Source organism: Mercenaria mercenaria, chromosome 16 (genome assembly GCF_021730395.1).
Source record: "Mercenaria mercenaria strain notata chromosome 16, MADL_Memer_1, whole genome shotgun sequence".
Lineage (NCBI taxonomy): Eukaryota > Metazoa > Mollusca > Bivalvia > Venerida > Veneridae > Mercenaria > Mercenaria mercenaria.
In genome coordinates, this window is record NC_069376.1 from 43824220 (window position 1) to 43968398 (window position 144179).

At 34.8% G+C, this 144179-nt stretch overlaps 5 protein-coding genes and 2 long non-coding RNA genes across 7 annotated transcripts; 4 read left to right on the plus strand and 3 right to left on the minus strand.

Moving 5' to 3' along the window:
• The first annotated feature begins 6276 nt into the window (after window positions 1-6276).
• On the plus strand, window positions 6277-16107 carry LOC123540275 (uncharacterized). Its single transcript, XM_045325160.2, has 7 exons — window positions 6277-6406; window positions 10088-10227; window positions 10821-10973; window positions 12543-12694; window positions 13551-13787; window positions 14682-14912; window positions 15523-16107. The coding sequence occupies exons 1-5, from the start codon at window positions 6318-6320 to the stop codon at window positions 13764-13766; spliced, it is 750 nt and encodes a 249-aa protein (XP_045181095.2). The 5' UTR covers window positions 6277-6317; the 3' UTR covers window positions 13767-13787; window positions 14682-14912; window positions 15523-16107.
• An 8170-nt stretch (window positions 16108-24277) lies between these two features.
• Window positions 24278-60127, minus strand: LOC123539690 (uncharacterized). Its single transcript, XM_053526873.1, has 9 exons — window positions 60042-60127; window positions 52755-53416; window positions 51043-51250; window positions 50185-50247; window positions 41003-41088; window positions 38853-39015; window positions 37490-37642; window positions 35361-35506; window positions 24278-29312 (listed from the first exon to the last, which is right to left on the minus strand). The coding sequence occupies exons 2-9, from the start codon at window positions 53388-53390 to the stop codon at window positions 29142-29144; spliced, it is 1626 nt and encodes a 541-aa protein (XP_053382848.1). The 5' UTR covers window positions 53391-53416; window positions 60042-60127; the 3' UTR covers window positions 24278-29141.
• On the plus strand, window positions 56021-58012 carry LOC123526843 (uncharacterized). Its single transcript, XM_045306093.2, has one exon. It carries the CDS (start codon window positions 56021-56023, stop codon window positions 58010-58012), a length of 1992 nt encoding a protein of 663 aa, XP_045162028.2.
• A 270-nt stretch (window positions 60128-60397) lies between the features above and the next one.
• On the plus strand, window positions 60398-85699 carry LOC123539691 (schlafen-like protein 1). Its single transcript, XM_053525914.1, has 3 exons — window positions 60398-60476; window positions 81674-81819; window positions 83694-85699. Exons 1-3 carry the CDS (start codon window positions 60398-60400, stop codon window positions 83862-83864), a joined length of 396 nt encoding a protein of 131 aa, XP_053381889.1. The 3' UTR covers window positions 83865-85699.
• Window positions 85700-86202: 503 nt separating this feature from the next.
• On the plus strand, window positions 86203-89053 carry LOC128549669 (uncharacterized). Its single transcript, XR_008367847.1, has 3 exons — window positions 86203-86338; window positions 88287-88378; window positions 88923-89053. It is a non-coding gene; the product is annotated as an uncharacterized LOC128549669 (long non-coding RNA).
• LOC123557391 (DNA ligase 1-like) lies at window positions 86333-95102 on the minus strand. Its single transcript, XM_053526874.1, has 2 exons — window positions 94520-95102; window positions 86333-88346 (listed from the first exon to the last, which is right to left on the minus strand). Exons 1-2 carry the CDS (start codon window positions 94538-94540, stop codon window positions 86745-86747), a joined length of 1623 nt encoding a protein of 540 aa, XP_053382849.1. The 5' UTR covers window positions 94541-95102; the 3' UTR covers window positions 86333-86744.
• Window positions 95103-115901: 20799 nt separating this feature from the next.
• Window positions 115902-124178, minus strand: LOC123546898 (uncharacterized). Its single transcript, XR_008367848.1, has 4 exons — window positions 123269-124178; window positions 121375-121476; window positions 118774-118905; window positions 115902-116666 (listed from the first exon to the last, which is right to left on the minus strand). It is a non-coding gene; the product is annotated as an uncharacterized LOC123546898 (long non-coding RNA).
• Window positions 124179-144179: the final 20001 nt, after the last annotated feature.

The window sequence follows — 144179 nt, forward strand, 5'->3', positions numbered from 1 at the left end:
TGGCTTGTTAAAGGTCTACACAGGTACCATACCATGCCTAAAAAAATGTTGGAGGGGCACTTAGGGTCTTCCTCCACCATGTAAAGCTGGAAAGTCGTCATATGACCTGAACTGTGTCATTGTGACGTTAAAGCCACCAAAACAAGTACAAAATCGAAATGACTACCTACTGAAGGTCATTGTTTTCTTAATTTCAAAACGTTATTAATAAAGTGTATCTTTTCAAATTGATTGATTTTAAGAACTCTTCCATTATTATATGAAGGATCGAAAAAATAGACTGTAACAGTACTGCTTGCAATTCTTTAATTGCCTAGAATTTTTTGGTCGGATATAGAATAGCAAAAGATATGTATGGTCTAAATCTTTAATATTTTTCTCTATGTGTTTTACACTAATTTTGAGGTGAAAGGTGATCTTTTTTTGTCCGCCACTTTGTCTGTGTCCGATCCATAACTCTGCCACACTTCAACGGATTTTAATATTACCTTGGACAGATGTTTTCCATAACAAACTAGCATGCCACACGCAAGGTCCAGATCCGTAGGTCAGAGGTGAAGGTCACGAGAGGTCAGAGGTTAACAAAGTCTGTTTGTGTCCGATCTACACCTCTGCCATCCGTCAAGGGATTTGATTTTACTTGGTACAAATTATCAGACGACGTGTCATACACAAGACCCAGGTACATTGCTTTTATGATCAAATTTACACTTATATGTCAAGTTAACGTGTTTGTGTTCAGTCCCTATATCTGACGTCCATTAAGAGGTTAATTTTACTTTGTACAAATTTTACACCCTATAAGACGACCTGTCATATGGAAGACTCAGATTTGTGGGTTAAGGTCAGTCTTGGAGGTCAGAGGTTAACAGGATCTGTTTCATATTCAGTCGTTTAGTTCATTATGTCAAGGTCATACTCTGGTGTAAAAGGTTTACAGGTCTGTCCAGGGATTTAAATTTTACTTGGAATAGGTGTTACAATTATTAAGAGTACATTTCGCGCGCAAGACCCATGCGTGTGTCTGGTTCATAAAGTTTGTCAACCATCATTTTTAGCTCATATGAGCACGAAGTGCTCAAACGTGAGCTTTTGTGATCGTCCTGTGTCCGTTGTCGTCCGTCCATCGTCCGTCGTGAACAATTTGACTGTTAACACTCTAGAGATCACATTTTTGACCCAATCTTAATGAAACTTGGTCAGAATGTTACCCTCAATAACATCTTGGACGAGTCTGATATTGGGTCATCTTTGGTCAAAAACTAAGTCACCATCTGGGGTCAAAAACTAGGTCACCAGTTCAAATCAAGTGAAAGGCTGGTTAACACTCTAGAGGTCACATTTTTGCCCCAATCTTAATGAAACTTGGTCGGAATGTTACCCTTAATAAAATCTTGGACGAGTTTGATATTGGGTCATCTGGATTCAAAAACTAGGTCACCAGGTCAAATCGAAGGAGAAGCTTGTTAACACTCTAGAGATCACAATTTTGGTCCAATCTTAATGAACCTTGGTAAAGAGTGTTATCCTCAATAAAGTCTTGGACGAGTTTGATATTGAGTCATCTGGGTTCAAAATCTGGGTCAGCAAGTCAAATCAAAGTAAAGCTTGTTGACACTATAGAGGCCACATTTATTACAGTATCCTTCATGAAATTTGGTCAGAGTGTAAATCTTTATGATCTAAAGGTCCAGTTTAAATCTGGGTCAGGTAGGATCAAAAACTAGGTCACCCGGTCAAATCAAAGGAAAAGCTTGTTAACACTCTAGAGGCCACGTTTATGACTGTGTCTTCATGAAACTTAGTCAGAATGTTAAACTTGATAATCTTTAGGTCAAGTTTTAATCTGGGTCATGTTGGGTCAAAAACTAGGTCACGGGGTCAAATCAAAGGAAAGGCTAGTTAACACTTCAGAGGCGACATTTATGTCCATATCTTAATGAAACTTGGTCAGAATGTTAATCTTATTGATCTTTAGGTCAATAGGTCAGGTGAGCGATACAGGGCCTTCATGACCCTCTTGTTTATATCATATTGTTTTATAGTTTAATATAGAAGTACATATAAAACATTTCTGTAAAAAAAACCATTATGTTAGCTTATGATTTTGCGAAATTCGTGTTGTCATGTAACTGAAAATGAAAACGTTTAAATAAATTTCTTTTCTTTTCTGTTAAACTTTAATGCCACCAAGAAATGACTGCTGAACATTGAAATCCGAGGATTATTTTTATAAACGAGCTTTCCCACAAAACAAAACAGCGTTTTGTAACCTTAACTCAGGGCTCCATATTTTAATGTGTATTGTATAAGAAAAACGCGAGCTCAAGCTAAAATAAAACATAATCAAAAAGTAGAAAGGTCATTTTGCAAGTAGAGAAAATTTGGTTTGAAAACGTGTAAACACGTATGACCTAGTAATCGAACTGTAAATCAAACGTGCCATTCAGATATGTGTTTGTGCTCATATACAATTCAATCATGGACTCAAATTTATCCGTGTAACTAAAGCCTTTAGCTGTAAAGGTGACTATTTTGCAGCCATTCCACGAAAAAAAACGTGACAAAATGTAAGTCGTACAAAAGAAGAGATAATCCTACCTACTGAGCGTGCAAACTCATGGAAAGCATTCTATTTATATACAGTAACTGTTTTTTCTTTTTGTTGTCTTTTTTTCTGCGTGCCATATTAAACACGATTTTATGACCTCGTATGACCTTATGCCGCCTGAATAATGTACCAATCGGATTGCTTGGTAAGGTATTCTCGGTATTTTCAGTCATAATGAGAGATTTTGTAAGAGTGGCGCTGATTGGAGGAAAGGTTGAAAATGCTTCACTCTGAGTCATGTGTGACACTGAGTGAAATGACAACGCGTTCGTCATCTTTAACCTCTATAAGTACAGCACCATCGGGTTGTATGCGTACCACTTGAACAGGTGTGCGTAACCAAAATATTCATCTGCTCATCCGGACATATTTCTGTTTTGTTAAATTTCCTTTCCTTAAGTTTTGTTTTTACAAAAAGGTTATTTGTTTTATACAGTCATTTACTCTTACCCTGCATTACAGCAACAATTTCTAACCAGTTCAAATCATTACTAACCTGCAACAACATGTCCGATACTGTTAAATTTTAGACCCTAAATTTTAAACTAATCTTTCCGGTGAAAACAGTACTGTACATATTCTGAATGATAGACAAATTTGATAATAAGCTGAAGTAGGGTAATGGTTCATGTTGCTTCCAACAATTCCTGAAATAAAGTATAGAACGTATTTCAATATTGTTTGCTTACTGCAAAGAGCTATAAAAATAAATTATTTTATACTTCTTTGCTTACTGTTACAATCTTTTAAGCACCAAAGGCTCAAAGTGAGCTTTTGTGATTGTTTGGTGTCCGTCATGTGTCCCTTCACAATTTCTAAACACAGTCTTGTTCAGAACAACTGTCCTCATTCATACAAAACTTCACAGAGGCCCCTTTCAACATTGCCAAAATATTTAAAATACAGGTTTCTGCCCATATATAACTTGTGCTTCAGTTACATCACGCCGACCATCTTTTTTAAAGATATTTCTTGTCAAGCTTGCATTTCATTTCTAAAATAGACATGATATTGCGCATAAAAATAGACATGATGTTGCGCATATGCTAATTTCCCCTTTCTTCGTACAGCGTAGATATCATGCTCTATCTTTTACTTAAATAAATGTTCACATTATCTTCCCCTGTCACCAGCTTTCACTGATCGCCTAGAGCAAATTTTACTATTTCCTGAGAAAATTAGTCCTTGACGTTTTTTCTCCTGTCGTCGAATGTTTATATTCCAAAGATGTTTAGCTTTCAGTCGGAAGTAATGTAATTCATATTGATTCGTATCGTTCCCATAAACAGTTTTGTGAAAAATCAAAGCTCTGTTCTATTCTGTTCTGTTCTGTTCATTTTTAGTTCGATTATTCGAAGAATAGAGGATCTATCCTATTCGCCCCGGCGTTAGCGTTAGCGTCACACAAATGTTAAAGTTTGCGTACCACCCCAAATATTTTCAAAGTCCATTTAGATATTGCTTTGATATTTTGCATACTTGTTTACCATCATGACCCCATTCTGTAAACAGGAGCAGGCAACTCTATCAAGCATTTTGACTGAATTTAGCCCCTTTCTGACTTAGAATATGCTTATTGTAATGTTAAAGTTTGCGTACTACCCCAGATACTTTCAAAGTCCATTGAGATATTTCTTCAATATTTTCCATACTTGTAAACAGGAGCAGACAATCTATCAAGCATCATTTTGACTGAATTATGGCCCCTTTTCGACTTAGAATATGCTTATTGTAATCTTAAAGTTTTAGTCATAGCTTATATTATACTACCAAGCACTGGGAATAGTCGAGCGCGCTGTCAACTGACAGCTCTTGTTAGATCACCTGAGCATCGCTCTCTGTCTGTCTGTCAACATTTAGCTTCTGTATGCGATACAGGCTGTATTTTTCAATTGATCTTCATGAAATTTTGTCACAATGATAACCTTAATAAAATCTAGGCCAAGTCTAAAAATGGGTTATCTGGGGTGAAAAACTAGGTCACTAGGTCAAATCAAAGCAAAACCTTGTGTATGCGATGGAGGCTGTATTTTTCAACTGATCTTCATCAATTTTAGTCAGAATGATTGCCCTGATGAAATCTAGAACAAGTTTAAATATGGGTCATCTTGGATCAAAAACTAGGTCACTAAGTCAAATCAAAGAAAAACCTTGTGTATGCAATTATGGCTGCATTTTACACCAGATCTTCATGAAATTGATCAAAAGGTTTGTCTGGACAAAATCTATCAGGAGTTTGACAATGGGTCATGTAGGGTCAAAAACTAGCTCACCCAATCAAGTTTAAGAAAAATGTTGTGTACGAAATAGGGACGGCTTTTTACACTAGATATTTACAAAATTTAGTCGAATGATTGCCTTGGTGAAGTCTATGTCACATTAGAATACTGGTCATCTTGGGTCAAAAACTAGGTCACAAGGTCAAATCAAAGAAAAAAACTTGTGTATGCAATAGAGAATGTATTTTTCAATCGATCTTAAGGAAATTTGATCAGAGTGATTGTCTTGATGAAATTAAAAGTCAAGTTCAAATATGGGTTATATGGGGTCAAAAACTAGGTTGATATGACAAATAAAAAAAAACGATTTGTATGCGTTAGAGGCTGTATTGTTTTATTGAGGATGACAAATTTGGTGAGATTGATTGCCTTGATCAAGTCTAGGTCAAGTTCGAATGTAGGTCATCTTGGCTAAAAAAAAGGTCACTAGGTCAAATTGAAGAAAATACTAGTTTACACTAATTAAAAGACCACATTATTAGTCCAGTTTTAATGAAAGTTGGTCAAAACATTTGTTTCCATTAAATCACTAGGTCAAACGTGTTTACACTGTTATGGTGTGTTTCTCAGATGAGCGACCTAGGGCCATCTTGGCCCTCTTGTTTCTATTTTTGTCTAATTTAACAATAATTATGAACGTTATTATTTCAAAAATCTATATTGAATTGTACGTCATTTGTTAGTGTATGCAGTTCCGTAAATTAACACCGTTTAAGTTTCATCAGTACTTTAAGAAATCCAACAGTTTTTTTTTATTTCTTGATACACTTTGACGTTAAAGTAGAAGCAAGAAGCCTTTACCCTATTACAATAATAATTATATTATTGTATTGTTTATAAAGTCAAGAACACCTATATATGTGTTAATAATTTGTCATGTTTTGGAAAAAATAGTTTATTTGCCTCTAGAGCAGTAGAAATTGAAAAAATATTAGTGATTTTACACTATATGTTATATATAAGCAAAAGTGATACTTTTAAAACAAAACTGGAAGCAAGAAGATGTTCAGTTAGAATAAACATTTTCACAATAAATTAAAGAGAAGAAATTGATGTATACTGTTATATCTGCTAAAATATTCACAAACCAAAAGACATATTAGAAATTTAATTTCCTATATATAATCAGTTGCTCGGGGAAACCAATATTGATTGTCGGATAACTTTCGAGGGGGGAGTGGGGGCCGAGGGCAACCTACTATGATATGCCGGTGAAATATAATAAAGCAGTGCATTTAAAGACTAGGCAGTTTTCGGAAAATAGCAGTTAATGAAATAAAGATCATATATTTAACGCAAATCGATATTCGACTTATTTTAAATATATGGGCATACGTAGAGATATGATCTATGATAGATTTATTTGTACCATTTCTGCACTATTTACTATTGTTTGTGCTATTTGAAATAATTCATTAACAACCTAAATGGGTCCTAAGAGGAATAGGAATAATCTTCGAAATGGTGCATTTTATTGTCGACGCCAAAATAATGTTGCCATGTTTTTTAATATCAAGTAAGTCTTTTTCGTTTAAAATCACGCACTAGAATTAAAAGCTTTGTCGAACTGTCTCAGTTGCCACGATTTTCCCACATTGATACACAAAAATATATAGATTTATTACAAGCTTGTCGGTGAATTATTTAAATATTAGAGTGAAATATATCTGGTATTTTTACACCGAAAAAAAATCAAATATCTATTATATTTTTGTCTGATAAGAAACCAAAGAATGGGTTAATTTAGTCAAACCATGACATAAAAAGAAAATTTGTTTTACATATAAGATCAAAGTATCTTTCGCCCATAAACATCGTACCTTACATTTTCACTCGTGGCTATGCCACTCATGAAAGCGTTGCATATGGTGTTCATTCGTGAGAGATATTTCAATCTGAAACAAATATCATTTATATCATACTGGAAACTTTGTAGAATAAAATAGTACAAGTAGTCAAGGCTAGAAGAATAGACCTGGGGCCGTATTCATAAAGCATCTTAAGTATAAGAAATTGATTATTTACTTAAGAATTGCTTAAGTGAGAAATTTATTTTACTTTAGTATATCTTTTATTCATGAAACAACTTAATAAGTAATTCTTGGCTTTTATTGTGGACGAAAACATTAAAAAACCCATTAATTTCAGACAGATACAACATGCACAGTTATGTTTAAAGTGCTTTTATCTGAAAAACAACACTTTAATCGTACTCACGACGCCATTTTGTTTTCTGACGAGTCATTTCTTAATGTATCTTAAGTTTAAGCTGTTTTATGAATAGGACTAAAGTTTTTACTTATACTTAAGCTGAAATCACCACAAATTTAAGTAATATTTTAAACTTAAGTCAAAACTTATACTTAAGATGCTTTATGAATACGGCCCCAGGTCACTGGGTACATTTTACTATATAGTATTTATAAATCCACCATCTTTGAAATAAGGGAAAAATTGAAATCATTCGGGCGTCGAGTGTATCCCGTGTGCTTCAAACTAAGAAAAATGTCCCCAGTGGCCTGGTATATTCTCCTAGCCTTGACTACTAGTGTACAATTACTAAAGAAAGGGGTTGTCTCCCAGTACCACAACCTAACTCATTCGGCTTGTCAGGATGGCTTATTGTATAGTTTGATATTTCATAATGGTGCAATCCACCTAGACTAGCTCCTAGTATATGATATATACTAGTATTTTTTTTATTTTTAAAATTATGAATGTAGCCAATCTATATCCTATGTCCAATATCGACCAGTTTTCTGCGAAAATCTCTAAAGTATACTTGCATTTATCACTATCACATAAAATAGAAGGAAAAATACAAAATTGCAAATTGGTGACAAATTCTTTATTATCAGTCTAGTGACTAGTCTACCATCCGGCTAACGGGACTGCTACATTCACAACCTAAACGTCTTATTATTTTGACTAACCGTACCACTTCATTTAAATACAAACATTGTTCAAAAAATTAAAAAGAAATGGAGTGGAGTACTGACGTTGATCTCGCTGTATGACCTTGACATACCGTTTCGTAATGTTGCGTTTTATGCATTTTTGTGCAAAGAACTTTCAAAATCCTTCAAGAGGTTAAAATGTATGGTGCAGGCATGAAGTGCTACCTATCTGACCTTTGATCCCACTATCTGACCTTTGATCCCACTATCTGACCTTTGATCCCACTATATGACATTGACCTTGAACTGAGATGGTGGAAAGTGGTGTCTTGTACGTCGTATCATGATGGTTGACGTATGTGCCATCTTTTCCGCGGTTAATAGCCTATGGAGTAGACATTCTTGCACACCGGACTGGCGTTTCCGGTGATTTACCCATGCCGACAAAACCCATCTGGCACCCCCGTGCCAGATGACTCTCGTGCTGTTAATGACAACTAGTGGTTCATGCACTGATAATATGTTATTTATGTAAAAATACGAAAAAAGCAGGTACATTGATAGTTTCTCTCCGTTCCTTATAGTATGTTTCTCGATTCAAAATACGTTAGTTTATCATAAGAACATAACGTTACGCTACAAACGAGTAAACTTAAAGAGAATTCCGATAATTTTTTTCCTTTCATAGAATTTTTTTAAATTCATATATATGATAGGAAAATGTGTGCTGAAAACAATGAACAAATAAAAATAATAGGTCACCAGGCTTGTTTTTGTGAAAAATTGCTTTGAACACACCCACTGTTGCTGAAACTGGCAGCGGTTTTTGAACATTTTCATAATTTTCTGCTTTTTTATAAATACCAACCAAAATATACATCCAGGCAGCACAATAAGGTTTTTTTCTTATTACAGATTTTATCATATACTTACTTGATATCACAGTCATATTTGTAATACTCTATCCTTACAATGATGGGTACAAATAAAAAAAAAATATTGTTTCATATTTACTTTTGTGAACTTTTTTCAATGAAAAATACCCATAGTGAAGAATATATTTTTTAATTTTGGAAAAACTCTTTCATAGAATTTTTTCCTTTTTTTCTTGTGTATAGATAATTGTATTGTGAGCATAAAAACGGCTAAAAATATATGGGTCACCAGGCTAAATTTTATGTTAAGACCGCTAGAATACAAACACCTGTTCGGACGGAAATGGCGCGAACCTGCCCAAATTGATTACATGTATGTCTGCTAAAAGTTTAAAAAAAGTTTTAAAAAGTCTTAATTCTTTCTATAATTGCATACTAAATAATCTGAAAGGTGATATTGTCTTATCAGTACTAAGTCAATTATCTTACATTATATGAACAACACTGTCATTATACTAAAATGCGATGTGAAAACACAACCACAAAAATAGCAAGATACCTGTCAGGCATGATACTTGTCAATACAACATAAACCAGTATCAACATTTGATTACTGATATAACTTATCAAAAATGTTATTTCATTCAAGATTCCTCATATTTAAGATTGTCTGTAACATGTTTCAACAAATGTTGACTTCAGTACAGTTTTCCATAGAAAGTGTCGGCTGCGCAGAAAGATGCGCATTAAAAACTATAGGAATTCCCTTTAAGTGGAACTTTGTTACGTTTGCGTAACGCAAAACATCATGACGTCACTTCTGCTTACGGACGTTAATTTCCCGCGCTCTACTATAAGAAACAGTGCTATAAAGAAAATATTTGTCGGCAAGCCTCATTACCGCCCAATGCGCAGGTGCCCTCGGGACGGATATTTCTATCCGATTCGTAAACACATGACAGATATTATTTCGACGTACTTCTAATTTAACCTTTGATCTCACCATTTGACCTTGGCATTTAACTGAAACGGCCGAAAATTACAATCTGCTTGTCTCATTTTCAATTATCCATTATCATCACGATGTTCTGTAACAACGCGGCAACTATGAGGGCATGAATGAACATAGTTATTAACATTCAGTCTGCTAAATTTCTAAAAATGGACTTGTCCATCATTCAATTTGGACAGTACCATCTATTATCTGAGACTGAAGGTTAAATATACAATGACTTCTCGTTGTTTATCGTCTGTTTTACAACGGCTCAGAGGCATTGATAACTCATCGATCTTTTGGACAGTACTGAATAGGCAAATCCAATAATGATAATGATGATGATGATGAAAAATATCTGTTGTTTGAACATGCAATGTGATTCCATAATCAACTGTCACTCAATCTACTTATAAAACATATATTTTTAGTGATTCACAGCCTCCAGATCCCAACATCAGAGAGGCTGTCTTTCAAATGGACGATTTCTGTCAAGAAGTCACCAACTATACATGTGCACTTGCAAATGGTGAACAAAGTGGAAGAATTGTTATTGGACAGTACGCTGACGGTAAGTGCATGTTTGGTCTTTGAAATGTGAGAAGTAAGATGCATGTCCCAATACCGTTTTGTTCTCGTTGAGTTTAACATCATGACGACACAGCTGAGTCCATATGGCGACTTTCCCAGCTTTTGATGGTGAAAGAGAAGACCCCGCGGGTCAACCCCTAGGCACTGGCGTGCACTTGGATAGATCCACCAGCCTAAGAAAGATTGAATCCTCACTTAAAGACTTCTAGCTACATCCCATGCGAGGTTTCTAACCCACATCGATGAGGGGCAAGTGATTCAAGGTGAACAATCTTAACCGCTTGGCCATGGAGTCATGGTTACTTGTTTTACATAATAAAGTATGTAGTAATCTTCAGCAGGATTCATCTGGGATTGCGTGGCTATTTTTCTTTGTTGATTAACCTTTTCTTTCTTTGATTTTAAATTCTTGTTAGATATTAAATGGACTTCATACCAAAGAAATGAAACTGATTGTCGACAAAAACTTCAATCAAAGTCTCTAACTCCTCGGAAATTTAACTCTGAAATCGATCCCATTAAGTTTTCAACTGAGGTATATCAAGTAGTATTCTCTCATTTAAATTATTTTAGATAACTTGTCTGGATATAGCTACGGATCAGCTGAAAAGGATCGACTGCGTTCAGAAACCATCGCAGCTATCAAGGAAGTTCACCCAAAAATACCAGGCAAAGATTACAGAATGCAGTTTGTGCCTTTCTTCGATTCTGACGGCAAACCTCAAGGTAGAATATGAATATTTTCTAGTCTGTTTGAAAATGAGAAGGAAGTACATTTTTTTTTCATTAAGTATAGATTTCTACACATAGAAAAAGTAGATCTATGTCATTGATAACATAGATCTACTAAAATTTTGTTGGGCTAAGATCAAAACTTGAAGAAATGATTATGATAAAAGATCTTTACGATTCTCATATTTCAATTGTTTTGACTAAGGACCGGCAAGCAATTCGTAAGTTTATCTAGATCTAGGACCTCAGGCAATAGTGTTGACTGCTAACCGGTACCGTCAAGCTATTCAATAATTCAATAGATCTAAGCGTAGATTCTATAGATCTATATTCAATTTGGTTTATGACCTCACTCCTTTTTTTTCAAAAAGCCAAAAACACAAAAAACACTGTGTGGCAGTAATAGGATATATATATATAAATAAGCGAATTTCGTTATTAGATCTAGGAAAAGAAATTCTATATTAGATCTATATTTGTCCCGCCATTATTTTTCAAGAATTTCTTCTTTGGTATTTTACCATAGCCTTTTTCTATAAAAAAAACCAAAGTCTCCTTATGAATTAAGAGAGAAATAAGTTAGATCTAGATCTAATCGCATTTTTTTGTGAATAAAGTTTTATGATAACCTTTTAAACAAAGAAGATCAAGCGGTTGACGCGCTGACCGGTAAGAAGGTATTATGACGTCATTTATGACGTCAAATTGTCTAAATTAGGCCTATTGCAATTCGATGTAACTCATTGCAGACTTGGAGCTGTCTTCTGCGGCGCATGCCCGAAAGTGATTATCAATTGTAGCGCACGGCAAAAATATGCATATTTTTGCATGTCCACATGCATTTAGTGTACAATGTGCATAAAATACTGACTAAAGGTTAGGGTTAGTATCACCATGGTTGCAAAGTATATGCATTTAAGATATTTTCGGTCAAATTTAGTTAATCCGGTATGTACCAGAGTCTGTAATTTATACCGGCGCTCCAAGTCTGCATTGAGTCACAGTCATTCTAATTTTTATCGAAATCTTTCTATGAACATGTAAGAATGAAAACAATCACGGATATTTAGTCACATGGCTAACGCCCGCGTGGTTCAGTTCCTGCGCATCTGAACACTTAAACGTGATAAACTAGGCGACAAATAACACATTGTTTCGAAAGTATATCCGATTTCCAAGATGTTATGTCAGCAGTATATTTGTTTTCAAAGAACACTTGCCGAAAACGACATTCGCCTCAGTCCGACATTTTTAGAAAACTATAATTATCTCTAAATACATGTTTTATGCATGTTATATGAAAAGTATAAATATAGACTTCGGTATTACCAGTTAGAGATCATTTTAAGGATAACGCGGTTTATTATTAACCTTCTTCATCCAACAAATTCCAATCTTCAGTTAAGACAGGGTTAATTGTATTGTCAAAATGTGAGATTTTATCTCAGCTTTGACTTTATTAATGGCTTAGTTTTTAGAATGTTATTTTCAACTTACTGAAATATAAAAGTAGCCTAATACTGATCTTAAGATGTTTTACTAAGACAAGAACACTTGTACTAGGAAACACAGAATTTCTTGAGATAAGTGTTAAAGGCACCAGGAAGTCGTGGCAAAGGAACATGTACAGAAATGCAAATCGAGAAATATACACTTTCCGTGATGGTAACGTACGTGAGGCCAAAGGATACGAAATAGAGGAAATATTACGAAGGGTAAGAAAGCATAACTGATTTATATACAGTCAGACTTGTATTAAGCAAACGGCCAAGGGAGAGACACAATGTGACGGCTTAAGGCAGGTAGCTTCTTTAGCCATGTTGATATACGAACAATAATTATGTAAAAGTTGAAAAGTTGGTGTCTGATTGCTAAAGGCATGTGGCTGCTTCATACAACTGACTGCTAGGACAAGTTTAACTGCACTTCCCAAAAGTTGGTTATAACAGCGAACACAACAGACTAAGTATTCGTTTCACACACAATTGGTGTTTTGTTAGAATTGTAGATCAAACACTCAAAGCTGTATAAAGGTTATAGCCTACGGGTACTATTGTAATCTTGTATGGCTTAATAACATTTACTTTTTCAAAATTTGTTTTCTGTCTTGTGCTAGTTTTAACAGCATGTTTGGTTCCCGGTGTTAACTAATAGTTGACTGTGCAGCAGTCTTTGGGCAGCTAATCCAAACTAGAGTTTTAACTGAATGTGTTTAACTGTTTTGTTTTCTTTAACACTTGAAAAAGGATATCACGCTCGTTCATTTTAAAATTATTTTCGCAGAAGGTTTTTACCTGACATTCTTCCTGTTCTATGTTTTACAGTTTGCGTGCATTTTGTGTAACGCTGAGTCTGAATATTTTACAAGAATCGGCAATCAACTGAAGCATTTACAACAGAAAAAAACATATCCCCTTCGAAATATAGGAGTATATTTTCTTATAAATAAAAAACGTCTACAATGTAAAATTATGAACTTCGTGTTCCTATCTTTTGAGTGATTAGCAACATCAATTACTACGCAACAGCAATTAGTACGTAATAGGTGATTCAAAACTCAATTTATTCCAGAGATATCACAGTGAACAAGACAAACTTAGAAATGGATTTAAAAGCGAAATGGAAAAGTTACAGGCTGAGAAGAAAAGGATAGAAGACAGCTTACAAAAATATACTGAACAATTCCTAAACATAAAGATGAAAGAATTTGAAAACACAATAGACCATAGAATGGGTCCTAGCGGAGGCTTAAAGATAGATGACACTGCCAGGGAACAAACGAATTAACTAGGGCATAGTACAGCTGGTGTATGTATTATAGCCTTTCACTAGGACCAACAAAACAAAAATAATACTCCAGCAAGACAGCATAGTTGGATAATTATTTCCCACTGATAATATTATTTTTAACAGCAATTTAAGGTTGTTGTCCACACCCTTCATTATTCGTATACTACGGGTATCATTAGCCTATTTAAAGTAACATAATGCTTTAGCTTCTTTAAAACGTATTAGAACCTATTAAAGCAGCAGCGCTAAAAATAACAGGTTTAAGGTTTACGAACACCATAATTTATATTGTGACTTATTTTGCAAATATAGATCTTTCACCTTCTTTGATATTTTATAAAAGTATTTTGGTTGACAACCGTTTTCCCCTACTCTTCAAAAGGAGGTACACTATTGTGGATCTAATACCTTAATAGATAAACAACACACTTATCAAATTTAACATTTATTTTAACACACCAGCAAATAATTAACCTACATACATGTAGAGCAAAATCTATCTCGGGTTATTCTGCAATAAACCACTCGCGTGCAATGACGTCATCCGATCAAGGTGCGTAGCGCGGTTGTAAAAAGTAGTTACCATTTTTTTCTAACAGTGTTAATATAGAATAACCCGTGTTTATCGTTCTTATGCGAAACAATATATCACTCAGGCCTACGACCTTCGTGATATATTCTTACGCATAAGAACTCAAAACTCGGGTTATTCTACGATAAACCACGTTTGGGAACTTATTATTTCTTAAACATATGGACATTCGGTACCCCTATCTTGGTAATAGAAAAACACGTACTTTCTATAATCGTGTTTACGTCATTTGGAAGAGTTGCTGAGCTAAATTGTTTTCTTTATATTTCTGCCTAGGCCTAATATAGATAGAGTTTGATTTTGATTTTATAAAATTGTAGGAAAGCCAACGAGATGACATGAAAAAATATTTTGAAAGAGAACTTAAGTTATTTGAGGAGATTGTAAAACAACAGAAGAAAGAGTTAGAAGATAAACAAGATGCATTAAACACAGTAATGTTAAAACTTCTCCATAAAAAGGCTTTAGACGATAACGAAGAAGATGACGATGATAATGATAAAGAAGGCGACGCAAATGAACAGGAAAAGGCCAGTGAAACCAGCGTCCAGGTGAAATTGAAAATAAGCTATGTCTTTACATGAACTAAGGTTAAACGATCCTAAAGTTTCACATAAATATGTTTCTAAGGAATTATAAACTCTGTGTTTCCTAATGTATGCTCTCTTACGTTGTCTAAGAGAGATGGGGCCCCGTAACATGCGGTCAAACTTATCACTTTGTCACAAGCTATTTTCTACATAGTGAAAGCTTCAGATTTATACACATTAAAGTAATACCAGTTAATGAATCATATGCTTTTCTTGAATGGAAAAAAAATCACCTTTGTGTGACAATCTGGCTTTTATACTGTGTGGTGGTCATAAGAATTCACGCCTTACTTGAACTCGGGGTAGCTCTTTTTTCCGATCCTTTATTATCATGGAGAAGACCAGACACTTAACGCGTCCTCTTTATCCGATGCAAGGATGCGGACATGCGGACGTAAGGCATCTCTCATGGACAGACTCAGTTACATCGACTCTGGCATTTTATTTTGTTCGGTTGTGTTCTGTGCTTCCGAATGATCTTCTTATAGGTTTTATATACCACGACCCTTCAATATACAGTTATCATAAATGTATATTATGCTGTCAGTGACATGTTTCGTTTTTTTTTCAGAGCTCCTGTCGCAGGAAAAAGGACGAAGCGAAGCCATCTAAAATATGTGTTGTTTCTTAATTACAGTGTATAATTAAAATGTTGCCAGAGATTTTGACAACATGACAAGAAGTCATAAATGGTTCCCAGCAGAAGTGCTTCAGTCTGTGATATTATCGTTGTAGCTTTGGTTACCTTCGGGAAATTTAATGAAAAAAGTAAAATTCAAAGGTACTATTTGAAATAGCTAAGTTTGAATTGATTCTGGAGTGCGGAGTGTGTCGAGTTCTATAAACTTAAAACATTTTCAAAATCTACCGAACATTAACGACATACGAAAATTTAACATCAACAAATTATGCTTTGCGTCATGTCTTGACCAGCTGAAGGTCGGTCGACAAAAAAAAGAGACTTCAATGTGTGCTCTTACGAATTAACAATCAATTGAATTTGATCTGTTTCATATGATTTTAACGTTTTAATAGACGTTCATTGTTTTACAAAATATTACGCATCGTAGTAACCTAATGTTCATGTATATTTTTTCTAATGTTCATGTATATTTTTTACCTGGTGTTATCTGTAATAAAAAATTCTGTTATCTGTGGTAAGAAATTCTTTTACACCACATATAAAAATGTCTCGAAGCCAAATGTTTGAAGACATTGATTTTTTTAAAGGTATTTCAAATACTGACTGGGGAGCGTTTGTCAAGGGTTGTGCTGTTTATAGTTCAGCAAGAAAATATATCTAATTTACAAATGTTATATTAGTTCTTTTTGAGATCAGCAATGTTTTGTATTTATGATAATGGAACGGTCCGTTAGTTAGATAACGTTATTCAGTACAATAGCAGTTTTTACTGCAATGAGGCAAAGTAGATCGTGCTGATTTCCCCTAATCGGCAGTGAACTCTCAAACGTTAAAATCAAACTGTACTGTCCGTAATCAAGATCTTCGTATTGCTCTTGGTTCATGTTGAAAGCTTGTATGTCGGAGCAAACGAACCCTTTCTTTACACAAGCCGAGAAATACTGTCATTGCAATAAGCATTGAGGGTGGTTACAAACAAATTCAGTACGGCTTATAAAATTATTTTTAAACATGATTACTTTGATTCATGAGGAAGAAAAAACAAAGTAAACCGTTTGGACTTCGCATAAAATCCTTTAGGAATGAAACTGACTTTAAATTCGATGATATAAAAGAAAATTTAACTCCAGATACACCACCATGGACCCTAGCTTCCTTCCCCTATAGTTCTTTTTATATGAAAACTGCCTTCAAAAAGTCTGAAAGAAATCCTGAAATATTCAAATCCAAATAAAATGGAATAAAGTCAACTTATATGGATCGTTTTCTACTTTACACAGACGGTTCGAAACATGATTTTAAGGTTGTCTGTGCTGTCATCAGCCACCACCATTTGCCAAATAAAGCATCAATATTTTCAGTTGAAGCAATTAAAGCTATTAATTCAGTCCCAAGTTTTATATGAAAAGTTTATCTTTTCCAACTCACTTCTGTTTTACAGTCAAGTCATAGCCCTTTCATTCGAAATATCCTTCTCGAGGTTAATGCATTGTCTTTCAAAAAGTCCATCTTTTTTGCTACATTCCAAGCCACACTGGTAATTATGCAAACAAGGATGCTGATACTACACCAAAGAAATCTCTTTCATTACCCGTGACAGTCTGAATTGAAACGAACATATACTGATTTTAAACCAGATACAAATAAATAGATTTTATCTTAATGACACTGGTCATGGGATAATACTTCGTTCAATAAACTTCATGATATGAATCCTACTTTAAGTTAATGGCACAAAGGAAACAGATCTGTTCGTAGGGAGAAAGTTGGTCTCTTGCTCGTAGTCGAGTAAGTCAGACCCGTTTGACTCATTCTTATCCTCTGAACAAAGATCACCTGAAGGTGTACCATATCAAACACCGCTTACTATTAAGACTGCGTGGACTTCGCTCCACAGCACAATACATATTATGACGTTCAATCTTAGGAAGATTTCAGTCGACAATAACTTATCCTTTTAAAGTAGTTAGGCATTTATCACAAACTCTGAACATCATATATATTTTAATTAACATCTTTTGCAATATTATTTTGTTGGCAACTAATATTTCTAACACGTTTCATATACATGTACGTTTTTGCATAAATGTTTTAGATATGCTTTACATTTTACGTTTTAATAAAGAGCTATGAAGTAAATGTATTTTATACTTTTTTTCGATACAACTTCTCGGCGATATATGGCATTTTTGTGTCGATTCGGCGTAAAATCCAACTCACTCACTCACTCGAAGAACTGTTGCCCGTCTTCGTTTTGATGCATCTCAATTTATTTCCGAGTCTATGTACAATTTGTTGTCGAAGAAATTGTTATTCGGTTACCAAGCTTCTAGGTGCAAAGTCTAGCCCTGGACTCGGTCAAGGGACACCTTGACAAAACTGTGCAAGTTGATAACTTACTTGATGTACCTTATTCGGTTAGAGTAAATTGTTTCGTAACTATTAGTACAATATAAGGTTTTATTTTTTAAAAACTTCAAACATTTTTTTTGAGACTTGCAGCCTTAAAGTGATACATGGAGGCTGATAAGCCTCTCCGTACTTTGACATAGTGTTGTTATATTTTTCTGGTCCTTTAAAATCATTGAGTGTCGATGTCTGTAAACATAAATGTTATTTTTCCAAATAGCGATGATTTTAAATATGCTCATGGTTAATTGGATGAAGTCAGTAGAAATTTGATTCACTGGACCACTATATAACACTTTTGGGTTTCAGGCCGTAGAACCCGAGTTTGAGGGCCGCTCTTAAAAATTCAGTCACCCGACTCTTTGTTTCTGAGATCAATTTGGAAACTGACCAATGGTAGGGTTGCATTGTGAGGCTGCATGGTATCCGAATTCAGTTGGCCAGATTATCTAGGATGTTTTTCGTTTTGATTGTGTTTCATGTCACACCGACGGAATGTAGCTTTTATAAGGTATCCGATCCACAAATAGGTAAATTTCGATGCCTGGTGACCCCATGTTGTTTTTTTTTTTTTTTTGTATCAGTTGCGTATGCTGTACCAGAATTAGTAAATAAAATGAAAATAATATGCAAGAATCATTACAGTCCTGTTTTTTTACTGAAAAATGATAAATTTTACACTGTAATAACTGGAGTTTTGTTGAAGTATCATTGAAGATTGTCAAAAAAATAAAAATTCTATGACGTATTTTTGTAATGTAATTTATATTTTCTTTTTTAGAAGACAATACACTTTCAGACGATACTAAAATTATATGAACTTATCAGGCATCAATATTTGATATATTTTGATAGCACTGTTATATAGAATTTGTTTATTTGTGGATCGGATACCTTAAATGCTTAAATTGACTAGAGTTAAACAGCAGCATTCGTAAGAAAATATTTAAAAAAAGTCAAAACCATTTTACACAGGTTTCGCTTCAGATTGACATGAAAGCGGAATAGATTCAACACACTTCTTTCTCATTCTCTCTATGACAAACATAGTCATTTGAAAACACTCCATTCAAATTTTGTTAAAAAACAAAACAAATACTTCTGTAAACAAACATAAAAAGACAAAGTAATTGTAACCTTGTTAACAATCACAGAAAATGATTAACAAGAGAAAGAGAGATGCTAATAATTTATGTCCTCAGGACTCTCGTTTTCTCGAAAGACTTGAATGTAAATCACAGATTGACAGCAGGAATGGAATACCGTACTTTTGCACTTGTATAGCAAAACGATCTTTTTACATAGTTTGTGCAGTATTTTTGTGTTACAATATCATATCGCAAAGCAGACTGAATGCAGAATATTTCTTTGCTGGATATAATGTTTTAAAATATTAATGATATTATATTGATACAAGATTTTTTTAAAGATTTATACACCATTTGACCAGTATGATGATTACAATTGTAGGATAATTTTAGCCAGCAAAGTTCTTTGATCATGCCACCAGTATTTGTTTCGAGCGGTTTATTAAGCATAATTCTTGCTACCCTAATTTAAATTTGATCAAGTACTTCCCTGGCAGAGTGGTTAAGGCTGTTGACTTTGAATCACTTGTCGTTCACCTGCGTAGGCTCGGAACGTCGCTGGCAGAGTGGTTAAGGCTGTTGACTTTGAATCACTTGTCGTTCACCTGCGTAGGCTCGGAACGTCGCTGGCAGAGTGGTTAAGGCTGTTGACTTTGAATCACTTGTCGTTCACCTGCGTAGGCTCGGAACGTCGCTGGCAGAGTGGTTAAGGCTGTTGACTTTGAATCACTTGTCGTTCTGCGTAGGCTCGGAACGTCGCTGGCAGAGTGGTTAAGGCTGTTGATTTTGCATCACTTGTCGTTCACCTGCGTAGGCTCGGAACGTCGCTGGCAGAGTGGTTAAGGCTGTTGACTTCGAATCACTTGTCGTTCACCTGCGTAGGCTCGGAACATCGCTGGCAGAGTGGTTAAGGCTGTTGACTTTGAATCACTTGTCGTTCACCTGCGTTGGCTCGGAACATCGCTGGCAGAGTGGTTAAGGCTGTTGACTTTGAATCACTTGTCGTTCACCTGCGTTGGCTCGGAACTTCCTTGGCAGAGTGGTTAAGGCTGTTGACTTTGAATCACTTGTCGTTCACCTGCGTAGGCTCGGAACATCGCTGGCAGAGTGGTTAAGGCTGTTGACTTTGGATCACTTGTCGTTCACCTGCGTTGGCTCGGAACATCGCTGGCAGAGTGGTTAAGGCTGTTGACTTTGGATCACTTGTCGTTCACCTGCGTTGGCTCGGAACATCGCTGGCAGAGTGGTTAAGGCTGTTGACTTTGAATCACTTGTCGTTCACCTGGGTAGGCTCGGAACATCGCTGGCAGAGTGGTTAAGGCTGTTGACTTTGGATCACTTGTCGTTCACCTGCGTAGGCTCGGAACATCGCTGGCAGAGTGGTTAAGGCTGTTGACTTTGGATCACTTGTCGTTCACCTGCGTAGGCTCGGAACATCGCTGGCAGAGTGGTTAAGGCTGTTGACTTTGCATCACTTGTCGTTCACCTGCGTTGGCTCGGAACATCGCTGGCAGAGTGGTTAAGGCTGTTGACTTTGCATCACTTGTCGTTCACCTGCGTAGGCTCGGAACATCGCTGGCAGAGTGGTTAAGGCTGTTGACTTTGCATCACTTGTCGTTCACCTGCGTAGGCTCGGAACATCGCTGGCAGAGTGGTTAAGGCTGTTGACTTTGCATCACTTGTCGTTCACCTGCGTAGGCTCGGAACATCGCTGGCAGAGTGGTTAAGGCTGTTGACTTTGCATCACTTGTCGTTCACCTGCGTAGGCTCGGAACATCGCTGGCAGAGTGGTTAAGGCTGTTGACTTTGCATCACTTGTCGTTCACCTGCGTAGGCTCGGAACATCGCTGGCAGAGTGGTTAAGGCTGTTGACTTTGCATCACTTGTCGTTCACCTGCGTTGGCTCGGAACATCGCTGGCAGAGTGGTTAAGGCTGTTGACTTTGGATCACTTGTCGTTCACCTGCGTAGGCTCGGAACATCGCTGGCAGAGTGGTTAAGGCTGTTGACTTTGGATCACTTGTCGTTCACCTGCGTAGGCTCGAACATCGTTGGCAGAGTGGTTAAGGCTGTTGACTTTGAATCACTTGTCGTTCACCTGCGTAGGCTCGGAACATCGCTGGCAGAGTGGTTAAGGCTGTTGACTTTGAATCACTTGTCGTTCACCTGCGTAGGCTCGGAACATCGCTGGCAGAGTGGTTAAGGCTGTTGACTTTGAATCACTTGTCGTTCACCTGCGTAGGCGCGGAACATCGCTGGCAGAGTGGTTAAGGCTGTTGACTTTGAATCACTTGTCGTTCACCTGCGTTGGCGCGGAACATCGCTGGCAGAGTGGTTAAGGCTGTTGACTTTGAATCACTTGTCGTTCACCTGTGTAGGCTCGGAACATCGCTGGCAGAGTGGTTAAGGCTGTTGACTTTGAATCACTTGTCGTTCACCTGTGTAGGCTCGGAACATCGCTGGCAGAGTGGTTAAGGCTGTTGACTTTGAATCACTTGTCGTTCACCTGTGTAGGCTCGGAACATCGTTGGCATAGTGGTTAAGGCTGTTGACTTTGAATCACTTGTCGTTCACCTGTGTATGCTCGGAACATCGTTGGCATAGTGGTTAAGGCTGTTGACTTTGAATCTCTTGTCGTTCACCTGTGTAGGCTCGGAACATCGCTTGGGGTGTAGAATTCTTTCATATGAGGAAGCCGTTCAGCTGGCTCATGGAAGATTGGTGGTTCTAACTAAGTGCCAGTCCGTGCTCGAGTTAATGTCCATTAGAGTAATTGGTGCCTTCTTTCACCTTGCAAAGCCAGAAACCGTATGCTTTAATAATGCTTTTATGAATTCACTTAAAATTTAAGCATCATATTTACCTGAAGTTGTGGTGTCGATATATACTCCTATTCATTTCAGTTTGGACACATTATTTTTTCTGTTACTATTACACTATTTCTATATCTAGGCAGGTACAGTACCACAGTGTATGTTATAATATTTACATTTGTCCTATTTTTTTCCATTGAAAATAATCACGTTTATTTTGTACGGACAACAAAAAGAAAAAGCACCAAAGTTATGTCAAAGCTGCTTAGTGATAACACGCCGCTGTTTTGACGACGTCCAGTTGTTCTGTGTCGGGAAACTGATTTTAATGTTAAATGCAACAAAATGTGTGTAATTTATAATCTTGTTTATAAATGGAAGGGAAATATAATGCAAACATAAGAAATGAAAGTTTTTTTCGATGTTCATGCGAAATGAACGTCAGAATACATGAACGCCAAAAACAAAAAGATTTCATTTCTAAAATGTGCAGTAGTTATATGAGAAGTACATGGAACAAGAGGGTCATGATGGCCCTATATCACTCACCAGAGTTGATCTGGCCTACTGACCTAGTTTTTTACCCATGACCCAGTTTCAAACTTGACCTAGAGATCATAAAGACAAACATTCCGACCAATTATCATGAGTTTCAAACTTAAAATGTGGTTTCTAGAGTGTTAACAAGATTTTCCTTGTATCTAACCTAGTGACCTAGTTTTTGACCCCACATGAACCAGTTTAAAACTTGACCTAGAAATCATCAGGACAAACATTCTGACCAAGTCTCACGAAGATAGGATCATAAATGTGGCCTCTAGTGTGTTAACAAGCTTTTCATTTGATATGACCAGGTGACCTATTTTTTGACTCCACTTGACCCAGATTCGAAAATGACCTAGAGGTCATCAAGACAAACATTCTGATTAATTATCATGAGTTTTAAACTTAAACTGTGGAGTCTAGAGTATTAACAAGATTTTCCTTTGATCTGGCCTAGTGACCTAGTTTTTGACCCCACAAACATTCTGACCAATTATCATGAGTTTCAAACTTAAAATGTGGTTTCTAGAGTGTTAACAAGATTTTCCTTATATCTAACCTAGTGACCTAGTTTTTGACCCCACATGACCCAGTTTCGAACTTGACCTAGAAATCATCAAGACAAACATTCTGACCAAGCTTCATGAATATAGGGTCATAAATGTGGCCTCTTAGAGTGTTAAAAAGCTTTTCCTTTGATTTGACTGGGTGACCTAGTTTTTGACCCTACATAACCCAGTTTCAAATCTGACAAAGATCATCAAGACAAACATTCTGAGCAGGATTTATGAAGATATGGTCATAAATGTCGCCTCTAGAATATTAACAAGCTTCCCCTTTGATTTGACCGAGTGACCTAGTTTTTGAACCAACATGACCCAGGTACTAACTTGACCTAGAGGTCATCAAGACAAACTTTCTGACCAATTCTCATGAGTTAGAGTGTTAACAAGATTTTCCTTTGATCTGGCCTAGTGACCTAGTTTTTGAAACCACATGACCCAGTTTCAAACTTGACCTAGAAATCATCAAGACAAACATTCTGACCAAGTCTCATGAAGATAGGATCATAAAAGTGACCTCTAGAGTGTTAATAAGCTTTTCCTTTGACTTGACTGGGTGACCTAGTTATTGACCCCACATGACCCAGATTTGAACTTGACCTAGAGGTCATCAAGACAAACATTCAGACCAATTCTCATGAGTTTCAAACTTTAACTGTGGACTCAAGTGTTAACAAGATTTTCCTTTGAACTCGCCTAGTGACCTAGCTTTTTAGCCCACATGACCCAGTTTCCAATTTGACCTAGAGATCATTAAGACAAACATTCTGACCAAGTTTCACGAAGATAGGATCATAAATGTAGCCTTTTAAGTGTTAACAAGCATTTCCTTTTTTTTGACAGAGTGACCTAGATTTTGACCCCACATGACCTAGATTCAAACTTGACCTAGAAATCATCAAGACAAACATTCTGACCAATTCTCATGAGTTTCAAACTTTTAACTGTGGACTCAAGAGTGTTAACAAGATTTTCCTTTGATTTGGCCTAGTGACCTAGTTTTTGACCCCACATGACCCAGTTTCGAAACTGACCTAAAGATCATCAAGACAAACATTCTGACCAAGTTTCATAAAGATTGGGTCACATATGTGGCCTCTAGAGTGTTAACAATGCAAACGCTGACGGACTACGGACGATGCACACAGCACGACGACGGACAATGACGGTCACAATAGCTCACCTTGAGCACTTCGTGCTCTGGTGAGCTAAAAATGCCAATAAATAAGGTCATGATGAAGGATGCATATTTTAATTATGACGCAATAAACAGATTATGGCACTTTGATTTTATTTCAAACATTTTCAACTAAAATGTCAAACAATATATTGGTACAGATCTAAATGAAGTAATATCACATGCATGTATGTCAAAGGTCAAGATCAATACCATAATGCAGCAGGCCAAACATACAATATAAACACATTAAAATCCTTACAAACAATATTTCTTAATATGATAACAGGTTGGGCTGTCTTGTAGAACAAAAGCTACGCATATGAGTGCAACATGTAAGAGCAGCTTATGATGCCTGGTCTACTTTCACACATAATGATCCAAAACAAGTGTACAAAGTTAGAGCTCATATAGTTTTCAAGAAAAATGGACCTAAACAAAAACCTTAACCTATGACATATTCCTAAGAACATGAGAACTCTATACATAAATACTAAGTCTTTATTTTCTCAGAAAGGCACAAAAGTTGTGAAAACTATAAAGTGACAGGTGTTATAATGTAGTAATGTAACTCCCACCAAAATGATATCAGTATTATAAAGATTCTATTCTTAAGACAACACAAGCACTGTATGCAAATCAGGTAATATGTATCAAAGAAATGTTTTCATCCCATTTTGAAATACACATATAAGTTACATCCATTTTTCTAAGTAACATTTGAAGAATCAGTGCTACAATTTAAATTCTAACCATATGGATTCTTTAATGCGACTAACCCGTACATGAACCACTAAAAATGAACTTTTCATATATTTACCTTTATGTCTAAACATGTATGTGGTATCATCAATATGTAGTTAGGTCAAATTTTGTTGAAACTTTGTTGTTTTTATTGGTAAATGAATTGCCTATAATTTCTGAAAAAGATTTTGGATTAAACAAAAATAACTGGATTTCCAGTTAGGCTGCACATTGCAAACATCAAGTTGCAGAAATTCTTTAAACAAGAGGATAGCAATGCTCAACTATTCAACAGCCTTGTCAATTAAATTAATAAGTCAAACAAGAGGGTCATGATGACCCTGGATCGCTCACCTGAGTAATTAGGCCTACAGCCTCTAAAGTGTTAACAGGCTTTTCCTTTGATTTGACTGTGTGACCTAGTTTTTGACCCCATTTGACCAAGATTCGAACATGGCGTAGAGATCATCAAGATAAACACTCTGACTACGTTTCACGAAGATAGGATCATAAATGTGGCCTCTACAGTGTTAACAAGCTTTTCCTATGATTTGAGCATGTGACCTAGTTTTTGACCCAACATCACCCAGATTCGAACTTGACCTAGGGATCATCAAGATAAATATTCTGATCAACTTTCATGACGATAGGGTCATAAATGTGGCTTCTAGAATTTTAACAAGCAATCCTATGATTTGAGTGGGTGGCCTAGTTTTTGACTCAACATGATCCAGATTCAGTCTTGGCCTTGGAATCATCAAGATAAACAATCTGACCAAGTTTGATGAAGATAGGGTCAGAAATGTGGCCTCTACAGTGTAAACAAACTTTTCCTTTGATTTGAGCAGGTGACATAGTTTTTGACCCCACAAGACCCAGTTTCGACCTTTGCCTAGAGATCATCTTGATAAACCTTCGGACCAAGTTTCATGAAGATAGGATCATAAATGTGACCTCTAGAGTGTTTACAAGCTTTTCCTTTGATTTTAGCGGGTGACCTAGTTTTTTTGATCTGGCCTAAAGACTTAGTTTTTGATTACACATGACTCAGTTTCAAACTTGACCTAGAGATCATCAAGAAAAACATTCTGACCAAGTTTCATAAAGACTGTGTCACAACTGTGACCTCTAGTGTTAAAAAGGCAAATATGGATTGACGGATACGCACTCTGGACAATGACCGGTCACAATAACTCACCTTGAGCATTTCGTGCTCAGGTGAGCTAAAAAGGGGCATAGTTTTGTAAAAATGCAAAGTTAAGTTATGAAACCTGTTCATTGAGTGACAGATCATTCAATCCAATCCCATAAGACTTAGTGGTTACTGAGATATAAGCTCACATACAAAAACTTAACCATATCAGGACGCTGACGGGGATGCAGACGCCGACACATGGGCATGTCCAATAAGCCTACCTATTCTTCCAATGTACGAGCTAAAAAATTGATAAACTATCGTGTTTGGGTTACTTGCTTTAAATATCCTCAACAAGTATCTACTACCCGTAAAGCCTTAGCAATCCTTTGAATGCATTTAAATCCCTGCTTCAACTGACTGATTCCTGTAAAATCCTTTAATTGTATTTGATGTGTCACATTTCTATATCAACTGAACATGGTACATCAACTTTTTTTAAAGCATGTATTTGAATTTAAAAACAACCCTCATGTCAAAAGACATTAAAATGAGTTTTAAAAACTGAGCATATAATTGGTTCAAATCAAATGATTGTGACAACAACAGAAAAATAGGTCAAACAGACGGACACATTGTCTGACACATACCCCTAAAAATCTTAACAGAAAAATAAATAAAGTCCATAACAGGGCCATTACTCCAAAAAATAACAATCAGACAGATTTGTGTACACAACATTCTGATTTAGGTGTAACATTCTGAAGTCCAAAAACAATGGCCAATACTAAAAAAATTAAAAAATAAACTCCCACAAATGTGGTAATGTCCATTAATGTTGATGATGTATACAAAGTTCCCTTTCAGTTGGGGTTTAGTACACAATGTTCTGGCCCCGTGTTCAAGAAACATTTTTCGGTCTCAGCTGAGTGAGTTTGAAATTTTAATCTCAATTTTTCTAAAACTTCAAGGTTAAATTCCATCTGAGACTGACTATCAATACTGAATAGCCATACAAAAATAGTTATTAACTTACAATTTAGTTTTAAACATGCTATTTAGACAAAAATGACTAATAAAGTTTCATTATCAGACTCAGCTGAGACTGAAAATGTTTTGTGAACACGGGGCCTGATGTTGTTGTAATATTCCAAAGTCCAAAAAATTGCATATATTTATCTTCATATTTCAAAAACGTGGAATATATTCAACATAAGGCATAACAAGAGCACCGCATTGCGGGTGCAGATGCTCATCTGTTTTTTTTTAGTCCCTGTATAATAGAAATATTGTCATACCCATGATTTTCTAAGTCAAAAAGGGGCCAAAATTCTTGCAAAAAGCAATTGTAGAGTTACGGTACTTGCTGTGCAGAGTCAGCTTTTAAAGGCAAAAAACTACTCCAAGTTCTAAAGCAATAGCTTTGACAGTTATGAAGAAAAGTTGACCTAAAATGCAAAACTTAACGAAGAAATCTGATATTATGTAAGTCCAAAAGGAACCATGATTCTTGCAAAAAGCAGGATGGAGTTATGTTTCTGGCTGTACAGAGTCAGCTTTTGATGGTGAACAAGTGTTACAAGTTTTTAAAACAATAGCTTGGATAGTTTAGGAGAAGAGCTGACCTAAACACAAAGCTTAACCAAGAAATCTGATTATCTAAGTCCAAAAGGGGCCATAATTCTTGCAAAAAGCAATGCCGACGCCAACGACCATCAAGTAATGATAAGAACTCATCATTTTATTGAAAATAAGAGGGCCATGAAGGCCCTGTATAGCTCACCTGACCTATTGACCTAAAGATCATCAAGATTAACATTCTGACCAAGTTCATTAAGATGTGGTCATAAATGTGGCCTCCAAAGTGTTAACTAGCTTTTCCTTTGATTTGACCCAGTGACCTAGTTTTTGACCAGACATAACTCAGATTCAAACTTGACCTAAAGATCATCAAGATTAACATTCTGACTAAGTTTCGTGAAGATACAGTCAGAAATGTGGCCTCTAGAGTGGTAACAAGCTTTTCCTTTGATTTGACCTAATGACCCAGTTTTTGACCCCACCTGACCCACATTTGAACTTGACCTATAGATCATCAAGATTAACATTCTGACCAAGTTTCATTAAGATATAATCAAAAATGTGGCCTCTACAGTGTAAACTAGCTTTTCCTTTGATTTGTCCTGGTGACCTAGCTTTTGATCCTACATTACCCAGATTCAAACTGGACCTTGAGATCATCAAGATTAACATTCTGACCAAGTTTCATGAAGATACGGTTATAAATGTGGCCTCTACAGTGTTAACAAGCTTTCCATTTGATTTGACCTGCTGACCTAGTTTTTGTCCCCAGATAACGCAGTAACAAACTCATCCAAGACTTTATTGAGGGTAACATTCTGACCAATTTTCATTAAGTTTGGGCTAAAATTGTGTCCTCTAGAATGTTAACAAGCTTTTCCTTTGATATGACCTGGTGATCTAGTTTTTGACCCCAGATAAACCAATATTAATCTTATCCAAGATTTCATTGACGGTAACATTCTGACCAAGTTTCATTAAGATTGGGCCAAAATTGTGACCTCTAGAGTGTTTACTGTTGAATTGTTGACGACAGAAGACGGACGGACGACTGACGGACGGACAACAACAGGGCCATCACAAAAGCTCACCTTTGAGCACTTTGTGCTCAGGTGAGCTAAAAAAAAAAGGTGTTTGTTTTCAGTATCCCGACCTACCCTAAATTTTTGGTCCAACCCTAAATGTTAAAGGCCTAGGAGAATATTTTTTTAAACTATTTAACAAAAAGTTGCAAAACTGCACTTTTTATGCTTTAAACATGGTCAGTGATGTAAGAAATCAACTTACTGATACTCTAAAGGCATAACGCCCTTATTTTTATTCATTTTTTGACACAAAAATAATTTTTGAAAAGTCTCACATAATAAAAAAGAATTCCAAACAAAAACATTTCCGACCTACCTAGCCTAATTTTTTTGAGCATGTTACCAGAAACAAAGAATTTTTTTAAGCCTAAATAGCATCCTTAACTTAATTTCTTTATGCTCTTCTTGTACTACAATATATTACAGCCTTTAGATTCTATAACATTTCTCTGACGTTCTATTTCACTTTTCTGAGCCCGGATAGTGTCCCCTTGTTGTCTTATTGTCTCATCTTTCTTATTAAGTTCATCTTTCAGGAACTGTTCAGCAGAATGCATTTCATCCAAATCAGCAAAATGTTTCTGAAAATGGAAAATCCAAACAATTCTAGCATTCAATTTACAACACCATCGAAATACAACCCTTTTATTGGTTTGTTTGTTTCATTTTGAGTTAAATATAATATTGTTTTTTTTTTAAAGTAGTTCAGTTATATGGAGGTGGTGGTAACCAAACCAATGTCCCCGGACAAAATGACTTTTCTCCACAAGTTACTGACAACTTCTCAACATGAATAATTGCTAAAAGAAGGATGACGTCAGACAACAAGAATCTGTCACTGGCTGAAGATGTGGTTTAAAACACCTGCCTCAAGCGTACCAAAACTGTCTATGAGGTAACAAGGCTCTGTCCAGTAGCCATGACTTACTCAAGAGCCAGATATTTCAAGATGCACCTACAACCAATGAAAGATTCTTTCTCTTACATACCATTAATATATTCTACAAAGTTAGAACGAATAAAAGAAGAGGGCCATGATGGCCCTATATCGCTCACCTGTTATCATTGCACTTGAGGACAAGAAGGTCCTCAGAAAACATATCTAAGTCCAAAGGACAGGAACAACAAAGGGAAGAAATTTAACCAAAAAGAAAAAAAAAATCTTACAAGGTACAGATATGTCAAAATACACCTAAAAATTAGAGGTACCATCCATGTCGTACCACAGAAAAGTGGTCTCGGTTTTTCCCTATGGCCAATAATAACAGTTACTAAAAATAAGCTAATAACATAAAAGGGAAGTAATTAAAAACAAAATTATTGCAAGTGAACAAAAGAAGGATCTGCCAAATAAATCTGTTGACATAAATGAAATTTCAGATCAGTATCTTCATTAGTTTAATTTGAAATAAAGGGAGGTAATTTGACATAAAATCAGTCCATAGTTATCTACCCTGATTGGCTCAGTCCAACTAATGACAATAATGAAATTTCAAATAAGTCCTATAAGTACTTACTGATATAAATCCATTTTGATTACAATCAGGGGAGGTAATCAGATATAAAATAACTCTGGAGGGACACACGACGGACACCAAACAATCACAAAAGCTCACTTTGAGCCTTTGGTGCTTAAAAGATGGTAACAGTAAGCAAAGAAGTATAAAATAATTTATTTTTGTAGCTCTTTGCAGTAAGCAAACAATATTGAAATACGTTCTATACTTTATTTCTGGAATTGTTGGAAGCAACATGAACCATTACCCTACTTCAGCTTATTATCAAATTTGTCTATCATTCAGAATATGTACAGTACTGTTTTCACCGGAAAGATTAGTTTAAAATTTAGGGTCTAAAATTTAACAGTATCGGACATGTTGTTGCAGGTTAGTAATGATTTGAACTGGTTAGAAATTGTTGCTGTAATGCAGGGTAAGAGTAAATGACTGTATAAAACAAATAACCTTTTTGTAAAAACAAAACTTAAGGAAAGGAAACTTAACAAAACAGAAATATGTCCGGATGAGCAGATGAATATTTTGGTTACGCACACCTGTTCAAGTGGTACGCATACAACCCGATGGTGCTGTACTTATAGAGGTTAAAGATGGATCTGATAGAGGTTAAAGATTGGATCTGATTTGTCATGGAATCCAAGATTTATTGTTGTTGAAGATATTTTCGAAGTTTGTATCAAATAAAACCATAAATGAAGTCTCTATATGGCTGCAAAAGCCAAAATAGCCAATATTGGACCTTTAAGGGGCCATAACTCTGGAATCCATGATGGAATCTGGCCAGTTCAAGAAAGGAACCAAGATCTTGTGGTAATACAAGTTGTGTGCAAGTTTGGTTAAAATCAAATAATAAATGAAGCTGCTATTGTGCAGAAAGGGTCAAAATAGCTGATTCTGGCCCTTTCAGGGGCCATAACTCTGGAACCCATAATGGAATCTCGCCAGTTGAAAAACAAGAGGACCATGATGGTCCTGAATCGCTCACCTCTTCCCACATGACCCAGTTTTGAGTATGACATCGTTTTTTCTATTATTTGACATAGTGACCTAGTTTTTGAGCTCATGTGACCCAGTTTTGAACTTGACCTAGATATTTTCAAGATAAAAATTCTGACCAATTTTCATGAAGATCCATTGAAAAATATGGTCTCTAGAGAGGTCACAAGGTTTTTCCATTATTTGACCTATTGACCTAGTTTTCGAAGGTACGTGACCCTGTTTTGAACTTTACCTAGATATCACCAAGGTGAACATTCTCACTAATTTTCATGAAGATCTCATGAAAAAAATGGCCTCTAGAGAGGTCACAAGGTTTTTCTATTTTTATACCTACTGGCCTAGTTTTTGACCGCACGTGACCCAGTTTCGAAAATGACCTAGATATCATCAAGATAAACATTCAGACCAACTTTCATACAGATCCCATGAAAAATATGGCCTTTAGAGAGGTCACAAGGTTTTCCTATAATTTGACCTACTGACCAAGTTTTTGATAGCACGTGACCCACGTTACCTACTGACCTAGTTTTTGACCGCACCTGACCCAGTTTCAAAAATGACCTAGATATCATCAAGATGAACATTCAGACCAATTTTCATACAGATCCCATGAAAAAGTATGGCCTCTAGAGAGGTCACAAGGTTTTTTTATTATTTGACCTACCGACCTAGTTTTTTAAGGCATGTGACCCGGTTTCAAATTTGACCTAGATATCATCAAGGTGAACATTCTGACCAATTTTCATGAAGATCCATTCAAGGGTATGGCCTCTAGAGAGGTCACAAGGGTTTTCTATTTCAAGACCTACTGACCTAGTTTTTGATCGCAGTTGACCCAGTTTCAAACTTGACCTATATATCATCAAGATAAACATTCAGACCAACTTTCATACAGATTCCATGAAAAATATGGCCTCCAGAGAGGTCACAACGTTTTTTCATTATTTGACCTACTGACCTAGCTTTTGATGGCACGTGCCCCACTTTCGAACTTGACCTAGATATCATCAAGATGAACATTCTGGCCAATTTTTATGAAGATCCATTCACAAGTATGGCCTCTAGAGAGGTCACAAGGTTTTTCTATTTTTAGACCTACTGACCTAGTTTTTGACCGCACATGACCCTGTTTCGAACTTGACCTAGATATCATCAAGATGAACATTCAGACCAATTTTCATACAGATCCCATGAAAAATATGGCCTTTAGAGAGGTCACAAGGTTTTCATATTATTTGACCTACGACCTAGTTTTTGATGGCACGTGACCCACTTTCCAACTTGACCTAGATATCATCAAGATGAACATTCAGAATAACTTTCATAAAGATCCCATGGAAAATATGGCCTCTAGAGAGGTCACAAGGTTTTTCTATTTTTGACCTACTGACCTAGTTTTTTAGACATGTGACCCACTTTCGAACTTGACCTAGATATCATCAAGGTGAACACTCTGACCAATTTTCATGAAGATCTCATGAAATATATGGCCTCTAGAGAGGTCACAAGGTTTTTCAACTTTTAGACCTACTGACCTAGTTTTTGACCGCACATGACCCAGTTTCGTACCTGACCTAGATATAATCAAGATGAACATTCAGACCAACTTTCATACAGATCCCATGAAAAATATGGCCTTTAGAGAGGTCACAAAGTTTTTCTATTATTTGACCTACTGACCTAGTTTTTGATGGCACGTAACCCAGTTTCGAACTTGACCTAGATATCATCAAGGTGAACGTTCTGACCAATTTTCATGAAGATCTTGTGAAATATATGGCCTCTAGAGAGGTCACAAGATTTTTCTATTTTTAGACCTACTGACCTAGTTTTTGATGGCACTTGACCCAGTTTCGAACTTGACCTAGATATCATCAAGGTGAACATTCTGACCAATTTTCATGAAGACATCATGAAATATATGGCCTCTAGAGAGGTCACAAGGTTTTTCTATTTTTAGACCTACTGACCTAGTTTTTGATGGCACATGACCCAGTTTCGAACTTGACCTAGATATCATCAAGGTGAACATTCTTACCAACTTTCATAAACATCCCACGAAAAATGTGACCTCTAGAGTGGTCACAAGCAAAAGTTTACGGACGGACGGACTAACGCACGGACGGACGGACGACGGACGACGGACGCTGCGTGATCACAAAAGCTCACCTTGTCACTATGTGACAGGTGAGCTAAAAAAAACCAAGATCTTATGGTGATACAAGTTGTGTGCAAGTCTGGTTGAAATAAAATCATAAATGAAGCTGCTATTGCGCAGACAAGGTCAAAATAGCTAATTCTGGCCCTTTCAGGGACCATAACTCTGGAACCCATAATGGAATCTGGTGAGTTCAAGAAAGGAACCAAGATCTTAAATTATAAATAAAGCTGCTATTGTGCAGACAAGGCCAAAATAGCTAATTTTGGCCCTTTCAGGGGCCATAACTCTGGAACCCATAATGGGATTTGGCCAGTTCAAGAAAGGAACCGAGATCTTATGGTGATACAAGTTGTGTGCAAGTTTGGTTAAAATAAAATCATAAATGAAACCACTATCGTGCAGACACGAAATTGTTGACGCACGGACGCACGCACGCACGGACGGACGGACTGACGACATACGACGGACGAAGGGTGATCACAAAAGCTCACCTTGTCACTATGTGACAGGTGAGCTAATAAAAACAAATGCTTTTCTTTTAAGTATTTTTATATCATAATAGCATAAATTTATGCATTCATCCATAAATTGCAGCATGCAAGTCATCTTACACAAAGGTTATTCCAGCTAAGACAAAAATGTAGGGAAATTCTGTCCAGCATGCAAGAAACATTGTCTTTTACCAAAGCATCAGGGATTTATAACCCTTTGAACTTAACCAAGAATTTACAACCCTTTGAACTTATAACAGGGATTTATGACCCTTTGAACTTAAAACAGGGATTTATAACCCTTTGTACTTATACCAAGGATTTACAACCCTTTAAACTTATAACAGGGATTTATAACCCTCTGAACTTATAATAGGGATTCATAACCCTTTGAACTTATACCAGGGCTTTTACAGGGATGGAATTTGCAACCTCTTTATGCATAATGTGCTAAAAACATTTTAAATATTAAATATCAAAGAAAATGTTTGATATGGCAGCATATATTTCAATTATAAAAAAAGGGCCATTTATAAAACACACATGACTCCCATGTTGTCCTGTAGGAACTGGATAATATAATTTGTATGCAGTCACCTTGACTTTTGGCCTACTGATGAATGATTAATGACTACAACCATGAATGAAGAAAACTGAGCATGCTCAAGTTATTGATCTGAAACCATTTTCAATCTCAAGGTAATTATGACTTTAATTTTTGACATACTGAACTCTTAATACATCAATCATAGTACGTATTAGGACAGTCTTAGGCCACAGCAGTCTGAAGTTATAGATGCTAAACCATTTTCTGTCTGAAGGTCACTTTGACCTTGACAACTGATTTGACCCATCAACTAATACATACAGGTTATACACTGCAACTGACTAAAAACAATCATTGTTTGCTCAATTTACTGACAAAACAATGAGCAAACAGTATATCATTTTTTTCTTTAACCTGTGTGCGGGGTTGCATGGAGGTGGGGTTCATAAATAACACATCTCTGAAATTGCAAAGCATAATTGACCCATACAAATTCCTTTAAAACACTTAAAAATAACCAAAATAATACTGTTCAAACATACTTGTGACAGAAAATCGAACTGAAGAAAAACAGTTAGGAAAGAAAATGAAAATAAAATTTTGAGTTTCAATTAAAATTGAAATATTTGTATTCAGACAAGAACAATCTAGTCCTTTTACCCATGATCCCCCAGTTTCAAAACTGACATGGATTTCATAAAACAAACAAGGTTGACATTTTTATGATCTAATTTCTAATCAAAGTTGACCCTGACACAGATTCCAAAAAGATTGTATCCAGGTTTCTGTGTGTTATAACTAGGTTGTTGCTCTAAAGGTTTAATGAACTAAGCAACTTGTCAGATCTGACACAAGTATTTCCTTCGTGGTCACGTGACTGTTGTGTGCAGGTGTTGAAGGTTATGTTGAATTACCTGTTTAATCCATTCCTGTATATGACTTGGCCGTATTGGTCCCGTTAAAACACCATTGCGGCGAACAAATACTCCTTCCTTACTTTCATACAGAACATCTGGATTATTGGGTGGAAAAACTCTCACTTCAATCACTTTCAAACTTGCTGTAATATAATAATAATTCAACATATTCAAACGAGGTTAGTTACTCACCTGCATAATACAAATTCTGAACCAAGGACATTTGAGCCACACCATGAGAAAACCAACATAGTGCATTTGTGACCAGCATGGATTCAGACCAGCTTGCGCATCCAAGCAGTCTGGTCAGGATGCATGCTGTTTGCTTTCAAAGCCTATTGCAATTAGAGAATTCATTTGCGAACAGCATGGATCCTGACCAGACTGCAAGGCTGGTCTGGATCCATGCTTGTTGCAAATGCACAAAATTGGTTTCTATTTACTTTCAGCATCAAACTTCTTTTATATGAATGAGCAACTATTTATTTGGAACATAACTTAAAACATGATCTTTCACAAGAGAATTAGTGTGTGTTCTTTGCAATACATCTTTTCAAAACATTACTGTAAGTGTACTTATATTAGCGCAAAGACCTTAAATTGAATAGTTTCGACTTATTAGCGCGTACTTGTATTAGTGCAGTATCACCAGCGCTAAAATAGCCAATTGGTGGCTGAATGGTATTCGTAATGAAATCAACCAGGCACGCAAATAAACATGCATAGGTCAACAGTATGACATAAAATATACATTCGTTTAGATCAGTGTTAATCTGTATACTGTAAATTTGTACATGTATACAGTGCAGAATGGTGATAATTGTTTGTTTTCAAATTTACACTTGGTTTTTCAAAGCAGTAAAATGTTATGGTGACACTCGTAATTAGCGTGACTGGACAAACTGGCAATCTACTGCGAAGATGTTATATACCATGTTTACGGACAATGGCGAAGATAAAAAAATGCAACTTAATTTACAACTAGAAATGTGTCCATGGGACACAGATGCCCCCACTACATGACATTAGTCAGGGGCCAGAACTCCTACAATACTGAATGAATCCGGATGCAAAACCCCAGGTGCACAACTAAACATGCTGACCAACATTCCTGTAAACTTTGGTGATTCTAGGTCAAATACTTTTGGGGCTATGCGCGACACAACATTAAAATGACCAATTTTTTACTAAGTCAGGGGCCATGACTCCTACATGACTGGATGAATCCGGACGCGAAACCCCAGGTGCACAACTACACATGTTGACCAACATGCCTGTAAAGTTTTGTGACTCTAGGTCATATACTTTTGGAGCTAGGCACGACACAACATTAAAATGACCAATTTTTACAAAGTCAGGGGCCATATTAACTGCTACATGACTGAATGAATCCGGACGCGAAACCCCAGGTGCACAACTACACATGCTGACCAACATGCCTGTAAAGTTTTGTGACTCTAGGTCATATACTTTTGGAGCTAGGCACGACACAACATTAAAATGACCAATTTTTACAAAGTCAGGGGCCATAACTTCTACATGACTGAATGAATCCGGACGCGAAACCCCAGGTGCACAACTACACATGCTGACCAACATTCCTGTAAAGTTTTGTGACTCTACGTCAAATACTTTCAGAGCTATGCGCGACACAACATTTTCGGAAGGACGGACGGACAGAGGACGGACGGACGGACAGACAGACAAGGGCCAATCTATATGCCCCCCCCACCCCCAAAGTGGGGGCATAAAAATAGATGACTTTTGTACTAATATTCAAACAGGTTAAATTATTCTTTTCAAAACTTTCTGCAGAGTAATAGTTAGGAATGCAGTTATTGTCATATTTACACAATGAATATGTACTTCTCTGTGTTCTGTTGCATTGTAATTACGGTATTTTCAATACTATAAATATCACTTTTTCAAGTAAAGCCTTTCATTTCAGTCTAATATTAGTGCTAGACATGAATTAGCGCATGCCCGATCCTGCTAATAGCGTGAAAATTAGTACTCCGCTAATATTAATACACTTACAGTATCTTAGATGTAACATTAATGGCTAAAATATTACAGATCATTAAAACAAGGAGTGGCGTGTAAGTGAAAGCTAATACAGTGCTTACGATGCTGTCTCCCATTGTCTTCAAGCAAGGGTGAAAAATGTATAGAATACTCTTCACCAAATACCGGTGGGTAGATATCTTTGATAGCATCAAGGAAATGCTTCCTGTATCTGTCTTCTTGTTGTCCATTACACTCTATACCCATAACTTTACCTGTTAACATATAATGTGTATTTAACTCAAAAGCAAAAGCTGACAGATTTTAAAAAGAAACTATTGCCAGTTTACGATAAAAACTACTTGAACACAGTTTGATTGAAACATTCCAATCTTGCTAACTTTTATGTTAGCATGAATTAGATAGAAAATGCTAACCTACATAAAGAAGTTACAGTGAACTGAAAACCTGGATCCACAGTTATAAAACATAATGAATTTAAAGACCAGTCCCAAAACTCCATCACCTGATTAGTTGATGCTGAGCACAGATTTATCATCGACCCAAGACTGGTCTCTAAACTGGGTTTTGTAACCTTGAATTGAGTACTAATTTTTTGTAAAGACCAATACATAATGTTGATTTTGTTCATCATTTAAACAGTATATCAAAAATTAATGTTAATTGTATTTTTTCTCCTTTTGTAGCACTATTCTTTACTTGACAGAGACAGTTTTGCAAAAAATTTATGTCAGTATGTTTATATCAAAGAGTTCTTAGCAAATTACAAATTACCAATTTCCTAAAAACATAATGATTTCCGTGAAAAACAGTACTTTTGGAGAAAACTGAAAAGAAAAACACTGTTCCCAACTTCCCACCCATATTGCAACATCCTAGCTAAATATTACACGATGTCAAATGTTTGTCAAAGTGCAGTTATTTATGACTCACTGCTACTTACGACAAGGAAAGGTTATATCCACTACTGAACATGTACAGTCAAACCTACAATACAGACTACCTGTTTACTGAGACAACCTGACTTAAAATTGCCAAAGATATGCAACTCTCAGCATAGATGGATATGACTATCTGCATTCTTCCAGTTAACTCAGTAGGCAGAGTACCTAGCTCAGTAGGGAAGTACAAGAGTTAAAATCAGAAGGCTGTAAGTTTGAACCACAGGGGTGGTGTACTTTCTTCTTATAGGATGACATTGCTGAAGATGTTATACTTATCACGGGTCCAGGTCTGTTATTTCAGGAAATATAGCTTGGCATTTGGTCAAAGGTGAATACAAGAGCTGAATGTAAAATAATTTTTGGGTGAAAAATGCATATTAATTCAATACACATTTTATTTTTAAAAGTTTATCTAAACAAATTTCTTAACAAATACCAATGCCACTGAAAAAATATCTACAGTTTATCTCAAAAATCTTCCTGAAAACTGTTTATACATTGAAGTGTTTTGTTCAAATACCTCTAGAGTCAACCCCTATCAGTAGCATGCCTTTCTGTCCAGTGTTAAGAAACCCACAAACACATCTTGACACATGATCACGTATCTGCTTCAGCGTGTATTTCCCGTCCAGGTAGGATTTGAACTCTTTAGTAAAATCGTTGTTGTACACAACCTCACCTGGCTGGAAAAGAAGCAGAATAATTTGAAACCACTGATACGTGGGAATTTATTTTTGTGGACTTTGGTTGTTATTATTATTATTATACCAGATTTATATAGCGCCCTTTTCATGATCAATTTCACGTTCAAAGGCGCTTTATATAGTTCAATTGCAGCCACACAGGGCGCATAAATTCATCCTCTACTAGTACAGACACAGAGTGATCTGACCAGAGGGACAGAGTGAGACAAAGCCCCCACGACAGAGAGATCAGAAATCAGATACAGACTTGTCCGGCTAACTTAGCTTAGCTCGTTGTGAATAGACAGCCTGGTTCTTTAACGTGCCCAGTGTATAGCACTGATACACGCAAGGATTGCCTGGGTTCCTGACCAGTACACCTCTAGTTGGGTGGGAAACACTGAAAAGCGTTTCTGAAAATTCCCGAGTAGCTGCCGGGGATCGAACCCCCGACCTCAGGATTGGAAGGCCAGTGTGCAAACCACTGAGCTATCCGTCCACCCATTGGTTATGCCAATCCACGAGCTGAACTTTGAACGAACAAACAAAATTTCTTATATTTTATTTTAAAACTTTGAAAACCACAAGTTTAAGCCCCCACAAAAATGACATTTTGGGCCAAAAGAACATCCTTTCATGCAAACAGAATTAAACGATTTCACAGAAGAATAACATTAAAACTTCAATAAGGTATATCAGTGGGTTTGTTAAACAAGAGGGCCATGAAGGCCCCATGAAAGCCCTGTATCGCTCACCTGACCTATTGACCTAAAGATCATCAAGATTAACATTCCGACCAAGTTTCATTAAGATATGGTCATAAATGTGGTCTCTAAAGTGTTAACTAGCTTTTCCTTTGATTTGACCTAGTGACCTTAGGTTTTTGACCCCACCTGCCCCAGATTTGAACTTGACCTATAGATCTTCAAGATTAACATTCTGACCAAGTTTCAGTAAGATATGGTCATAAATGTGGCCTCTACAGTGTTAAGAAGCTTTTCCTTTGATTTGACTTGGTGACGTAGTTTTTGATCCTACATAACCCAGATTCAAACTGGACTTTGATACCATCAAGATTAACATTCTGACCAAGATTCATGAAGTTATAGTCATAAATGTTGCCTCTACAGTGTTAACAAGCTTTTCCTTTGATTTGACCTGGTTACCTAGTTTTTGACCCCAGATGACCCAATATTGATCTTGTCCAAGATTTTATTAAGAGTAACATTCTGACTAACTTTAATAAAGATTGGTCCAAAATTGTGACCTAGAGTGTTAACAAGCTTTTCCTTTGATTTGACCTGGTGACCTAGTTTTTGACCCCAGATGACCCAATATCAAACTCCTCCAAGATTTTATTGAGGGTAACATTCTGACTAAGTTTCATTAAGATTGGGCCAAAATTGTAACCTCTAGAGTGTTAACAGCCAAATTGTTGACGACGGATGGACGATGAAAGATGAAGGACACTGGGCGATCATGAAAGCTCACCTTGGGTCATACGGCGACTTTCCAGCTTTGATGGCAGACGACGACTCAGGTGCCCCTCAGTGCATTAGATTTAATCAAGAGTTGGCACCTGGGCAGAACAACTGACCTTCCGTAAAAACAGCTGGATGGCTTTCTAACATGAAGAATTCAATGCCATGAGTGAGGCTCGAGCCCACATTGGTGAGGGGCAGCCACCTTAACCACTCAGCCACATAGGCCCCTGGGTCAATAGTTTAGGTGAAGGAGTAGTTTGAATATTTTTGATATTTAGTTCTAGTTGCCATGTTTCTTTGGGTTTTTTTATGAATCAGAATAATTTAACAACCTTAAGAACATACTGATCAAATGCAAGTTCATAACATAAATTTCATGAAGAAAATGTACAAGGACAATCAGACAATGGACATATGTACAACAAATGGTGAGTGATTACAATAGCTTGCCTGGGTCAGTTTGCACCCCAGGGAGTCTATAATAGTATAGAAACATCACTTACCCTATAGTACGGTGTTCCCTCGTCTTCATCTGGTCCTGCCTCTGCTTTAGGGGTTATATCCTGCTCAGTGTCAGGTGACTCCCCACCTGAAATCATTTCAGCATGTTATACATTTTAACACCTCTTTCTCATACATTCTTCAAAGTTTGCAAAAACTTTGAAACAGCAGGCTGACATACAAAATCTAACAACCAGCTAACTATAATAAGTAATATGTAATTACAGAGCAGACTTAATAGCCAAGTGGTAAAATATTGTAATACGTAAATCATGGGTTGTGGGATAATTTCCTTCCTCAACCAATAAAAACAAAAAGGGTTTCGTTAATTATTTAAGTAGCGATGGAAATTGCACAGCAGAGTGACAGTGTCTGGGTCAAGACATTTATACATTTAGAAGTTATTGGTTACTAGGAAGTAGCCAGGGTTTCAGACCACTGCAACAGGGGGAAACTGCCATAACCTTGCCCTTGGTGAAACCCTTGAAACAAGCAACTTATAGAGAGAGAAGTCTTCTTCATCTTACACTTTTAAATCTCAAAATATGTGAAATGACTTAACTTCTGTTACAAGATATTCTTACATGATCTAATTTGTTGTTAACTTAAACAAAGTAGAAAAACAGCAGAGACAAAGTCTGCAAACAAATTTGATGATGTGCAGAATGGTGAGAGGACAATATGACTTAAATAATGGCATCAAAATTATGCATATCAGGTTCATTACAGCTTGAATGAAGCTCAGAATATTTTTTATCATATTATTAAATAGTTCAATGAACATGTTAAAATGAAATAAACAAGGCCTTCTTGTGGTTTATAGTTTGATTTACCACAGTTCATCCTCCAGATACCTTGATGTTTACCCACTCAGGCTTAGATACCCCCATAAACCCCCACATGAACTCTGAACCATGGTAAATCAGATGGTATATCACAGGGGAACTTATGGTTTCTCTACTTGCAATAGGCTTTGAAAGCGAACAGCATGGATCCTGAAAATACTGCGCAGATGCGCAGGCTGGTCTGGATTCATGCTGCGCAAAGCCACTAAATTGTTTTCTCATGGCACAGCTCATATATATCAGTTTCCTTTAAAAGTTAGACTTCAAAATCATTTTTAGGTTAAATCATAAATGAAGATCAAGATAACTGAAATGATACAGGCGAATTATGAAAAAGACTGTTGCCTTTGAATCTAAGTTTATTTACACATCATACAAACATGTATGTAACAAGAGCTCGTCGAACACGAAATGCCCCCCTTGATGCATTTAGTAATTGCACAAGGAACAGAAATTATATGCACACTGTAAATAAGTATATGTAAACCATGTGACCCACAGGGCAGAGCCATATTTGACCCTTGGGGAATAATTTGAATAATCTTAGTAGAGGATCACTAGATGATGTCATATACAAAATATCAAAGCCCTAGGCCATGTGGTTTTGGACAAGAGGTTTTAAAAAGTTTTTTCCTATATAAGGCTATATAAACCATGTGACCCTAGGGGTGGGGCCATATTTGACCCCAGGGAAATAATCTGTACAATCTTGGTAGAGGACCACTAGATTTTGCTACATACCAAATATCAAAGCCCTAGGCCCTATGGTTTTGGACAAGAAGATCAGAAACCATTTAACTGTTCCTGGCCAATGTGACCTTGACCTTTGACCTAATGACCTCAAAATCAATAGGGGTCACCAGCTGGTCATGACCAACCTCCCTATCAACTTTTGTGATCCTAGGCCTAAGCGTTCTTGAGTTATCATCCGGAAACTGTTTTACTGTTCAGGGTCACTGTGACCTTGACCTTTAACATACTGACCTCAAAATCAATAGGGGTCATCTGCTGGTCATGGCCAACCTAACTATCAATTTTCCTGATACTAGGCCCAAGCTTTCTTGAGTTATTGCCTGGAAACCATTTTACTGTTCCTGGTCACTGTGACCTTGACCTTTGACATACTGACCTCAAAATCAATAGGGGTCACCTGCTGGTCATGACCAACCTCCCTATCAACTTTCGTGATCCTAGGCCTAAGCGTTCTTGAGTTATCATCCGGAAACTGTTTTACTGTTCAGGGTCACTGTGACCTTGACCTTTAATATACTGACCTCAAAATCAATAGGGGTCATCTGCTGGTCATGACCAACCTCCCTATCAACTTTCATGATCCTAGGCCCAAGTGTTCTTGAGTTATCATCCGGAAACCGTTTTACTATTCAGGGTCACTGTGACCTTGACCTTTGACATACAGACCTCAAAATCAATAGGGGTCATCTACTGGTGATGACCAACCTCCCTATCAACTTTCATGATCCTAGGCCCAAGCGTTCTTGAGTTATCATCCGGAAACGGATAGGTCTACATTCCGACCGACCGACAGACCGACCGACATCTGCAAAACAATATACCCCTCCTTTTTCAAAGGGGGGCATAAATATACATAATATATTAAACTAACCATACCATTTAGTAACTGTCTAAAAATAGCACATGTGCTAAATCATGTGCATTATATTAGAACACTATTATCAGCAGCTAACACACTGTTGTGATCAAGATCAGATACAGATTTTCCGATTTTCGGTATAGACAACCATTTTAGATGGCAATCATTAAATTAAAGCTTAATATATAGTTTTGTTTTTGACTGCATAATATTATTTGCTAAATTTTTCGCTAAAAACAGCTGCTGTAAGAAGCAAGAAAACAGTCAAGAAATCACCAGCTCCTAATATAAACTTAGTCTGACATTATCATATGTTATATATTATGTTTGTTTTCTAGGTTTGTTTACTTCAAAAATTCAAAATGAAAAATCGAGCGAATACCTGCAATCAAAAAGATCAAATATGTAAGCTTACCTTTTATCAACATTATCATCTATACCAAAATTCAGAAAATCTATACCAGATCTTGATCCCAACAGGGAAAGAAATATAGCACTAAAATTCAAGTGTAAAAAAAGGAGGAGTACCATATTCACCCAACTATACGACTATCCTTCTATAAAACAGGTTCCTTTAACTACTTCAAAATAAGCAGTAATTTTTGGTCACTAATTTAAAAATATCTTAAGTCAATGACAACTGACACATTTATTTGACATTAGGCATTTCACTGAAACTGATATTAAAGAGCTAAAAACTCTTTAAGTAATATTATATAGTATATGAGTGCTGGACAGGCTCATCATCAGTATTCCACACATTAACTACCAAGCGCTCCTGGAATATGTACTTAGTATATTTAACATCTTTTCTGCAAAGTATAAACTGTTAACTATATCTTACATAAAACGCAGATTAAGAACAAATTAACTTAAGACATAATAATGAGCCGTGCCATGAGAAAACCAACATAGTGGGTGTGCAACCAGATTGCGCGGATGCGCAAGCTGGTCTGGATCCATGCTGTTCGCTAACAGTTTCTCCAATTCCAATTGGCTTTAAAAGCGAACAGCATGGATCCTGACCAGACTGCGCAGATGCGCAGGCTGGTCTGGATCCATGCTGGTCGCAAACCCACTATGTTGGTTTTCTCATGGCGCGGCTCATATATTGCCTTCAGAGATCATTTTGCTCACCACGGGATTCAAATTTACAAATGCCTAATCGGAAGTCTTGGGCAGTACTTTTTAAGGTAACTGGCCTTGATGCTCTTCACAAATAAATAATGTCTACTTACCATCTAAAGGAATGAAGAATTTTAACATATTGTACATACCATAATTATTTCTGTGCTACCATTTTCTGCAGTGAAAACTTGTTTTACCATCCATGGAGTACAATAACTTTCACAACCTCTCTGAAAAGTGCATGTGTTTAACATTTCCACGTAACATTTCCATGTAAATTTAAGAGGCTATACGTTTCACACAAAACTACTGTGAAATCAATCTTATTTGTATAATTCTCTTATGGCTGCATTCATAAAATAAAATCTTAAAAAACATTAACAGCAGTCCATAATTAAAGTCAGTATGCTTGACTATTCAACCACGTTTGTGCAGAACTGAGACCAAAACTTGAAAAAAATATAGCAACTTACATGCAAACATCTAGGGTAACTAAATTTTCTTTGTCAAATACAGCCATAATTTGAATTAATTTCAACCAGGAGTTCTCAGACCTGGTACATTTAGTAAGTTTGTTTCATGAGAAAAATGTCATTTGTTAAGTTCCCACCAAATATCATAACATATATCTTACTTAGATACAACTTGACAATAAGTTGGATGCAAAACCTTTGAAAAATGACCTTCATTTACACTGTATTCAACCAGGACTGGTCATTTCAGTAGGTCTGATGGCAGATTTTGTGCAAAGTTTCAATCCAACATAACCATGTAGCTATTACTGAGATACAGTTTGACAATGAGTTGCAAATAAAACTTAAAAAGAACAGGTAAACAGACACTAAAGGACTTCGGACACTATCATATGCTTCTAGCCTACATTTTGAAGGCAAAATTCTCATCAAGTATTTAAATAATACCCAAATCGTTTCGAGTCAATGATAAACCAATGTGTTAGTTAACTTATTACAGCAGAAACTGGTGTGTATCTGTTCCTATTAAGATGTTTTTCTTATTTTATCTAGGCTAGGGTATATTTTATTGATAAAAAAAAAATGTTTAATTTCCGTAAAAATATAATGTCATCACTTTACGGAAGTTTTAAATATATGAATTCCAGTTGAATAAAGTGACAAAATCTGTTTATTTAAGGATGTACGAGCGTTTTTTCAGGATATCCGCCATTTTGAAAAATGTTTCTTCGAATATTGCTTTCTAACAAAAGTTTTGCACAAAATTAATGCTAAATAATTAAAATATGCCTAATAATGTACCATTTAACCAAATATATTATGCTTTTTGCGAAAAAAAAATTTTCACCCTTATTTTTGGCTGGCATTTGCCGAAAAATGACGTAAGATTTACAATGGGGTAGGGGTGGGTAATTTCAAATATCTATTAAAGTAGATCAGGTTTGGTTTTGATATTTTTCTGCCTGAAACATATAATGTTAAGCTATAAAGAAAATTAAAGTTTTCAAGATAGCACTTTATATTATCTAGAAAATATAAATTAAAACAAAATGAACAAAAAATATCAAAATTCACCACTTTTTAACAGTTTTTTCTTAATAAATCTCTTAGATGCACGGTGACCCCAACTTTTTTTCTTTCCATTTTGAAGCATTTTTGTCTGTCATTAATGCTGCAAAATATTTTGAAAATCTTAACGTCAGAATTTTTTTGTAGATCTAAATACGTTTTTTCCATTGAAAATAAAGTGGGTGGGGTAATTATGTCAACATGTAAATATTAAAGAGATTTGTTAGTGACATTTATGCTTATATAATACTGACATCACCATATATTCATATTAACCTGTAAGACCTGAAATCCCTATAAGATTAAATAGGATATTATATGTTTTATAAAGTACCAACATTTTTTCAATTTTACAAAATTTCAGAAATGCGTAAACAGTGGGTGAAGAAAATACCCTATAAAATTAAAACGAGTTCGGTGACCTATGTTTTTTCTGCTCTTGTTTGTCTTAGAAACTAATGTTCTTCAAGCTCACAGGGTATGAAAAATTTCTTAACGTTAGAAAAAATTCGCTCGTACATCCTTAAGGAAAAAATAACGTTTTAAGATTAAAATCCTATAAATAAATAAAAAAAATTGCAAACAACCTGTACTTGATTTATCTATACACTGTTCGTAATGTAAAGTTATTGATGCATTTCATGTGTGCATAGGTATACATATATAAGTGACCGGTCAGTTTTATTACATTGGTTCAGATAGTTATTTAAGTACATGTACATGTATGTATAGTTCTGTTATGAGTGATGGCAGATATTTGTGTGCTGTATAATATAATACTAAGAAAAGGCAGTCATCTTATCAAGACCGTAGGGTTGGTTTTTGCTTGGGATAAGTACCAGTGACACAGATAACATTTGAGCCGCGCCATGAGAAAACCAACATAGTGCAACTGCGACCAGCATGGATCCAGACCAGACTGGACATCCGTGCAGACTAGTCAGGATCCATGCTGTTCGCGAACGGTTGGTCTAATTGCAATAGGCTTTGAAAGCGAACAGCATGGATCCTGACCAGACTGTGCAGATGCCCAGGCTGGTCTGGATCCATGCTGATCACAAAGCCACTATGTTGGTTTTCTCATGATATGGCTCATTTGGTTTAAACATGTAATAAAAATGTATCCGAAATGACAGTTCTTTGTGGGGCTTGCCTAAGGAAGCTGTATCGGAAAAAGTTAAATCGGGATAAGTCTGACAACAACCAATCTAAAGATAATGTTGTCTAATCAGGGCTGAAGTTGGCAAAACACATTCGAAATGTGTCATTTTAGGGCTAAAGTAGAAAGCAGGTCGCTGCATAAAAAATCCACCTGAAACTCGGCTGGACCTTTTAGTTCGTTTTCGCGTCTAGCCGTATTTATATATGCCATCTCCTGGAAAGCGACTTGACACATCACTTTCGTGGCATCACACTGAATGTGAATCCGTCACCGATATGACCTGCCATGAAGCTACTGTTCTTGACCTATGCATCACAGGCATATCAATGCTAAGCGTTATTTCTGTTGGATAGACTATAGTCAGGATCAGATTAACTGCTGTGCACATATTGCCTCTTTTTGTGGTGTTTCGGCCTAGTCCGCCGCAAAGAACAGTGTTCAATTCAGTTTTCACAGAAGGAAGAACATGAAGTGATGAACGCGTGTGACATTTAGTATGTGTCTAAAAGAAATAAATATAAACGCACAGAAGAAAATGAAAAAATAAAGAAATGAAAAATATATAAGAAATACAAAAAATAATATAAAACAAAATGGAAAATAAATTACATCCTCATCGCTAGTGGCGTGCACATCGCGAGGGGGGCATGCAGAAGATTACCTGGTGTGTTGCAAGTATGTTAAAGCACATATTTGCCAATCTACTGCAACAAATAACCAGGATAAGCCAATGAAAATTTAACCCAACGAATAATAATGAATTCACAGTATTTGCTTTTCTCAATACTATACATGTATAGCATGCATATGTGTACCCACTCAAACAATTGTACAGTATCTGAGTTACAAACAGATGTAAAAATATGTATTTATTAAAAATGAATATAAAAAGTATTGGTTACTTTACATTTGGGAACACCCTGTAGTTATATTTTTTGTTTAAAAGTACTGTTCCACCCCTTGCATCAACACAATATTCACAGAAAATGTGTATAATTAATATCTACATATGCTGGCCAAATATGGTTTTGATGCACGAGTGGAAACAATGTTGTATAAAGCAAAACACTTTTTATATCTATAGAACAGGGTACGTAATTCTATTTAGAACAAATATCACCGTTTTATGAAACAAATATTGAAAATTTGACTTTAAGAAATAATCTCAAATATGTATTTTGATGGCATATGTAATTAAATACTTATTTCTTAGTGGTTTATTTTTCACTCTTGGAGTAGGCAAATTCATATAGAAAGTGTCCGAAGTCCTTGGGAAATGACATGAAAAAAAAGGTTGTTGCATAATGGGCATTGGCTGATTGAATTTAGTTCTCTGGATTGTTTATTTGCTCTGTAAAGCTTATTTCCTTCCAATAATTTTTTTTTGTTGAAATCACATAAAACATTTATACAGTTAAGTAGCACTTCCATCTTGAAATTATAGCAATCAAGAATTTATCATAAAAACTTTGGTCATATATCACCATTTCTCAGCTAATTTTTATAGCAATTGTTTGTTTGACTGAAAATATGTTTCTTTTATGAAACAGGACCCCCACTTTTCCATTAATTTTTATTCAGCAATGAAAATGTTAAGTTATAGACATTTTAGAATGGGTGCTGGTGTATGTTGCAGCCACTGGAAAATTCTCAACTTTACACAGAGCTATATCAAGTGTTTTTATGCAAAAAGGGCCTTTATTTGAATAAAGTTAAATCTACAATCATGGTTGTTTCAGCACAGCTGATGATTTGGAGGCAATGTGTGAAATTTCAGTCAAATTCATAGACTTGTTACTGAGATACAGCTTGGTAAGTTTCATGCAGAACTTTTCATTAAATTCTAAGTAAAAATACAGTCATCATGTGTATTAAATTCAACAAAAAGTTATGTACCTTGGTCATTTTATTAGGTTGGATCATTAAAAAGTCTTGTGTGTAGTTTCAATCCAATATACATTACGGCTACTGTGATATGACCTTGCAAGCGAAACTTTATGCAAGATGTTATAAAGAAAATAAAGCCCTCATGAGTAGAATAGCTCTCATTACTTTTTGAAAAGTCTAGCTAAAACAAATATTCATTTTATTACATTTATTGTCTTCTTAAGCTTTCATAAGTTTACCCAAAGTCCTGTTTTCTGTTCAAGCCAAAACAGTGAAATTTATGTCTTTGAAATTAAATGATTTCACAGTAATTTTGTTTTCTTTGCTAGCATTTCTTTATTAGTACCTAATTTACACAGCTAGCAAACAAACTGTTCATTCTGCATGCTGGCTTTTCACCATATACTACACAAATAGAACAAGTCATGTGTTCCTAAGTTTCATAAAAAATATATATCTTATATAAACCGCAAATTCCAAGCAATATAAACTTTCTTTTATTATCAAGGCAGTGCAGGAATAGAATAAGCATGAAGAAATTGTTGCACTGGCAGAGACAATGGAGAGCTTTAACGGAAGCTAGCTCTCACGCATCGTGATTAAACAACCAGAAACTCACCTGACGCCTTTATTCTGCTTTGATATTTGGTATGTAGCGTCATCTAGTAGTCCTCTACCAAGATTGTTCAAATTATCCCCCTAGGGTCAAATATGGCCCCGCCCTGAGGGTCACATGGTTTATATAGACTTACATAGGGAAAAACTTTGTAAATCTTCTTGTTAAAACCACAGGGCCTTGGGCTTTGATACCAGAAATGGTCCTGCATCGTATTCATAAAGATATAGATTTTCTGTGCTAAAAGTTTCACTGCACACAAAAAACAGTGCATATCAAATTCAAATCAAGCTGGTTTTCTGTGCTGTTCTCTGCTATTGCACATGAAAGACTGTGTTGTGTTCAATAAATCTATCTATAAATCCATTACTGAAATTCTGTGCTGACATTTACCAACTTGTTTATCCAAGAAATCAAAGAAATCCCTTCTACTTGCAGAAGACTTGGTTGTTCTAGCTAAAACACACAGGATTTTTGAATTACATACATCTCCTTATACAAATTGCCAGTCCGTAGATTGTGCTATTGATTGGTCTATAGTTCAACACTAAATTTTGCTAGTCCAAAGTCAAGACTTAAAAAGATAAAATTCAAGTTTATTTCAGAAGTCAAGTAACATAACATTTATTAGTATGGTTTGCCATTCACTGGTTGTAACTATTTGCTCTCGGTCCTTTGGACTTTGGGCAATAGTTTGAACTATTGACTGGTAAGCTATTCGATAAGTGTATAATATGTTCTGGCACTATTAATTCAAAAACAGATACATATGATTGACAATCATTGATTGTACTATTTTTTTCCTCTTTAATAATTCCACAATGTTCTTAAAAAAAAACAACAACAGAATTATGCATATGACAAAACAGGTCGTGCAGAAATCTACATTATGGTAACATAAGAACATTCAAACTTTATACCACATGACAATGTCTTAAATGTAGCAAGATTGCTGCCCTTACTGACTGCTTAATACAGGTTTAACTATAATATTATGTATATTGCTGGAATTTGCTGATATGTTTGTTATAGAAAGCTTATACGTGAAAATTTTCATCTGACACGATCTTTATTAGGAAAAAGGAAGGCAAAAAAAAAAAAAAAAAATATCTAGAATTTAAGTCTAACATTCAACCTCATAACATAATGATTTATTGTTTGGCCCTGAATCCTTACTGCAGGGTAACATGTCATACAACTGATGTTATACCCATAATTTTGTACTGGACCAAAAATACCGAAACTATTTACCAGTCCGCCTGTGTATTCTTGGAGTAATCTTTCCTTGAAATGAAGACCTGCTTACATGTCGAAGATCTATCACAGATCCCGGAGGATCTTCATATTCAGAGTTTTGTGGAGAAGCTTCATAATCGTCCCCATCTCCGTGTATGGAAGAAAGTGTTCTGTTATTCACTGAATCCATCTGTGTTCCAGAGTCATCAGAATCTTCATGAGTCTGAAAAGAAAACGGAAAATATAAAAAGAAAAAACTATTTTGACATTTTGTAACTTAAAACTAAGAAACTTTTACAAGAGAATATATTTGTATATCCACTCAATAGGGAGACTTATAATGGTTCACGGGGATCACGAGTTTGATCCCCAGGTGAGACATAACTATGTTCTCCGCAACAACTGATGAAAGCCATAATATAATGTACCTATCTGAAATCATTCATCCTCCACTCCTAATTCATATGTCACTAAAAATTTACTGACTGAATAGCTAACAGTGCAGACCATGATCTTAGTCTACACTGGTAGCAAAGGAAAAATCACTTGTTGCAAGTAGGCTAAAGGTTTATATAAAGAGAATATTTTTTTTGTTTAAGTGTAAGAATGAAGTATCCTTCACTGAGTGAACAGTGAGTGTAGTATTTTCATAACTGGTGGAGCCACATTTGAAAATTTAAATCATGTGATCCCAATACAAACAAATTTTCTTCTTTTATCATGTGTCATATTTCTATAGGTTTTACTACACAAGTAACATCGTATGCATCTGGTTACATAACAAGCAAACTTTTGACATCACTATGCAAAGTTAAATAATTTATTTAAGAGAATTAGATATCTAGCTTTTACATTTTTGGTGTAGCATTTAATTTAATATCATGTTTTTGTAGGTACTTAATATAAACTTATATGTATCTTAATTGATGTACATTCTGGAATGAATTTTCAATTATTTGTAATTTAAATTAACAGTGAATTTAGTCATAAAATAAACATCCCACTGTTTGAAGCAGTGAAAGTTTCAAATATAATCTACAATTGTATTTCAGATAATCATATAACAAAAATTGGTAGTAATTAAGCATATAATGCATGTACATATAAAATAATTAAAGGTATACTAGACCAAATTTTCAAATTTGAAAATATTAACAAATTTTATGTATGTATTAAAATTAAGACGTATGGATGTGAATTTACAGTACTATGCACTAGTTTTGTAATTAGTACACTCTCAATACATGTACAACTAAGTACAGTGTTTACTACCACTGGAAGTTTTTTAACTATCAACTGCTAAAATTTCTGCATTACATTTTTGTGAGTCTAGCTCTACTTCACTACAATATTACTACACAATCAATTTATATATATTTAGTTATAGTCAAATACATTTGATGACAGTTTTCTGTATCTGAAGTTATGAAGTATCTATAGATAAAAAAAATTGTTTTAATGGATTTCTTTATATACTTTGAAATCATTATAATAATATTAATGGGTGACTCGTGTTCATGGATTTTGTAGTGAATCCATGAAATAAAATCCCAATGAACAAGTCAAGTTCACAATCAGTAACCAGTAATTTATAATACATCAAAAGGATAAATTATATTTAAAATTTGATATCAACCCGTGAAATAGCAAAATTTAATTGGCTCAAAAACTATAAGTGATTTCACAAAAGTTGGAGAAAATTCATACCATACCATACATGTTTTTACCTTTAATGTAGAATCAGCTAGTGGTATCATGTCAATCCTTTTGTTCATGACCTCTTCCCCCTCCTCATGTGGACCTGACCTATTATGTAAATCTGGTAAAGTCACATCTAAATCAGTTGAAAGGTATGATTTTGGGGTTAAACGACTCTGATTTTTCAATGTGCTCGAGCTAAGTCTAGATCCTGTCCTGGACTGTTTTGGATCTGCTGATGGTCTCAGTGGAACAATAACATCGTACTCAGGACGTTTTCTTGTGTGGAGGTGCGGCTTTTGAAATGGTTTTGGATTTTTGGCGTTTTCGAAATCGTCTCTTGCTTGTTTTTCGTCCTGCGATTTTACTTTGTCTACATATAACCAGGTCCCTTCTTCAACTAACTGGAGAAAATTAAACTTGATCTTTTTTCTGTCTTCGTAATCAGAGAGGTTTTCTAACAGGAAATCAACGTTCTGTTCATGATGCACGTCAACAAGTGCATAACGTTTTGTACCATTTATAATACTGATATCGTTTGGAGTTACGTGTACTTTGAGCGATTTCTGGAGCAATCTAAGAAGACTGGATTTTAGTTCAGTTAGTCTGGTTTTGGTGTTGAGGTTTCCAATATATACTGTAGTACTTGAATTCACTGAGGCCATAACGTACCATAAAAATCCACTGTTCTCTGGAAAAGACAATTAATTTTAAAAATCATCTTAAGTAAGGAATGAATGCTGCGAGTGAGTAATTAAAGTGAGTGAAAGTTAAAATGTATGGGTGTATACAGCTCATGTAAACAATTAGGAGATTCTCACAGGACATTTTAAGATTAATTCATAAAAATTATGTTGACATATTGCTACCTCATAATCAAAAATACCATGATATGACCTTGCACACTTGGCATTCTTCTTGAAATTTTCAGTGATAATTACAGAATTATGGCCATTGAAATAGCCAAAATAGTGGATCATTTGTTTGCGATTCCCACTGCTCAAAAAGTATAATATTATGGCCTAGAATAATTTATCCTTTATTTAAATGTTTGTTATGGCTATACCCCCTTTAGACTGCAAACATCTGAATTATTGCCCCTTACTTGTGACAAAATTTGTACCTGTGTTGTCACACCCTGTGTCCTACACAAACTAATGACCTCTGATTTTCTTTTGATACTCTCACGCTTTTGATAGATTTATTGCTGTATAAATTTCCCATTATGTGACATTTTGGAAAAAAAATCAAGCGGAAGTAAACACTGAATGACAAATTAAATTTATCTCCCCAGAAACATGGACTAAAATCCATGACGGATTAGACTGGTAATGCATAACACTGTGTCAAAAAATCTATACCAGACAACCGCTTTCTCTGGAAACATAAAATGTTACAAACATTAAAAATTTTAATCTAAACCATTTGTTGGTGCGATTTGGGGAAATCTAGGAAATCTTACCTTGCATTTTGGGAAGTGTCTCTATTTTTGGATTGAGAAGCAGCCGAATATCAGCCTCTGTTATAATATGGAAGAAAAGCTCTGTCTAACTCTTGTTCTAAACTAAATGTACAGAGCGTCGACATGGTAACTGCAATCAGTATGCAATACCGTAACAGAGCGGGGTGGATATAAGAGCTGTGTATAACAGTTAAACTTCTGTTTTTAGAGCTTTTAGCTATCCAGCTTCTGTATGATTGGTTAGTCAAACTAATCTAATGCATACAATTTGTTTTATCGGAGAGATCGTGTTTGTATACAAATCCGTTGTATATTCTATTTTTAGAACTGATAAGACAGTGATCAGGTGAGCAGACGGCAAAGGTCCATGTTTTTTGTTCCGACCCTATATGCAAACGATTTAAAAACATTTGTTTTGCCCACTAGCCATGTACTACCAGATAAACAGATGTTAACATGGTTACTGTGTGACGTCACGGTGATCTTTCCTATACTGGGACAGTCAAACTGTACAGTAGTCAAAATAATTCGGCGTTTAGATTGTTTTATATTTGTGATGGGCAATCTAAATGTCAAAACCTTGAAGGACCAAAATATAATGGAAGATAAATCACAGTACACAGTCATGTAAATTAAGTTATTGGTTTTATCGCTTGTAGACACGGTAAATGTTAATCGTGTACAGTATATGTATACACAGGTATAAATCACCAGAAAAATCGAAATTTTGGAAAGTATTTGATAACTTTTACATTACTGGTACTGATGATAAACCCGGACAGAAAATGAGGTTTTTTACCTGTAATTTTTTATTTCTGCAAATTGTTATCAATGATTGGTATCTAAATAAAGCTTAATTAACATTTGTTGAAAAATTTGCATAATTCAAATTTATATTTAGTTACGTAGCAAACTCACGTGAAGTGAGGCCCTGAAAGGGGTATGTAAAATGGGAACTGTACGGACGTTGACTGATGATAAATTCGACCACTTTGTCATTTAAAAAATTTTCCTCATAGTATTTTATTGAAACTTTCCCAAAAATTCTGCAATGTTCAGTCATTCTGGATACAACAATGAAAAGTGATCAACCTAATGTCAGGCCTTTTAAATGTATACTGCCAGTGAGCATGCGTAATAAACACCCTCTTCCCCAGTAATTTTGGCTACATATTTTGTTATACAGATAAATTTAAGTCATTTATTTATACAGAATATTTACCAATTTTGGTTTTGATTACACCAGTTTGTGTTGTAAGTGGTGGGTACCAGATGGTGAGTATTAATTTATCATGGTGTGTTCAATTATTTAAATAACCAGTAGCAATCGAATAATTCTAAGGTGGTCAACTTTATCATCTGTCCGAGTTTATCATCAGTACCAGTAATCAATGAGGAATTGAATCGATCCCCTTTGAAACATATATGTAAGTTTTATTTGAATTTATGGTCAATAGCGTGAAATAATCGGCATTTAAACCTGTAGCATGTAGAGCATCGGCAGCGATGAAAATTTCATCGGAAATTGCTTCCGTTATTTTGGTCTTTCGAATGTTTGACGCGAGTGGGGATATTGCCCATATGAAAAAATTATCTCAATATTTCCAAGGTTCCATCAAATTTGTTGGACTAACCGTACAGTAACGTCACAATGGCTGCAAAACTCAGAAATTAAAAAGCAGCAACTCAGCAACAGTAAGCTTGTCTATATCACTGGTTATCTTTCCTGTGGTTATTGCTACATGCATATCACAATGGGGTCATGCCAAGAGCCGGGGTCGAAATGTTTTGTGGTCGAATATTCTCCCAAAACCAGGAAAAACAAATTACAACATGACGAGATCATATCATCCAATTACTCTCGAAAGTGTTATAGGTAAGATAATGGAAAGAATTGTAAAGAATAGACTTACTTGGAGAATAGAAGTGGAAGGAGGCATTGCAGCAACGCAATATGCATATAGAAAAAATAAATCTTGCACACAAACTGTATTGCGAATTGTTAACTTGGTAGAAGAGGCACATAACAATGATGAAAAGATAACATTGGTACTGATGGACTATGAGTCATGTTTTGAGAGGATATGGAGAGCAGGCCTTATGAAGAAAGCCACAAATTCAGGAGTGAAGGGTAGAATGTGGATGTACCTCAAGAACTTTTTAACAGACAGAAATTACTATATTAAAGTCAATGATTACTCTTCAGAAGAACTGACATCCAAGGTTGGAATCCCACTGGGATCTGTTTTAAGCCCGACATTGTGCAACATATACACTAGTGATTCCCTTGATAATGTTGGAGGTAAGCATGCAGAGTATGCAGATGATGTCAGTCTACTTAATCAAGCCCCAGACCTAAAAGAAGTTGTACTGAAAACAAATGAAGACCTAGACAGAATTACAAATTGGTGTAACAAATGGAACATGAAAGTAGCTCCAGAGAAAACTAGTGCAATGATATTCTGCAAGAACAGAGATGATATTCAAAGTATATGTGAGGACATTAGCATTGAACTAGACAATAAGAGAGTCGAAATAGTGCGCAGCAAGAAAATCCTTGGAATAACATTGGATGACAAACTCAGTTTTCAAGAACATATAGCTGTAAAAACAAAATCAGGATATGAAGCATTGAGAAACATAGATGTATTTATCAATCAAAATGCTGGTTGTACTCAATCTAATTATATGAGATTGTACAAATCCCTGGTCTTACCTGTGATAGACTATGGAGCACCCATATTTATAACATCAAATGACAGCTACTACAGACAATTCAATGGGGTACAAAGAAGTGCAATGCTAAAAGCAACTGGATGTGTTTCAACTACCAGTACAGACACTTTAGAAATTCTTACTAATTGCACCCCAATGGAACTTCATATGAAATTGCGACAGTGTCAGGAATTAGTAAGAATAGCAGAAAAAAGAGAGACAGACCCTCTAAAAAAAGAATTCAATACATGGATGTCAGAATGTCAGAACTCGAAAGGCAGACCAAAAACATTCCAGTTAATGATCAGTAGATTCAATGAAGTAAGAGAAGACATCAAGTTAGAAAACATTGAACAGGAATTCCAGTACAGCAAAGAGCATCTTGGGTTATCCAGGACCAAAGAGTATGTCCACACAGAAACCTTTCATACCTCAAAGGATATGCAGGTATCAAATATAAAAGACATTTTAGGCACATGTAAAGATAACTGCATATTAGCATTCACAGATGGATCTGCCATTGGGAACCCTGGTCCAACTGGAGCCGGAGCTGCAGTATACTTAAATGGCTATGACTCTATCCCAGTTTTATTAAAAAGGTCAGTGAGCAAAAGGGGAAATAACTTTTCTGGGGAAATTGTTGGTATTGAAATTGCTCTGGAATTCTTGACTGAAGTAACAAGTCCAACTGCTAAGAAGATACATATATTTACAGACTGTCAGGCAGCAATAACATCAGTGTTCTGTAAAGAAGTACCAACAAAAATGATAGAAAACATCATCACAATCAAGAAATATTTGGCAAACCTACAAGACAGAAAATATGAAATAGAAATTCACTGGATCCCAGGCCATAAAGAACTTACAGGAAATGAATTGGCAGATTCTCAGGCAAAAGCAGCTGCATCTGAAATGTGTACATCAGATACTGAGGAGAACACAGAGAAGAGAGATGCAAGGGAAGTTGTCAAAATTATGAAAGAAAACATAAAAGAAAAATGGAACAACAAATACAGCCTGTCAGAAAATGTTGAAAATATTCAAGAAGTTTATCAGCAAGCAGGAGTTAGGTCTTGGTGGGAGAGGAAAACAGGGAAACTTTTTGTATGATCAATCAGCTATTAAGTGGACACACAAGATTAAATGCACACTGGTCAAAAATTGATTCAACAAAATCAGCAATGTGCTGCCAATGCAAAGTTCCAGAAACAGCACAACATTACATATTCCATTGTGCCAGATTCACAAAACAAAGAGAGACACTTGAACGGGACATAGAGACAATACTATATAGAGAAAATATTAGTTGTGGAAATATATCAATGGCCACCCTAGTAGGAGAACTGGCTGATATCAGGGTTGAGGCAAGGAGAGAATTAATAGAAGTTTTCAGCCAATATATTCAAAATTCTGGTCGCTTCAGAAGCGAATCGGAATAAACTTCTTCCCAATATTGACATATAATTAAATAAGCAAATGAGTTTAAGCACGAGTTTAAAAAGTACCAAGGATGACAATGATGTGGCAACACATTCGCACTAGAGTTAACAGCTGGTTAGAGACCACCAATTGTTTTCCCATAGACTTACATTGTAACATTATGGCGTGCACGGCCTTCCATACATCGAAACATGTATATCTAATTACAAGTTTTTCAAGAACTGTCTTAGTTCTACCAAAATATCGGACGAAAAACATATGAATAGTGATACTTTATTTAAGTAATTTTCGCGTGAATGAGATGACCCCCTGTTTACATCATTGACATGGCGGGAGAAATTCGTTTGATTAAACTTTTTTTCAATACACATAAAATGTAGCAAATTTTGTCAAAATGTATAATAAAATACTGTAAATGCAGTGAAAAAATATCAATTTTGAAAAAATAATCACTTCCTGGGTTTGTTTACATGACTGACCAATCAGAACGCACAGACGTTACCTTATTCCCAGGTATACACTTACCTCATTCCCAGTAAGTTCCCTGTACTTTTTTGAATTGGTGGTCTCTGACCTATAGATGAATGTTTCGTATCACATTTTCCAATTTTACAGTGATATTGTGAAACATGATCCAATACCAAATGTCTTACAAAGTTTCATCAAGAAATGTTCAGTTTTCAGAAAGATATGGACAGTTTACTGAGGTCACCCCGTGTCGATTTATATGCCCAGACTCAGTCCCTGTCGTCGTCAGATTGCAATTTTTCGTGAAAATTTCAGTTATCTGCATTTGATTTGACTTGGAAGCTGAAATACGATTCATTCCGTAAAAACTAGAAATAAGGTCTAATAATTTTGATCATTCTCTAACATTACATAGATAAAAATGATCCTTTTTGGCCCAAAAGCTCAGATAAAAATGGGCACACCTGTTAAAAAAAGAGGCCAAAATTTAACAAAAATCAAATTTCACGCTTATTTTTGCACGAAAACGTCTTTCTACATCATTTACAACAGATTTGTGGCCATTTACATTACCTGTGGTGGCTTCCGACGAAAGTCATGTTTTAGCTCTACTATAGGTTAGAGACCACTAATTGTTTTCCCATAGACTTACATTGTAACATTATGGCGTGCACGGCCTTCCATACATCGAAACATGTATATCTAATTACAAGTTTTTCAAGAACTGTCTTAGTTCTACCAAAATATCGGACGAAAAACATATGAATAGTGATACTTTATTTAAGTAATTTTCGCGTGAATGAGATGACCCCCTGTTTACATCATTGACATGGCGGGAGAAATTCGTTTGATAAAACTTTTTTTCAATACACATAAAATGTAGCAAATTTTGTCAAAATGTATAATAAAATACTGTAAATGCAGTGAAAAAATATCAATTTTGAAAAAATAATCACTTCCTGGGTTTGTTTACATGACTGACCAATCAGAACGCACAGACGTTACCTTATTCCCAGGTATACACTTACCTCATTCCCAGTAAGTTCCCTGTACTTTTTTGAATTGGTGGTCTCTGACCAGCTACACGATAGCGAACTAGAACAACAACAACGAATAGTCCCTTGGAATTGAAATGTCTTGGGGTCGAAAAGTCATGCTAGCTTACTGACACAGAAACATGATATCACTGACAAACAAAGGCCCAAAGCACAACAGTGTTACATTCTCTTACCTATGCACAGTCTGAGTCATCTGTTCAAAATTAACTAACTTGAACTTTTATCCGCCATTTTGCTGTCAATGTAAACAAAGAAGAAAACATTGATAATTGATTGGGTAAAATTGTCGTCAATGGGATAAAAAAGAGAAACAGGCATTAAATTAATTTTGATTAATAATACTTCATCAAAAGGTCTTATATCCTAACATATGAACCTCTTGATTTTTTTTTAAATATTATCGTCACTTCATTCTACTTTCTTTTTGACCGGAAGTGTCTTTTGACACGTCAGTTTCATTCCAGATTTTTGAGAATAACGAAAAAGTTCTTTGTCCGGCAAGAATTAGAAACATCTTAAATGAAAGACGATGGAGTCGTTGTACCATCAAACATACAGACTGATTCAAGAAGTTCAGAGTGATCTAGGAAAATACGAACGAGCCACAGGTTTATCTTTTTTTATGTAACAGAAGTGGGTGGGGTTGTGAACACTTTTTCCTTCAATAAATCTTTATATCAACCTTCTAAGCAGATGCGTATCAACCTATAAGGATGACTCCGCCTACCTACCTTATTTCGGCTCACCATGTCATTTTGCGGTACTTTGTTTATTAAAAATGTCTATTATGATTTGATAAATGGTCTGACAATGAATACTGTTTTAGATAGGTAGAAAAAAACTCCATAGATCTGCTTATAAAGACCCGCAAACTTACTGCAAACTTACTGGAGATAACAGTTAAAACTTTGAAGGCATGGTTAAACATTAAATATCAAACTGAAATAAGGTTGACACCTACCGTACAGGTTGATACGCAATAAAACGTCGAGAGGCGAAGATTTTAGTGGCAAAATTTGCCCCGTTTGTCTTCAGTATAACTGAAATGTCTTAATTTACGTAGCAAAGCGTTTTAAACATACCCAAAAAATAACCAGCATAGTCTTTATAGCATATCTACCGTAAAGGTTGATATCTGCCGTATAGGTTGATAAGCCATAAAACGTCTAGATGAAGACTTTTGAGGCAAAATTTGCGCTGCTTGTCTTCAGTTTAACTAAAATATCTGACTTTATGCACAACAACGTTGTAAACTTGGCAGAAGAATAACTAATACGCTCTGCGTAGCATATATACCGTATAGGTTGATACCTACCGTATAGGTTGATACGCCATAAAACGTTAAGATGAAGACTTTAATAGCCAAATTAGTGATGTTTGGCTTCCGTTTAACTGAAATATCTTAATTCATGTAGGAAAACATTTTAAACATAGCAGAAAAGTAACTAGCATAGTCTTTATAGCATATCTACCGTATAGGTTGATATGTACCGTACAGGTTGATAAGCCATAAAACGTTAAGATGAAGACTTTAATAGACAAACTGGTACTGTACGGTTTCCGTTTAAACAAAATATCTTAATTTATGTAAAAAAAAATTTTTAAACAAAGCAGAAAAGCAACTAGTATGTTTTTTAAGCATATCACCGTATAGGTTGAAGTACCGAAAGGGTTGATATTTCCGTATGGGTTTGATGTGCCTTTAAACGTCTGAATGAAGACTTTAGTGGTCAAATTTGCGCTGTTTTCTTCATTTTAACTGAAATATTTACTTATTAGGAAAAGGTTTTTTAAACATAGTAGAAAAAAATAACTAATACAGTCTTTATAGTATCTACCTATAGGTTGAACCTACCGATAGTTGATATTTTCCCCGTATGGGTTATACGCGATTAAACGTCAGAGGAGCTTTTATAGTCAAATTTGAGCTTTTTGGACATAAGATAACTTAATATCTTAGCCCCCAAAAAATTATTACAGTCAGAAATTGCCAAACTCCCGTACGGGTTGAACCTACCGTATGGTTGATACCCAAAAAGTTCGAGAAGTTTTTTTAGATAAATTGCGCTCTTGATTTTAGTTTAAAAAATATAATTTTATGTACCAAAACGTTGTGAACATGACAAAAAAAACATTTAAGTCTCTGAGCATATCTACCGTATTTGAACCTGCCTTTATATTATACGCCATAAAAACTCAAGACGAAGACTTCAATGCCAAACTTTCGCATTTGCCTTTTTTTAAACTGAAATTTTAACTTACGTTCAAAACATCTGTGCAAAGAAAAAAAAAAAGAAGTCTTTATAGCTATCTACCGAAATGGGTTATACTTCCGTAAAAGTTGATATCTGCCGATGGTTGATAAGCATAAACCGCAAGAAAAAGATTTTGTGTTAAAATTTGCGCTGTTTGCTTCAGTTAGGTCAAATATCTTTTTAAACACCAACACGTTGTAACTTTAAGAAAAAAACAGTGTGGTTTTAAGGTATAACACCGAAGGTTGACCCTACCGAAAGGGTTGATGCTCCGTATAGGTTGAAAACCCAAAACCCGTGAAGACTTTAGTGGAGAAATTTGCGCGTTTGCCTTCAGTTAAACTAACTATTTTTTATTCGTGGAAAACTTTTTAAACATATAGAAAAATAACAATACAGTCTTTAAGCAACCTACCTTAAGGTTGATATCTTCCGATAGGTTGTATCATTTTAGCTAGAGGATCTTTTAGGGTCAATTTGCGCTGTTTTGCCTTAAGAATAACTTAATTTCTAACTTATGCAGAAAAACAATTAAACATTGCAAAAAAAATGTTTTTTCCCCGTCAGTATTCCCCATCTGCCGTCAGGTTGATCCCTCCCGATGGGGTTGAACGCCATAAACGTTCAATAAGTTTTTTATTAGCTGAATTTGCCACTTTTTTTCTTTTTTAAATTTTAAATATATAATTTTTATAAACCCAACGTGTGAACATGAAAAAAATACAGTAAGACATTCTACCGTATAGGTTATCCCGCCTTATAGGTTATAACCCCTCACTCAAGAAAAGACTTTAATGGTAAATTTGCGCTTTTTTGTTTTCATTTTAAAGTGAAATATTTTACTTTATGCACCAAAACTTTGCAACAGAAAGAAAAATTACTATTATGGTTTTTTAGGCATATCACCGAAGGGGTGATGCCTACCGAAAGGGTGGTCTACCGATAGGTTGAACCTAGCTTTCCAGATAAAGATTTAGGAAATTTTCGTTTTTGCTTCTTTTTAACTGAATATCTTAATGCAGTAGGAAAACGTTTTAAACAAGAAAAAATAACAGTCCCAAAATAGCAATCAAACCGTATAGGTTGATTCTTCCGTAAGGTTGAATGCGTTTTGCGCTAGAGGAGAAATTTTTATGGTCTTTTTTGCGCTGTTGTCTTAAGAAAAACTTTTTCTTAATTATGCAGCAAAAACATAGCAAAAAAATAATAGTGGGTCTTTAGGGCATATCACCGTTTTGTTTGTTTTAAACCGAAAGGTTTGTCCCCGATATTTTATAAGCATAACACGTCCAGATAAAATTTTTTGTGGAAAAAATTCCGCTGTTTGTTTTCATTTAACTGAACTATCTTAATTCATGTGGGAAAACATTTTTAAAATGCAAAAAAAAACTAGTACCGTTTTAAAAACACAATTAAAACCGAAGGGTTGATACTTCCAAATAGTTGATATGCGTTTAAAGGGCTTAGGGGTGCATTTTATGTCAAATTTGCGCTGTTTGTTTAAAATAAAAAATTTTTTAAACTTATTCCAAAACTAGCAAAAAAATAACTTTTGGGGTCTTTGGCTTTTTTTAAAGAAGGTTGATTCTACCGTAAAGGTTGATGTCACCTATATTTTGAAAGCCAAAACAGTCCAGATAAAAGAATTTAGGGGAAAAAATTGCGCTGTTTGTCTTCGCTTATTGAACATCTTAATTCGTGGGAAACGTTTTAAACATAGCAGAAAAAAAAACAAACCCGTATTTAAAGCACATCAACCGAAAGGGTTGATATTTTCAGTAAGGTTGAAGCGATTTATGCGTCAAAGATTATTTTTTGGCACATTTGCGCTGTTTGTTTTAAAATAACTTATTTTTAACATATGCAGCAAAACATAGCAGAAAAAAAACTAGTGTGGTCTTTATGGTATTCTCCCGTTTTGGTGATGCCTACCGGAGGTTTGTGTCTTCCGTAAGGTTGTAACCCATAAAACCCCAAATTAAGATTTTATAAAAAAAGGGGCAATGTTTGTCTTCTTTTTTCTGAACACTTAATTCATGTGGAAAAGTTTTAAACATGCAGAAAAATAACATTTTTCCCCTTTTTTTAAAAACACATCTACCGATTTTTTGAACTGCCGTAAGGGTACCGAAAACTCTGAGGATTTTTTAAATTTCAAAATTTGTGCTGTCTGCTTAAAAGAACTTAAAATCTTAACTTATCAGCAAAACAAGCAGAAAAAAACTATGTGGTCTTTATGGCTATCTCCCCGATGGTTTTGATACCTCCCGAAAAGGTGGAGTCTACCTATAGGTAAATAACCCATAAAAACGTCCAGATGAAGTTTTAGGGAAAAAAATTGCGCTTTTGTCTTCATTTTAAACTGAAAAAATTTTAACATGTAAAAAAACGTTTAAAAAAAGCAGAAAAATAACAGTACCGTATTTAAGCACATCTACCGTATGGGTTTTGATATCTTCCCTTTTTGGGTTAAAAAAAACCGGTTTATGCGTCAGAGCATGTATTTTATGGTAAAAATTTTGCGCTGTTTTTTTAAGAGAACTGATTTTTAAACTTATGCGCAAAAAAGCAGAAAAAAACTAGGTGGTCTTTTAGGCATATCTCCGTATAGGTTTTCCCTCCCGAAAGTTGAGTCTCCAAAAAGGTTTTGATAACCCATAACACGTCCAGATGAAGACTTTAGGGGGAAAAAATGCGTGTTTCCTTCAGTTTAACTGAACATCTTAATTCTGTGGGAAAACGTTTAAACTAGCAGAAAAATAACTATACCATAATAAACCATCTACCCTATGGTGTATCTTCCGTAAATTTGAATGGACTAGCTCTAGAGGGTGCATTTTATGTAAAATTTTTGCGCTTTTGTTTAAAATAACAAATTTTCTTAAAATTTATGCAGCAAAACATAGCAGAAAAATAATATGTGGTTTTATCCCCATCTCCGTTGGGTTGATATTTTCCCAAATAGGTTGATACCATTATGCGCAGATGATTATTTTATGGTCAAATTTCGCTGTTTGCTAAGAATAATTTAATTTTTCTTAACTTATGCAGCAAAACATAGCAAAAAAAATAAAAGTTGTCTTATGGATATCTCCGTTGGTTGTCCCTACCCGTAAAGGTTTGTCACGTATAGGTTGAAAAGCCTAACACGCCCCAGATGAAGATTTTAGTAAAAAAAAAAATGCGCGTTTGTCTTCTTTTTTAACGCTATCAAAATCATGTGGAAAACTTTTTAAAAAGTAGAAAAAAAACAAATACAGTTTTTATAGAAACCCTACCGTTGGGTTATATCTTCGTATGGGTTTTGAACCGATTTTCGTCTAGGGGATGCATTTAGGTCAAGTTTGCCTGTTTGTTTTAAAGAAAACTTATTTTCTTAACTTATCACAAAACATGCAAAAAAAAAACTAGTGTGGTCTTTATGGCATATTCCCGTATAGGTTGTGTCTACCGAAAAGGTTGATGTCACCGTATAGGTTGTAAGCCATAACACTAGAGAAAAATTTTTGGGAAAAAATTTTGCTCTGCTTGTTTTCATTTTAACTAAACTATCTTTTTCAGTAGGAAAACATTTTAAACTAGCGAAAAAAACTGCATTTATGCACATTCCGTATGGTTTGATATCTTCCGTAAGGTTAAAATTTTTATGCGTCTAGGGGATGTATTTTTAGTCAAATTTGCCTGTTTGTCTTAAGAATAACTTAATTTCTTAACTTATGCAGCAAAAAATAGCAAAAAATAACTTTTTTGGTCTTTTTGGACATCTACCGTATGGGTTGATATCTTCCGAATGGGTTTGAACGCGATTATGCGTCTAATAGTATTTTAGGCAAATTTGCGTGTTTGTCTTAAAATAATTAATTTCAAATTTTTGCAGCAAACATGCAAAAAAAAAAACTAGGTGGTTTTTAGGGCTTTTCTACCTATGGGTTGTCCCTACCGAAAAGGTTGATGTTACTGTATAGGTGATAAGCCATAACACCCCAGATAAAGATTTTTAGGGGAAAAAAAAATTGCGCTTTTTGTTTTCAGTTTAATGAAAATTTTTTAAAATCAGTAGGAAAACTTTTTTAAACATAGTAGAAAAATAACAAAACAGTCTTTATAGCAACCTCCGTATGGTTGTTACTTCAGTATGGGTTGATACGCATTTTACTTTAAGGGGATGTTTTTTAGGTCAAATTTGCGCTTTTTTTAAAGAATAACTTAATTTTTTAAACTTAGCAGCAAAACAAGAAAAAAAAAAATAATAGTGGTCTTTTGGCTATCTCCGTTTGGGTTATGTTACCGAAAGGGGTTGATGTCTCCGATAGGTTGAAAACCAAAACACCCCCAGATAACAATTAGGGGAAAAATTTTTGCTCGCTTGTCTTCAGTTTAACTAAAACATTTAATTCATGTAGGAAAAATTTTAAAAACATAGCGAAAAAAACAGTACAGTTTTTTATAGCACTTACCGTTGGGTTGATATCTTCCGAAATTTTTTGATAGCATTATGCGTCTAGAGGATGTTTTTTTAAGTCAAATTTGCGCTGTTTTCTTAAGAAAAACTTAATTTTTTAATTATGCACCAAACGTAGCAGAAAAAAAACATGTGGTCTTTTGGCATACTCCCTTATAGGTTGATATCTACCGTAAAGGTTTTATTTACCGTATAGGTTGAAAAGCCAAAAAAAGCCAAAGAAAAAAATTTTTGAAAAATGTGCGTTTTGTCTTCATTTAAAACTGAAATATCTTAATTAAGTGGGAAAACTTTTCAAAAATGCAGAAAAATAAAAGTACTTATTTTTCACCTCCGTATAGGTTGATATCTTCCGTATGGGTTTGATACGCGATTAATCCTAGGGGATGCTTTTTAAGGGTTCAAATTTGGCGCGTTTGTCTTAAAAAATTACTTAATTCGTAACTTATGCAGCAAAAAAATTAAAAACTGCAAAAAAATAATTCGCAGTACTGCCTATCTCCGTCATTTTGATATCTACCGGAAGGTTAACGCCAAAAACTCCATAAAGCATTGGATAGAAATTTCGCGTTTGTCTTCAGCAAAAACTGTTTAAATAACCAGAAAAAAATTTTTAAAAATTTATGATAGCAAAAAAAATCACAAATGTGTCCGCGCTGAACAGTTTTTGTTGTCTCCCTTTAAAACCTTTTTTTTTTTTTTAAGTTAAAATGTTTTGGCTTCTCAAAATTCACTAAATTGTTTTTTTAAAATGGGAACACTCTAATTGAATTTTGGGAAAAAAAATTTGTAACTTGTCAAACGCTCTTTTTTTTTTCTAAAATTTAAAGCGTGATGCGTCATATTTTATTGCTGTCTATTTGGTAAAGTTCTTCTTTAATTTTATCCCAAAATTATAAATACCTGTGTATGAGGTTGCGACATTTTGTTCCCCTTTAAATTTTTGGGTTTCACACAACAAATTTCTGCTGCATATATCATAACCTTTTGCACCCAAAGTAAGGTTTGTTTTTCTTAATATAATATGCCCAATACAAAATTTATCCCCAAACCTACCTGAAGTTATGATACATGTTACGGGGAAAATTTACACTTTAAACATGGACAATATTTTTCCAAAGTTTCAAAATTAAATGAAAAAGAAATCGCACTAATCGGAAAAAGTAATTTATAAGAAAAACTTTTTGGCTGTAAAATTTTCGGAAATCTGTTTATATTATTATGCACCTTACGACACTTATGGCCGTGCAATCACCCCCGCCCCCCCCCCCCCCCCCCCCCCCCCCCCCCCCCCCACTAAACCCCAACTCTAAAAGAGCCCTGTATTCGTTTAGTGCACACAAACCCAAACTTTTTTTGGAAAAGGAAAAATTTCTTTTTCCAGTTTAGATAAAAAATGCAGCAGGGGCCCAACATTTCATTCAGTTTTAAAAAATGCCGGGGAAACCCTCTGCCCCCTGAATAGGGGGGCAGGGGCCCCTTTCGTTATTTAAAAAATGAAAAGGGGAAACCCCGTGACCCCTTGTTTAGATACATTTTAAAAAAACCCTTTTACCTTTACTTCATTTCAATACCTTTTGTATATAAACCGGTTTACCAGACCTTTTAGTCTGTAACAACCTCAATGAATATTTCTTAAACCGGCAAAATAGATACACTTCGTTTTCTTAAAACGATAACTGAATTGCATTTTTGACTATTTTTAAAATAAAATTTCCAAATGCATTTTTGTGAATATAAATAAATTTTGAATTGGCTTTCTTGAAAGAAAAAAAAAATTTTAAAAAGCCTTTGCCTTGGTCGGAAGAACTGTACATTTTATAGAGATGTCAAAAAGAATTTTCGTGTTTTGTTTGTCGTGTCAGCGGGGCACTGCACAAAAACTAATTTGTCGTTTTTAGTTTTTTCGTGTTGGAGGGCAAAAACATGAAAAAACACAAGATTTGTCGGGTTTTGTGTGACGTGTCGGCCGGCGAAAACCAACAACACAAAACTTGACAAAAGTTTAAATTTCGTTTTTTTTTTTCGTGTCGGCCAGGGCGAAACGCGACAAATAAAGGGCGCCGACACGACAAATTTATACCCTAAAGCATAAAACAGCCCCTTTGTTTAAGAAAAAGGGTTTTTGGGGGTGGCTCGGGCCCCCTTCCTGTGGACTAGATTTTAGTGCAGATAATAAAACGCATGCAATTATAAAAAAAACCACAGAAAAGGTGTGCTTTCACATAAATTTTTTGTTATTAACACATATACTTTTGTTGAATATATTAAAAAAAAACCCCTAAAAAACCTTTCACTCGAAGAATTTAAAATTTTATCAGAGCCCTCACATACCTAATACCACCGTATTGTCCCTATTCGCCGTCTGTCTGTCTGATTTGTCTGTTGTCTGCCCTGTTCGCCTCCGCTTAATTTGTCGGTTTTCACTTTAAAAAAAGCTGGCCTGGATTTTGACGAAACTTCACAGGAGTGATTAGAACCAAGAATCGATGTGCTACCGACTTATTGCTTCGTGCAAAAAATTGGCCGCAAGAGCTAAAGGGGGAAAAAATTTTTGCCTGGCTTCCAAGGTCAAATTCTGCCGGTTTTTCGAGAAATTTCACGGATTTCATACCAACCATTTTTGACATACTCGGCACTTCCCGCTACGCTGCAAAAATGCCCACCAAAACGAAAATGAAAAATATCCGGATGCTTGGCAAACATTCAAAATTATGAAATAGAAGGATTCAAATTCACCACATACATAAAAAAAATGAAAAAAAGGAGAAGATTTTTCAGATTTGACCTTTTTTCGCAGACAACAATGCTTTTAATTAAAACAACTGTTTTCACAAGACCTCACCAAACTAAAGGTCTAAATTGGCCAAATGTTGAATTCAGTCCACCGTTTATTACAACATAATTATGTTTAATTTGTTAGGGGCCCTTTCCTTGGGCAAAAGTGCAGCATTTTAAAATTTTGGCATTAAGCTTTATTAAAGAAATACAGAAATTTTAAAAGATTAAAAATTTTAAAAAAAAACAAAAAAGTTCATTGCCGACAGATATTACTTTAATGTTTAAAGTTTTTTTTATTAATTAATTTTATATTTATTTATTTTTTGGTTTTGATTAGCCGTAAAAATTTGGGTTAAGGCGACACTTTTTCAATTTTAACTGGATGTAAAATCTCGGGTGTCAATAGATAATGATTTAGGCATAAGTGAACCCTGTTAAACCCGCTATTGATCCTAAAAATGAAGAACTAACCAAATTGAGGTTTTAAACCACATGGGTAGCGGAAACCCATTCGGACCCAACCACACGGCGACAAAAGAAATATATGATAAATACATATAATTTTTTAACTTTGACGGGTTTTTTTTTCTAAAACCTTTCACACAAAATAGTAAAAGTTTCAAATTACCCTTTTCCACATTCGCATTTTCTTTTTATTTAAAGTAGACTTTTGAGGGTGATTATCTTACTTAACGACAAAAAATGTGTTAAATTTGAACTAAAGTTTCAGAAAAAATTACGCTGTTTTTTGCGTGCTTCAACGGCACAAAACTATGGCACATTTTTTGTAATTAGGCCTTTTTGTACATTGCGTCGCGAAAATTCGTGGGGTTTAAGAAAATGTAAGACTAGTATCAAATTTGAAAAATCCTGCAATGGGGGATAACGCATAATTTTTTGTCTTAAACGTCTGCTGAATTTTATTATTTTTATACCCTTTTTTTCTTTATAAAATAAACTTTCAAAAGCGCTGGGGGTTTGGGTTTTTGGGTGTCCGCAGGGAAGGTATTCAAGTGTTATTCTTTATACAAATTAAATATGCGCAACGCTTTTTTTAGCTGAAACTGTAAAGAAAATATAAAATTTTTTCCCAAAGACGGCTTTAAAAATTTCCATGAAAATGCGCGGTGATTAGCGTTGTTTTAACAGGCTTTATTTCCTTTGAATTATCCGTTTTGGGGCCGTAATCGTTTTTGCTCAGCCACGAATATCGCAAAATTTTAAAAGAATTTTAACACACGTGAGGGCAGTACCCGCTAACACACGGTTTCTTTATAAAAAAAAAAACCCCCAAAATGCCAGAAAGGGCATTTTAATTTGCACATTTTACGCGTACAAACTTAAGGGTCACGTCAACAAAAATGGCGCGAAAATGAGTGTCAAATTTTTTGTATACACGAAAAAGCATGCGATTTTTTTACATTTACACACAATAATTAAAATTGGGCCGCATAATAACTCTCTAGACACACAACCCCTTCCAAAATAATCGCGGGCTTTACTTACAAATTTTCGTTGTCAGAATAGCTACACGCATTGGGGACCATCGACTAAACATTTGCGCTGTACATGTGGCATAAAAGTGTTTTCTAAATACCTTTTAGCTAGAATAAACATTATCAGAAACCTGTTTGATAACCCAACACTATATTGGCCGTGTAAAATTTTATCACTGATTTTTTTTTCCCGCAGGGGTATATATCTTGCTATTTTTTCGATAAATCCAAAAATATACATTTTTTAAAATAAAACACAAAAACACAAAAAATGGTTTTAAAGCATACCCCCCCCCCCCCTTGCGAATTTACTATACAGTGTTATGTTCTTTATATTAATTTTACCAGATTTACATGGGCCCCCTTTCAGATAAACACGTTCGAAGGCGTTTCGAAAATTTACCCGTACTAAACAGACACAAAGGGGCTACCAGAGGGACAGCAGAGTGAGATAAACCCCCAGAAAAAAACAGAGACAGAAGAGTACAGGCTGCCGCTAACTAGCCACTCTTTGCGAATAGTTTGTCGGTTTTTTTTAACGGGCCCTGTGTATAGCACTGATTTCAGCGAAGCAGCTTTCCTGGGGAAAAACCATACCGGCATCTTGCTTAAAAAAAGTAAAAAAGACAAATGTTGTTACGTAAAACATATAAAAATTTACTAAAACCCAGTAGCCTACAAACTCCTCGTTGGTCCGTGGGTATTTCTTTAATCCCCCTTAATAGTGTTTTAGATTTCATATTTCCACTAAAACCTTGTATTTTTTACTTTATTTTTCCTATTACATTTCATACTTCACAATGTTAAAAATTTCTGTAAAAATCTGAATAAAAAAAAAGAAATAACCCCAGCGCAACTGTCAAAAAACAGCTGTTTAAAACCTCTAGGTAAAGTTTTTCGAAAGGGGAAAAAGAACAGTTAACGATGAACTGCTGCAACTGTGTTTACTGCCAAGAGCTGTCGTTGACAGCGGTCAATTTTTTCGAAATTTGACACGAAAAAGCAATAAAAAATGCGAAAAGAAAAACAATGAAACATATATGTGATTTTTGATAATCTTCCCCTAAGGGAAAAATTTTAAAATTATTATTCTACAACTTTCTCAGAAAGACCTAAATGAGACAAATCTCAGTTGACCCCAGTTTAAGTCATGCCCAAATATCAAGAATATTTTGTAACAAAGTGGGCAAAGTCCAAAACTTTTTCAAACAGTTTTTTAATAAAAAGGACTTTTTTTAAAAAAATGAAACCAATTCCAAGTCCAAAGAGGCCATAAAACGCCAATCTATTGAAAAGGTTTTGCGTTTTTGCATCAGTACAAACTAATAAACAAATGTTTAAGTTTCAAAGCACATTTGGGCGAACATAGTCTTTTTTGAAAAACATCAAAGTCCAAAAAGACCATAACAGCTAAAATATTCACAGCGATATGTACTTTCTTACTGGTCGAAGCGTGAAATAAAAAAGTGTTCCAAGTTTTAAGTAAATATCTTTTATATACATACTTACATATGAAACATATCTTATATACAAAATTACTATCTTTTCAGAACCAACCCTCCCTCCCAGGGGGAGAAGTATAGCTCTCCATTTTTGGTATAGTCAGTTTAAAAACGGGTTGCATGGTTAAACCCCTATATGTTTTTATCGCGTTGGGAAAAAATGAATGAAATTTAGTTGAAGAATTTAAATTTGAAACTGGGGTCTTGAAAAAAAGACAGGACCAAAAATCCTGGTTTTTCTTAAAAATTTCATTTTAATTCATTATCGTCTATGCATTAACCGGTTTTTTCACGACATTCTGCTTTAGCTATTTCAATGACGAAAATGCACATTTTTTCCATTAAAGGCTTCTGGGAGGCTATCCACTTAAATTTTCTACGCGGACTGTTTTAAAGTTTTCGCGTTTTCTGCAATGTTTAAAAAGTTTTTATGCATTAACAGTACAAGACGAATATTTTTGTTTGCAATAAAGGCTTAACATAAAGTTTTATGGGTATCAAACCCATCAAATGAAAACAAACAGGGTTTTTTATATCCCCGATATATTTTCGCTAGTTTAAAACTTTTCCCCCTAAATTTGACATTTAGTTAAACTAAAGATAAAAGCGAAATTTGGCTAGAAGAGTCTTCGCCCGGAATTTTATGGTTATCACCCATACGGGGGTAAACAACCATAGTAGATGGGAAAAGACTATCAAGCTACTTTTTTGCTATGTATAAAACGTTCTGCCAAATAAATTAAAACATTCACAACGAAGACAAAGGGCCTATTAGCCCTAAAAATCTTCATCTGGGCGTGGTTTTCGATATCAACCCATACGGCAGAACAATCTTCGGGAGGTATCAACCATAGGGGAGTAGCACAAAAATTATCGGGATTTTTTTTTACTGTTTGAAAGGTTTTCCTACCGAATAAAGAATTTCAGTCAACGGAAGCCCAAAAAGCATCATTTGGCATTTAATTCTTCCTATTGACGTTTAATGGCTATCAATGGCTATCAACCAAAAAAAAAAATAAAATTCAACCCTTTTCGGAAGGTGTCAACCCATACGGAGAAAGCAAAAAGACAAATAGTTTCTTTTTTTTCATGTTTAAAATTTTTTGCTACTAAATAATAAATTTTAATTAAAAAAAAGGGAAACACGAAATTTTTTTTCTAAAAAATTTTTCAAATTTGACGTTTTATGGCGACAACCAACGGGGAGGTATTAACCTAACGGGAGTATCTCGCAGACCGTTTTAGTTATTTTCTGCGGTTTTCAACGTTTTTGCATAAAGAAGACATTTTATTAAAATTTAAAACAAACAGGGAATATTGCCATTCAGTCCCCACTGGCATTTTAGGCTTTAAAACCCAAAAGGCAAATACAACTTTTTACGGAAGGTATCACCCTTTCGGGTTGAATGGTATTTATACAAAAAAGAGATTTTTTTTTCGCATTTTGAATTTTTTTATACATAAAAAAAGATTTTTTTAAACGAAAGGCAAAGCGGAATTTGGCATTGGTCTTCACTTGACGTTTTTAAGGGTAAAACCTATTAAGCAGGTATCAACCAAAACGGAGATTCCTTAAAGATATTTTTCTAATGTTTAAAAAGTTTTGGTACATAAAAATTTAATAATTTTTGTTAAACCGAAAACAAAGAGCGCTTTTGCAAAAAAAGCCTTCACTGAAGGGTTTATGGCGTATCAACCTTCATAGATATAAACGTCGGCAGTAGGCAAAAATGACTGTAAAATAATATTTTTTTTGCAATTTTTAATTGGTTCTATAATTAAGACATTAAGCTATTTCTTAAGACAAAAAGCGCAAATTTGACCTTTAAAATGCATCCTCTAACTTAAATCGCTATAAACCCATACGGAAGATATAACTTATACTAAAAGTGCTATAATACTGTACTTGTTATTTTTCTGCTATTTTTTAAACGTATTTAATGAATTTAAACTATTTATATTTTAAATAAGACAAACGCGAAAATTTTTTTCACAAAGTCTTCAACTGGGGCGTTTATGGGTTATCCCCTATACGGCAATTCAATTTTACGGGGGATCAACAAACGGGAGATAGCTATAAAAACTACACTATTTTTTTTCTGCTATGTACGAAAAAGTTTGAAAATAAAAAAAAAAAATTTTAGTTAAACGAAAGGCAAACAGTGAAAGTTTTCTATTTTAGTCTTTATCTGAAATTTTGGCGTATCACCTATAAGGCAGTATCAACCCATACGGTAGATAAGCCTGTACTAGATAAATTTTTTAAATGTTCCCCAACTTTTTGGTACAACAAATAATATTTAATTAAAAGAAATCAAAGAGCCAAAATTTTGCTAATAAAGTCTTCCGAACGTTTTTTTTTGCCACAACTTAAACGGGAGTGTATCCTTACGGAAAAAAGGCACTCGGCATAATATATTTTTTCGATTTTTAAAAAGTTTTGCTCATAATTAAAAAAATTAAAATTATACTTAAGAAAAAAACGCAAATTTCTATAAAAGGGATCCTTTAGACGTATAATCGCGTATCAACCATCGGAAGATATCAACCTACGGAGGGACAACCCATCGGAGAATGCATAAAGACGTTTTGTTATTTTTTCTACTATGTTTAAAAGTTTTCCTACAAATTTTGATATTTAGTTAAAAAAAAGACAAAAAACGCAAATTTTTTCCCAAAGTTTTCATCTATAGTTTTATTTCGTAAAAAAACCTATGCGGCAGACTCAACCTTTACGGTAGTTTCAACCTAACGTTGATATCTTACTAGAAAAAAATTATTTTCTTTTGGGTTTTTAAAATTTTCCCACATTTTTTAGTTTTCGTTAAACAAAGGCAAAAAACGAAATTAAAGCTAATGAAAAATCTTCATCTTAAAAGTTTTATCCCCACTACCTTAAGGCAGGGTTTACAAAACGGGAATATGCTACAGAGGCTGACATTTTTTTTTTTCTGTTCCAAAGCCCTTTGGGGACAAAAAATTATATATTTTAGTTAAACCGAAATCAAAAGCGCAAAATTTTTAAAAAAAACCCTTTTTTTTTTAATTGTTATGGCTACAACCTTTTCGGTAGTATCAACCGGGGCAGAAGCAAAACGACTTAATAAATATTTTTCTTGCAAAGGGTTTAATTTTTTTTGGGCAAAAAGTTATGAAATTAAGTTATACTTAAGACAAACACGCAAATTTTTACCATAAAATCACCCCCAGAAGTTTAAAAAGAAAATCAACCTTACGGAAGAATCAACCCATACGGAGTTGGTAAAATCGGAACTTTTATTTTTCTGTTTTTTTAAAAAATTTTCCTACAATGAATTAAGAAAGTTCATTAAACTGAACAAACAGCGCAATTTTTTCCACTAAAATTTCATCTGGACGTTTATGGCTTATCCCCCCTATCGGAAACATCAACCTTTGTGGTAGGCTAAACCCAACGAAAAATACCAAAAGAAAAACAATTTTTTTCTGCTATATTTGCTGCAAAGAAAAAAAAAAAATTATTTTAAGACAAATCGAAATTTTGGGCCATATAAAGCATTTTAACATAATCGCATATCAACCTTACGGGAAATATCAACCAACGGGAATGGCATAAAATAGGGAAATTAGTTATTTTTCTGCTATGTTTAAACGTTTTTTTACATTAAATTTGATAGTTTAGTTAAATAAGACAAAACGCAAAATTTTCCCACTAAAGTCTTCACTGGACGTGTTAAGGCAATCAACCCATCGGTAACATCAACCTTTCGGGGGGCATAACCTATACGGTAATAGCCTTTTAAAAACCGCACTAGTATTTTTCTGCATGTTTTGCTGCATAAGTAGAAAAATTTAAATAATTTTTAGCAAACAGCGCAAATTTTGACCAAAAAAAGCTCCCTAGACGCATAATGCATATCAACCCAACGGTAGACATAACCCTTTTCGGTAGGATAACCTATACGGGAGATTTACCTAAAAGACAGTTTTTTTTTGAATTTTTGTGCATAAGTTTTAAAATTTTAAATTTTAAACAAACACCAAAATTTGACCATAAAATGCACCTCTAGACGTTTTAAACCTACAACCAAAAAAGATATAACCAAAACGGTAAATGTGCTTAAAATCGGGGATAGTTTTTTTCGCTTTTTAAAACGTTTTCCACATGAATTAAAATAGTTTAGTTAAAATGAAAGGCAAACAGCGCAAATTTTTTTCCCAAAGTCTTCAATTGACTGTTAAGGTATCAACCTAAAAAGGAGACATCAACCTTTTTTGGGGGGCCAACCTTTAAAAAGGTGATATGCCATAAAACCACACAGTTATTTTTCTGCAAAGTTTGCTGCAAAGTTAAGAAAATAAGTTTTTTTAAGACAAACAGCGAAATTTTTCAATAATGCACCCCTAAGTATAAACGCAAATTCAAACCAAACGGAAAATATCAAACCTTAAAGGTAGAGGCTTTAAAAACGGGAACTTTGTTATTTTTTTTTTCTTGTTTTTAAAGTTTTTCCTACTTAATTAAGAAAATCATTTAAAATGAAAACAAACAGCGCAAATTTTTTCCACAAAATCTTTATTGGGCTGTTTTGGGTTATCAACTTATAGGTAACATCAAAACCTTTTCGGGAGGCATCAACCTATCGGAAGAAAAGCCAAAAAAAACCGCTTTTTTAAATTTTTTTCTATGTTTTGCGCAAAAGTTCGAAAAAAGTAATTCTTTTAAACAAAAAACGCGAAACCACAAAAAGCTCCTCTAACGTTTAATCCTGTATCAACCTATAGGGCGATATCAACCTAAGGTGATTGCCAAAAAAAACGGGAAAATTTTTTTCCCAGTTTGAAAGCTTTTTTACATGAATTAAGAAATTTCAGTTTAACGAAAACAAACAGCGCAAAATTTTTCCACTAAAATCTTTACTGGACTGTTAAAGGCTTTTCAACCTATACGGGAACATCAACCTTTACGGTACATCAAACCATAAAGGTGAATGCATAAAGACCCCACTCGTTATTTTCTGCCTTTTCTGCAAAGTTAAAAATTAAGTTATTCTTGAAAAACAGCTCAAATTGACCTAAAAGCATCCCCAACCTAATCGCAATCAACCCATACGGAAATATCAACCTAACGGTTTTTGCTAAAATACGTATTAGTTAAATTTTTGCTATGTTTTTAAAAAGTTTTCCCCCACAGAATTAAAAATATTCGTTTTAAATTTAAACAACAGCGCACTTTTTCCACAAATCTCATCTGGGCGTTTTAGGCTTACAACCAAACGGGAGACATCAACCTATACGGGAGATATGCCATAAAACCAAACATTTTTTTTTCGGGAATGAATTTGCTGCATAAGTTAAAAATTAAGTTATTTTCAAAACAAACAGCGCAAATTTTTCCAAAAATGCATCCCAACGCAAATCGATATCAAAAACCTTTTGGAAGATACAAAATTATAACGGTAGGACAAAACCCATACGTAGATATGCTGAAATGTATACTATTTTATTTTTTTTCTTTTTTACGAAAAGTTTTGCACATAAATTAAGAAATTTTAGTTAAAAAAAAAAGGGAAACTCGAAAGTTTGGTACTGTATTTTTTCTTTTTACGTTTTAAGGCGTTCAAATATAAGGCAGATTTAACCATAGGAAAAATGCCTGTACTATTTTTTTTTTTTTATGTTACAACTTTTGGTACAACAATCATTATTTAAGTTTAAAGAAATCAAAAAGCGTAAATTTTTGTAATAAATCCATCTAAAGTTTTTTGGCGTATCAAACCCGTACGGAAACATAACCTGTACGGGAGATTAGGCAATAATGACGAAAAATTTTTTTTTGAAGTTTTAAATTTTTTTTCTCTGATAAGTTAAGAATTAAGTTTTTCTTAGTCAAAAAGCCAAAATTTTTATAAAAGGCACCCTAGAGTAAAATCCCCACAACCTATAAGGAAGATTCAAATTATACGTAGGCAACCTTTCGTAGATACTGTAAAGGGGTATGTATTTATTTTTTGCTATTACGAAATTTTTGTACATAAATTAAATTTTCAGTTAAACAAAGGGAAACCGAAGTTTGGCTACTGTGTCTTCATCTTGACTATTAAAGGGGGTATTAACCTATAAGCAAGGTATCAACCAAAACGGAGATATGCCCCTTTCTGATATTTTTCTCAGTTCACACGTTTTGGTACATAAAAATTTAAATTTAAGGAATGAAAACAAAGAGCGGAAATTTTGCTAATACTTTTTAACAAAAATTTTAAAGGGGTATCAACCCAAAACGGTAGATATTAACCTTTCGGTAGATAGCCACCAGTCTTACAGTGTTTTTTTCCGAAATGTTTTAAAAAATTTTTTCTGCAAAAATTTATTTTTGTTTAAATTTAAACAAACAGCGCAGTTTTTTGGGAAAAAAAAAGTCTTATCTTGATTTTATGGCGTAAACCCTTTCGGTAATATACCCATACGGTAAATATGCTAAAAAGCTTTTAAAGTTTGGTCTTGACTGCTAAATCTTTTTCCTAAGGTTAAAAGCGTTTTACTGTGCAAATCGATTTTTGTTAAAAAATGAAGAAGAACTAACACATTTTCCTTGAAAACCCTAGTTTTTAAAGCAAAATGGTGTATGAACCTTTAAGGAGATTTTCGACAAACTTTTTAAAAAGGTAAATGAAAAAAAATTTTTAAAACATTTTTGAAATTAATTACCCTTTCTGCTATTTTAAAACAAGGTTTTGGCAGAAAAATGCCCTTTTAAAACCCTAAAATATATCATTTTGGGGTATCAAACCCCAAAAATCAATTTGTTTTAAAGTTTTCAAAAAGATTTTTTAATTTCGAAAAAATTAGACATTTTGCTTAAAAATTCAAAATTGTTGAGTAAACGACATTTCCCCTCTTTTAAAATAAAATGGGGCTAGGAGTTCAACCTTTAAGGCAGATAAGCTGAAAATGAATGTACAACGCTTGCTTTGAATCAGGTCATCCCCAATCCTGTTCAATTTGATGTTAAAAAAAAAGCGTTACGAACATAAAATCGTGATAATTTTTTATATTAAAGCTATTTTACGATGCATTATAAGTATCAACCTTTAAGGCAAATTTGCTACAAAATTCATAAATTTGGTTTTGATTGTTTTAAAAAAAATTTAAATTTCATCCCAAATTCGTTAAAATCCACATTTTAAGAGAGGAAAAAAGAAATTAATTGTCAAGTTACCCTTTTAGCCATATAGAAGCATTTTACAGACCGCCTTTAGACAGATACACTACAAAACTGTCCATATTTAGTTTGAAAATAGTTCTTTTTGAATTAATTAGAATTTTTTGCGCATCAACTTTAAAAAAAGATCATTATTTCCCTGGGATCAAATATGACCCCACCCCGGGGGTCACATGGTTTATATAGACTTACATAGGAAAAAACTTCGAAAAACCTCTTGTCTAAAACCACAAGGCCTAGGGCTTTGATATTTTGTATATGACATCATCTAGTGGTCCTCTACTAAGATTGTTCAAATTATTCCCCAAGGGTCAAATATGGCTCCGCCCTGGGGGTCACATGGTTTACATAGACTTATATAGGGAAAAACTTTGAAAATCTTCTTGTCCAAACCACAAAGACTATGGCTTTGATATTTTGTAATGTAGCATCATTTAGTGGTTCTCTACCAAGTTTGTTCAAATTATCCCTCTAGGGTCAAATATGGCCCGCCCCAAGGGCCATATGGTTCATATAGACTTATGTAGGGAAAAACTTAGAATCTTCATGTCCGTAACTTACATCATTGAAATTTGGACCACATGTATAGTTTTGAATGGCAAGATGAACCTTGACATGAGTTGACCTTGATCTTGACCTAGTGACCTACTTTCACATTCTGTAGGTACAGCCTTCAAATTTGGACCACATGCATAGGTTTGTGTACCAAAAATAACTTTGACCTTGTTATTGACCTAGTGACCTACTTTCACAGTTTTGAAGGTGCAGGCTTCAAATTTGGACCACATGCATAGTTTTTTGTTCAAAAATAAAATTTGACCTTGATTTTGACCTAGTGACCTACTTTCACATTTCTCAAGCTACAGCCTTCAAATCTGAACCACAAGCATAGTTTTGTGTACTGAAATGAACTTTGATCTTGATTTTGACCTAGTGACCTACTTTCACATTTCTCAAGCTACAGCCTTCAAATTTGAACCACATGCATAGTTTTGTGTACCGAAATTAACTTTGATCTTGAGATTGACCTAGTGACCTACTTTCATATTTCTCAAGCTACAGGCTTCAAATTTGGACCGCATGCATATTTTTGTGTTCTGAATTGAAATTTGACATTGATTTTTACCTATTACCTACTTTCACATTTCTTAAGCTACAGCCCGCCCGCTTAGCTCAGTAGATAGAGCGTCGGTCTACAGATCGCGGGGTCGTGGGTTCGATCCTCGGGCGGGGCGTTGAAAAACGGCGTTAAACCCAAAACAAACAAACTTAAGCTACAGCCTCCAAATTTGAAGCACATGCATAGTTCTGTCTACCGAAATGAACTTAAAGTCTTTGACCTTGAAATTGATCTAGTGACCTGCTTTCACATTTCCCAAGCCACAGCTTTCAAATTTGGACCACATACACATTGTTTTGTACCAAAATGAAATTTGACCTTGAGCTAGTCTTGAAATTTGGAACATTCAAAAATGGCTCAGTGGATGGCGCCAAGATCACTGTAATCTCTTGTTAGGTTAATAGGTTAAAGGTCAAGGTCAGATTAAACCAGAATGGTAGAACTTTTGTTTACAGTGAGCATATAATTTCTGTTCCTTGTGCAATTACTGAATGCATCAAGGGGGGCATTTCGTGTTCGACGAGCTCTTGTTTAGCCATTAATGTTACATCTAAGATAATGTTTTGAAAAGATGTATTGTAAAGAACACACACTTTAATTTTCTTGTGAAAGACCATGTTTTAAGTTATGTTCCAAATGAATTGTTGCTCATTCATATAAAAGAAGTTTGACGCTGAAAGTAAATAAAAACCAATTTTGTGCGTTTGCAACCAGCATGGATCCAGACCAGCCTACAAAGCCTTGCAGTCTGGTCAGGATCCATGCTGTTAGCAAATGAATTCTCTAATTGCAATAGGCTTTGAAAGCAAACAGCATGCATCCTGACCAGACTGTGTGGATGTGCAGGCTGGTCTGAATCCATGCTGGTCACAAATGCACTATGTTGGTTTTCTCATGGTGTGGCTCAAATGTCCGTGGTTCAGAATTTGTATTATGTAGGTGAGTCACTAACCTGGTTTAAATATGTTAAATTATTATTATATTACAGCAAGTTTGAAAGTGATTGAAGTGAGAGTTTTTCCACCCAATAATCCAGATGTTCTATATGAAAGTAAGGAAGGAGTATTTGTTCGCCGCAATGGTGTTTTAACGGGTCCAATACGGCCAAGTCATATACAGGAATGGATTAAACAGGTAATTCAATATCACCTTCAACACCTGCACACAACAGTCACGTGACCACAAAGGAAATACTTGTGTCAAATTTGACAAGTTGCTTAGTTCATTAAACCTTTAGAGCAACAACCTAGTTATAACACACAGAAACCTGGATACAGTCTTTTTGGAATCTGTGTCAAGGTCAACTTGGATTAGAAATTAGATCATAAAAATGTCAACTTTGTTTGTTTTTATGAAATCCATGAAGGTTTTGAAACTGGGTCATCTTGGGTAAAAGGACTAGACTGTTCTTGTCTGAATACAAATATTTCAGTTTTAATTGAAACTCAGAATTTTATTTGCATTTTCTTTCCTAGCTGTTTTTCTTCAGTTCGATTTTCTGTCACAGGTATGTTTGAGCAGTATTATTTTGGTTATTTTTAAGTGTTTTAAAGGAATTTGTATGGGTCAGTTATGCTTTGCAATTTCAGAGATGTGTTATTTATGAACCCCACCTCCATGCAACCCCATACACAGGTTAAAGAAAAATTGATATACAGTTTGCTCATTATTTGGTCAGTAAATTGAGCAAACAATGATTGCTTTTAGTCAGTTGCAGTGTATAACCTGTATGTATTAGTTGATGGGTCAAATCAATTGTCAAAGTCAGAATGACCTTCAGACAGAAAATGGTTCAGCATCTATAACTTCAGACTGCTGTGGCCTAAGACTGTCCTATTACGTACTATGATTGATGTATTAAGAGTTCAGTATGTCAAAAATTAAGGTCATAATTACCTTGAGATTGAAAATGTTTTCAGATCAATAACTTGAGCATGCTCAGTTTTCTTCATTCATGGTTGTAGTCATTAATCATTCGTCAGTAGGCCAAAAGTCAAGGTGACTGCATACATATCCAGTTCCTACAGGACAACATGGGGGTCATGTGTGTTTTATAAATGGCCCTTTTTTCATAATTGAAATATATGCTGCCATATCGAACATTTTCTTTGATATTTAATATTTAAAATGTTTTTAGCACATTATGCATAAACAGGTTGCAAATTCCCTGTAAAAGCCCTGGTATAAGTTCAAAGGGTTATGAATCCCTGTTATAAGTTCAGAGGGTTATAAATCCCTGTTATAAGTTCAAAAGGTTGTAAATCCTTGGTATAAGTACAAAGGGTTATAAATCCCTGTTTTAAGTTCAAAGGGTCATAAATCCCTGTTATAAGTTCAAAGGGTTGTAAATCCTTGGTATAAGTTCAAAGGGTTATAAATCCCTGATGCTTTGGTAAAAGACAATGTTTCTTGCATGCTGGACGGAATTTCCCTACATTTTTGTCTTAGCTGGAATAACCTTTGTGTAAGATGACTTGCATGCTGCAGTTTATGGATGAATGCATAAATTTATGCTATTATGATATAAAAATACTTAAAAGAAAAGCATTCGTTTTTATTTTATTTCTTCTAGCTTTGTAGAATATATTAATGGTATGTAAGAGAAAGAATCTTTCATTGGTTGTAGGGGCATCTTGAAATATCTGGCTCTTGAGTAAGTGTTTCATGGCTACTGGACAGAGCCTTGTTACCTCATAGACAGGTTTGGTACCCTTGAGGCAGGTGTTTTAATCCACATCTTCAGCCAGTGACAGATTCTTGTTGTCTGACGTCATCCTTCTTTTAGCAAGTATTCATGTTGAGAAGTTGTCAGTAACTTGTGGAGAACAAGTCATTTTGTCCGGGGACATTGGTTTGGTTACCACCACCTCCATATAATTGAACTGCTTTAAAAAAAAAAAAACAATATTATATTTAACTTAAAATGAAACAAACAAACCAATAAAAGGGCTGTATTTCGATGGTGTTGTCAATTGAATGCTAGAATTATTTGGATTTTCCTTTTTCAGAAACATTTTGCTGATTTGGATGAAATGCATTCTGCTGAACAGTTCCTGAAAGATGAACTTAATAAGAAAGATGAGACAATAAGACAACAAGGGGACACTATCAGGGCTCAGAAAAGTGAAATAGAACGTCAGAGAAATGTTATAGAATCTAAAGGATGTAATATATTGTAGTACAAGAAGAGCATTAAGAATTTAAGTTCGATACTATTTATGTTTAATATATTTTTAAGTATGACTATAAATATGGAGTAAGTAACGGCCCTTTTTGGACTTTGGAATATTACAAGTACATCAGAACGCTGTACACTCAACTCCTATTTTGGTTTCCATCCAACTGAAATGGAACTTGGTTTACATCATCAGCATCAAGTGGACATATACACATTTTTGGGACTTTCTTGAATATCCTTTTTAGTAATGGTCAGTTTTTTTGGACTTCATAATATTACAACTACATGAGAATATTATGTACACAACTCCTTCAGCAATTTCCATCCTACTGAAATGAAACTTGGTATATATATCATCATCATCGTCATCATGAAGTGTACATATATTATGTATTTTTATTTTATTTTCATGCCTGATTGTTCTTTTCTGGAGATATGGTCCTGTTATAGACTTTATTTATTTTTCTGTCAATAATTTTTAGTGAGCATGTGTAAGTGTTTATATCCTTCTGTTGGACCTATTTTTCTGTTGTTACATTCATTAGATTTGAACCATATACACTTAGTTTTCTAATTCTGTTTAATGTCTTTTGATATGAGAGTTGTTTTTAAATTTAATAAAATACATGCTTTAAAAAATTTGATGTACCATGTTCAGGTGATATAGAAATGTGACACAGCAGATAACTTATGTCAACCTATGATAATTATAGGAATTAACTGGAATCAGTCACTTGAGGCAGGGATTTAAAATCATTCAAAGGGTTGCTAAGATTTTACGGATAGTAGGTAGTTGTTGGAGGTATCTAAAGTAAGTAACCCAAACATGTTGGTTTATCCATTTTTAGCTCAACCATTGGAAGAATCAGAGGAGTTGTTGGCATCTGTATCCCCATTGGCTAAGTTTTTGTTTGTAATCTTGTATCTCAGTAACAACTTATGGGACTGGATTGAAACTTAAGACAGCTCTTGTATAAAGAATTTATGCAACGTGATGTATACAAGGCGAAGGCTGAGTGGAAATCCAGTTATTTTTGTTTAATCCAAAAATCCTTTTTAGAAATTACAGGCAATTCATTTACAGATAAAAACAACATAATTATTTTCAACAAAATTTGGTATCAGTACATATTGATGATAACACGTAAATGTTATGACATAAACTGAGGTAAATACATGTATATGAAAAGTTTGTTTTTAATGGTTCATGTATGGGTTAGTTGCTTTAAACAGTACATGTGAAGTAAGAATTTGAATAATAGCGTTGATTCCTAAAGTGTTACTTAAGTCCAAGAGTTTAGAAAAAATCACATTCATACAGATGTACATTGGACATAACATCAATTAGTATGTGAATTTCGAAATGGGATAAAAACATTTCTTAGATGCATATAACCTGATCTGCATTCAATGCTAGTTTTTGTCTTAAGAACAGAATCTTTATAATCTGGTATCATTTTTAGTGAGAGTTACATTACTACATTATTAAATGTGTCAATTTATAGTTTTCACAACTTTTGTGCCTTTTTGAGAAAATAATGTCTTTGTAATTATGTATATAGTCCTCATGTTCTTTAGCGTATGTCATCGGTTAAGATTTGTAGGTCCATGTTTAGCTGGACTTTTCAAAGAAAATGTAGAGCTTATAATTGCACATCGCCCTGGGGGTGTGGGTGGGGGTTAAAGTTTTTGATAAAGTCAAATATCTCTTGTTACTATCAGAGCTTTTGACTTGGCACTTAAAATGTTATTGAATTTTGACAGGGTTATGCCCCTTTATAATTTAGAAAATTTTAGGTAAAGTTTTTGATAAAGTCAAATATCTCTGTTTCCTGTTACTATTGTTAGGATGGATCGAGGGCCAAACGCTAAATAAGAAAAGCAATAAAAGTTTACTATATTTATTTTCACACTCAACCTGGTGTAAAAATATGTCAATATTTATCTATATAACAACAATATTTAACTGTAACCATTCATTGAATAATACCTGTATCTTATGAGTATTCATGCTCAATATATCTTCTTTATCTTTATATTTATCTTTATCTTTATCTTATTCTATCTTTACCATTCAGATCAATATCCAGTCTCCAACTGATGGCCATTTAAAATTCGGCCTATTTATATGAATGTTTTTGTTTACATTGTGATGTCATCTAGAATCAGGTTTTCCCGTAAAAACTGGGTCGCCCTCTAGAATTCTGGGAAACAAAATGGCGGACATTCACAACGTTGTTGCAGGAGCAACTTTATACAATTAATACAAGATAATACATAAATGATTGAAATAGTAATTATGGATATTACTTAATAAGGTACATTTCTTAATGTTATTACCAATAATGGTTACTACATATTTTCCGAGAAGTATTATTTTTGATTGAAAGAGCATTGCATAAAGTAGGTGGGGAACAGCACATCATTACCCCCACCTTTCAAGAATTGTCCCAATTCTTCAAGAAAAAATTACAGGTAAGAAATTTTACTTTTTAACATATTTTACATAAAATATAAAATCTACTTTTCATTTAAGAATATTTAAACAGTGTCAATCTTAATAGCAATATATTTACTTAAATGAAACAGTCTTTTGTAACTATAACAAAACAGTAATTCATATAATAATAATGTTTTTCTTTTTTTCTTGCACTACTTAAGTGTCAATGTATTTTCCTGCAATATTTGCACTAATTAAAGTGTCCATAATTGCGAAGTGTAATAATTGTGAAGTGTATAAATACACAATGTACTTGTACCAATATTAAAATAGTAAATGTTTAAGATATCCTATTAGTAAATGTTAATGTTATGTTAATCCTTTAGTCATCTTGATCTCCAACAATCTGTTTTCTGTATTAGTTATCACATCAGTTTTCCTTTAACATCTGTTTTCTATTTTATATTTCTTGATAATTGTTATAATTTCATATTCATATCCATCATTTTCTAGAAATTCTTTGTCAATCTTTTCACATACTAGTTTTCTCTTTCTGTTTCTTCTATTTTCTTTCATTTCCTGGACTTTCTCTATGTCTATCATCTCTTCATCCTCTTTTATTTCGATTTCTCTATACGAGTTCTTAAGTATTTTATCTTTATCAGTTTTCTTATGTTCATCTGTCTTCCTTTTCATATCTTCTTTCTGTTTTTCCTCCTTTTTCTTACTGTCTTTGTCTTTCTCATTCTTATCCTTCTTTTCACACTCTTTTAGTTTTTCATCCTTTTTCTTACTTTCTTTGTCTTTCTCATTCTTATTCTTGTTTTCCCCCTCTTTTTGTTTTTCCTCCTTTTTCTTACTTTCTTTTTCATTTTTGTCCTTTTTCTCTCCTTCTCTCCTAATTTCTTCCTGATTTTTCTGTCTCTCTCTCTCCTCTTTTTCCTTCCTTTCATTTTCCTCATTCTTTGATTTCTGATTTTCCTTTTCCTTTCTAATTTTCTTGTCATTTATTTGTTTCTCCTCGGCTTCCTTCTTTTTCTGTAACTCCTCTTTTTCCTTCTTCTCTTTCTCCTGTCTCGCCTTCTCTTCTTTTTCCTCATGCACCTTTCTTTCTTTTTCCTTTCTATCTTTCTCCTCTTTTTCCTTTTTTTCTTTTTCCTCTTTTTCCTTCTTTTCTTTTTCCTTCCTTTCTTTCTCTAGCTTATCTTTTCTTTCTTTTTCCTCTCTCTCCTTTTCTTTCTCTTTCCTTTCTTTTTCCTCTTTTTCCTTCTTTTCTTTTTCTTTCCTTTCTTCTTCCTCTCTTTCCTTCTTTTCTTTTTCTTTCCTTTCTTTTTCCTCATTTTCCTTCTTTTCTTTCTCTTTCCTGTCTTTTTCCTCCTTTTCCTTCCTTTCTTTTTCTTCCTTCTGTTTCCTTTCATTATCTTCTCTATCTTTCAATTGTCTTTCAACCTCCTTTTGTTTTTCCCTCTCCAACCTTTCTTTTTCAATTCGTTCCTTCTTTTCTTGATCAATTTTTCTTTTCTGTTCATCTTTCTTCTTTTCATATTCATCTAACTCGTACATTTTCACTTCTTTTAAATAACTTTCTTCCTGGAAACTCTCAAACTCATCATCACTTAACTCTAACTCTTTCTCTAACTCCATTTCTTCCTCACTACTTTCTTCACTGTCACTACTATCACTGCTGCTGCTACTACTTTCACTCAAAGTCCTAGTTCTTTCTTTTCTCCTCTCTGGTAGTATTGGTCTTGTTCCCTTCCTTGCTGTTATCTTCTCATTCAAATTTATACACCACTTCTTTTCTGCCCGTTCTAAAAATTTCTCCAACTCTCTCTCTGCTCTGTTGCCCTTATCACCAGTCATTTGATTAAACATATAAAAATCAGTTTTCTTCGCTCTGCATTGATGCGGGTTATCATTTCTCCTAAATATCTTCTTACATAATGTGCATTTAAAACTAATTCCAGAATGCTGCTCTTTCAGATGGGCCATACAAGGCTTTCTGGCGGGGAAGTACAGATCTTCGCACACGCCGCATTGAAACTGCAAATAGACAAAAGGATACCCTTTTTACTGTAAAGCAACATTAATTTTTTTTTTTTTTTTTTTTTTATTTAATAATTTATCATTTTTCTACCAAAATTTAAGTTTGCATATATACCATATATATATGACCATATCAATACTAAAGCAAAATATACAATATTTCTGTGTACCAATTTTAACATATCAGACTGAATTATTCTTAAAACCAACTAGGTCTAATTTTCCCAGTATAATCTTTCAGTTTATCATGATGAACAATCTTTGGCTTTGAGTTAGCTTTTATTTGAATCCGGTATAGTACATCATTTACTTTGGTAATTATCTTACATGGACCAACCCAAGGTTTCTGAAACTTAGGGCTTAAACCTCGTTTTCGTGTTGGACAGTAATACCAAACTGCGTCACCCTCTTTGTAACTTTTGAAACTCAACTTCACATCATAATTTGATTTCATACTGTTTCGAGCAATTTCCATATTTTTCCTAGCCAACTCATGTACTTGTTGTAACCTGTTTTCTAATTTTGAGACATAACTGGATTTGTTTTGATCAATTTCTTTATCATCTGTTTCAGGAGTACCAAAAATCAAGTCAACTGGTAACCTCAGTTCTCTACCAATATGTAACATGGCTGGTGTGAACCCTGTTGATGCTTGAACCGAAGACCGGTAGGCAAGCATAACTAAATCAACATGTTCATCCCAGTCTTTCTGATTTGCTGCGACATAAGGGGTGAGCATTTGAATTATAGTGGAGTTATGTTTTTCAATAAAACCGTTCCCTTGCGGATGAAAACTGGAAGAACGTGTCTTTTCTATACCCAATAATTTACACATTTCTAGAAACAGTTTTGACTCAAATGTTTTCCCTTGGTCTGTATGACAAATCAATGGGCAGCCCCATTTACTTATGTACTGATCAACTAATACAGTTGCCACTGTTGTAGCTTCTAAATTTGGCAAACTGTAACATTCTGTCCATTTAGTAAACAAATCCCCTACAACCATCATGTATCTATTTCCTTTGTTGGTTTTTGTAAATGGACCCATAAAATCTATAGCAATTCTCTCATTTGGAGCTCCTACATTATAAGTTTTTAATGGTGCTTTGGATTTTCTGAGTGAACCTCTACGACTATTACATACATCACATGTACGAATCCACACTTCAACATCTCGTCTCAAAGCAAACCAAAAGAACCTCTCTCTTATTTTTGCTAGAGTTTTCCTTAACCCTAAATGTGCACCACTTTTACCGTCATGTAACAACTGCAATACCAGATCTCTGTGAGACTTCGGGACAACTAATAATAACTTACATGAGTTACCATCATCACTTTCCCATTTTCTGTACAACACATTGTTTTTGATAACTAAAGAATCTAACCTTGCCCAGTAATATTTAAACTCTGTATCAAATTTAGAAATCTCCTGCCAGTCAGGCTTGACACCATTCAAAACTATATCTTTAATTCGTCCAAGATTGAGATCATTATTCTGAATTTCTGCAACGTTAACATCCTCGCCCAGTAAATTGCTACCTACTGAACTACTCGAGGTTGTGCTATCGTTAGAACTCGTGCTAGGTGTATTCTCATTATCATTATCATTGCTTGGATTTGAGGAATTTACAGAACTTATCAAAACATTATCTTTTATCCCTGTATGACAAGAACTTGTACCTTGTGCATTCACAGAACTTATCAAAACATTATCTTTACAATCTGTTTGACAAGAAATCTTTTCTGTTTGTGCATAACTATGTTTCACCTCAACCTTTTTAACCATACCGAGACTTGTATTTTTGTCACAGTCTAAATTACAGCCATCAATACCCAGTTTGATTATCTTTAAACTCTTTGTTTCAGTACCAATATCATAATTCCAGTAATGTTTGTATGTTTGAAATGTAGCCAATTCTGAGAAAAATCTGCTCAATAAATCAGAGTTCCACCATATCACCAAAAATATTCCTACTATCATACCAGTATTTACTACACCAAACAACTGTAGTAACTGTATCAACATACAAAGAAGAGTAACAAATGAGCAATTACTCTCATCAGTTTTATAGAAGTTGTCTCCCTTAGACTGTACCTCAGTGACATTAGATACAGAAATGCTGTTAATCTCTTTTGACTCAACTGTGCTACAGTATTTACAATTTTCATCATAGCATGGCCTCCTAGATAAAGCATCTGCATTTGAATGCAATCTACCAGAACGATGTTCAATTGTAAAATCATATGTGCCTAGAAAACTAAGCCACCTAGCTAATTGTCCTTCTACATTTTTAAAAGATAGCAACCATTTCAGACTGGAATGATCAGATCGAATGACTATTTTTCGACCATAAATGTAGTGGTGAAAATGTTTTATTGAGTTGATTACTGCTAACAGTTCTCGTCTGGTAACACAATACCGCCGTTCTGTTTTTGTGAAGCATTTGCTAAAATAGCCAATGACCTGTTCCTTACCATTTACAACTTTTGATAATACACCGCCCTGGCCCACCAAAGAAGCGTCCGCATCCAGAATAAAGTCATCATTTTCCGAAGGAAATGTTAATATAGGGGCATTAGTTAATGCTGTTTTTACCATTTGAAAAGCATTCTCACATTCCTCTGTCCAAACAAACTTTCTACCATTTTCTGCTAACTCATGAATGGGTTTTGCAATAGTAGCAAACTGATAAACATAGTTCCTGTAGTAACTTGCAAGAGAAATGAAACTCCTGGCTTCCTTAGCATTCCTAGGGGTTGGCCAATTCTTTATTGATTCAATCTTTCTTGGGTCAGTACCCACACCATTTTCACTTATTGTGTGACCTAGAAAAGTGACCTCTTTTTGAAACAAAACACACTTTTTAGGATTAAGTTTCAAATTGGCAGTAGTTAACCTCTGAAATACAAGTTCTAGATTTTTCAGTTGTTCTGAGAAAGTTTTAGAGTGACAAATGATATCGTCAAGATAAATTATCACTATGCTCCACAATAGACCAGAGAAGACTGACTGCATAAGGCGGGTAAATGTTGCAGGGGCATTACAAAGACCAAAAGCAAGACGTTTCCATTGCCATTGCTCACCACCTGGAATTGAAAATGCTGTTTTGTGCCTATCTTTCTCATCAATATCCAATTGCCAGTAACCCGATTTCATGTCTAGACAAGACCACCACTTGGAACCTGACAAGGCTTCTATGCTGTCATCTATTCGGGGTAAAGCTTGCGAATCGCGAACCGTGGCATTGTTCAAACCGCGAAAATCACAGCAAAACCTGATAGATTTGTCGGCTTTAGAAATCATTACAATGGGACTATTCCATGGGCTTTGAGGACATTTTTCAATAATACCATCACTCTCCATTTTCTTAATTTCTTCCTCCGCAGCCTTACGCTTTGCTAAAGGAATGCGATATGGGTACTTTTTAACAGGTTTTTCATTACCAGTATCAATTGTATGTGTAACAACTGTGGAATGACCAATATCACTGGAACCTTTACTAAACACATTTTGATGCTTCATCAAGAATGATTTTAGCTCCTCCTTTTGAGTAGAATCAAGATTTTTAGAAGATTTTTCAAATAAATCTGTTAAATGTTCAGGCAATTTATCATTTTTCTGTACATTTTCTGAATGAACATGACCAACAGACTGTGATTCAACTACTTCAACCGGTTCTAATATACCTGTTGTGGTATCTTTGTAAATCTTGACCGGTTTGTTTGAAAAATTGGCCAATCTTATTGGAACTTGGCCCACTTTTGGGTCAACTAACACCTTTGCAACCAAAATACCTGTTTTCTCAACAAAATCACAAGAACCTTCAACTAAACAAGTTCTAGACTTGTCTACATGATCAAGAATTTTTGCTTGTACCATAACCTCAGAATTTGGTTCAATAACAATATTCTCAGAAACAGCAATTCTGCAGCAATTTGACCTAGATTCATTTTTGAGATAACAAGGAATTTTGTCACCTTTTACCATCATACAATTTTTGCTAATTATCAAATCACAACTGTGTGCCCGCATAAAATCTATTCCAAGGATAGCCTCTTGTACTATATCTGAAATCAACATCTCATGTTGAAGTATATGACTACCCAAACAAATTTCCATAATTGCTTTTCCTAGAAAAGGTTTACTTTCTCCAGTTACTGTATATAACATTGTTGTAACAGGCAAAATTTCTGGCTTTGTACCATTTTCCCATTCATCCAAGATTTTGCTACTTATTATAGAAACATTAGCACCAGAATCACACAAACAAGAAACAAGATTTTTATTTATCATTGCATCACAAAAATATCCATTCTGTTTGCCTAAACTATCTACTTGAATGGTTTCGGACCTTACATTCTGTTTGGTCTGGGTGCGGCCCTCCAGCCCGACCTTTGTCCGTTTCCCGAAAATCTATTACCTTGGAAGTTCTTGTCATTATCATAATTGAAATTTCTGTTCTGGCCTCTGTTATTGTTAAATCTATTCTGTGTTTGATAAGACCTATTATTATTGAACCTTTTCCTATAATTTTGACCCCCTCCTGGCCTAAATTGCCCTGACTGATGATTTTGTACAGGTAAATCCCTATTATCTTGTCTAGTATTATATGACCTATAAGATTGATCATTCTGTTGTTTTGTAACCCTTGTCTGTGAATCTAATTGCTCTACTCTCTCTGTTAACCTATCTATTTTTCCTAGAATATTTTCTAACTCTGGGTTTTGTGTAGACTGGTTTTTCCCAGTGTAAGCATTTACCGGTTCATTATGTACCCTCTGTTTATCAGCCAACTTATGTGTCTCTAACCTGACGGCAATTGTTTCGGCTTCAGAAATAAATTTTGGACAGCATTCTCTAAGACGTAACCTTATATCAGAATCTTCAAGACTATCAATGAAAGCATCTAGTGCCAAAATTTCTATTAGCTCGGTATTTGCATCTGGATATGCCTGTCGAGTCAGCTTTTTAACGCGCTGAGCTAGCTCTGGAATAGACTCAGATTTTCCCCTTGATAAAGATTTTAATTGTGACCTAAAAATTTCAGCCTGATTTCTAGTACCAAATCTTGCCCTCAGGACCTCAACTAGACTATCATAATCCCTTTTCTGAAATTCTGACATTTCACTCAGAAATGACCTAGCATTTCCTGTCAGACTGCCTGCCAAATATAGAGATTTTGCTGAATAGTTCCAGTTATTTATCTCTGAAACTATGTTGAACTGTGTCAAATATTCTGAAATATCTGTGGACCCATCATACACCTGGGGTTTCATTTTAAGATTATTTACATTATTCACAGAATAACTGGATTGTACATTTTGATTAGTGTTTACATTTCTGTATGTTGGTAGTTCAGGCATAGAATAATTTTGTCTTGGCCTTAAATCAGTATTCATACCATTTGAATCAATATCTCTGAAGTTAAAATTAACTTCTGGGTCTGGGTGTGTCCTTTCAGAAATCTTACCGTGTACCCTATGCAAATCTGACTCAATTGATTCCATTCTATCCTGCATTTGATCATGTAACTGTTTTAAAGTACTAGTCATGGAGCTCATTTCTTTTGTCATAGCACTTAATTTATTCTCAAGCAATGAGTTATTCTGAGAAATATCTCTGATAGGAGTACTTGTTCTATCCCCACTTAGCATACTATCATTTTCCATGTTTGTTTCTGAATTTACAGTGTTTTCCATTTTTAAATCAATAATACACTGCAATAATACACAATCAAGTATTTGTAATCAATTCTGCTAATCTGTGTATTCTTTTTCTATTTTCAGGTTTCCACACAAGGCTGAGTGCAATTAGATCAATGTACCTTTGCAATAATTTGTTCAAATATTAAATAAAATATTGCAAAATCTTATTTTTATATCAATTTTCTATTATTCCTGTGAAAATTTTCTTTATTCTTGCTCAACAAGACTTTCCTGAAAATTTCACAACAATTTCCCTTTTTAATAAATCTTTTCTTATTTAAAAAAAAATAAATTTATCCCACTTCTGACACCAAAATGTTAGGATGGATCGAGGGCCAAACGCTAAATAAGAAAAGCAATAAAAGTTTACTGTATTTATTTTCACACTCAACCTGGTGTAAAAATATGTCAATATTTATCTATATAACAACAATATTTAACTGTAACCATTCATTGAATAATACCTGTATCTTATGAGTATTCATGCTCAATATATCTTCTTTATCTTTATATTTATCTTTATCTTTATCTTATTCTATCTTTACCATTCAGATCAATATCCAGTCTCCAACTGATGGCCATTTAAAATTCGGCCTATTTATATGAATGTTTTTGTTTACATTGTGATGTCATCTAGAATCAGGTTTTCCCGTAAAAACTGGGTCGCCCTCTAGAATTCTGGGAAACAAAATGGCGGACATTCACAACGTTGTTGCAGGAGCAACTTTATACAATTAATACAAGATAATACATAAATGATTGAAATAGTAATTATGGATATTACTTAATAAGGTACATTTCTTAATGTTATTACCAATAATGGTTACTACATATTTTCCGAGAAGTATTATTTTTGATTGAAAGAGCATTGCATAAAGTAGGTGGGGAACAGCACATCACTATCAAAGCTTTTGACTTGAACCTTAAAATAGTTATTTACTTTTACTATTAAAGTCTACACCAGGAGAAACAATCCTCATAACTCTGATTTGAATTTTGACAGAGTTATGCCCCGCTTTTAACTTAGAATATCTTGTTATAAAATTTTTACTGGCAACACTCTATTTCAGAGTCAAGCAATTAGAAAAGTTGATCACACTGTCTTACTGACAGCTCTTGTTCTTGAAACCTATATGAGCTCTAACTTTGTACACTTGTTTTTTAGCATTATGTGCGAAAGCAGACCAGGCATAATTAAAGTTGGTTTTGCATGTTGTCCATTGTCAAGCACAGACAAGCAGTTGTACTTGTAGGCGGATCTTTTGTTCTGTAAGACAGGCCAGCCTGTTGGTCAGAATTATGAGTATATATAATCACTTATTAAATAAGTGTGAATATTTAGTGTTATTATACCCCCACCAAACATGTTGGGGTGTCGGGGGCTATATACATGTAGGAGTCAGTTTGAAATATCCCGTCCCATCACGCCCTAAAATCTATATGCCTGGAAGGATTTTAATCTAACTTCATATTATTATTCCTTACGACCTGATGACATGTTGAAACACATACCTATGCCTGATGGTCAAACGCCAAGGTCACAATTCAAGGTCAAAGGTTAGATATTTGGTTTTTTTTGCTCCATAACTTCTATTTGCCTGGAAGGAATTTATTACTTAATGGATTTGATTCACATCATCACCCATAACATATGACATTTTACATTCCATTTTAACCATATTTACACACAACTTAGGTCACAGTAAGATCTCTGTTCTTTGTGAAAACTGGCTAGATTCAATCAGGGGTTCTAGAGTTATTGTCCCTGAAATAGGCAAAATTTTCTTTTTTGACGCTCTCAGCCATATGGAAGTTTTATCTGTGCTTCGATTTGCTACAAATTCGCACATAATGTTTACCTTGATAATTTCTAGGCTAAGTTTGAAACTGAAGCGTATGGGATAAAAACTAGGTCATCAGTCAAATCAAACGAAAAGCTTGTGAACACCATAGAGGTCACATTTAAGACACTATCTTCTTGAAACTTGTTCAGAATGTTTATCTTAATGATTCCTATGCCAGTTTCAAAACTATGTCAAATGGGGTCAAAAACTAGGTAACCTGCTAAAATCAAAGGAAACGCTTGTTAACACTCTTGAGGCCACATTTATGACCATATCTTCATGTTACTTGGTCAGAATGTTTGTCTTGATGACCTCTAGGACAAATTTTAATCTTGGTCATGTGGGGTCAAAAACAAGGCCACCCGCTAAAATCAAAGGAAGAGTTTGTAAATAGTCTTGAGGCCATATTTATGACCCTATCTTCATGAAACTTGGTAAGAATGTTTATCTTGATGATTCCTAGTCCAAGTTGGAAACTGAGTCATGTGGGATCAAAAACTAGGTCACCACTAAAATCAAAGGAAAAAACTGTTAACACTGTAGAGGCCACTTTTCTGACCCTATCTTCATGAAATTTGGTCTTTTGTCAGGGGAGCGGTGGTCTAGTGGATAAGGTGTCGGCCTCTCAATCCCGGGGTCGTGGGTTCTAGCCCCACTGGGGTCACGACCATGACTTCTCATATGACACCAGTACTGGTTTTCCAGGATGGGGACTCGAGAGTGGTTCCAATAAGCTTGAAGCTTTCATCACAATCGAGCTAAACCAAATTAGTATAAACTAAACTAAATTTGGTCAGAGTGATTATCTTTTGATGATTCCAAAACCAAATTTAACAGATGAGTGATATATGGTCATCATGCCCCTCTTATTTTGAGGGCACTAAATTGAAAACATTATCAAGGATTATTCTTGACGATATCCATCAAATATGTGCCCGATATCTGTTGATTTCTTTTCCATAGCAACGCTAAGCCATGTAACACTATGACTGAAAATTCTGACATCAGAAAAATGTATTGGTGAATAATAACACACAGTTTTTTCTAGGAAAACAAATAAGGTCGTGTTGGAATGTTAAATAAAAGATCGCTGTATTAGACAGCGGTTTTTAGGACACTTTAGTTGAGAGTCCCTGTAGTAATCTCCCATATATATTGTTTTTGTGTCAAGTATTGTAATAAGAAATATTGTTTGTAAGGACTTTTGATGTGTTTATCGTGAAAGTTTAGCCTGTTGCATTATGGTATTTAATTTGACCTATAACAAATATGCATGTGATATTACTCATTTATTCCAGTATATTGTTTTGACAGTTAAGTTGAAAATGTTTGAAATAAAATCAAAGTGCCATATTTTATTTATTTTGTCATAATTGAAATATGCAGTCTTCATTATGACTATATTTCTGTGTCATTTTTAGCTCACCTGTCACAAAGTGACAAGGTGAGCTTTTGTGATCGCGCAGCGTCCGTCGTCCATGCGTGCGTCCGTGCGTGCATAAACTTTTGCTTGTGACCACTCTAGAGGTCACATTTTTCATGGGATCTTTATGAAAGTTGGTCAGAATGTTCATATTGATGATATCTAGGTCAAGTTCGAAACTGGGTCACGTGCGGTCAAAAACTAGGTCAGTAGGTCTAAAAATAGAAAAACCTTGTGACCTCTCTAGAGGCCATATATTTCACAAAGTCTTCATGAAAATTGGTCAGAATGTTCATCTTGATGATATCTAGGTCGAGTTCAAAACTGGGTCATGTGCCATCAAAAACTAGGTCAGGAGGTCTAAAAATAGAAAAACCTTGTGACCTCTCTAGAGGCCATATCTTTCAATAGATCTTCATGAAAATTGGTCAGAATGTTCACCTTGATGATATCTAGGTCAAGTTCGAAACTGGGTCATGTGCCATCAAAAACTAGGTCAGGAGATCAAATAATAGAAAAACCTTGTGACCTCTATAGAGGCCATATTTTTCAAAAGATCTTCATGAAAATTGGTCAGAATGTTCACCTTGATGATATCTAGGTCAACTTCGAAACTGGGTCACGTGCGGTCAAAAACTAGGTCAGTAGGTCTAAAAATAGAAAAACCTTGTGACCTCTCTAGAGGCCATATTTTTCACAAGATCTTCATGAAAATTAGTCAGAATGTTCATATTGATGATATCTAGGTCAAGTTTGAAACTGGGTCACGTGCGGTCAAAAACTAGGTCAGTAGGTCTAAAAATAGAAAAACCTTGTGACCTCTCTAGAGGCCATATATTTCACAAGATCTTCATGAAAATTGGTCAGAATGTTCACCTTGATGATATCTAGGTCAAGTTCGAAACTGGGTCATGTGCCTTCAAAAACTAGGTCAGGAGATCAAATAATAGAAAAACCTTGTGACCTCTCTAAAGGCCATATTTTTCATGGGATCTGTATGAAAGTTGGTCAGAATGTTCATATTGATGATATCTAGGTCTAGTTTGAAACTGGGTCATGTGCGGTCAAAAACTAGGTCAGTAGGTCTAAAAATAGGAAAACCTTGTGACCTCTCTAGAGGCCATACTTGTGAATGGATCTTCATAAAAATTTGTCAGAATGTTCATTTTGATGATATCTAGGTCAAATTAGAAAGTGGGTCACGTGCTTTCAAAAAGTAGGTCAGTAGGTCAAATAATGAAAAAACCTTGTAACCTCTCTAGAGGCCATATTTTTCATGGGATCTGTATGAAAGTTGGTCTGAATTTTATCTTGATGATATATAGGTCAAGTTTGAAACTGGGTCAACTGCAATCAAAAACTAGGTTAGTAGGTCTTAAAATAGAAAAACCTTGTGACCTCTCTAGAGGCCATACCCTTGAATGGATCTTCATGAAAATTGGTCAGAATGTTCACCTTGATGATATCTAGGTCTAATTTGAAACTGGGCCACGTGCCGTCAAAAACTAGGTCAGTAGGTCAAATAATAAAAAATAACTTTTGACCTCTATAGAGGCCATACTTTTCATGGGATCTGTATGAAAGTTGTTCTGAATGTTCATCTTGATGATATCTAGGTCAAGTTTGAAATTGGGTCAACTGCGGTCAAAAACTAGGTCAGTAGGTCTAAAATTAGAAAAATCTTCTGACCTCTCTAGAGGCCATATTTTTCAATGGATCTTCATGAAAATTGGTCTGAATGTTCACCTTGATGATATCTAGGTCAGTTTCTAAACTGGGTCACGTGCGGTCAAGAACTAGGCCAGTAGGTATAAAAATAGAAAAACCTTGTGACATCTCTAGAGGCCATATTTTTCAATAGATCTTCATGAAAATTAGTGAGAATTTTTACTGTGATGATATCTAGGTCAAGTTCAAAACAGGGTCATGTACCTTCGAAAACTAGGTCAATAGGTCAAATACTAGAAAAACCTTGTGACCTCACTAGAGGCCATATTTTTCAATGGATCTTCATGAAAATTGGTCAGAATTTTTATCTTGATGATATCTAGGTCAAGTTCAAAACTGGGTCACATGAGCTCAAAAACTAGGTCACTATGTCAAATAATAGAAAAAACGACGTCATACTCGAAACTGGGTCATGTGGGAACAGGTGAGCGATTCAGGACCATCATGGTCCTCTTGTTCCAGGTAGGCCTACTTCATAGTGTTCATGTGAAATGAAAGACAGTCTTGGATCGGCATGTCTATGAATCGCGATTCGTGTTTAAAGTTTCTCCCTGACTATACGCGGACGTCGTCAAAACAGCGGCCTGTTTTCACTAAGCAGCGTTTGCATAACTTAGCGCATTCCCATTTGCTGTTCATACGAAATGAACATCATAACTTTCAATTGAAAATAATAAGTCGAATGTAAATATAATTTGTACCAAACATACACTGTGGTACTGTACCTGTCTAGATGTAGAAATAATGTAACAGTAACAAAAAAAAATGTGTCCAAACTGAAATCAGTAGGAGTATAATCGACACCAAAATTTCATGTAAATATGATACTGAAATATGCTTAAGTTTTAAGTGAATTCATTAAAAGCGTTATCAAAGAAGACAGTTACTAGCTTTGGATAGTGAAAGAAGACACCGCTTGAAACAAATACTAGTGGCATCGCGTGTAAAACATTTATTAATCCATAGTTTTGCTTCAAATTTTCTGTTTCGCTAAAGAACATATATAGCTAGAATACTAGAGCATTTTTAGTAAGATATTTTAATTAAAATAAGCAAAACCACATAGAAACGGTCGAAATTTGATAAAACCAACTGTAAAATTTCATACAGCGCGATCGTAAATATCTTTTCTATACAGTAAGTAAAGTAACTAATACCGTTATAATCATTAAATTTAGAATTTAGGCTAGAAAGTGCAAAAACAGATCTGAAAAGCATTAAATAATGACAAAATGACAGCAATTTAAAAACATAAAGTAAAACGGTATCGGTAAGTACATTGAATGATTAAGTGTATATATAGAGTAAACATATTTATCGATATGACACAGTAATGCAGTAGGCGTGGCGTGTAATCTATAAATAACCTGTGTACGGACAACAATCGAACTTATATAAATATTTTTATTAGATGTGTTTTTAAAGTTTTAAAGTTTTTAAAGTTTTATGGTTAATAAAATAAAGTAGTAGAGTATAGATGTAGTTCATGGTCAGTGGCAGTTTTTCTCAGGCGTTTCATGAATGTAAGAAAGGTAATCGCGGTTCTTACCCTGGATGACAATGTTTAATAAATTTAATTATATATCTCATTATCTATTCAATATTTTGGCAATTTAGACATAATTCAGGGGGATAAATCAATCAAAACATTGCAAAAACAATAAAATACTCCAGCCAAGACCCAGACATGTTCCAAAACTAACACCCGGACCTTGAATTAAGGTCCCCTTTTAATTATATCATATGGATCTAATTCTTTGGAATCAATCCAGGCACCGACCTGTATCTGGCAACGGGTCTCAAAATTCAAATCTCGCTGGGCCTACGATTGATTAGTTTGACTGGAAACAGTCATAACTACGCAGCGCAGCGTAAACAAATAAAAATGAATAAAACAAAACAAAACAAAACCAGGCTAGCAGACGACAATATTTTCCGTAACAGCTTCCGAGTACTTACGGATAACGGCGGAAAAAGCCGGAATATTTGAAGAAATATTCACTGTACACACTAAAATGCAAAAAGGACCAAACAAACTATTATTAAATTTAAAACAAATTACACTTAACAAAAATGAAATATTTTTTTCTACATTTTTAGGGGTATCGATTTTTTTATTATTTGCGGAAAATATCTCATTTTATCTGAGTCAGTTTTATTGTCCCGTTTCCTGAACTGAGGTGGGTCTATTTAAAGTAAAAAAGGAACAACCAAATATTAAAATATTTTTTTAAAAATATTCATAATATCCGGAATAAATTAAACTTTAATTTGCGGGGTATCGAATTTTTTATTTCCAAATAGAACTTTTTCTATTTAAGTTTAAGTATTTTTCCTTCTTTGTTTATATACATTTTATCTTTTTGACATATTTACGTTGTCACAGTAGGAAATAAAGATTAGAAAATACATATAATTGTGTTGATAATATGCTGGGTCACAAGTAAAATTCCAACGTTTAAACTGCCTAATATAGTTAAATTAAGGGTAGAATGCAGTCGTAAACACGTTGGGTTATGATTGGATTGTGGTTTGGTTAAAGTTACATCATAGTTGGATATTGGTTTGATTCTCGACATTGTATCGACGTCGTATTATGACGTCTAAAATACTTCCAAATCCAACTATAATCCGACGTTGATCCAACATCGGGGTCCAACGTTGGTATAACGTCATTACAGAGTCTTTTGTTTGCTGGGCCTGTACACACTCTGACAAAGTTTGATGGAATTTAAATGAGAACTGCTAAAGCAAGAGAGCGTTAAATCTACGACCCTTTAAGACGTTTGTATATTTGTATAAAATGTCTTGAAAAAGTATGTTATTGGCCCCATTACAATACTTTTATTCCAGTTTTCGTGTATATGTCTATTGTCTACTACAATCTAAAAGCATTCGTCGTAATTTGTTTTGTGATAACTCATATACATGGCTTTTAATAGGTAAAAACGACTTCAGTTTAAAAGAGTTGTTGTCCGCATGATGGCAAATGAGTATGTATTCTTTTATGCTATGACCTTGACCTTTGACCATTAACCTGAAAGCAACAGGAGTCATCTTTAAGAATTGACAACATTAGCGTTCTTTAAACGTTTTTAGTCAAGGAAATGTGATCTTGGCTTTTGACCTACTGAACCCCGAAACAAAGAGGGTTATCTACTAACCACAGACATTTAATCACCTTGTTCACATGTACTGACAAGAAAAACGGCGAAAATTCCATTTATGATATTTTAACCCTGTTTGACTCATCACCCTTGGTGCCGACCGGTCTCATTTCATCCTGGCTTGTCTTTAGTCCTGAATTAAGGACATTTCATCTATCAAGGTGACATTTATGACAATTGGACATATTTTTATTATGATGATTTCTCAAATGAAATCTTTACCTATTTTAATGTTTAGTCAGTAAGTCTGAATTTCAAGTCACATTTATCGATTGCGTTAACTGAAATTTCAGGTAATTAAATCGATATTATTATTATTATTATTATTATTATTATTATTTTAATTCTGAAAATATGATTTAATCAAATCAATCCACATTTTTAAAATCCTAGGATACTTGCTGATCTCTTATCGGAATGACAGTTCATCCCTGCTTTTTGTGTATCGTTGACGAAACTATGGAGTATGCGAGGTATCTCTGCTATATGAACTGTTTAGACAATATGACTGTTGCACGATGGAAGATACATCACCACATGTCCAACATGCATAGTGCTCATATATCGAACTGTGCGTTTTAGGTGAGAAATGCGCAATTGAAAGGAGTTAGTGCATTTTCCATAAATGACCATGGTTCTTATAGTATACCTAGGGGTAGGATACAACATGTACAGTGGCATTTTCTCTTTCTGATCTGGTGCCAGTGGTTCACACCATATTTTGACACAATAGCATAAACACATATCACAAGGTAGCATACTGAATTGACAAGTGCATAATAATCGTATAGACAGGATCACATACATTTTCGACATAATTACATAGCTTTTCTCGAACCTTTAGAATAAGACACAATATAAAAGACACATAATGGCTTTAGTTTTCTAATTAGTGATGTTCTATGTTTTTAACTAATTAAGGAAGTAAACCATTGAAAAAGCTTTGTCGCTTTATAGTTTACCATGGGCACTATTTACAAATATTTATAGAATGCCCGACAGGTTAAAGAATTCGCTGCCTCAGTGCAAAACAAAAAGATACACGAATAATGAAATGACTCGGTTCGTGTTAAGTTTATTCTGACTAAGTCAGCTAATATCAATGTATTAATTTCATGGTGCTAGGCTTTAAGTCTACTCCACAGTTTTTGCTAGATTAACGATCTAGTAATGAATAGAAGGGAATGCATTAATTCCAAAACATAGAACGTGCACACGCATTGATAAACTCAATACTTGCGTACATGTATAGAACGCCATATCATTGCATATGTATGCGCGCACACGCGCGTACAGTTCAACATTTTTATTTCAACCATGTGCTATGCCATCTACTTGTAAACAAACAAAAAAAAAATCAAAGCACAGAGAGGACTGATGTGGGCAGCGGTTGACAGCTTCTGATAATGGGCATGAACAGTAAGCTTAATTTTTATTTTGACTTTTGATCAAGTGATTCAAAAATCTATAGGGGTCATCTACTCTACATGTCCAATCATCTTATGAAGTTTCAACATTCTGGGTCAAGTGGTCCTCAAGTTAATGATTTTTGTATTGGATTTTTTTTTTCAATTGAGATCTCATCTTGGTAAAATTAGGCTATGAATATATTATACATAAATTACACAGATAAAAGACACTTCAGAATAGTTCTTAAACTAAAAAAAACATAAAAGAATATTTACAATGAAATTAAATGTTTCATTCAATTTTAAAACAACAAAAACAACCACTACTATCTCCAATATCAGCACACATCATGATATTTGGGTTGCATTCAGTCATTTTTCAGCTGTAGATTAATATAATATGCCTCATAATCATGACAATATGCATGTTTTAGTGTTGTTATATTTTCTGGTCCGTTGGGATCATGGAGTCCATTCAACATATTTGTAATAGCGTTCTGCTTAAGCCGGTGCAAGGGGGCGTAAGAGGTGTTGTACATTTCATTACCTCTCGTGAACAGACTCAATCCAACCGAGTCTGCTATTATTTTTCTTGGCTGCATTTTATGCTTCCAAAGGATCTTTTTACGAATTTTATTGTTCAAATTCAAATATTGAAAACTGAAAAAAATTTCTAACTTAGTTTGAATGATCTCAAATGATTTCATTTCAGCCTTCCGCTATTGTATAATTATCCGAGAAGAAATCGTACGCCATTACGTAAATATTTGGGGACGAAAACACCGCAAATCTACCGGCGATTATTATATAAAAGACGAATTTGTTAAAAATGATGTTTCTTTCGAATTAATTATACCCTTAAATGATATGTCAGTCACAAACACCAGCTGGAATGTAATATTAAATCAAATTGAAATGCATACGTTCGTATTTTCGGGAAACAGATACGAATTTTTCGCACCCTCCGTTACGGCTGCAATTATTCTCCTAAGTCATGCAAATAAAAATTATTTTCCTAAATGTTATGAAAGGATCGTATCTTTCTCTATGAAAAATAAATAGGGTAACATCTCTTCTGTTGATTTTTGTTGACTTTATGCAATATATCTTTCTATAAACCTATTTCTATGCTACAAAGTTCAACGGATACACGGGTGCAATTTTACCCGAAAATAGAACGCACGCCGTTCAAGTTAGATGTTTTCTGATCATGTGACCAAAACAAGCTCTTTGGTGTTGTTATAATAATAAACTTTCGATTAACGTTTCTAGCAGGAACTGTGTTTTGATTTCAAACGTTTACAAAAGATGCAACTTAGTTTTAATACCGATTATTGATCTACGCTGATTGTGCCGAAGTACTATGCTATTTTTTTAGGTTATTTATAGTTTATTTTGGTCACGTGATGAAGAATTGTTTTGGTCATGTGATCAAAGCAAGCATGGTCATTTTCATACGCGTTGTTTTTGTTATAAAATATAGATTACGACAAATTTGCCCTTAAGCAGTGCATTTATTGATAAAGTTGAATCTCAGAAGCTTTCTGAAAGTTAAACAGACTTGAATTACGTAAAATTAATGGAGGACATTGAACTACTTGTTCTTCGGTTTCGGATAAGCATTTTGACCGTAAATTTGTGGTATGGTAAAACTGTGATTACGCTTCGGTGCCCACAAAAACAGTTACATCTTGCTAAAGTTGGCGTTGTATGTTCTACCGGCCGGATATCGGCATGTAGTCTGGCAGCATCCGGTAGAATCGTGTTTTTTTTTTTTGGTAAAATAATGAATAAAAATATACGATAGATATAAAAAAAAACAATTGGGAATACAAGCGTTGAAACGCAAAATGACACACTAAAACGTTTCTTAACATTGAAAATTTGAAACTACACTGTAAAAATAAGTGTTAGTTCTCTCTTAATATAGTGTAAAGTAATCTGAAAAATGGTGTAAGTGGATTGATTACACCATCAAGAGTTGAGAATCACGAAAATGTAAACTTACAGTTACACCTACCTGAGAAAAGTAACACTTGAATGTAACTTTACTCTCGAATCAGTGAACAGATACTGCCAATCTGGCGTTTTGTAAATCTGAATAAGTGTAAGTAGGTCAGTTACACCGACTGGAGGAAAGCATGTAACACTTAAATGTAACCGTTTACCCTAGAATCAGTGCACTGATACGTCCCGTCTGGCGTTTTGTACATCTGAATAAGTGTAAATACGTCCGTTACATCAAATGGAAGAAAGTAACAATTAAATGTAACCGTTTACCATAGAATCAGTGCACTGATACCCCCAACTGGCGTTTTGTAAATCTGAATCAATTTAAATACGTCACTACAACGACTGGGGGAAAGTAGCACTTAAATGTAACCGTTAACCCTAGAACAATGCACTGATACCCCCATCTGGCGTTTTGTAAATCCGAATAATTGTAAATACGTCGGTTACATCGACCGGAGGAAAGTAACACTTAAATGTAACCGCTTACTCGAGAATCAGTGCACTGATACGCCCAATCTGGCGTTTTTGTAAATCTGAAGAAGTGTAAATACGTTAGTTACACCTACCGGAGAAAAGGGACATTTGAATGTAACTTTATTCAGTTACTAGAATCAGTGAACAGATACTCCCAATCTGGTGTTTTGTAAATCTGAATAAGTGTACGTACGTCAGTTACACCTACCGGAGAAAAGTAACACTTGAACGTAACTTTACTCTAGAATCAGTGAACAGATACTTCCAATCTGGCGTTTTGTAAATCTGAATAGGTGTAAATAGGTCAGTTACACCAACCAGAGAAGAGTAACAGAAAAATGTAGTTTACTTTAGAATCAATGAACAGATACTCCCGATCTGGCGTTTTGAAAGTGCAAATAGGTCAGTTACAGCTATTAGATGAGGGTTACACGAAAATGTAGCTTTGCCCTAGGACGAGTTCACGGCTAGAGCTACTCCTTAATCGATGTATTGTTTGCAAGATTGGGTGTGTAGCGTATGCCTATTGTTACATAAAATTTGTTTAAATGGTTGTTCACTTTACGCTGAAACTGGCTATTTAGTTTTTCTATCTGTATGAACCCGTCCTGTAAACATACAGGAATTGTATTGAAAAATAATATACATCTTCTCTCAGTCGAAGGGTCTTTAAATACGCACGTGCATTAATGTATACACAGGAACTTGAAATGTTATATCATGACATAACAAGTAGTCCAATATCCTTAAGTCCATCTAAGTTTTTCTTATAGCTAATAAGGTCGGCTTACAGCCTAAAATATAAGCATTATTTGATACTAATTTATTATACTTGGAACATGCCGTGTAATGAAGTATTTCGACCCCCATAGAATAACGACCTCCGGTCATTATTCTATAGAAAATGTGACTCCTTTCCTGTAAAATATTGACTCCCCTTATAAAAAACTGACTCCCTTTGAAAACTCTATAGAATAACAACCCCCGGTCATTATTCTATAGAAAAACTGACCCCTCCAAGTAAAATACTGACTCCCTAAAGATGACTCCCTTCGAATCTCATAGAATAACGACCCCGGTTATTATTCTATAGAAAAAGTGACTCCTTCCATGTAAAATACTCACTGCCGAAATTACTACATTCGAACTCTCATACAATATCGATTCCCGGACATTATTCTATTTAAAAAAGATACTCTTTCCGTGTAAAACACCGGCTCCTAAAAAGACTTTCGACGATAATATCTATTAATCAAAGCACTGAGAGGACTGATGTGGGCAGTGGTTGACAGCTTCTGGTAATTGGCATGAACAGTTAGCTTAAGTTTGGTGATTCTAGTTAAACTACCTTTGATTAATAAGCATTTTCAACCATTTTTACCGAATCAAGGGGCAAAACTCTGCTTTTACTTTGTCAAAGGGGACAAAATAATATATGAGCAAAGCTCATGTGCTTATTGAAGATTTGTGAGGTTTGGTTAATCTTGCTCAACATCTTTTTGAATTATAAGCATTTTTTAACAAATCAATGGAAAAACAATAATATAACAGTAATAGGCAAGAAGTCAATAGAGGATAAGAGCGAAAGACAAAGAGACACTAATGGTTGGCTGCAATAGGGATCATCTACTTGGCATGTCAAATCACCCTATGAAGTCTCAAGATTCTGAGTCAAGTGGTTCTCAAGTAAACCGTTTTCCATGTCCAGGCCCCTCTAACCTTGACCTTTAATCGAGTGAGCCCAAAGTCAACAGGGGTCATCTACTCTGCATGTCTAATCATCCTATGAAGTTTCAACATTCTGGGTCAAGTAATTCTCAAGTTATTGATCAGAAAGAGTTTTTCCATCTTCAGGCCCCTGTGACCTTTCCCTTAAGTCAAGTGACCCCAGAAACATTAAGGGTCATCTACTCTGTAATTCCTATCATCGTGATTGAAGGTTCTGGGTCAAATGATTCTAAAGTTATTGGTTGGAAACTGCTTTCCATGTTCTGGTTCCTGTGACCTTTACTTCTGGTCAAGTGATTCAAAAATCAATAGGGGTCATCTACTCTACATGTCCAATCATCTTATTAATTTTCAACCTTCTGGGTCAAGTGGTTCTCAAGTTTTTGATCAGAAACGGGTATCCATGTTCAGGCCCCTGTGACCTTGAGGGCTTGACAGGTGATTTAAAAAAAAATTCAAATGAGAGCTCATCTTGGTAAAAGCAGGCTATGAATATATTATACATAAATTACACAGATAAAAGACACTCCAGAATAGTTCTTAAACTAAAAATCAACCATAACCGAATATTTACAATGATATTAAAGTGTTTTAATTCAACTTTAAAACAACCAAAACAACTACAACTGTCTTCAATATCAGAACACATGATCTTCAGGTTGCATTCAGTCATTTTTTTTCAGCTATAGATTAATGTAATATGCATCATAATACAACATGCATGTTTTAGTGTTGTTATATTTTTTGGTCCTTTAGGATCATGGAGTCCATTCAACATATGTGTAATAGAGTTCCGCTTAAGCCGGTGCTAGGGGGCGTAAGGGGTGTTGCACATTTCATTACCTCTCATGAACAGACACATTCAAACCGAGTCTGCTACTATTCTGGTTGCATTCTATGCTTCCAGAGGATCTTTTTAAGTATTTTATTGTTAAAAATGCAAATATTGAAAATTGAAAGTTTCAAACTTAGTTTAAACTGTTTCAAATGCTTTCATTGCAGTCTTCCAAAGCCCGCTACTGTTTAATTATCCGAGAAGAAATCGTACGCCAGTTCGTGAATATTTAGGGATGAAAACACCACGAATCTACCGGCGATTAAAAGGCGAACTTGTTTAAAATTATGTTTCTTTCAATCTTGGACTCATGCATATTCATTACAAATAGCCTCTAGCCCAATATGTGTTTACGCATAATCAATCTTTATTTCAGTCTTTATAGTGCCATACAACTACTAAAATAACAGAACAACAAGACACAATAATAAAGTTTAAATCATGTAACTCCTCAATTGAATATATTATAGTAAAGAATCGAGATTAATGAAATGAATATGGATATGCATCATCTAAAAATAGACTCCCGCCAAAAAAAAATTTACGTAATGAAATTGTCCCTGGTCATGTGAATTTTTTAGCTTCTAACGTTTCGGATTTGCAGGTGCTTTGTTTTGCGTACTTTTTTACTCTTCCTGATTTGTTTTTCGAATCGTAAATGCATGTATTAAATTTCTTTGTGTTAAGTGTGCAGGTACTCGCTGGTGTAGTCGCGTGATGAAAATATCCGGAACACAGACTGCAAGACAAATGCTTCCAAATAGCAGAATATGTACTGCACTTGCTTATATTAAAAAAACAATTTTGGGTTATGATAAAACTGTTAATACTTAGATTAGTTCTTAATTATGTTTGCACCAATAATGACAGCACATATTTTTCTCATTGCATTATTAAACATTTGTAACATTATGCTAAAACAATATCCCTTAAAAAGAATATTTTATATGCGCTAGAAGGAACCTTTTGGTAAGCTAAATCTTGTATTATGAAAGGATCGTATCTTTCTCTACGAAAAATAAATAAGATAACACCTCTTCCGTTGATTTCATGCAATATATGTAGATCTATGCGGATGGTGCTGAAGTACTATTTTTGTAGGTTATTTATAGTTTTTTGGTCACGTGATAATGAAATGTTTTGGTCATGTGATCAAAGCAAGCGTGCTCATTTTCATACGCTTTGTTTTTGTTATAAAATGTAGATAACGACAAATATATACTGAAGCAATGTATTTTTTTATAAAGTTGAATTGCAGAAGCTTTTTGAAAGTTAAACAGACTTGAATTACGTCAAATCTATGGAGGACATGGAACTATTTGTTCTTCGGTTTCGGATAAGAACTTTCGTCCGTAAATTTGTGGTATGGTAAATCTGTGGTCACGCTTCGCTGCCCACAAAAAGTGATCCCCACCAAACCTAACGGACAATTTTACTAGATCTACAACTCTAATACCCTCCATTGCCAATAGTTAACATTTTGATTGTACTACTACTACTGGTGCCGCTATTTCTATTGCTATTACTACAAGTACTTCTTCTTCTTCTACTACTACTACTACTACTACTACTACTTCTACTACTACTACTACTACAACTGCTACTACTGATACTACTATACCTGCTTCCACTTGTACTACTACTACTGGTGCCGCTATTTCTATTGCTATTACTACAAGTACTTCTTCTTCTTCTACTACTACTACTACTACTACTACTACTACTACTTTCTATTGTTGCCGCTACCGTACTTTACTGCCACTGCTAAGTATTGCAACTTCTATTAATACTAAGTTCTATGCTAGCAGTTTCTTGTGCAATTTTCTTCTGAAGAATTACTTCATTCCGAAGTTGGCAGGGATTATTGACACTGGTGTGTTTTGTGAACGTATTGTGAATTGTTATATTCCTGAAAAAAAAGTATACACCAAGATACAGCGTCTAGAAATAGAATCCCTTTTCCTGCTGCGGAATGCTCTGATTTCTGTGTCAAGTGATTGTATCTGGGGCTATTAGTCAAACGGAAGGACGGGCGGACGGACGGACAAGGGCAAATCTATATGCCTCCTCCGAGTGGGGGCATAAAATGCAACAATAAGGCCTTAGATACATGAGTTATCACTAAATTTGACCAAATGACCGGGGGTCGTTTTTTTATGGGAGTCAATATTCTCCGTGAGGTTCAGTTTACTTCACGTTGGGGAGTCATAGTACTATGATCTGGAGGTCATAATACTATGACCGGGGGGTCACTTTTTCTATAGAATAATGACCGGGGGTCATTATTCTATGGGGGTCGAAATACTTCATTACACCGGCACAGTTTTTATACAATCTGACCATGCATACGTATGTTTTGATAACAACAGTCTCCGGATTTAGTTTGCAAATCCAGAATTTTCGCAAACTCAGCTACCTTTTGCCTTTGACTTTTCTCTGATTTTTTTGACATTAAACGATAATTCTAGTCCCATAGAGTAATAATTGGTCGTTTTCTTCTTTATATGTTAAAGAATGAATTCATGGGAGGTTTTCAAAGTTGGTCCTCCCATGGGGTTTTTGCTAACCCATGGGAGGTCCCATGGGTGGATTTCTCCCACTTTACCAATTACGGGACGTTTTTTCTAAAATTTTCAAATCAAAATATTTTAACTCAAATTAATAATTTATACAATAAAAAACTGTTCTGACATGATTTCGCGTTGAAAAACGACTTTTGAAAAAAACTCCCATTTTCGTTATGGGAGGAAAACCCCCTACTGGCGACTCGATGAATTTTTTAAATTGCATTTAATGTTTCACTTTTTGCTAATTAATTATAATTTTATCAATATCAACTCAAATTTAACTTAAAGATGTATTACTGTGCGAAATAAAAAATAATCGTAAACCCCGCGGGTGAAAACCTCCCATTGTTTTAAATGGGAGCATAATCCTGTTTGAGGTTAGAAAATAACTAAAAAATAAATATTGTGACATTTTGACAGAACAAAACATCAGTATTTTATTTTAATTCTAATATTCCATCATAAAGTAACTTCTGGGTTTCTACACAGCGAAAATATTATACATTGTATAATTACAATGCCACCGACACGATTAAACACAAAACTAGTTTTTCTGAGCATTGATAGCATATGGGAGATTTTTTAAACATATTGAAATGGTAACAGAAGTTCTTGTATGATCGAGACATGTGCTCAGTTTGATTTAAAAAGCGAAAATATATTGGTTGAAGGTTGGCAGGGGCGGATTGAGAGGGGGACAGGTTCTGACCCCCAAGTGTCTGTGGACTTTCGTACCATATTTTGTATTTTAGTATCGAGTTTAAATATTCCGAACCATTTATCTAGGCTATTTTCTTTCATTTACTGTATGTCCGTTACATGTTATAAAATGTGTTTTGTACTAATGATGCAGAAAGCCTACAATCTGTATGTATTTCACGTACCATTCGATAAGTGCTTTTTTCATTAATTGCAGAATGAATGTCATGTTTTACTAGACCGTTTAAAATACTTTCTTAGTATGAAGTTTCATAAATAAGCGGTCGGAGATTGAACCCACGACCTCACATATAAGAAGCGGGTGCGGATTAGGCTGTCTGCTCTGTTAGTGAATACTTTTTTGAAATAAATATTCATCAATCCGAAAATGGAGGTGATAAAATTTAGAGGTGTTATGCCGTTTTTTCGTTTCCTAAAGTAACAGTACTTATCTAAAATATCCGGGGAATATAGTGTTTGTTACGGTGGCACAGAGGTCACATAATATAAATATCTTATTTCAGCGTACTTGTTTGACATTGATATTGTCAACCCGAGGGCAGAATGTTACCCGAGGAGAAATAAAGATTATTGTATTTCATACAAATACGTGAGCACATAATGATTATTTCGGACGGACGTATTAGATCTTAAACGCGCACATACTTGTATTGAAATAGCTGCGCACATATCAATATAAAATATATATGAGCCGCGCCACGAGAATACCAAAATAGTGGCTTTGCGACCAGTATGGATCCAGACCAGCTTTCGCATCCATACAGTCTGTGCCAGAGTCTATGCTGTTCGGTTTCAAACCCTATAGCAATAAGAGAAACCGTAAGCAAACAACATGGATCCTGACCAGACTGCGAGTATGCGCAGGCTGGTCTGGAATCCATGCTGTTCGCAAAGCCACTAAGTTGGTTTTCTCATGACGCGGCTCATATATCCTCGCACATGTAAAAATGTATCACTCGCCATGTTGGAAACTATCGGTGTTTTGGCTTTCTATTGTGTAAGCACTTACCAGCTATTACCTGCGAACATATTGCTTAATAGGTGCGCAGATGCTATCTTTATATCAATACGCGCAGGTATTAGATGGTATGTGAGCAACATAAACAGGTAATGAAACATCTCTGCCACATCTGTGCTACCGTATCTTTTTACATTTTTTTGACAATGTAGTGAATATATCCTATGTTCAATATCCTCTGTAAAATCTCTCAAACAGACTGGCTTTTGTCTCCATGGAATTAAATTCGATAAAAGGGGAATGTAGAAATATATCTATCATCAGGCTAGTGGCTAGTCTATATCATTTTAAGAACATAAAGTGATCTATCGTCCTGTGCGTATGAAAATATCATTACTTTGGTATATCACAGGCGGCCTTATAAAACGTTTTACCGTCTGAAGGCTATTTAACGCTTCCATAGAATCAACAGGAAATTTCCCTTAATATAAGTTACAAGTGCATGTATATTAATTCTTACTGATTTTAAAATACTAGATATCGCGTGAAATGTTTATTTTTTATTTAAAAAGATCAGCTCCGCCACGTGATATATGAGCCGTGCCATGAGAAAATCAACATAGTGGCTTTGCGAGCAGCATGGGTCCGGACCAGCCTGCACGTCCGTGCAGTCAGGTCAGGATCCACGCTGTTCGCTTTTAAAGCCTATTGCAATGAGAGAAACCATTAGTGAACAGCATGGATCCTGACCAGACTGCACGAATGCTCCATGCTGGTCGAAAAGCCACTGTGTTGGTTTTCTCATGGTGCGGCTCATTTATTTTAGGATATTTCTGAAATATGTTGGTATGTAGCGCTCAAAATATAAAGTATCTGACATCAGAGGTATATGCTAACACTTTTAGACAATATCAGAAAAGATCTTTGGAATGATTTGATGAAGTTTGTGTTATTTCCGAGTGCAAACATTTTTTTTTCGTAGATGAAAAGCTGGCATGTCTTACTAAAGCCCAGGTATTTTCAAATCGTTAGAAGAACATTGACCCCCATATTAACAAATAAAAAAGAAGTCCACGCTGATACATTTAGACGGCGTAGTAGACCCTGCGCAAGACAATTTTTTTCCGAATTTAACCTATGTACTTTCATTTTCACTGCTTCCGCGAAAAGCTGAAGGTCGTCTGACGTCATTTCTTGTGTTGTCAAAGACGTATGTATACCTGGCGAGATTGTTTTAAAATAAAAAAAAAATGTCGGTCGTCCTAAGGATAAAAGCCGTGAATATTGGAGGAGGTTGTATTGTAACATTATACTGTTGTTAAAACTTGTTTACAACAATAACCTCCAAAAGTCAAATAATTAAAAATCTCAAAACACTGAAAGTGGCCTTTTATACACCAAACTTATAAAAAAACTGTAATCTGATTTTACCAAAAACCGCTGAAATTAAAATATAACAAAATGGGATGAAATCAAATTGTTATGTTTATAAATAGTCAGATTCTTTGCAAGGAAAATACCAATAAATGAAATAGCTCTTTGTCTCATATAGAATTCTGCTACTTCAGATCCAGTTTTTTTTTTTTTTTTTTTTTTTTTTTTAACGTTGTACCGACACATTATAGGTCATATGGCGACTTCAGGTCCAATTTGATATAGTTTCTAAGAAGATCTATTTTCAACAAAACATCGATCAGAGCATTTGCTACAAGAAAAATGAAAAGAAAAAGGGGTAGTGAGTAATACGCAGTGAAGAAGTCAGATATCTTCATGTTGCCGCTGTCCGCAGAATAAAAACCTTTTTGTTTTCAAACAAACAACCGGAACGCATGCAAAGTGTCTTATTTTATTTAAAATACATTGAATTTCCACGTGTGAAATAATGCCCATTTGGCTCCCGGTTTATGCACCAATGCGCTAAAATGGACAAATAGGATCTATATTATCATAAGGGTCTACTTTCGAACTACACCACAGAAGTATAATTTGATCGAATTACTTCTTTATAACCTGCAGGAAATAGGGAGCATTTAAGTTTCATGCTAGTCTGGCTACCGGCTAGATAACCATCTTTTTAGAAAAGATTATGTTGAATATTTTGACTTCATCGGTCTTGTCTCTGATTATCTAGCGTTTCTGAGAAGAAAAGGGACATAATTATAAAAATTTTGAGCAAACTCAGGAGTTATCTCCTGTGAACAAAACACAGGGTCTGAAAACAAACTTTAGTTTCATACAAGCATTTTCGTGAAAAAAACTGAACGCGCCTTTCTTGTCAGCCATCTCATAATAATTTAACAAAAGTGCATGTGTTTTTAATAATTCATATTTATGTTATAGAAACGGTTTCGAGTTTAGTCCAGTCAGGTGTACACGAAATTACTATCGAGTCATCGAACTGCTGCGTGCACCTAATGCTCTCACGCTTCCTGTGTATTATCTGCGTAATAAAGAAAATACCATAACCCCCCGTAGTTAATACATTATGTGTTTTTTCTTCTTTTTTCCCTTTTTTAAGCATGTCCGACAGGAAGGCAATAATAAGACAGATTTATGGCCACCGATCTATCGCTATCAAATTAGGGGCATGTTCACGACACTTAATTGACGCAACTGGACGGTAATGGTACGAGTCTAAAAATTGAATGTGGTGGAATGGACCTGTCATGAAGTATTAAAAAAACACTTCAAAACTCTAATTCATGATGAAGCATAAATTATGTCTCCTGGATAATTCTGAAAAAAAATCATCCTCAAAATGTTCCTGTTATGTCAGTCACTTGCACGAAACGAGCTTAATGATGTTAAGGTATCCAAGACAAGGTAGCAAAAAGTTGCAATTATCAAATAAAACATAGATATGTATAACTTCATTATATTAGATTCATCTATTATATCACAAATGTAAATAATATTCTAAACAATTAATTTAAAATATCATGTACACATTTATATAAAAATGTACATGTATCCTCTTGATAGATTTGCATAAAAAACATACGGAATTTACATTATGGTGGTTTTGTAGTTGTTGTTGTTGTTGTTTGCTCAAATTGAGAAAATCTTAAGTTTTCAAACCCATAGATATTTTTAAGAAAATTAGGCAAACGAAAAGGAGAATCCATATGCCGAGTCCAGGTTTTGTGTTACATTTCCGGTTAAATGACGTCATGCCTTTACTTCCGGTTTGTCAGACGTGTAGAATTTCCTATGTCAAAATAACTCTAGGTGATTTTTTTTTTTTTTATAAATCGTGATAATCATTGTACTTATTGTATTATGCTGCTTTCTGAATTCGGATAACAGCAAAATCCAACATCGATATCGGTCTATCAACTGATTTATCAATATTTTGTCGAGAAAATGTCAATGTATCAATTACGGAGTCCGCAGAATACCAGTTATAAATCGATAAATATATGATAAATTAAATGGCAATATCGATGCCGTTTACAGAGATTTAAATGCTGACTGAGAGTTCTGTTCTGGTCCGTTCTGTTCTGTTCTCTTCCGTTCTGTTCTAGTTAAATATCCATTAAATGATAGAAGGTATTTCATCAGCAAAGGGGAGAATTTCCTAACGATATAACAGATCATGATGTAGAATGTCCAACGACTGACACAATTTGTTAGATTGGGTTCCTTTGGCTTTAAACTGTTGTTGTCTTTTGAATAACAAGTATATGAAGCAAAATGCCGTGCTGTATTCTGGTTTACCGCAAGGAGACGTATATTTCTCTTCGACCTGAAATATAAATTATTTAATTCGAACACGTATACAAATACCAATGAAATCATCTAGCAAAACATCTCTATTAAAACACACAAACTCACAAACACACACATTTTGTGCGCACACGCACTGTCGCACACACGTGCAACGCACATACATATATATGATTATTTTGTGGAATACAATTATTATTCATCACGTGATTTTATGACACAGACATGTACCTTTTTGTGTTCCAATAGTATTCATCAACAAGTAGGATTAATATTAAATATGGTATTTGTATGCAAACAAATACAATGTTAATTTGTAACAGTTCATTCTTTAAAAACATCTGAAACATGATGAAGACTCATGAAGTTCTCATTTTACAAGCAGGTTTTTGTTTGTTTTTGTTTTTGGGTTTTACGCCATTTTTCAACAGTATTTCAGTCATGTAACGGCGGGCAGTTAACCTAACCAATGTTCCTGGATTCTGTACCAGTACAAACCTGTTCTCCGCAAGTAACTGCCAATTTCCCCACATGAATCAGAGGTGGAGGACTAATGATTTCAGACACAATGTCGTTTATCAAATAGTCACGGAGAACATACGCCACGCCCGAGGATCGAACTCGCGACCCCGCGATCCGTGAACCGACGCTCTACCTACTGAGCTGGTGGGCGAGTCTTTTACAAGCAGGTAGTTCTACACGTTTGATAAACCGGAAGTAATGTTTAAAAGGTGATTAATTAGGAAAACGCAGGGTCGGATATAGGATTTGGTGTTAGAGGGGACGTAAATTATTTGTAGTGTAGAGCAACTAGTGAGGTCTGGGGTCATGCTCCCTTGAAAATTTTGAAAACAATTGCCCCATCTGGTGCATTCTGTGTGTTCTAAGGTACTTTATCTGGTATTCACAAATCACAGGTTTTGTGACAAAATCAATACAAGTAGCATATTAATTAAAGTAATGTTTTATGAATTTTCAGACTAATTCTTTCGTAAGTATCTCGGAATTTCTTAGCCAAATTTCTGAAGATTTTTATAGGGAGGGTTTCCCTAGGACTAATTCTGTTTTAAATGTGCAAGCAGAGCGTGCGAGAAAACAATGCATTTCTTTTTCATCCAGAACAAAAGACAAATTACCTATGCGACAGAGAAAAAAATACATATGAGCCGCACCATGAGAAAACCAACCTAGTGCGTTTGCGACCTACATGGATCAAGACCAGCCTGCGCATCCGTACAATCTGGTAAGGATACAAGCTGTTCGCTTTCAAAGCCTATTGGAATAAGAGAAACTGTTAGCGAACATCATGGAATCTGACCAGTCTGCAGATGCACAGGCTGGTCTGGATCAATGATGGTCGGAAACGCACTATGTTGGTTTTCTCATGGCGCGGCTCATTTTATATTTCTAACCCAGAACAGAAGACAAATTACGTATTCGAGTGTAGCGAGCAAGAAAAATGCATATTTTTCTCCCATGCGAGCAAAGCGAGCGTGAAAAAAATACTTTTTTTTATTTTCAGTCAGAACAAAAGACAAATAATGTACATGAGCGTAGCGAGCGAGAAACATGTATATTTTTTGCAGTAATTGTACCCAAACTAAAGACAAATTACGTATGCTCCGGCGATTTTAGAGGGGGTGTGCGCCGGATGCGCCCCCCTCTGGATCCGCTAGTGTAAAGCCTGGATGAAAACAACCTTATGAATTAAACGTAATCGATGAGTAAATTTATTATAAGAGCAACGTTTCTATCTTTCTTACACGTTATGTCATTCCGAAAAATGTTTTAAAATCAGTATGATTTGCGCGTCTCCAATCGTGGACAGGATCGTGTGAACTAGGTCACAGCCATCCGAAAGCGAAAGTTGAAGATGGTCGAAACTTACTGTGTGTTACGAAGATGGACGAAACGTGTCACGTGACCCAAGATTTTTTCTTACTTTTTTTTTTAAAAATGATAAAATATATATACAAAAATATAATATTTTATCATTTAAATAAAGTATTAGTGTATCACACATCTACGAATAAAAAATCTGTACAGTATCGAAAACCTGTCACGTGACTTGCTCCATGTCCCACAAGCGAAAAAAATTAAGCATACCAATAAAAATTAAGACTTACCCTAATTTTAAGATTTTGACACTTGTGGCCGGAAATTACCATGTTCTTTCTTAGCTTACATCTTGAAGTCGTGCTTTCACCAGCTTGAAAGTAGATGTGCAAGTTTTGTCAATCGTACTGAAGCAGACATACCTGAAACAATCACAATTCATTATTTATCAATACGAATCGCTTATAGTTTCGATTCATTAAATCGGTAATTTCTTTATAAAATTTACGCAAAAACTGATCTTAACAGATGTATGAAATTGTCGCACGAACAGACTGTCTAATCGTTCATCATTTCAAAATCTACACTTCTGAAACATTATCAGCAAGATAATTACAGAAACTGAAAACTTGGCAACATCGGAAAGAGAATCTGTTAACTAATGTAACACAGATGAAGTATAAATGCATGCGTTGTACAGAACTTTAGGAGCAGGCCTTTTCGAGAACCGAGCTTTGCGGTAACGCACGTGGTGATGGATTTGAAAATATCCACCGGAAGCTAACAATGCAAACCTATCGGTGAGAACTTTTTTCTCTGCACAGTCGGAAGAGAGGACATCATTCTATTGCTCTAAATTATCACTCAAGTTTCTAAATGATCATATTCTTCCGATAGATAAACTTTAGAAAGGTACCGGAAATACTGGCATTAATATTCTAAAAGTCAGTATAACGTGGCGAATAGGAAATAGAAATAACGTCACCATGACATCGGTTCTTTGGAAAATTTACAAATTATGGGGACATTGGGCTGAAAACACGCAAATGCCACAAGTCTGCGTTCATACAAGTGCGAAAAACGTCATTAAGGAGGTAGGTTACCTTGTTACAAGGGTAAATTCAAATTAGTTGAACCGCAGCATCTTTTTGTATTTCGTGTAATATGAAGTTTTAACTGCTAAAATCTCAGTTTCGTTTGTCTCTGTCCCTTCAAGTTCAATTTTTATCCAGGTTTGAAAAACATGACCCTCCAAGGGTATTTCATATTGAAAGAAGAAGGAAAATACGGATATTTAACACTTTTCAGTGTATTTTAGTTTCATTGATATCCGTAGAAGTCAGCATAATCTATAATTGTACTAGTATGCACGTTAGCTTTCTAATATAAGCTTAAAATGTATATGTCGCGGGAATCGTGTTTCCATGGTAACGCATTTTCTCTCATTTTTAAACAACTATGTATAAAAATAGGGGTTTTCGACGGCTTCAGTGCCATTCTGTTAATGACCAACATGGAATATTTGGGTAATATTATTAGCAAAATACCAAGCACTATACATGGTACTCTATTTTTCTTAAAGTTTAAAGTAACCATGGCAACAGAGATGTTTATAATTGCTTATATCTTGCTTTTTGTCGTAATTTCTTATAAAATAATATTGAATAAGATTATCTTTCTAGTTGATGTAGCTTTAAAACATATTATTTCTAACGTCAGTTATATTTTCGTGTAATCTGCATTTATTCAAACAAATTTCTAAGCTTAGAATACTTACAGCAGTACCCCTCGCCTGGCATTTTTCATGGAAAAGTCGTTCAGCATGCTACTGTTATTCTCATGGATATTGTTGAAATGAAAATAAAAAGCCGAAGCTGTGTTTCTTAAATAGACTAGTGTCAACGCTTTTGAATTTTACATTTAGATACATAGGTCACGGGCTTCGTTTCCATGGTAACATCAGTTCAATTCAAGAAACCACAATTTTCTACTGAAATTTGAACAATTTTAGATCTTGGTTTTAGTATATAAGTAACAAATTATAAACGGAACCTGAAAAATAGGTATTACAAATCAAACTGCTAGATTTTTTATTTGAAAATGGCCGTAACAAGTAACCTCTCACCCAACTATATTTCAAATAACATTGGTTACCATCATCCATTTTCTTACATTCCGCGTTACATTTCAATATAACTACATAAAAGAAGCTAAATATTGATTATTATGCAGAGCAAAAGACTCATAAAAAATATTTCAGCAAATAATGGTTATTCGAAAATAGTTTGAATAAAGAAAATGCACAGAATTACGTACTTTCAAGATAAAAGCTATAATTTTGCGCGGTAACTGACACGTACCGTCATGACGTCAATGACGTCATTTTAAGGCAACATTGTTTTTAAGCGTTTCTGTGGCAATTTATTCATTATTTCTGCATTATTAAACCATAAAGCGTCAGATCGAAGGCAGGTCTATGATTTGTTTTCAGAAGAATAGATATACAAACACATTTAGTTTGTCGTAAACGTCGTCGTAAATCGTCACGTTAGCTTCCGGTTGGACATGCGCACATACAAATATAAAGGTAACCTACCTCCTTAAAATACAATTTTGAGAATACTAGGGAAGTCTAGAGCGGAAGTAGTACATATAATTAGTACGTCATCTGACGACATTTTAAGAAAACGTGCATTTATGTACACGATGATAATTTTCGGTAAGGTGTCTGCTTCTGATTACTTTTTTTTTAAAAGGCAACTATACGTAAGTTCTAACTAAAAAAAAATAGTGTATCGGTTATGCTTAGTATAGGTGTTCTGTAGCATTTCACACCTGATCAATAAAAGTGTCATACCACATAACAAAATTTAATTTAAAAGTCAAATAACCCTTCATTCCTTTATCGTCCGCGTGTTATCATCTTAGGTAGCAGTTGGAGCTGTTTGGACATTTCGCAAGTCGGCTGAAGATATTCGCATGCACATAGAGATCTGAAAGAAATGAAGGATAAATAAAAAATGTATCGTTTTGTTAATTTGCTAAATATGGGTGTTCTGTAGCATTTTATACAAATATGTAACATATATTACATACTTCAGTTAATCTTACTGATTGTTCAAGTAGAGCTAGCAGCCGATAGTTTCTGTTTTGAATTTGACTCAAATTTTTAGCCGCTACATAATGTCATTTGAATTTTTTTCAGAAGTTTTACTAATAGCGAGCTCAAAGAATCGAGCTTTACGGTAACGCAAGTATAGATTTTTTTACAGAGAGCTATTGCCCCAGCAACGGGAGACAATTTTCGCGCATGCGCAATCTATGTCGGGCAAAAAGACTTGACCGCACAATATAAATTACGTTAGAGTTATATTGTATTTTAATCTATTCGATCAGTAATGAATTTATTTTATAGTAAATATCCACCACAAGATAAAGAAAAATATCTTTGAAAAACCACACCTGGTATAACTAATGCGTAATTTTGATCTGGACAAATTTAGGTTAAGAAAAAAAAAATATTTTCCATGAATTTATAAAGTAATTATGAAGTTTTTATTTTATTTCCTAACATGATCTCACAGAACTTACCACCTATGGTAATAAGCTTACATGATACTTGCAATTTAATTGATGAAGCTAAAAACGAAATGTTCAATTAACAAAGTCCAGTCTTTGATTTTGTATCCAATTATACTCAAATCGGGATCAATTCATTCCGTATTCAAAAAATATTTATCATCTTATAATTTTTATTTTTTTTATTTCTATTGATTCTTTGAATTCGAAAGTTTTATTTGACAATATCAAAGTAGTTCGGATGGTGAATGCAGCGGTTAGATTTAATAGAGAGGGGGAGGGTAGCGGGGAGGGGTGTTCTACACTTACATTCTTTATCTGTTGTTAACCCTTGTCCTGCTAAATTTCTATAATGATCTCCCCCATCTTTCAATTTGGACAGTACCATTAACTATTAAAAGGGGTGCTTACCAAAAAGATACTGACTGAATGGCGAATAGTGCCGATCGTGATCAGACTGCACGGATGTGATAAATGTAAATATCCATAAAGTTCCAAAATACACAAAGTACATGTATATAAATTCTGATTTTAAAATACTAGATATCGCGTGAAATGTTTATTTTTTATTTAAAATGTATATTGAATGATAATGATGATTAAATGATATGTAAGCCGTGCAATGAAAAAAACAACATACTGGCTTTCCGACCAGCATAGATCCAGACCACGTGGATGCGCAGGCCGGTCTGGATGTTGGTTTTCCCATGGCGCGGCTCAATATTAATAATCCGAGTGCGTTTTTATAACATTGTCACATCAAAGTAATCTTATATGCTTCAGTAAATTTTATGATCCGCTCTAATTAGGAGACATTCTCGAAATAAAGTTGGGGTCTTGATTACCGAAGTGACCTATGCTTTATCATGTCAATTGCATAATTGTTACGTAATGATTTCCGGTATATTACTTAAAACAGTAACTTTAGTGACATGAAGCCGCAATCCCTATGTATGTAGATGTCATTCAAGTCGGAGAAAAATATATACAACAACTATTTGAGGTTGTTGATGAAATAGATAATATGAAAGAAAATATGTGAATACGGTAACGTTCTCGCGAATTCTTTTGAGTAGTGAATAGTTTCTGTGTTACATATAAATGACATGTAAATAATTTTTAGCTTTTAGCTAAATCTGATTTCTTTGAGCTCGCTTTGAGACTTTGTCTTATTTCATATTATCCACTCACGTTTATGGTACTTACCATAATTTAAAGATTTTGACCCTTGCAAGTCGCATCTGTGTCCGGAAATTACGTTTACCGTCTGTTTACACCACATTATCTTGTAGACGTGCCTTCACCGTCCCGACATCAGGCGTCTTTATGAACCGACATACCTGAAATTAACACATTTTATCATGAACTTAAAATCATTTACTCACTGTTCGAATGCATTAAATTGATAAATTTTGTCAAAAAGAAAGACAAAAAAAAAAATATAAAAAAATAAACACACACACACAGTCATCTGACTGTAACACCGAAGAAACCTGTAGTAGTAAGTCGTAAAGTATGAAGGTGCGCATGTCCAACCAGAAGCAAACGTAAGAATTTTCGATAACCAAAATGAGTTTGTTTATTTATTTTTGTGGATTCTCTTAATTGATACCGCCGAAATAATGAATAAATGACCTCAGAAACGCTACAAGACATTGTTGCGTTACAATGCCGCCACAGACGCTCCAACGTTATTATGTTTATAAACCAAACAAAATTAAGCAAAATTTATAGATTTCATCTTGAAATCATGTGGTTTGAGCGTTAACTATTTTTAATTCATAAGCTAACTTTTAACAGTTTAAACGGCAAATACTTCATTTTAACTTATAAAGAAAATGACATTGAAGCCGTCGAAAACACCGTTACCATAATAATATAAAAATGTAGGTGTTTAAAAGTGAAAGAAAATGCGTTACAATGGAAACACCAGCCACGCTACATGTAATAGAATTATCAAATTCGCAGACTTCGGAGTGTCAAACATAAGACAGATGAAAAGTGTTACGCCAGGTGATTTGTGTTAAATCTTAATATTTTTCTCTTCTTTCATTAAGAAATACCTTAGAGGCTTATGTACTTCAAACCTGGAGAAAGATTTTACTTGAAGAGGCAAAAAAAAATAAAAATAAAACGTGCAATTTTAACAGCTAAATATTTAATTACACGAAGTAGAATGAATTGCTATGATTCTATTAATATGAATCTACCATTTTAACAAGATATAGTTTATCTTTAAAATACATATACATGTAAATATTCATGTATATTCAGTGTGTATTTATAAATTATTCTTTTAAAGCAATAACGAATCAACTAAACATGTGGGGCGACAGAAAAATAGAAGCTTTAAAAGTATCATTAAAGCAACCCCCTAACACTTCTGGTGAATGTTTTTCAACATGTTCATTAAATTTTCTAAAATGTTTGTTTTTTCTTTGGTATGACGTGGCCGGGAATCGAACCCTCTACAGTAACATACGATATATACCGAATGAGATATATATACTATCGAAGGAATTAAAAAAAAATGTGTCTTTCCGACACGTGCACAGAGCGTCTGACTTCGGATTTTTGGAAGAATACGCTTTTCCTTGTGCGTAATAAGCGTCCACATAACTTGTCCGAACCGCAATGTTTTGCACTTGTTTAGTACAAGCATGGGCAGTATTTTTATTACAAAATCTACCTTTAAATCCCGATTGAGGCAGTGCCTTGATTCATATTATTTTTTATATTTTCTTTATATTTAATACCATGGAGCGAAATTCAAATTCTATTTGCTTTTGCAGACTTTACTGATTAATACTTTTCGGGAAGTTCCATTCTTTTTTTTTAATTCATACTCTTCAGAATTCAAGTTTGGTCCTGTGGCAGTAAAAACGAAAATCATTCTGTTTAGAACAGTGAACGTTATATGCCTGACATTAAAGTCACCCGTTCATATCAGTAAATTGCTAAATAAAAATATTACAATAATGTTATGTATTTAATTTATTTCACTAATCTTGCTACCGATCAGACACTCTCTTACCGCTCTTGTTCTTTTATTATCATTTATGTCTGTATATTTTCTTTGCTCATATTATAGCATATATTTTGAAGAATGATAAATATTTGAGTCGTTTCAGAAGTTATCTCATACGAACGAAATACTTGGGACAAGCTTCTAGAGAGTGAATATAACTTGCATAGTAAATCACGAGTACGTTCGTCTTGTAGGAATTGAGTCTGAGAATAAACTTAATAATAATAATAATAGCACACCCAACGCACGTTAGAGCATATATTAATGTTCCTCTTAATGCAAAGTAATTCACGAAACAATTTTAGTCAATGTATATTCTGGTGGTCTGTGTAAAAATAACGGGAAAATTTTATATATTTTACAATGAATCAGATTTTACATCTTGAAAGTTCGTTATAACTACCAGTTAATTTATGTTTCTTTTTTATAATTCAAGGAACGAAATGCAGAACGACACCGAAACACCAGTTAAATTAAAATGTCCGCAGAAATTAAATAACGACCCTCCCTTCTTAAGTATGTTCGCAATAAGCACTTCTATAACAGACGGACTTTAGAAAAATAAGCAAGGATCCAAACAATTTAAAAGCAATAAACTTCTGACACACTTGAATATATCATTAAAAGATCTGACCACAGCATTTGTGTTAAAACGTATAACTGTTTCTTTTCTTTCCCTTTTTTTTTGCCTCAAGGAAAGCTGGATATAATAATACCAACATGTGCAACAAAATATTACTCCGGGTATTTTGATATAATAAATTAATTTTCTATTTACTTTGAAGTTTTTCATTGATTTCCCCAAATTTTGCATATCTGATCCATTCTAATATGACAATTTCGTCTTGGTACTACCAAAACACATTTCGCTCAAATATTTCAATAATTCTCTGGATAAATATTACATAATATTTAATGTTTATTCTTATATTTATAATTGCCGCATTATTCTATATAAATTTACTTAAGGTAGTTCTGCACGTTTGATATACCGGAAGTGATGGCGTAACGTCATTTATCCGGAAAACGTAGAATAATGCCTGGATTCGGCGTACGGAAACGAAAATCAGTTTATGAATTAAGGACAACCAGTGAATAAATGTATTAAAATTGCACTGTTTCTATCTTTCTAAAGTTAAAATATGATATTAAAACATCTTACACGTTAAATAATTCAAAATAATGTCTTAAAAATAGCTTGAAATAGACGGTTCATTTTAATGATAGCCAAATATCTCAAAAATAAACTCACGGACCTATACATTTTATTTCACAATATTATAGGCCATACGTTTATTTACGACTGTGAGAGGTTTCATTAAAATCTACATTGTAGAAAAAATTCTATTCGCGAAAAAGTTATGAAAGTTGCGTTTTTCCCATAGACTCCCATTATGAAAAATTGCGTGAGATCGAACTTTTTCAAATCAGCCTAGCAAAAAATCATGCACACGACCCTATCTTTTTTATTTGCTGAATTTTCTTAGTACATTCCGCAGTTTTGAAAAATCAGAGTTTAATCAAATTTTACATTGTAGAAAAAATTTTGATCCTAACGTGCAGAACTACCTTAAAGACAACATAACCTAGACAATAAACAAGATCATTTCGGAAAATTCCTGTCAAAAAGAATATTCTTTTATTGTTGAAACAATGCACAAGTATAAGAGGGTCTATTTTACATATTACGTCATGCCTGTAGGTGTGACTTATCTTTCTCCTTTGTATCTGATTGGCTGAAATAGAGGACGCTTTTAACTTTGTGCAAATGAATGGGAGTGGTATAATATAACGGGTCAAGCTGTGTTTTATTTGCGTTGAACCAATATCGTTTAATTATGTTTTCTACAATCTAAATGTTGATGAGATAGCTGTAAATATTACATTTTAAGGGATTCGCAAAATACACGCTGCTTTTAACACACTGGAATTATTTACGGCGTCAAACGCTTGGAGATGTTATATCTTTAGTAAATAGTAAAATAGTAATGTTGCCGTTTTTATGATTTATTTACTCACTGTGTATCATGAATTATTAAAAATAATTTTCGTATTCAAGGAGTTTGCAGAGTGAAACACATATTCACAAAATACATCAAAACATAGCTGACCGAAAAAAAGTCAGTTTCTGTTTGTAAATGTGTTTCAGGTAATTATATGTAACTGATTGTTTCTTCTCTGCCTACCCCCGACCTCCAATCTCCCGTCCCTATGTACTCCGTGAACTTATTTTTTCATAAAAAGAGTAACAATATTCAAAAGGAGGTCAGCTCAATTTTAAGTCTCTCAAAATGTTGAAATATACAGTTTTACTCTTACTATGCTAAATTGCTATAATAAACTTGTCCCAATTTCAATTTGGACGGTACTATTCACTGTTACAAGGGAACGCTGACTGAATTGCGAACAGTGCAGATCTTGATCAAACTGCACTGATGTGCAGGCTGATCGTGATCTACACTGGTCACAAAGGCAGAATCAGCCGTGTCCAGCATTATATAGGTTAAGATGTATGATATATAGTTTTTCTTATTATCGGAGTAATGAAATTAAACTTTACTTTATTGGTATGTTTAAAAAAATTCTGAATACGTTGAAAACATAAACGTTAGGTTGTGTAAATAAGACAGGATTTAGAAAGCGAAATATTCTATTTGCCGTGATGTTATATTTTATTACGTCGTATATTGGTCGGCGCTACACAGTCGGCCTGGTGTCGTATGATCACTAGGTAAGGAACGCGCATTACGTAATATCCCACAGTCATTGCGCAAGTGAAAGATAATTTTATCCTACCTTCATGCAAAATAAAGGCAAAAATCAAGGGGTCAGATAAATTTTGCTTTATCTGGTCAGTGACTAAATAAAGCTTGGCGGACTACTTTTTGGATTTTTTTTAAAACGACGCCATCTTGTTTTTGAGAATAACTGCTAAAAGACATATTTATGCAATTATTTTCATAAACGCGCTTTTATTAGGTATGCGAGACCATCACAAATGTATAGTGTATGCATACCGTACTTGCAAATACTACAAAAAGTTTTTATAACGGAAACGCTCGGAGAAACGGAAAGTGACTCATGAATAGCGTTTGTTCAGAATTTTAGCTTTCTACTCGTCAATCTAGGAATATATTGCATCTGTAATGGAGTGTTATTGAATAAAATCATCGAGGAAACGGTTTGCCTATTCGTTTTGTCAAGCGGCGATATGGCGTGTATATAAGACTCGTCAATCATTTGCTTGGTGAGGATGGGCAATCCGACATTCAACTGAACTTCGGACAAAACTTCACTTGGCAGCAAATTAAAATTATTCTTTAATGTTCAGCAGAACAGAGAAGTCAGACACAAAGCAGAACAAGGTTAGCCTTTGTTTTTCGGCTCTAATTTTATAATATTTTTATTTTAAAGACCTGTTTGTGTAATGGTGGGGCGTATTAATTTCTGTGCAAGACAGACTCAGATCTAGTTGGTGGTAAATTTTGAATTTTAATTAAAGAATGATTTTAGATCAGAAGGTAGGATAAATAGAACATTAGGTTACTGTCTTATAAATTTAAATTTATTAAGTTCGTCTACGAAAAAATAAAAGTCTCGGCAGAGCCTCGACTTTTATATTTTCTCCGACTCACTTAATAAATTTAAATTTATAAGACAGTAACCTAATATTCTCTATATCTAAAGAGAAATAAAAGATTTTGACGTACTTAAAGTTTCCGGCTCATATTCCTTTCAAGAAACTAAGTTATGACTGTGATTGAAAGGAAATAAATTATGTTGAAATGAAAACAGATTATATTAAATCAATAGTAAATAATTATCTGCTCTTCTGATACCCGGTCCCATTTTAACTTGATAAATAAAACTGTTGTTCGCGGCGTTGACTTGTCTCTTTTTTTGTGCTGCACAAATATTCTGTTTTGATGAATGCGAAGCAGTAACATATAACATGGAGCTATGATATTTTTCAATCTTCTCTCCAACAAAACTATGGATTTCTTCTTTCTCTCACTTAACAAACATTATTCACATTCAAAGTATATATCAAAAATATATGAAAATATAAGACATAATATTCGATAGCATTTTGGGGCGATTAATCCAAATACTAGTACAATAAGGATTTATCTGAATCATATCAATATTATCATAAATCTTTTTTTTTACATAATTTTAAAAAATAAGAACAGCTTTCGAATACACAATTACTTAGCTGTAAAAAGCGCAATTAAAACGTTAAATGTACGGAATTCCGTTATGGCCATCGCCTTTGAATGTGTTCATCTGAAACGCGATACTCGATGGTACGAAGATGAAAACACTAAATCACCAAACTACGATAACGACAACACGATGACGAAAACGCGATCATGCGATAGTACGATCGTACAGTCGCGTTTTCACCATCGTAATATCGTATCATGGCGTTTTCGTTACCGTAGTATCGTGATTTCGCAATTTCATTACCGTACTATCACGTTATCACCATCGTACTGTCGCGTTACCACTATCATATTGTCGTGTTATCATCATCGTACTATCGCATTATCAGCATCGTACTATCACGCTATCACCATCGCAATGTTGCTTTATCATCATCGTATTGTCGCGTCATCATCATCGTACTGTCGCGTTATCACAATCGTCACTATCGTACTGTCGCGTTATCATCATCGTACTATCGCATTATCACCATCATACTGTCGCGCTATCACCATCGCACTGTCGCGTTATCATCATCGTACTGTCGCATCATCTTCATCGTACTGTCGCGTTATAACCATCGTACTGTCACGTCATCATCATCATATCGCCTTTCGTGGCCTATGTGCATAGTAGAATTCCCCCAGCAGAGTTCTGATTAATATTTGTCATGTTAATTTAGTACTGTTAAAATTCAAAATGATTTCTGTTGCTTGTTCACGGGTTGTATAACGTTTTTCAGGTAAAACTAAATATGTTATTTTGCAAACACTCTGCGGGTCAATCGCTATGAGTTTTCTATGTTGTACAAGATTAATAACAACAAAAGAGAATGTCATATTGTAACATGATCAGAGAGTTTTTTGTGTCTAACATGAATATTTTCACAAATATGTCGATGAATGTTTTCGGCACAAATATGATGGCTTTTATGTCTACACTGAAAATAAAATTCAAGCGAATGCATGTCTTGTAAAACTCAACTTATCGATGTTAAATTCCATAAGACGCATAACCACGCTGAAATCGGAAGAATTTTTATTTTGCAGTTTGCATGGCACATATTTTCATTTTAATGCATCAACGTCTGGGGATTTTCTTCAGAAATACATGGCATTTCATTTTCAGTTTTCACATGTCAAAATAAAAAGTAAAGCGGTTAACAACCAAAAGTGATAGAGTTAATATCCTTTAATCAGAAATTTTATTCATGATTTTACAGGAATGAGAAATGCAGTCAAATTATATTTTTAAAGCCTTTTTAACTTGTTCGCCTCCTTAAATTCATTCTCTGAAATGTCTATTTAGTTGCCAATACAAAAATGAATAGTTAGTTATGTTGCTTTTGGCTAACTGGCACCTGTGGCTATTGGAGATCATATATAAAAATCATGATTTTCATACATGAGGACCCGGGTTCGAATCTGCATATCGCCCTATTTTGAGGGCGGGAGCTGTAGTTCTAAAAGCATAACTTCTAATCTTTTAATTTTGAGCATGCACATGCGCACCGGAAAGCGATGATGCCATAATGATTATGCGACAGTACGATGGTGTTAACGCAACAGTACGAAGGTAATAACGCAACAGTACGATGATGATAACGCGATAGTATGATGATGATAACGCGAAATAACGATACTATGATAACGAAAACGCGACAGTGCAATGGTAAAAACGCGACACGACAGTCTATCACATTATCATCATCGTACTGTCGTATTATCGCGTTTTCGTTATCGTAGTATCGCATATTTAACATCGTGTTGTCGCGTTTTCGTTATCGTAGTTTCGTTATTTCGTGTTTTCATCATCGTACTATCGAGTATCGCGTTTCAGATGAACACATTCAAAGGCGATGACCCTAACGGAATTCCGTATAAATGCGATCTACTGATTAGGGTATCGGACCTCTAATAGTAATGTTTAAAAAATGGAAATTGCTTAGTTTATTCTTAAAGTTAACCGTATTTCGCACTGTGTTGCAAATTTTAAACAACTTTTATCGTGCCGTTTTTTGTAAATTTCGTATAATTTATGTATTTCCTCAAGCTCAAGTAGGGACAAATTTCAACGTGATGGTCACTATCTAAAACATTTGCAGATAATTCATTATAGCATTAATTTTGATAAAAGAAACATCAAACTATTGGTAAACAATCATAAGACACAAAATGAAAATGTCAAGATCATTTTTTTTCGAGGATGTCTCAAGTAAATGAATTGAATGAGACAGAATTCTAACTCCAGCATTGAAATATTAAGGTCGAATCCTGTGAGTCTGTTTTGGATTTTGCTCACTTCATGCAAAAATAACCTTGGGGCAGAAGTAAAATCTACCTACATTTCTTTCACAATATGTAATCTAAAGAATGAAGGCAAAATAGAGAACTTTTACCGCATGTAACTCGCTATTTTTAAAGTTTTCTAACTCTACCCCCTCTGTTTCAGAGGTAAATTCACTTTGAATAGCAAGAAATCGCTTATTAAATGAAAAAAAGTTTCCACTTTTGTACAATACATCAATAATAAGTCTTGAAAAGTAAAAACTGCTAGAAAAAAAGGAAAATCAGAAGAAAAAAATTTGGTCCCAGTGGGGCTTGAACCTACGCACCCCTGAAAATTGCAGTCAAAGTAGGTTTATAGTAGGAATTGAATACTCTTCAAAAAGGAGGTACTCTATTACGGGTCCAATACCTTTATGTGTGATTTGTATCTTCGTAGATGTAGCTGCTCACCCCTCTCATATTTAGCCGCTCCGAAAAGGTGTCAGTAATTCGATCAATGGGTTATCCGTTTGCTTCCTGTTGTGATTAAAAGGATGCCGTAAATGTGTCACAGTGCACCATCTCTGATGAGCACTGACCTATTGACAATGTTATGCCTGCCTTTACTTATATCAAATAATGTTGAAAAACGGGATTAAACCGAAAATAATACAAAGAAAACTAGCAATCAGTTTAATTGCGACATATACCTCTCGTAGACCTAGAAACGGAAACGGACAAATAAATTTTGAAAAATAGACATTTATATTTATTTCACTGTTTTTATCTTATAGTTTGTAAGGTCACCGAAGTAAAAGAATATCAAAGAAAAAATATTTTTCGAAAACATTGATCTTTCATATATTCAGTTACAGTATTTTGGTCGCTTGCTGATTTTTATATTGATTAAAATTCAAGGATGTGTCAAGGACATTGCCTGTTTTAAATTTTGTTATCGTTTAAAAGTGCAATATCATGTAATTGCGAATATTTAAAACATGGTGAAAAAATGCACAATAAGCTAATTTATCAGCTGCGCATTTGTACGAAATCAAAATTAAGTCAGCAAAGAATAATAATACCGACAAAGTAACTTATTTGCTCATTGAAAATCATTTAATGATTAATGTTAATGGTACAGTATTAGTTTTACACTATTGTTAATGTTAGTTCTGTTTAATTAAGGTTTCTTTGGAAATGAACATGTAAAGTTAACTAAACAAACTACAAAAGTATTTTTCATTAACAGTACAATATACTGATGTAAAAATGAAACGTTAAAATATAAAAATAGAAATCAAAGCTAATCTATTTAAAAAAAGGAAATGCAAAGAAAAAAGCAGGCCTGAATGAAACAAGATTTAAACTTGAAAAGCAGACGGAAAATTAATAGCTGACTGCCAAAAAAAACCCGCTAAATTCAGTCAGATAAAACGATGCGGCTGCACAAAGTATTCAGCAAAAGCGTAGAACAATCTGACATAAAGAACCACTAATGCAAATCTTAATTTTGACCATACAGGTAACAAGGGAAAAACGTCACGGGTGAATTCCTGTAGAAGCTGTAAAACCCGCCCGCAGGCTATTTCGGTGCGCGTTAACATATTTATTACCTCTAATAGACATTTACGAATTAAGTCTACGTGGACTGTGAACACCTAAGACGAACGATTTTTCAAGGGGACCGTCTCAACGTGATAATTTTAATTTATGTGTGGTAGGAAAACATTCCAATAATGATGGTAAGGTCTGGCTTATTATGTTACCGCCCATGATAAGGTTTGGATTTGTCTGTCCGTCTGTCTGTTCGCCAGAGAGGTGTTTTGTTAAGCATATCGCAAAAAGTATTTGATCTAGCGTCATTACACTTTCCCGAAAGGTTCTTCAATATTATAAGTTGCGCATCTGCGACAAAGTTGAAAAGATGAGCTTATCTGTTCGCAATGTATCCGTATTCCATCGTCGTCGTCGTCCGAAATGAAAATAAATCTTTACTGGGTTAGCTGGGATCAAAATGTAGGTCAGCAGGTAAAACATTGTGAAAACTGTAGAAAACGTAATATCTTGCGTCTCTATTCCTTTGTTGTTATTATACGCCCGAAGGAACGTATTTTGGTGTTCGTCTGACCGTCTGTCTGTCTGTGTGTCCGTCTTTGGGGTCAAAGGTCATATAACTTTGTTTCGAGTGTGATGTGTAACTCTTAAACTGCTTGAAGGATTTAAGGAGGTAGGTTACCTTTATATTTGTATGTGCGCATGTCCAACCGGAAGCTAACGTGACGATTTACGACGACGTTTAACGACAAACTAATGTTTTTTGTTATTCATTCTTCTTGAACAAAATCATAGACCTGTCCTTCGTCTGACGCCTTTATAGTTTAAATAATGCAGAAATCTGAATAAATGGCCACAGAAACGCTTCAAACAATGTTGCCTTTTTAAATTTACGTCATTTGGCGTCTGACGTTACGTGTCAGTTACCAGCGCACATTAATAGCTTTATCTTGAAGACGTAATCTGTTCATTTTCTTCATTCAAACTATTTCAAATAACATTATTTGCTGAATATTTTTATGTTCTTTTGTGCTCTGATAATAATCAATATTAATGCTTTCTTTATGTAGTTATTATCTGAGTATGCGGATGGAAGTAAATGGATGATGGTACAATGTTATTTGGGAATATGTTGGGTGAGAGTTTACTTGTTACGGTACGACGTGTTCCGAGCATTTTCAAATAAAAAATCTAGCAGTTTGATTGATACCTATTTTTCAGGTTCCGTTGATAAGTTGTTACTTATATACAACACTACTATCAAAATTGTTTTTCAATCAGTAAAATTGTTGTTTCTTAATGGAATTGATGTTACCGTTCGAACCGAAGCCCAGTGACCTATGTTCTAAATGTAAATCAAAAGTTTTGATACTATTCTATTTAAGAAAACAGCTTCGGCTTTATTTTCATTTCAACAATATCCATGAGAAAAATACTAGTAGATGCTGAACGATTTCATGAAAAATGCCAGAAACCGAAGGGTACTGCTGTAAGTATTCTATCTAGAAATGTGGTTTGATATATCAAGATAACACGAAAATCTAACTTCAAGGAGAAGAGTTAGAGAATATGTTTTAAGCTACATCAACTAGAAAGATAATCTTCTATTCAATATTATTTTATAGAAATTACGACAAAAAGCAAGATAACGTCATTATTTAAAACATCTCTGTTGCATGGTTCTTAAACTTTAAGAAAAATAGGGTTCATGTATCGTACTTGGTATTTTTGCTAATAATATTACCCAGCCTATTACATGTGGTCTTAACAGAATGGCATTAAGTAGTCCGTCGAAAAAAAAAACCCCTATTTTTTTATATAGTTTGTTTAAAAAGAGAGAAAATGCGTTACCATGGAAACACGAGCCCCGGACATATACATTTTAAGCTTTATTAGAAAGCTAGTCACTGCATACTAGTAAAATATAGATTTATGCTGACTTCTAACGTGAGATCAATGACACTGAAAATACACTGGAAAAGTGTTAAATATCCGTATTTTCCTCTCTTTCAATATTAATCCCTTTGGAGGGTCATGTTCTTCAAACCTGATAAAAATCTGAACTTGAACGGGACAGATACCAACGAAACTGAGATTTTCAACAGTTAAAACTTCATATATACAACGAATAACAAAAAGTGCTGCGGTTCAACTATTTTTGAATTTACCCTTGTACAAGTAACCTACCTCCTTAAAAACTTGGCACAAATGTTTTCACCACATTGAGACCGTGCAGAGCACAAGGCGCGCTCAAGGTAAAGGTCACATTAGAGTTAAAGGTCACATGACTTTGTTTTGTGTTTATGTTGCTTTTGCATTGCCGGTGCTCTTGTTTTTCACTTTGGCAGCTTCTTTTTTGTTTTTTGTTCACTACAATGCTTGTTTGTATGGATTACTTGGCTTTTATGTTACTAAATAGGTTATTGTACCACTTTTTTTATTATTAGCGGAGGTAAAACCGAGACCACTTTTTTTGGTACAACATGGATGTACCCCCGCAAAGTTTAAGGTGTATTTGACACATCTGTACTGTAATATATTTTAGTGACTAGAGTTTTTTTTTCGGGGAATTCTTCCTTTGTGTCATTTTCCTTAGGACTTCACAGTAAAGTTCTTTAAATTTTTGCTCACCATCCTCTACTTTTGACTTTATCAAAACCTTTGGGGCCCTCCGTGGCCGAGTGTTTAGTTGCCTGACTTCAACTCACTTGCCCCTCATCGATGTGGTGTTTCGAACTCACTCGTGCGTTGAATTCTCATGTGAGGAAGCCATCCAGCTTGGCTTATACGGAAGGTCATGGTCCTACCCGGTGCCCGCTCGTGAATGAAATAATGCACGGAGGGGCACCTCGTGTCTTCCTCCACCATTAAAGTAATAACTCATTTTAAGTTTAAAGTCAATAGCTTTGATAGTACAGAAGACATTTGACTTTATCAAACTTTAAAAAACCAAAATTCTCATTTAAAAGGGGTCATTATTCTGTCAAAATCAATCAGAGTTTAGGGATTGTTTCTCCCGGTGTAGACTTTGATATTTAATAATATTTTAAGTTTCAAGTCAATAAGTCTTTGGTAGTAACAGATATATTTGACTATTCAAGAACTTTAACCAAAAATCTAAGTTAAAAAGGGGCCATATTCTGTCCAAAATTCAATAAGAGTTATAGGAAATTTCTCCTGGGGTAGACGTTTAATAGTCAATAGTATTTTAAGTTTCAAGTCAATAGCTTTTGATAGTAAAGAGCTATTTGACTTTATCAAAATTTTAACCACAAATTCTATAAGTAAAAAGGGCATACTTCTACCAAATTCAAATCAGAGTAACGCAGATTGTTTTTCCTGGTGTGGACTTCGATCGTAAATAATTATTTAAGTTTCAAGAGTCAATAGCTTTGATAGTAACAGCGATATTTGACTTATCAATCAAAACTTAAAACCATAAATCTAATTGAAAGGGGCATAAATTCTATCTATCAAAGATTCAATCAGAGTTATGGAGATTATGTTTTCTGGTGTAGACTCGATTAGTAATACGTATTATAAGTTTCAAGTCAATAGCTTTTATAGTAACAGAGATTATTTGAACTTTTAATCAAAAAAAAACCCCCTATAAAACCAAAAGCAAATTAGAAAGGGGCAATAATTCTGTAAAAATTCAAGTCAGAGTTATAGGGATTGTTCTGTCTTCCTTGTGTAGACCTTTTATAGCAAAGTATTTTAGTTTCACGTCAAAGCTTTGAAGTACAGAGATATTGACTTTATCACAATTTTTAACCACAGACGCCGACGCCGACGCGGACGCCGAGCGAATGCATTACTCTACTTTTTTCTTCGAAAAGTCAGCTAAAACAGGCCAAAGCATCCAAAATTTTATATCACCTACCGATAGTGATGATAAAACTCAAACCCTCATTGCGTTATAAACTCTTTTTCATATCGCGCATAAAACTAGTTGAGACGGTCCCCTTGAAGCTCTATCCCTAGGTGTCCCACAGTCCACGTAGGACTTAATCCGTAAATGTCTAATAGAAGATAGCTAGCATAACATTTAACTGAGTCAGATCTCTTTATAAGCCTAAATAACTTTAACATCGAAATAAGCATTTAGAGTTCGTGTTATATTATTATGTCATTTTTGTTGTTATTATATTTATTTATTTATTTATTTATTTATTATTAATGATTATTATTATTATTATGATTATTACTTATTAACTTGTTGTTGTTTTGTTTATTATTAATTATTCTAAAGAATCAGTTGCAATAACATTGTTTTGCGTAAACTACCAAGAACAGAGTCTATATATGAAAGTAAGAAGATGGGGAATAACCCCATTATCAAAACCAGGATAACTAACCCCATGTCATTTCAAAACAGGCGAAATCTCATCTCCCCGCAGGTGAACTCTCCCCGCTGGAGTTCGCCCAGTAGCATATTTGGCAGGCAAACCTCAGTGGGAAGATTTTTATAACGTTATTTCAGGTCTAATATATAGCTTGACTGTTTTTTTCAGAAAAAAATTGTACTCACTGGTTTGACATGTATAAGTGTCGTGTCTTGTCTGTGTTCCCGATTTGTTTTGTCTGTCACTGTTTTTTTCTCAGTAACCACTATTGGAAAGGGTTTGAACTAACACACTTGTTTCCTGTGAACATAATGACTGACATGCATTGGACAGGTTTGTTTATAAGTTGTAAAACCATGTGTTTGTTTACTTTTTTCAAACATTATTGTATCCATGGTACCGTATCCAGTGGATCAAAATAGTCAATCGACATATGTAAATAAAACGCGAACAATAATTAAACCTATATAAAAACCATTATTTTATTTTTCGAGCTTGTATTGCCAACAGTATAACATCGCTGGACACATCTATGTACAGAAGGGCTTATTAAGATATATTAATATAATAATAAGTATTTTATCATTATTTCTTTTTTCTTTCTTATTTTTGTCATTTTTCCGCCAGCATTTCAAGTTAAGATCACTCACCTCACAAACAAACATAAAACTGGTTCCTTACTTGGAAATGTAATCTTTCAGTTTATCAAACAATTTTTCTTCAAATAGCACATAATAATACTTTGTCTCCAACTTGATGTATGCATTAGAATAGATAACAAATTCTGTAAGAAGATATCTGGAAGCATAACTACAAGCAAGATAAGTAATGCCGACTCGGTTTGTTTTTAAAGTATTGCGACTCTTTGTCCATAAGTACAACACAAAAGTTATTACGTAATTATTAAGCAGATGAATGATAAACATAGGTTCCAAAGACCATAAAATTGGATTGTTTTGTTTTTCGAGGATGTCCTTTTAATAGATCGGGTCAGTAAAGTTTTCTCTGACAGCTAAAGATGTCTTCCGATGTGACTTAATTTAATAAAATTTGCCCTTCCGTCATCAGTGGCCATATTAGTACGCACTCGAAAAATATATATTACGGTTGGCGACTGTTTCTTAAATCCAAAAATAAATATATTACCCCGATACTTAACATTGTATATAAATCTGTAAAAGATCCTTACCCTTTAAAATGGAAATTTCCTTTAAAAATCTAAATCTCTAAAGTCGTAAACCTGGCATCGTATCAAGGACTTATATTCATCCGTATCTCTTCCATTTCATGTTTAATATTCTGGATTCTTTGTTTTAGTCTTAATATAATCAAAATATACGTGTACAAAAAATCAACATCGTCATTCATAGAATAGTTTATTACACTTGCATTTGCAAATAGAGATCACGGGCTAACAACAGACGAAGAATGTTGACAAGTTGTAGAAAAGCCTTTACCCGGACCAAACTCCACCCCCCCCCCCCCCCCACCCCCACCCCACCCCCCCAACACCTGTTTAAATTTTAACCGCTGCTATCAACCCTCCCTTTCCCTACCCCTTTGGAATTTTTAAAATAACCCTTGGGTATTTAAATAAGCAACAAAAATTACAACAAATTAAAATGATAAAAATGTTTTCAACTTGACTGGTACATTAGTCTAAGATTTAACGATGGCGTGGTTGTAGATAAGTCTGCATTGTCAATTTACACATGGGCTTTTGTATGTGTGTGAATGGTTGTACATGGGATTAATCTCTTACCCATCATTTTTTTTTTAATATTAGAATCCAAGCAAGGAAATGAATATCTACTTCACCTACTGTTTATTACTTATTAACTTTTCACTTAGAAGTTTCGACTTCTGCTCTACCCGGGATAGAGAGCATGGACGGCATCTGCACTACCGTCTTAGAACAGGCTCAGTTAAACCAACCTGCAACATTTCATTTTTATCGTGTTGTGCGACCTGTGGGTTTTTCCACTTTTTTTTCTGTTTTAGTGCTTATTGCGACGGTTGTAAGTTCTGTCAGCTCTTGTTTGAAATGTCTGTCTAAAACATAGATTAAAGAATTCATGGTTTATATTCAAATTTCTTAAACCAAAATTTGTCCACGAAGATCAATAGGCGAGAATATGTATTGGCCTGTCATTATGAATCCGTATTATCAGTTCTTATTCGGCATTAGTCAAACAACGGCAGTTGTGATCTACCAAGAATTACATAATTCAGCTCACCATCAGCGCATGGAGTGTTCGTGGTAATTCATTGTTGAGGCAACGCTGTGGCCCAGTCTGTGAGCCAGACGCCCGTGCGTCCAGTCGTGTCCGTCGTATCAAAAAAATCGTTTTAAAAAAAACGACATTTCCTCCTACCTGAAAACCATTGTAAGGAATCTTTTTATGAACTTGGTCCTGACTGATGTTCCTTGGGTGTCCTCTACCAACTTGTTAAATAAGTTCGCTGTTTGCGCATAGTGGCCATCCCCCAGGACTAAAAATTAAAAAAAAAAATTTTCTTCAAATGCGTCTTCTTTAAAACGGCTGGTCCGATTTTTGAATTTCACACAAACCTTCTACCTAGAAAATTCCAAATATGCTGATGTGTCAAAACATCTGCAACTGAGTCATCTTAGAAATGACTTTCATGCAGTTGGACATATTTGTTTTGTTCATTTCATTCACATTGCCATATTCATGTTGCATATCACATATTCGAGCATACACGTGTGTTAACGGCGTTTCCAAATCAGCCACCAATATAGTTTTTTTCTAGACCAAACTACATACGGGAAGTCATCCCCGTTTGTTCTGCCACGTTGATGGAAACATAAACTGTGGTCGGAGTATCTTCTGCGATAAAATATTAAGGCATGTCATAAGTGCACAATGAAGCTAATTAGCTTGTCAATATTAATAGTACCGATTTACTGACTGCGCGTTTAGGAGTCCTGAAAATGTCGATGGGGAATGGGTAATATATGCGTCTTCATGACCATGATCTAATAGTCATCATGAGTGTAGAAAAAACGGTCAGGGGCAAGTTTTTTTCTGCATATTGGGCTTTTTTTTAATATCAGGACAGTCGATATCCTATCTCTTCATTTAGTGGGCAGATCCCTACGATACCAGTGGGCCCAAACAATGGAACTTTCATTAAGAGATAACTGTTAAAGCTGATGATGAGGACAGGTTTTCATTATCAGATTTGTGTATGGTACCACCTAACCAACTTGCTTATGACTGACCAAACTATAAATTACTAAACTTGTTGAATATCAGTGGACGGAAAGAGACAGTAGAGCAAAATTTTGTACGCCTCCAAAATTCCCAACTCTGTTACCACAGACAGACTAGCATTTTTGCTTCTTCAAGAATCCCTTATAAAGGTTTATTTTCGATACATGATGATTCAAAAGAAAAAATGTCATAAATTACTGGTAAATGCGTTTCATATTATGTTCGAAATGACGTATTCTTTGCAGTCTTTCCGTTTCCCAAGCCTTGTAGTTAACAAGTGACCCTATGAGGGGAAGAACCTAAAAACGATTGCGCTTGAGTCGCACATTCAGGACGTGGATATATCCAATTTTATACAGCTTTGTGTCAGATAAATCGTCGTTTTTTAACTATGTGACTGGAAAACCAACCTGCTGTTACGAGTGATATGAAAGGACATACTGTGGCTATGTACGAAAAAAACGGTCTGAATGAATCCCCACGGGATATTAGCTATGGTCATACGGATCAGTGTATGTCTGTAACAAGAACATCACACTGTTCTACAAATGAGAGGGAGATTACACTCACACGGTGTTGTACTAGGACCCTCAATAATGTGCAATTTCCAGCAGCCATTTGTTACAGGCCTGGAGACACAATTGTTTGTTTCCTCTGCATTCCGCCGACTCAATCACAGTTTTAAGGCTCAAAATGTTTTCACTAGAGACGTAAAGACAGTTATCTTAACAGTCTTAAATTTGTCATTTTGAATCTGTCCAGTAGGTAAAACGTCATAATTCGGAGGATGTTTGTTTGTTTTGGGACGGTAGAACGAAATTCATCCACCTAGTGAGAAGCGTGGCACAGTGTCACCAGGAAAAAGTATTTTTGATCTCCGCAACCAGGAACAAATACCTTTTTTTCTTTCGTTGACTACTGATGACCTTCCTGATGAAGCGAAATATATGACTTTGTTACAAGCGTAAAGACGTGCTAGCATTATTGGTCAACTTATCATAAAATTACATACGATTTCAATAGTATGGCTACTACTACTATACTTTTTACTTCGAGATCATCACACGATATGAAACGTTTGCCAGCGGCACAACTGTGCCGCACTTAAATGAAGGCATCGCGCCTCCGTCGGCGGCAGGCATTGCTCAGGATGTTTACAAAAATAACGAGCAATGTTAGTACATTGAATGTTTTTGGTCATTGTCTTTTACGAAAAGCTTTTTCTTTTTAGATCGGGATGAAATGTCGCGCGGGATGTAGTTGTGTCTTTGCGGACAAATCAGCCATTTGTGAAAAATATTTACTATTGTATTTTGCGCGTGTTCTTTTCATCGGATACAGTAACGTTTTTTTGTTTGGTTTTAGAAAAAATTTAACAAAAATCATGATTATATTCCGATCATTTCCACTTTTCACCTCGCTGGAAAAGGAAGATGTATTTTCTGATATATCATATAAGACATATATCTGATCGTTGAGATAGAATACATGCCTATGAAAGGCATATCCCCTTCGTTCTGTCCGACTTTTCATCCAGTGCGCAAGCATCTCGATGATCCCGCAGACCTCGTGAGAGGCGCCTCCTCTTGAATACTATTTTGTCAGTAGTACGTGTTCAATTTCGACCTCTAACATGTTTGAAGTACAAAAATCTCCAATAAAAATTTGTCCTCAGTTATTGTAGTACTAAGACAACTCTTCCAATCCGAATTTGTAATATTAATAGCTATGTTCACAAGAAATTTTGCAGTATTTTTTCTCCGCTGTTTTTGGGAATGGGGCCCTGAAAATCACGTTATTGTATCGATGTTGGGAATCATTTTCTCTGTAAAATAGCATATTCAATTAACTAAACATCTCATTTGTAGAATAATTGATGCTTATTAGTCAAATGCAAGGTATCGGAGCACAAAACTGTCTTACTTTTGTCATTTTTCAACAATTTCATTCACATCGGAGTTTTTTTTTTTTTTCTCTACAGTTTGTGCATACTTTGTTTTTATTAGCGGCGAGCTAATGTCATCATCACCCTCCCCCCCCCCCCCCCCCCCCCCCCAAAAAAAAAACACAACATACAAAAAAATAAATTACATAATAAATAAAAATGGTGAATTCGCAGTATTGGCGTTTCCGTGATTTTAGTTCGAAAAAACGACGCAATAGACAAACATGTACACATCCATTGTAAAATTATATTATAACAGATATTTAACTATCGCTAACTTCATTGCTGCTTTTTCCACACAAACTTGGGAACGGTACGTTTAAGAGAGGTTTCATGTTTTTCGGGTTTTTGTCTGTGTCATGTTTTTTTGCGTTCCTATTCTTCGGAATCCAAAACAGTGATTTTTCGCCATTTTTTTTTTCGAGGGGTTAGTGGGTGTGTGAGAGGGGGGGGTGGGGAGCGAATTCACTCATCGCTTATCAAAAGTACGCCCAAACTGTAAAGAGAAAAAAAAACTTATGCTGAAAAAAACAAAAACAAATCAAATGGGTTGAAAAATGACAAAATTTCGACAGCTTTTGTGCCCAATGCGTGTCATACTTGCTTTGAACTAATCATCAATAATTGTTGTCCAATGAGATGTTGGTAATTGAATATGTTTATAGGAAAAATAATCCAAATTCGATCACAAAAGACGTTATTTTCTCAACTGGGAGGCACTGTGCCCATCTTCCCGAAAGGCAAGAATAAAATATTGCAAACTTCTTAAAACTAAAATTGTTATTTAATATTACGAATTTCGGGATTGAGACGATGGTCTTACACATAACTTGAGGAACAAACATTGTTATTGATCTTTTTGTACTTAAATACATGTTAGACGTGGGGATAATGGCCTTTTCCTCCTGACATGTATTTTATCTCACAATCGATCAGATGTCCATGTCTTTATATATATCCTACAGAAAACATCATTCTTTTACAGCAAGGATATGAATGACTCGGAATATTCACTGCGTTTGTACTTTTCAGTTACTGTATCCGATGAAAACACGCGCAAATAACAATATTACATATTTACTTTACAAACTGGCACTGGATTTGTCGGCAAGACACCATTACTCCCGCTGCATCCCCGATTTCTAAAGTTTTTACTAGCAAAAGACAACAACCAAAAACATCATTTAACTCACCTTGCTCTTTATGTTTCTCGATGCCCTGCGCCACCGGAAGGCGCGATGCATTTCATTTCCAGTGGCGGCACATTTTGTGCTGCAGCAACGTTGCATACCCATGATCATGTGACATTTAATGACTGCTGCTGATGGAAGGGGTGGACCATCACCCTTGCAACAGCTAATTGTAAGCCATTGCCCCCTGCATTTTTTCATTAAATTCCTACCAGTACCATTTTTTATTATTCTGAATTCAGCTTCGTATTATAAAATCCAATCCATAAAAGTCCGGCCATCGTTCGCCACTGTCGTTTTTAAGGCAATGTTATAGTATGAATGTGTTTTATTGCATGCTGA

Excerpts from the sequence above, each read along its gene's own strand:
- LOC123540275 (XM_045325160.2), top strand. The coding sequence starts at position 6,318 with ATGGGTCCTAAGAGGAATAGGAATAATCTTCGAAATGGTGCATTTTAT. Across the intron at positions 10,228-10,820 it reads TATTGGACAGTACGCTGACG|ATAACTTGTCTGGATATAGC; the intron begins GTAAGTGCATGT and ends AAATTATTTTAG. Across the intron at positions 10,974-12,542 it reads TTCTGACGGCAAACCTCAAG|GAAACACAGAATTTCTTGAG; the intron begins GTAGAATATGAA and ends CACTTGTACTAG.
- LOC123539690 (XM_053526873.1), bottom strand. The coding sequence starts at position 53,390 with ATGGCCTCAGTGAATTCAAGTACTACAGTATATATTGGAAACCTCAAC. Across the intron at positions 50,248-51,042 it reads AAGAATACACAGGCGGACTG|CTAGAACAACCAAGTCTTCT; the intron begins GTAAATAGTTTC and ends TGTGTGTTTTAG. Across the intron at positions 29,313-35,360 it reads TACAGGAATGGATTAAACAG|AAACATTTTGCTGATTTGGA; the intron begins GTAATTCAACAT and ends TTCCATTTTCAG.
- LOC123526843 (XM_045306093.2), top strand. The coding sequence starts at position 56,021 with ATGACGAGATCATATCATCCAATTACTCTCGAAAGTGTTATAGGTAAG.
- LOC123539691 (XM_053525914.1), top strand. The coding sequence starts at position 60,398 with ATGGAGTCGTTGTACCATCAAACATACAGACTGATTCAAGAAGTTCAG. Across the intron at positions 60,477-81,673 it reads AAAATACGAACGAGCCACAG|CAAGTTTGAAAGTGATTGAA; the intron begins GTTTATCTTTTT and ends ATTATATTACAG. Across the intron at positions 81,820-83,693 it reads TACAGGAATGGATTAAACAG|AAACATTTTGCTGATTTGGA; the intron begins GTAATTCAATAT and ends TTCCTTTTTCAG.
- LOC123557391 (XM_053526874.1), bottom strand. The coding sequence starts at position 94,540 with ATGAATACTCATAAGATACAG. Across the intron at positions 88,347-94,519 it reads TGAATACTCATAAGATACAG|TTTCAATGCGGCGTGTGCGA; the intron begins GTATTATTCAAT and ends GTCTATTTGCAG.